At 36.2% G+C, this 144,179-nt stretch overlaps 5 protein-coding genes, 2 long non-coding RNA genes and 1 pseudogene across 22 annotated transcripts; 7 read left to right on the top strand and 1 right to left on the bottom strand.

Moving 5' to 3' along the window:
- Positions 1 to 3,522: 3,522 nt before the first annotated feature.
- Positions 3,523 to 15,011, top strand: LOC115970852 (annotated as a pseudogene). Its single transcript, XR_004087162.1, has 14 exons — positions 3,523 to 3,820; positions 4,231 to 4,308; positions 4,525 to 4,590; positions 4,668 to 4,839; positions 5,688 to 6,136; positions 7,078 to 7,198; positions 7,463 to 7,589; positions 7,630 to 7,643; positions 8,231 to 8,363; positions 8,705 to 9,925; positions 11,665 to 12,212; positions 12,889 to 13,161; positions 13,431 to 13,717; positions 14,538 to 15,011. The product of XR_004087162.1 is annotated as a telomerase reverse transcriptase-like (transcript).
- A 6,272-nt stretch (positions 15,012 to 21,283) lies between these two features.
- LOC115970241 (probable disease resistance protein At1g61300) lies at positions 21,284 to 21,589 on the bottom strand. The gene has a single exon (XM_031089903.1). It carries the CDS (start codon positions 21,587 to 21,589, stop codon positions 21,284 to 21,286), a length of 306 nt encoding a protein of 101 aa, XP_030945763.1.
- A 15,302-nt stretch (positions 21,590 to 36,891) lies between these two features.
- Positions 36,892 to 43,949, top strand: LOC115969833. 2 transcript variants are annotated; one of them, XR_004087085.1, is made up of 3 exons: positions 36,892 to 36,986; positions 42,761 to 42,844; positions 43,541 to 43,949. It is a non-coding gene; the product is annotated as an uncharacterized LOC115969833 (long non-coding RNA). The 2 variants fall into 2 exon arrangements; XR_004087084.1 differs by lacking the exon at positions 36,892 to 36,986 and adding an exon at positions 42,164 to 42,206.
- Positions 43,950 to 43,955: 6 nt separating this feature from the next.
- Positions 43,956 to 45,066, top strand: LOC115969834. Its single transcript, XR_004087086.1, has 3 exons — positions 43,956 to 44,370; positions 44,491 to 44,746; positions 44,864 to 45,066. It is a non-coding gene; the product is annotated as an uncharacterized LOC115969834 (long non-coding RNA).
- Positions 45,067 to 47,962: 2,896 nt separating this feature from the next.
- Positions 47,963 to 48,942, top strand: LOC115970240. The gene is made up of 2 exons (XM_031089902.1): positions 47,963 to 48,536; positions 48,695 to 48,942. Exons 1-2 carry the CDS (start codon positions 47,963 to 47,965, stop codon positions 48,940 to 48,942), a joined length of 822 nt encoding a protein of 273 aa, XP_030945762.1.
- A 1,444-nt stretch (positions 48,943 to 50,386) lies between these two features.
- LOC115970239 (putative disease resistance protein RGA3) lies at positions 50,387 to 57,408 on the top strand. Its single transcript, XM_031089901.1, has 3 exons — positions 50,387 to 50,888; positions 51,611 to 51,894; positions 56,236 to 57,408. Exons 1-3 carry the CDS (start codon positions 50,387 to 50,389, stop codon positions 57,406 to 57,408), a joined length of 1,959 nt encoding a protein of 652 aa, XP_030945761.1.
- A 27,628-nt stretch (positions 57,409 to 85,036) lies between these two features.
- On the top strand, positions 85,037 to 93,512 carry LOC115970934 (putative disease resistance protein RGA3). Of its 6 annotated transcripts, none has more exons than XM_031090567.1 (6): positions 85,037 to 88,083; positions 88,180 to 88,401; positions 88,644 to 88,743; positions 89,610 to 89,783; positions 90,588 to 90,780; positions 92,935 to 93,512. In XM_031090567.1, the coding sequence occupies exon 1, from the start codon at positions 85,056 to 85,058 to the stop codon at positions 86,397 to 86,399; it is 1,344 nt and encodes a 447-aa protein (XP_030946427.1). In that variant the 5' UTR covers positions 85,037 to 85,055; the 3' UTR covers positions 86,400 to 88,083; positions 88,180 to 88,401; positions 88,644 to 88,743; positions 89,610 to 89,783; positions 90,588 to 90,780; positions 92,935 to 93,512. The 6 variants fall into 6 exon arrangements, with proteins under 6 accessions (XP_030946427.1, XP_030946429.1, XP_030946428.1 ...); XM_031090569.1 differs by having other exon boundaries at positions 89,610 to 89,793; XM_031090568.1 differs by having other exon boundaries at positions 89,610 to 89,910.
- Positions 85,329 to 141,201, top strand: LOC115970932 (disease resistance protein RGA2-like). Of its 9 annotated transcripts, none has more exons than XM_031090558.1 (9): positions 85,329 to 85,358; positions 128,992 to 132,372; positions 132,633 to 132,668; positions 133,871 to 133,953; positions 135,584 to 136,001; positions 136,903 to 137,107; positions 138,165 to 138,269; positions 140,059 to 140,226; positions 140,719 to 141,201. In XM_031090558.1, the coding sequence occupies exon 2, from the start codon at positions 129,030 to 129,032 to the stop codon at positions 132,339 to 132,341; it is 3,312 nt and encodes a 1,103-aa protein (XP_030946418.1). In that variant the 5' UTR covers positions 85,329 to 85,358; positions 128,992 to 129,029; the 3' UTR covers positions 132,342 to 132,372; positions 132,633 to 132,668; positions 133,871 to 133,953; positions 135,584 to 136,001; positions 136,903 to 137,107; positions 138,165 to 138,269; positions 140,059 to 140,226; positions 140,719 to 141,201. The 9 variants fall into 9 exon arrangements, with proteins under 9 accessions (XP_030946418.1, XP_030946422.1, XP_030946420.1 ...); XM_031090562.1 differs by lacking the exon at positions 85,329 to 85,358 and adding an exon at positions 136,733 to 136,821 and having other exon boundaries at positions 128,917 to 132,372; XM_031090560.1 differs by lacking the exon at positions 85,329 to 85,358 and adding an exon at positions 132,830 to 132,917 and having other exon boundaries at positions 128,917 to 132,372.
- Positions 141,202 to 144,179: the final 2,978 nt, after the last annotated feature.

The following is a 144,179-nucleotide window of genomic DNA, read 5'->3' as shown; positions in this document are numbered from 1 at the left end:
CTCGGCAGGCCCATAATCCCCCCAGAATAAAGGGATAAATTCGTGAGGGAATCCAAAATACCTTGGGGCGATTACCCTAAATACCCTTCTGGATAAGGCCCAATGCCTGACAGAACCGTACTCTGCAGCTTTATCAAGTCATCCCCAACAATTCCGGGATTAGACTGATGGGACCAATGTCAGTATTTGTAAAGACTGACCCTACACGTGGACGAAGGACATCGAACGCACGCTAGTATAAAAGGAGAAGTAAGTGAATCTAGTAAAGGGGGGGGAGGAAAAAAGAAAGACTTCATGAATAAGATCGCCGGAATGATCCATGCACAGAACAGAGAAGGTCCTCCGTTGGACAGCCGGAAAGGACCACAAGGGTCCTCGGATCAAGTCCGAGGAGCCCATTCTCAGAAGTGGCAGCACGGCGGGGCTTTAAACGTTTAGGCCCAGTCCACTTTCCACAGGGACCTCTCTGAAATCCAGACCGGACCATCGCCCCGTGACCAAGCCCAAGCTTTTCAAGCCCACTCTCTACAAATTGTATTGTGAGGGATCTCTCCCGCGTGAACCCAAAAATGTCACTGGGCCGCGCAGGAATCGTGTCCTTACAGAACCAATTAGGAAAACAATTTGTTGTAATTTCATCCACCCAAAACATATTATCAAATAAATAATTATTAGCAAAGTCTAAGACTTAAATTTCTATATATGCATTGTTATAATAATAATAATAATAATAATAATAATAATAATAATAAATTGCCAAAGCAAAAATTTGTCACCCATCCAATTATTTTCGTTTGGTTAACCTTTGCTTTTCTCTAAATAAATGGAATTATAGTGTACTTCTAATATAATTATTAAAAGTACTTTGTCCACCACAAACGATTAAAGAATAAACAAAAATTAGTAAAGTCTTATAGTTAACATCTAAATTGAGCACTATAAAAAAAAAAAAATCATGCTATGTAATAAAATAAATATCAATTTACAATAAATACCAAATTATCCAATTCATGTTATATAATAGAATAATATTATATTTTAATATGCTATATTTAATTCTTTACAACACAATAGGATGACATTTAACAATCAAAAAGAACAAAATTAAAAAAAACAAAAAAAAAAACTAAATTGTATTAACCCAAATCAGAGTTTTAAAGAGTATAAAAAATTATCAACCTAAAGCAGATATGTAAGAAAAATAAAAAAATCCACCAAAAAATTGAGAGAGAGAGAGAGAGAGAGAGAGAGAGAAACAACCTTTTTGTTGTGAGAGAAAATTATGCATAGAATGGAAGAGATAGCGACAAATTTATAGTTAGAGGGTGTGAATAAGAAAAGACAAAATAAAAGAAGATGAAGTGAAAGAGGAAGAATGATATTAATTTAAAGGGCAGTGGAGAGATGAAAAGGTAAGTAAAGGAGAAAGATTGGAGAAATAGTGGGGAGATAAAAATGTAAAGGAGGGAGAAAGGTTGAAGAAGTATAAATATTTTAAAAAATAAATGTTAAAAACAATTATAAGAAAAATGGGAAAAAAAAAAATAATAATGTGGACGCTGATATGGTTCAACTGAAACGTAGTAATAATAAATGTTATACTTCAGCTTTTAGAAATATATAGATTACTGGTCATTTAAGAAAATTTCAAATTGACCACCGTATACTCTTAGTGTGATGGTCATTCTACAAGTATAAAGTTTGTATAACGTGGAGGATAAAGGGTGGAGTTTAAGTCTTTAAAGAGAGTTTTGCACATATATACACTTAAATTAGACTATAGTGTAATTTTTATCTTTAAAAAAATAAAATAAAATAAAATAAAACATACATATACACTTAGATCATACTAAAGTATAATTTCTATCTTATATAAAATAAAATAAAAATTCCAACTGAGAATTGTTACATTTACAATATTTTCACAACAAATCATAGGTGATAAAATTGTTATTGGCTCTAATTTGAACCTGTGGCGAGCAAAGTTTAGCCAAGTGAACTTTTTACCTCACATAATTAATTTATAAAGATGGGATGCTAATCAACCTTTGTTACCCTTGTTTAAGTGTGTTAAGCTTGAAATAAAATGATAAGTGCTAAGAATGAGAATGAGACAAGGAAATTGATTAACAATAGTCTCAGATTGCTTGTATTATGTTCCTTGAGCTTGGTCCGAGGTACATATTTTACACTTGTTCTTAGATTACAATGATGTTCCTTTCTTTTTCTCTTTCTTTCAATTTTTTTTTTCCTTCATAGAGGCTTCTTTGCCTTAGATAGTCACCTAGATTGTATCTAGGCCTTCCATTTGGAGGGCTAGGGTTCATTTCTCTTGATACTTGTCCCATTAGAGCCTTACTAGAATGTTTTACACTAGACTATGAGTTGTAATAACACTGTTCAGATGTCATTTCCATATTAATACGGTTAATTAAGTGGGTTCAAAGTATTAAATGCAAAGGTAATGAATGTTTTATCTACATTTCTCCTTTTCTTACTTGAGGAAAAATCTTCATTCTCTTCCTTGGTTTATGCCTGATGGTCTTTGGATCTGGGTTCGGCCCTCCCGTGGACATGTCGGCATCTTCAGGGTTCTCGGATATTATAATCTTCTCGTGCTTGTGGTGAGTTATTATATTCACCTTGAGGGTTCATTGTCAGTACTTTCTGAGGTCTACTCTTTTGACATTGGCTTCCTGTCACTTGTCCCTATTCTCGAATTCTTGTCCTCCCACAAAACCCATTGTTGAAATTATTTTTTTGTCCATCAGTAACAACTAATAACAACTTACGACTTAAAATTTGTTGTGAAAGTATTGTTTTGGACATAACCTTTTATATGTGTATATTTATAATTATTTTATAATTTTATTAGGCATCTATGTATCTTGCGATACACAATTTGATACAATGTATAATACCAAAAAAAATAAAAAATAGATTCTAAATTAGACAACTATCCCCCCAATCCATACAATTTTCCCAACAACTAAATATGTTTAACTATATAAAATAAAATAAAAAAAATCACCACCTGGCCACTTTTTTTTCCTTCATAAAAAGAAAACTACTCATTCTTTCCCCAATCCGTACAATTATGGAGGTTTAACTATAAAAAGAAAATTTTAAAAACTCCACAACCACACAACCAAAAAAAAACCACTTGCTTCACTGTCTCTCCCACTTTCCTCACTCCTCTCCTCTAATGAGGGTAGTTTTTATAACTTACAACATTTTCTTACCCAAAAAAAAAAAGAAAAAAGTTTTAGGTTTATTTGATATACAATTTCAAAATCACATTTTCACATTTTAAATAATATTATACAATTTTTCACATATTTTTTTACCCACATGTATTTCAAAAAACTTTACTCAAACTAATCTTTCAACCACCCCCTTAAACCTTTGCAGCGCCAAATCAAATTAAAATAAAATAAAAAGGAAAAATAAAATTACATTACACTTTTTAAAAAGAAAGGAAAAAAAAAACTTCTCTTTTGTCACTTCTCACTTTCCCGAGAAAATGCCGAAGAAAAGGCAGGTTCCGGAGGTACTATGGCGACTATTCCGCCACCGCGCGCGGACGCTCGCTTCCACAATCGTATCGCTCGTTCCTCCTCTTCCGCCGTCCTCGTGCTCGTGCTCGAGCACAGGTTCACAATGCCTCAGTTGTAGTGGCTCCGAAGCGATGTCGTTTTTGGTGAGAAAAGAGGATCCTCAAGAGTACGTGAAGCTGTTGAACAAGTGCTTCGTTGTGGTCTCTGAAAACGCTCCTCCTCTCTCTCGTTTCCAATCTCACTCTCGCTGGCCCCAGTCTCAGGTACATTTTTACGCATATACATACACTTATATATATATATATATATATACACACACACACACGTGTGTGTGTTTGAAGTTAAAAAACGAGAGCTTTTGGTTTAAAAACTGAGCGTATTTGGTCCCTGAGTAGTTGAAATATCAAAAGCTCTCATTTTTGATAGTAAACAAACTATATAGTTATGGATTATGGTAATACTTAGTATAACTTAATGGTAGTGAGTGAGGTTAAAATATTTTAAGTTTCTCTTTATATATTATATGGATTGATGGTGGTGGTACTGAATGTTTTGTAGGTAGTGTTTCCATTTCTGGGTCGGTTGTGTCGTACTCTCATTGATTAAATAAAGTCTTGAGAAGGGAATCGCATTGCACATCTAATATGTAAACTACTGCTCATTATGTTTTCAGATTGTGCAAAGGACCATTGAAATCATGATGCATGAGCAATTCAACTCTATCAATGTAATTTGCAAGGCTTATGATAAGGCAAGCATTCGTTTGTTTATTTATTGTTCAAACTTCATATACAATGTTCAATGTTGCTATCAACACTGTCAATATCGTCCATTTCATTCTGGAAATGGGTTGGCAGTGTTTTGTTTTTTCTGGGTATCCTCATTTATTTATTTTTCTAGGAGTAGTTTGTTAACATTTCATATTTGCCTTATTTCTTGTTTGAAAATATTCGTCAATATGTAACAGATTAATCGTGCAAGTCCCATTGTAGAACTTCTATCTTCTTCAGCTTGGTGTCTTCTTTCACAAAGGGTATGGTTTGCTAACTTCTTCTCTGTTATTTCTTGAACTACATCACCAAAATTAAGGTTAAAATTGCCTTTATGCAGGTGGGGGATGATGTCATGGTTTATCTTTTAAAGTATACATCAATATTTTTGCCAGTTTCTTCTAAGAAGCACCAACAAGTAACAGGTCCTCCTATAAGTGATTTATGCCTCAAGCAGTCAAAAAAGCGAACATTGGAGTCTCAGCATCAACATACTTCACTTGATAAATGTGGTAATGAGTCTAATGACTAATGAAGACTTTGTAAACACTTGTAGTTGTTCTGTCAACATTGTCAGCTGAATCAAAATCTCCTTTTACGGTACCTAGGAAAAATAATGTTACATAAATATTTATTTTATTTTTTGTATGTATGTCTATATATAAATGTGTACAAATGCAGGCACAGGCACACATATCAGCATTAGCTCATATATATATGTGTGTGTGTGTGTATGTATGTGTGTATGTATGTATGCACACATGCAGACACAGGCACGCAAATCAGCATTAGGGCCATAAATTTGCAAAATTCATTGTTAATATTTTAGCCTTATGCGTAAAATTAAGTTCAATGAAATTTTCTATTCAGAATGAATGATTGGTGAATAAAAATTATTTTAGATTTAAATAATATATTAATGCAACCATTTTGACATTAAAACTTTAATGCTATTAGATCACTATACACAGCCACATCAATTTTACAATTTGAATATATTATAAATAGAATCTGATGGTACATATTGCCTTTCTTTTTAATATTTAACAACCTCTGTTTTTTGGGATAAAACGTAATTGCCGTAGTCTCTTTCTGACCTTAGGCCGGTTCTTTCTTGGTCTTTTCTTACCTGACTTGTTCTGACTTTAGGCCAGTTCTTTCTTGGTCTTTTCTTACCTGACTTGTTCCCATCTACTTGTGGATGTTCTTTTTTAATAGATCCTTCCATTTTCTTATTGTCCTTAATTCCTTTTGCTTTGTGGCTATTGTGTTTGCATTAGATTGTTCAGTCATATATAACATATCATTTCTTAAAGATTAAGAGGAGTCCAGATGATGATTAAGTCCAAACTTTTCTCAGGATCCAAAAAGAAGAGGGCTTTAGTTGACAATGTTAACCCAGTGCTAGAGATACAGAAATGCAGTAATTCTTCTAGTGTTGATGATCCATCAACTTCATTAGATCATGTTGGCTCCAATGTTAGGAGTTCTTCAAGTCCAAGATCATTTAGTCGGCTTCATGGAAACAAGCGTTCTCAAGCGAGTTCATCAGAAGTAGCTATACCAATTTCTGGAACTGTTACCAATAATACTGAAGGGGATTTAAATGAGAAACTTCAAGAAAGCTCAAATCACACAGCTGCAAAGTTTGGAAAGCGTTCAAGGCCATTTAGTTGGCAGCGTCGCAGAAATAGAAGGCGTTTAAATTTTGAAGAAACCAGCTCTTTTGCAACAATTCATATGGATAAAGATGGCGTATCTGGGAGGCTCCAGCATGATGCAAATTCTAGCTTAAATAGTTCTGAAAAGGTGATTGATTTCCCATGAAGGATCCTTCAGTCAAGTTCAACGTTGGTTTGATATATTGGAGGGTTTCAATTTTTCCCAAAATAATGGGATGAAGGGTGAGTTTGTGGGTTCAAGACTCACTAAATGCGTGTGTAACTCACCAATAGAATAAAAAAAAAAAAAGATTTTTAGTACATGAAACCTAATTACTATTTGTTGCCTAACCTAGAAGGCTTTAAGATATATGCTGTGTGTGCCACCCTTAGTATGGATACAGTTTTATATAATTTATCCCCACATAAATTGATAAGTAATTCGTACCTTTATTTCAACACATTATGGAATTCTTTTAAACATCAAACTTTTGTTATTATTGTAATTAAAGATTATAGGAGTGTGAGTGACATAACATCTGGATTAATAGTGATGTGGTTTGCCTTCTTATTATCAGAATAAAGGGGTTAGATGCAGAAATAGTAATCTCCAAGTGAACAGAAGACATACAGCCAAACAATCTCAGCAGGTAGTTGTGGCTTTGTACTCATGGTGCCTGGTTGAGCATGAGAACAAGATGCAGTATGTCACAGCTTACTCTTCTGGTAGATGAGAATCTTAAAGAAAGTAAAAGAAGTTGGAAGTAAAACACCAATTAGGAGATATCAGTACCCTAATTAATATTAACACATACATGGCTAGAACAGTGTTTGTTGGCATGGAGATTCTAAGATAGATAAGATTGTCAATTACAAAAGAACCCTGAATCTCAAAAGGGTTAGAAAGATTAATGTTTGGTTGATATATACCCATATCAAGAAGATTGAATGACTTAATGCCACCTCCTAGTGAACATTTGGATTCTTCCAATGCAATGAAAATGTAAAGACATTTCTCCCTGCTATTACAGTTTATTATTATTATTTTAACTTTTAACCTTTTCCTTTTGGATATGATCTATTCTGCAGATGCCTTGTTTTTCAGTATCACAAGCTCCCAAGCCCCTGGTAGTTGCCAAAGGGGCTCATATTAACAGGAAATTCATGTTTTATAACAGGGAATGTTCTTCATCAGTTTTTCCAGCAAAGCGTATCCTTCAGTTTAATTTTAAACGTACATGTACTTAATTTGTCTCTTCGTTATAAAATTGCTTGTATTTCCATTTTTTTCACCCGACTTTATAGACTGAATGATCAGTGACAAACGGATAATATGTTATCTTTTTATGTTGTGCAATTATGCTTTCTTATTTTTGGAAAAGAAACACAGTTTGAGCTTAAATTTGTGATGTTAAGAGCTTCTGTCATGCCTTTTCTTTGGTGTAAAAGAACACAGTACCTTAATAACCTTCAGATATACTAAATTCTCTGAAGCCCAATTTTTCTGGTGCAAATTTTCTTATTGGCGATATCTTTGGCTTAAATGCAACTCAGGAAATGCTGTGCAAATCAGCATGCCTGTAAGTGCAAATTCGTATACTGTGATTGCAGAACCTTTTAAATTGTATGATACCCTTACAGGGCTTTTCTGATTTGTCATGGCAAAATTATTGTTTTATTTTTATTTTTATGTGGCATGCATGTTGATTTCAGTTTGATTTCTAGAATCCAAATTTTTTCTTACTGTGGAATATTAATCCCATAGTTCTTATAATCTTTTACATAAGGAATCATGAAAAGCTCCTTTGCTGGATATAACAGGAAATTTATGCATGATGTTGTTCCAAACTTCAAGTTATGAAATAATGAAAACGAGTTCCTCAATCAGTATCAGGATTGCAATTAAAAGCTCTTGAATGGATTAAGGTTAAAAGGGACACTAATGGCACAGTGAAGTCTCTTTGTGCTAAAATCTTACAACCAATGTCAACTAATTCGCTCTTTAGACTAGGGCCTGGAATCTGTGATGATTACCATTACAATGAGTTTCTTTGGATGGAAGCCATACTGTGTCTTAGAGCACAGATACATGAAAACTTTTTCTGAAGTATAAATGTGGGACATGTTTATGAGAATATTAGGGCAATAAATAATTGCAGTTATAGCCAATATATCAGGTTTTTAATTTAATTTAATTTAATTTGGATGGCACTGCTTTAACTGCTTGTTTTTGGTTTTGAAGGTACCGCTCACTCGTTAAGTTGCTTAAGAAGCTCATACGCAAGGCACAGCATTGCCAACGTCTGAGATTATTGGATAAGCATTGCGCTGTTCCAACATTGGATGCTACTGAAAAATCTGGCACTAACTTTGAGGTAAATTGTGTGAAGGCATATTTAGCATTCACAATTTCACATTCTGAGGTTACATCTTGCTCAGTTTCATATGCGTTTTGAATGCATTGGTGCATAGTATGCACACCTTGATAGTTGTGCAAATTGAAATTATGTATGTGATTTTTTTTGAGTGGTGGGTGGTTTTTATTTTTATTTTTATTTTTTTGTGGGGGGGTGGTGGGGGGGGGGGAATTTGTTATATGGGAGAGCTCATTATAGAATTGCACTGTGCAATGTACATCCCTTAAGCTATCTCACTAATTTAAGCACTTCTTGCTTCCTCTAAGAAAAATATAATTCTTGCGAAATTGTTATTTTAGGGGAATGAATCAGAGAAAAATGTTCCTGAGAACTCTCATGGATCTAATACTTCGTATTATGTGGATATTGAACCTCAGTTTGAAGCAAATAAGTCTTATTGCTTGAGAAGTCAGGTAGAGTCATTTATATGGGCAGTTATTAGGAGTGTAGTTCCCACAGAATTACTAGGTTCCTGTCATAACTGGAGAATGTTTAGGAGGAATATTGCCAAGTTTATTAAACTTCGAAGATTTGAGAAGTTCTCATTAAAGCAATGCATGCATAAATTAAAAGCATCAAGTTTCCTGTTTCTATCAACTGAACAATTTTCCTGTTGCTTGAGTAATCAAGTGCTAAAATGTACAACGGGGGAGAGTATAGACATGCATAAGGGATCCAGAATATTGGACAACGCCACACATGTTTTGAGACATAAACTTCTGGAGAGCTGGATCTTTTGGCTCTTTTCATCACTAGTGGTGCCACTGGTGCAAGCAAACTTCTATGTCACTGAAATTGAGCATGGGAATCAAGATCTATATTATTATAGGAAATCAGTTTGGGAGAAGTTGATAAATAAGTCCGTCACTTGCTTGAAAGATCAGGGCTATAATGACTTGGATGCTGCGACTGTTAGACATATTATAAAAAAAAGATTATTTGGTTTCTCGAAGCTAAGATTTCGTCCAAAAGAAGATGGAATGAGGATGCTGTCAAATCTAAAAGCATCATCAAGAATGCCATTACAAAAGTCCTCTTTGGAAGATAAATCTTGTGGAATGCATGGAAAAGGAAAATTTTGTTCCAAGAAAGTTGAATTTAATTATTTCAAGTCTGTAAATCTTGTTCTTCGTGATACACATGCTGTTTTAAAAGGTATACAGTTGGAAGAACCTGAGAAGCTGGGAGCATCAGTTTTTGATTACAATGATGTCTACAGAAAGTTATGTCCGTTTCTAATTGGTCTGAAAAATAGGTTGGTAACCGTGCCTGGTGCATTTGTTGTTGTTTCTGATGTGCTGAAAGCATTTGATTCTATTGATCAGGATAAGCTTCTTAGTGTATTGAAAGATGTCATACAGAAAGATGAATATCTTCTTAAACAGTCCCATCAAGTAGTCTGCACAGATAAATCTTTGTGGGTTCATAAGAACCTTGTATTGATGGATCAAAATATGAGCACTGTGAAAGTCACATCCTCTATTCCTTTTTGTTCACTGCATACTGTCTTCGTTAACCAGGTAGCTATTTCAAGTAACTCTTCAAGGAAAGTTGTTGATATTTATTCTTATAGATCTTTCCTATTTCCATTGAATATTTTAATGATTACTGCTTTTCTTTTTAATGAGATTAGTAACTTAGTATCAGCTTTCACTACCTGTCTAACTACTACCTTCATGCATAATGCTTGTGTATGTCATATGTTACCTGCAAGATACAAATAGTCTATAGAATCCTGTAAGCACCATAAGCAATTTTTTGAGTTGGATCTTATTTTTTATATCCTTCTTGTGTGACTGGTTTTGCAAATCAGCGGAAATGTTTACCTTTTTTTCTTGATCAATCTGGCTTTTAGTTTGGGGTACTAGAAGTTTTGATGTTCAAATAAAGCTCTACTAAAAGAAAATAGATTTGGTACTTACAGAGATATCTTTATGTGATTCCCAGCTGAGTGTGCTACCCATTGGGTAATTTTGGTAAGATTGGCGGGTGCTCATTTGGTTTTAGTACCAAATGACAAGGGTATTCTAGTCATTTTTGTTATGGCCTGGGAACTGGTTAGTTGGTAGGGACTCTGTTTAGTTGTCTACTCAGATAAGTGTATTTAAGTAGCCAATGAGCTCTAGCTCAAATGACATCTCTTTCTTTGTGACTGTAAGGAGTGGAGGGTGTGGTTGTGGGTTCAAGATCCATGGGGTACATATGTTACTTAGCAATAATTGAAAAGAGAAAAAGAAAAAAAGAGACTAAAGTATACTTTTGTCCCTTAAAGTTTGGGTTGTTTTCATTTTTGCCTTAAATGTTTATAATTCAGTTTTCATATTGGCCCTGCCATCCATTTCTTTAGTAATATGATTGTTAAGTGTCATTTATTTTTAACTGTTGCATCAAAATACTAGCTCTTAAATGTTGTAGAATTCAGGAATTTTATTTTTTAGGCAGAAAAACATATTATGGATGGTCTCATTACCAATGGAAGTGGACAACAGGGTCAATATAAAAGCAAAATTAAAAATGAAGGGCCAGAAAATTTTGAAACATAAAGGGCCAAAATGAAAACAATCCCTAAATTTAAGGGCTAAAAGTGTACTTTAGTCTTTAAAAAATGTATTTGGGTCATTGAGATTTAGTCTTAGATTTTCCTTGGTCCCCTACTGTGCTCATTTACCAAGCATATGCAGCCTATGTCAAGATATCCATTGATGTACATTGCATGGGATGGAGAATAAAGTAATTTTAGCCCCATGTGGAGTATCTGTGTGGTGCAATAAGATATTTGGATGATCAATGCGTCAATGCTGTGATGAATAGGTTTGACCCTTTCCTCTTCCTTGTTACTCCCATTATCAAGCTTTCATCCTAACTGATGTAGGATCACTAATTTGTATTCTTGATGATTTCTTGAATGGTTGACAGCTGTTTGGTATTAAAACAATGAAAAGTGCATGAAATAAAGAAAGATAAAATATTAGGCAATTTTGCTGGTTTTTTTTTTTATTCCTTAGTACACTGCCTGTGTGCTTTGGTTTCCTGTATTGTTTTCTTTTTTCAATGAATTTATATTTCTTATAAAAAATATAAAAAAAAAAAGAATAAAATATTAGGCAATCACACCTAGGTTTTCCCAAGCAATCACACTTAGGTAGGAGACTTTTGAAGTAAAAAAATGAAATGCCTCTTTTCTGAATTTTTCATACTTGTAAATAAATAATCTCTTTTGAGGAAGCTAAGTTTTTTTTAATATTTTTTATTCTTACAGGAGTGGAGCAGGCATGTGAGAAAAGAAGAGTTATTTTTCAATTTAAAGGAACATGTTAAGTACAATGTACTGCAATTAGATAAGAAGTTTTTCGTTCTAGGTGTAGGTATTCCTCAAGGAAGTATTGTGTCATCTCTGCTTTGCTCATTTTACTATGGACATCTGGAAAGAAATTTGATCATTCCGTATCTTGAGAAGGCTGGTGAAGCTGCTGCTAAAGATATATCTAGAAGACATATTTCTAATGATGTTTCTGCAGAGGAAAGTAGCGGGGATAGATATATACTTCTTAGATTCGTTGATGACTTCCTTCTCATTTCAACCTCAAAGAAGCTGGCTGCTAGCTTCTTTTCCAGGTTGCGAAGAGGATTTCATGCGTACAACTGCTACATGAATGATGACAAATTTTCTATCAATTTTGATATTGGAGACTTATCAGGGATTCCATCAAGCAGGGTTTATGTGGGTGAAGATGGTATTTCATTTATTCGATGGAGTGGATTGCTTATCAATTGTTTCACTTTAGAAGTTCAGGCAGACTACTCAAAGTTAATTTTCGTATATAATTTTACTTCTTGTCATTCTACTTGCTAGATGTATCTTATAATGTTCTGTTTTGGATTTTGGCCTCAGATGTCAAGATTAGGACCCAATCATTTGAACCTTTGAAATCATTCCATATCATTGTCATGCTACTCATTAAGCGTATATTTGATACTCTCGAAATTGTTACATAGCATTCTTAATTGGTTTTATATCTCTTTCTTCCAAACAATTATGCTTGAGAGTTTCCTTTTGCTTGATTTCTTTTTTATTTATCATTATTGGACCTAATTCTTATCAAATTTCCAGCCACAAATTATCAATATCACATCCTTAACAACTTCTTCAATATGTTGCGTGAGTTAAATGTTTAAATTGCAAGCAGTAGTCAAGTAGTGTCCAGTCCTCGTTGAAGTACTTTTGTGATTTTTGTTTAATAGGATTCATTTAAGATAAGTTTGTGGTTGGGATCTTAGAATGAAGCTAGGTCTAATAGTTTGCCTCACAGTTTTGGGCTCATTTAAAAAAAAAAAAAAAAAAATGATATTTCATTGTCTTGTTATTGAAGCTCTACATGTTGCAGTTAGATTTGCTTTTTGGTTTATCTAATGTAAACTTTGAATCTCAGTTTTATGAAAGTTCAATTTCTTCCCCAACTAACTTGTTCCCTATACTAAACAGGTATCTGAATAACCATTTAAGTTCGACTCTTACTGTCAGCTGGCAAGGTAAACCAGGTCACCATTTGAAGACAAAGCTATGTGGCTTTATGAGACCTAAATGCCATCCTATATTCTTCTGTTCAAATATTAATTCTGCAGATGTTGTCAGATTAAATATATATCAGGCTTTTCTGGTATGTGCAATGAAATTTCATTGCTATGTTTGTGACTTATCGTACATATGCAAACTTCGCAAGGGATTCTATCTAAAAATGATTCAAAAATCTGTGAGGTATGGATCTAATCCTTGTTTATCTTACAGTGTATGTGGTTGTTAAACTTGATTTATTGAGATACAGTTTTCCTGTGCTGATTTAATTGATATTTTAGCATTTGTGAAGCCCCATGTGCAATGGTCACGTAAAGTAATTGAATGGCTGTCTATGCTTTGATACATAATCTTTTAATTTAACAACTATAGAATTTAATTTTCAACATTTAATGATACTTCTTTTCTACTATTTTTTTTCAGTTCATTGGCTTTGTTGATTGTCTTGTTAGGTATATGTACAAGCTCATAAAGAAACGGATACGTTCTGCATACTGCTATTCTGATATCCAGCCTATACTTCAGTTGGAGGAAGAAGAAGTTGGATGGCTTGGATTATATGCGTATATCCAGGTACTGAAGAGAAAAGAATCACGGCATAAACAGTTGCTATCTTCATTAAGGTGTGAGTTGGCACATAAAATACATACAAGTGAGCCACTGCCTTCTCAACTAAAGTATGCAGTTGATGCCTCACATTCGTCCTTAATTTGGAAAATTAAGTATTAAATTCTTGAAGGTATGTGACTAGTATAATGATGGAACTTTTTTCTTTTCATTTTCCACGTTAGCTGTCAACAACTTTGGGGACTGTATTCAAGCTTATTTGGTTATTCTTTTTCCTAATGCTTAGTAAAAAGTAGAAAGTCGTGCTAGAGACTTAACAAAAAAAAAGAAAAAAGAATGTTATGTTTATTTGCATGGAATAAAGCTAGGATGCATTGACAGTCCAATGTAGTAGTCATAACCGCATTTGTTGCAACAGACAGAGAAATATAAGGGAGATATTTATATTTTTATTTTGGAAAATTCTGCTTATAAATCTGTTCAACGATAATTTGCATTCTACACCCAACAATTTGTTATTGAATATTTTTTAAGTTATATACTTATTTATGATATATTGTCGACTAAGTACCATATGTTAAATAGTCAATAACGCACTGATCTAAAATTTATAAATTCTTCTAATCCCTTAATCCCATCTTCAATCTGAATAGAATCAATAGATGCATGTATATGTTGGTAAAGTCTGAAACATGTTTTCATTTTTGTAGACTTAAGACTCATTGTTTTCTGTTATACCTTCTTTTCACATAAAGATGGACTCCACATGACAATCCTCCACTTAGAAGTTAGAACTCATTTTTGTGAGAGGGGGAGGTATACAAATGGAACTTCAATTCTTTCTTACCCAAAAAAGAAACAAGAAAAAAGAGATCCAATGTATATTTTCCTATTATAGGAAATGTAGGAATGTCTTCGCATCTTTTTTTTTTTTTTCCAAAAGTAAACTCTTTGCATCTTCATTGAGAACCTATTATTATTTTGGATTGCAGGTCTCACCTAACTAGAACATGGCAAGTGAATCTAAGACACATCTGGTGAGGAGCAAATTTTTGTACAGACAGATTGGCCAAACAGGGAGCTTCTCAAAGGGATAGAGAGATCTTTTATGATACATGCCCTACATATTTGCTAACCTGTCTTTTTTTGGACTTGATGGGATTCGACACAGCCCGAGTATGTCGCTAATGATGATGCTGTTTTGTAATTTACCTGTGTTTTGTGGTCTGTAATATACTAGTCTGTATATGGTAGTAGTATGGTTGTAAGGCTGTCATCCCTTTCTGCTGTTTGTGATGGTTTGCTCTGTATATAAGTGATGGTTTTATTTATATTTCCCTTTTGTGCAAAAAGAAAAAAAGAAAAAAAAAAGGACCAATTTAGGGGGTGGAAGAAGAATAAATGGAGCATGGTATCTCCACATGTTATCTATATACATTATTTATTTTTACCTTGCTTTAGGAAAAATTATAAATTATTAGACATGGTTGCGTAGTGGGACTTTTTTTTTTTCTTTTTGGTAAACGTCTTTTGGGGATTCATTCCTCGGTATAAGAATGTTATTGGACTACTAATTTATCAATCTCTTATACACATTCTAATGGACAGAAACTACGTTGGGATTACACAAATCGCAAGATTTGATTTCTCTTAATTATATATATATATATATATATATGTATATATTCTAAAGCAAATGATTCAAGGGCTTTGATCGGTAAGAGAGGAAAGAGAGAAAAGATTATTTGCATTGTTTAGCGGTGTGGAAGATGAGGGAATTTAAAAAAAAAAAAAAAAAAGTGCAAATTTGATAAAAATGTAGTGTAAAACTCTCCAATTAAATATTGATACATCAGATTTTTCACATTAAAACACAGTGCCCGACCCTCACAATAACAACCCATTAAAAATAAAGTATAATTCAATATTTACTAAAAAAAAAAACCATTGCCCTACTGAGAGTCTGAGACTGAAATGATTTGATTAATTTTTAATTATTATTTATTTTATAACAAAGCCCAAACGAGAAGTCGGTGAAAAAAAAAGACCATCTGTTCATGAACCATCTTTGGAAGTACAACATTACTGATCAAAATCCGATTAGATAAATTGGACAATCTTGAAATTCTTTGTTTCAAAATTTAGGTGCCTATTCCAATATACAAGGTGAATAAAGAAAGAACAAGACACATTGGATAGAGGTGAAAAAAAAAATGTATATATAAAATGAAACAAACAACCAGAAACACAAAAAAAACAAAATCATCCATTGATTGATCCTCATATCCTTATCTTTATAGCATCAGCAGCCTTTGCATTGGTCAACACTCAAAAAGCTTCTTAGCCACATCAAGATGATCAAACACTTGCAGGGCAGGCTCCACAATTACACAATCGTCATCATCAAGAGGAGTTTCATTGAGATCAAACGCTGGGGCAGACTTCACAATTACACAATCCTCATCAAGAGTGGTACTGTCCACATTGAGATCAAGAGGGACATTGAGATCAGGGATACCAAGTAGTGGAGCCATGCAAGAACTCATCGATTCTTCTTCTTGTTTTCTTAATTCTTTCAACTTCTCATTATTTTGAGTCTTCACATTGGCTATCTCCTTCTTAAACGACTCTATACGTTTAGTGAACTGGTTGATAATGTCAAACAAAAAGTAATCTCTTTTCCTTTTCAAATTCTTTGGCTTCTTGTGGGGCAAGCAATAAGAAACTGGGGTTTCACTTTCACTTTCACTTTCAGTTCTTGAAGTCTTGTCAATGCATGCTGGCACTGAAGGTAAAGTGGACCTTGGTTTGGTGCAACCCCAGGTGACTTTGAATGTGTAGCGGCTAAACTTCTTAGATTGCAAGATTACCGAAGGAAGTTGAAGCAAGATTTCACAGACCTCAAGTTCTTTGTTGGTAAACAAAGAGGAAGTAGTAGGATTGCCATTGTTGCTGCTGCCTTTGTCTTCCGTTGTTTTCTCTGCTCTATGTAACAATGTAAAGAGGAAACCAAAGAAAATGGCCAAATTTTTTTTTTTTGGTGGGTTTAATTCAGAAATATATTTTATATAGACCCAATTCATTGATATTATCCTTCAACAATTAGGAGAAGTAGGGAAATTTATATTTTGAATCTTATTGCTAGTCGGTTTATTATTACTATTCCGCATTCTATTTGGAAAAACACTAGAAAATTAAGACCCTATTATTCTTCTCTTTTTGAAATTTGAATGCTTTCTTTTTCAAATCATCATACGTACAGTGCCGGAATGCGATAATTTTAAGTAGAATTTATTTAATTAAAATTAATTTATTCCATAAAAAGTATTTATTCAACCTTATTTTATTTTGTAACTTGGAAAAGAAAATATTCTTCTTCTGTTTAAATGCAAACTCACTAATTAGAATTTTGTATTTAGGTTTTATTAAACATCTCTTTTACTATTAATAATAGATAATCCACTCAATGAGCTTTAACTTTTTTTATTGAACAATTTAACGATTTCAATTGGGTTGAATTTATATTAGTCTAATATTTTGGTGGTCCTTCTAGGGTGGGAGAGAGAAACTCACTTATATATTTTCATTTAAAAATTAATTATTATTACTTTCAAGACTTGTTATAAAATTTTGGTTTTTTTTTTTTTTTTTTCAATGGGAGACATTGGGACCCTTTTGAAAATGTTTGGGGGATAAAATAATTATATTACATTTTTTTATGCATTGTGTTGGTTTGCGACTGATCTATGTCTATATATTATTAAAAGCTGAATCGTAGCATTTAATGTTGCTATGCTCACGTTAAGCCATGTCAGCAACCATGTTATTATCACTTTTTTTCCAAATTTTCATACAATTTTTAAACATTTAAAGTGAATTAAAAACTCTATTATAGTACAATCAAAATATCATATTTAATTTATCTTATTATTAACTATTCTTATTTATTATTAAATTTTCAATTCCATTTTAACTTTTCATATCCCCACTACTCTCTACCTTAATCTTTTTCAACCTTTCTCATTCCATTTTAACTTTTCATATCACCACTACTCTCAATATTACTATTATTCTATCTTTTTATCTTCCTTTATTTTTAACTCTTCTTATTCTTATCCTCATACTATAAAATTGTCATTCCCTCTCTTATTCCATGCATAATTTCTATTTTTTCACACACAAAACCCTCTCTCTCTCTCTCTCTCTCTATATATATATATATATAATTTTTTTTCTTCAGTTTTTGGTATATATATTTTTTATTTTAGTGTTACAAGTTGACCATCAAAACATACTGATGCAATATTAAAAGCTCCACCAAATGCATCGCAGAAATCAGTCTTAGACGACTAGAAGTCAATCAGTTTGCTAAAATTGGAATTGACTTGTAATCTAGCTTGATACAATTTAGTTTTGTGTTTTATGTTGTTATTTTTTTTATTCTCATTGGTTTTTAAATGTTATATTATTGCATTATAAAGATAGTATATAAAAATATAATATTATTTTATTACATAGCATAACCAAAATAATATGGTGTTTATTGCTATTATTTTATTTTAGTGTTACATTTCATTTTTGCTATTTTTCTTCTCATCTTATTTTATTCAATATTTAACTTTAGCAACATCCTCCATATCATAATTATTTATATTCTGTCTTTTAAAAAAAAAAATTAAACATATAATATTTTTTTTAAATTCAATAAATAAAAATTGTTCTTATAAAGTCTTCCCATGAAATGTTACAATGCATCAATGGAAAAATGAAATACAAAAAAAAATTCAATTTAGAAACACTTAATTAAAAAAAATAGAATAAAAAAATTTCTTATAAAGTAGTCCCATAAAACGTTACAATGCATCAATAGAAGAAGAGAATACAAAACACATGCTATAGAAACACTAAATTTATAATAATAATAATAATAATAATAATAATAATAATAATAATAATAATGAATCATCAATCATTGCAAATGATGCTACAGTTAAAGACATGGAGGTAATCTTTTAATTTTTTCCTATTCCTGAATTATCTTTATGGTAAAAATTAAATTGAGTGAGGCATCCATGCTAACCCATACAAAGTTTGATGTTCATCTCTCTTCCACAATAGGATTATGTTCTAGGCCCCATACCAGCTCCCACTCCAAAATTTTCAAATTCACAAATAATAATAAAAATTTCCAACCAAAATCAAAATTCTAAAATCTACAGGGCATTCAATAATCAAATAGAAAATAACAAACTAAATTTGAGTTTCCAGCCAGTTATACAACTTCTTAATTGGATGCTTACATAATAATTTAGCCAAAATAAAGAAAAATGAACTTGCCTTTAAAAGTCTTGACAGTCAAATATGTAGCTATTATGATAAAAGGGCCTGGATTTTCAGTAAAGAAGCTCTCCCCAACTTGATTTGCAACTGATCCCCAAAGTGTAAGCTTTATTTCATTTCCTCTGTTCAAATTTTCCAAAGTTATAGTGTAAGTTCATATAATATAAGTGCACGTATTGGCTTATCAAAAAAATAAAAAAAATAAAAAACACATGTATTGAAAATAAATTTTTTTTTTTTTTTTAAAAAAGACATACTCTATAGTCATGACATTTATGCTTCTCTTCGAGACATTTGATCCTTTGATGCAAGGTTGCTCAATCGGTCCAACACCAATCACATTTGCAACGATATCTAGGCATTACAAAGATGTGTATGTAATTATTTTCATATATAACAATAATATAATGCATAATTATTAAAAAAATTTAATATAACACATAATATATATAGAGATACCTGATAGCTGGACATGTTTATTAACGCGTTCATGTATTTTGTTGTAGTCAACAAATTCGAATTTATGATGCGATATATCAACATCAGTCTCCTTTATTTCCTTAATGCTAGTTTTCAATGTGAACATGATCTTGAAGTCATTGCCTACTGGTCTATACAATGCATTGCCATCAACCACTTGAAAATAAGAGTTCATACAATTTTCCTTCTTGTAGGAGAGGCTTGAACTTTTTGGCAATATTATTTCGAATGATTGCATGTATTGCATTATTCTGCAAGTAAAGTGCATCAGTTTTATATAGATAGAGTTCATGGTTTATATAATGATCGAACAATATTAAAAGCTATAGAAGAAAAACAAACCTGTTCATCGATTAAAATCATATCTAAACTAATAATATCATTATTTTTTGAGTCGATTACATTCCACATCCTTGATATTTTGATCTTGACTTTCCAATTTTCTTTGTGTTTGTCGATACAAAGCTAATTAAGGAGAGAATATTGCATAATCTTGGATCCCTACCTGTATAGATTAATAAATTTGAAAGTTTATAAAAAAATTCAAACTTTCATTTAGATACTTTATAGAATAAAACAAAACAAAGCAGTATAACAAAAACACCAAAAAGTAATTAGCTGTTGAAGATAGAAAATAGTAATTAGCTTGTATTCAATTATCTTATAGACATGAAATTTAACAAAATAGTAAGCATATACGAAGTGGCTAAATCAATTTGGAGGAGATAATCTGAAAAATAAATAATATATAAAATTATGTTACCTCTATTAGTTGGTGTCTTGAGTCAAAGATTGGTAAAAACTTCTTTATACACAATATTTTTTGTTTTAGACTTGTTTTCAGTCTCATCGTTAATGATGAGGAATTTTAATCGATTTCTACTTGTAACTCTAGACATTGCAACGTACAATTACCCATGACTAAAAACAAGTTTTGGCAAATACACTCCAACATGTTGTAATGATTGTCCCTGGCTTTTATTTATAGTCATTGCAAAGCACATTGAAATTGGAAATTGTCGTCTCTTTAAAACGAATGGCCATTTTGAATAGACAAGATCCTATATTAAGGATGTGATTTTAATGATGTCGACATATTAACAATCCCTCCTAAAACCATCCACTAGTATGTTCATTCTTAATGACCGATTACCCTGCAGCAACAAGGTTGAAAGGTTAGGATACCTTGGTGATACATTAGGAGGGATTGTTAATATGTCCTTGTACATCAAAGAAGCTTTTACAAGATCCTTTCTCCATTTTCCTTCATCTGAAAAAATGTCCAATCCTAAGCAACCTTCTACCATAAATTGAGGACTTGCAACGTCAAGGACCATGTCTCTTACCAAATCATCCATCTTCACAAACATTCCCACATAAGAATCATTTCCACCTTCCAATAAGCAAGCATTTTCAAGTATCCTCAATATTGAATAGCCCCTATCAAACTCTGCTTGCCTACTCTATATTCTTTCGATAATTCCCTCATCAATCAAATGTTCTATCAACCCTTGTTTGTCAATCTTAAAGTCTTTAGGGAATAGTGCACAATGCAAGAGACACTGTTTTAGTTTCTCATCTTTCAATCGTACATAACTAAATTTAAGCGTCTCAAGTACCTGTTTCTCTGAATTGTTGGTCCTTACTACTGATTCCCTCAACTCTCTCAATGCATCTCTCCACTCAAAATCTTCGATTAAAGGTTTGAAACTTGCAACTATTGTAACAATTGCAAGAGGCAATTGGGCACATCTTTCAAGAAGCTCTTCTGCCATTAGTTTTAAATTTGGAATATTAAAAACATCACGCTCTATTTTATCCAAAAACAACTTTCGTACCTCCTCCTTTGAAAGAGGCTCCATTTTGATATCCTTACAACTCATTCCTCGACAAACGTCAAGAAGATGAGTTGTCAATACTAATTTGCATCCATAGGCTCTGGAATTCCTACTTCCTCAAGAGCAAATATTTCCCACATATCATCTAAGATTAGCACATATCTATCATTATCTTCCAATTTTGCCATTAACTTGGCAGCCCTTGCTCCTACATCCTCAACTTTTGTGAGATTTAAATCTAACTTGTGTGCAATATCATGTTGTAGTTGGATAACATTTAAAGACTTTGATACAATGACCCAAATGACACTGTCAAATTTGTTTTTCTCTTTCAATAGACGATTATTGATGTGCTTCATGACAGTCGATTTACCTATACCTCCCATTCCATAAAGGCCAATCTTTCTAACATCATCGTCCAACACGCATGCCCAAATTTCTTACTTTACTCTTTTAGCTGTGCTTTCCCCCATCAATGTTGGTGTTGACATTTTTTCTCCACCCATACCAAGGATTTAGATTATTTAGATTAATCCTTGGTAATTATTTATTTATTTATTTATAATTGTGTTATTATTTGAAATATTTTTTAATGTATTACTACTTAAGCTACATTATATATGTATAAACAATGTATTGTAGGATTCATGATGATAGAAGGTATTGTCTTGGAATTAGATCTGGAAAGGATACAACTATACTTGGCCTTGTAATTAGTCCAGAGCTGATCAACCGTCTTTCGGAGTTAGTAAAATTTAATTAACTTGAAATTAGATAGAAATGATTTTATAAATTTGAAGTTAGCGTCATGCTAGGTGAAAACTTTAGAGGATTGTAATTAAGTTGTTGCAAGTCTTTTTAAAAAAATATTAATAACAAAAAAAGATCTATTCCTTTAAAGATAGAGATTAGTATTATAAATCGGATAAGGAAATTTTATTGTATTATGTTTTTTGGAAACATAATTTCTACTAAACTCGGTTGGCTAATTTGTACATTTCCAAGTCAATTGAGCACATTTTGCATGTTACATGTACTTCTTCATTTCCATATGGGTAAGGGTATTCACAATCCCAATGACTCACTCCATTTTTCTTGCATGCTTGGTTTTTTGGGATGCGAAATGTGTTTGTTCCAAAAACTGTATGTCAAAGGATTTGTCAATAGTTTTGCAGCAATTGTTTTCCATTTGGTTGGTTTAGAATTAATAATAGCAGTTGTATTCCTTCATCATTTGATTCGCATAACAACACAATTGCTAGTCCATACTTTGCATTTTAGTGGTACACTCTTGCTTTCAGCTAAGGCTTATAAATAAATCATTAAATTCACTTAATTAAATCATATAATCAACAATTAATTACCATCGTACAAAATTTAAACTTGAAACCAATCAAACTCTAATCTAGAAAATCATATTTATTATCAAAACTAAAAGGAAGACGTTCTTCAGTAATAATAGAAATATATAAGAAATAAAGATGAAAATTTTTGAAATCCTTTTTTTGACATTTCATTTAACAATATTTATAAATAATAAAATATTAAAAAAATCCTTAAATGCTTATATTCTTCACACACCACGACTTTTAAAAACTAATGAAAGGTTCTAAGAATTTAAATCTCATTTAATGCCTCTATTATGAAAATCACCAGCTAGTAAAATATGATAATGGTAAGAAACGTTATAAATGAGATCATGAAAAAACTAATTAGCCACTATTATTATGGAATAAATGTCTTTTTTTATGCATCTAAGAAAATAAAATGTATAGAGTTTACTTATTAAGGTATATGTAAAGATTCACGTTAAAAAAACATTTAAAGGTTTTTTTGAAAAAAAAAGTATATGTTGAAACACAACCATCGCTACTCTATAAATCACACTCAACACTATATTTAATTATATAAACTACAGAGTTAGACCATTATAGATATACATTACCAAGTTATTATCAGGAGTGGATGTCATAGGTTGAAATTCTCTAAAAAAAAAAGATATACACCACCATATTCAACTTATAAATTACAATCCAAATCAATCATAAAATTACACAATCAGAGCCTGAACATGTAACATGAATTACCTTCTGAATTATTGCTTGGAATTTTCACAATTATTGAAAGAAAATCGCCAAATTTAATTTTTAGAAAACGTCAAAACAAGGTGAATTTTTTTTTTTTTTTAACTTCTATAGAAAAAAATATTACCCACATTATTTCAACCCTTATGGGAAAGAAGGTTTACATGTAGCATGGAAAATGTGTTTAATTGACTTAGAGATGTAAAAATTAGTCAATCAGCTATGATAGAATTAAGTTTTCAAATTTTAAATAAAACAATTCTACAATAATAAAAAATTATCTTGTGATAAATATGATTATGAAATGCACTACTTTTTTTTTTTGGCAAAGAAATGCATTACTTTTCATTAAATTAGTTCAAATTACAAAATAATAATAATAATAATGAGACCACCTTAAAAAATAATTTGCGCAGGTCCACAACTAGTAATATCTAAAAGGTAAAGCATAACATTTATTGTTACTATGCTCATTTAGAGCCGCATCAACTAGCATTTCAGTCCACTTCAATCTGATTTGGTCCATTTTGGTCCACATTGGTCTATTTAGTCTAATTTAGTCATTTTTGGACCAAAGATTCATTTTTTCAGTTTCGGGCACAAAAATTCATTTTTTTCTCCTTAATTTTTGGGTAAAAAAGTATGAAATTTAATTCTACTTGGGCCAACCTCTTTAGTTTTGGACTAAAAATAAAAGCAAAATTGACATTAAAAATTAGAGATATAGGCCCTAAAAAAACAATAAAAATGATATATATATATATATTTAAAAGATTATCATAAAATTCGAGTTTCAATAGTATAGATATTATACTTATATTTGGAAAGAAAAAAAAATCTAAAATTCTAAACTTATATGATAATTTAAACTTAATGTAACAAGTTACATGTGTTCCATAGAATGAAGGAGTACATTTAAAAAAAAAAAATTTCTTGGATATGTTCAAATTAATCATTATTATGTATTGTTATTGAATACAAAATATATTATATTTTCAATTTCATAAAACTTATAAAATAGTGGATGAGAAAGAGGAGTACGTAGCACCTGTTGTCATGGTGGAGCAGAAAGAGTGGGCAAGACTGAGCTTTGATTTGGAACTGAAGGTTGTGCAAACGTACATGCCAAGAAGCTTTGGGTTTGATTAAGAGTGAGTTTTGCATTAATTTTAAGCTTTTAACTTTTATGTATAACTTTTTAAAACCTCATTTTTTTTCCCGCTTTTTCTCACTTTTTCAAATTTTTTCAAGGTACAAGTATTTTAGCACACTTTTATCAAAAAGATTTTAGCAATAAGCTAGATAAGTTGTTCTCAAACGAACACTAAGTCAAGTGAGCTTAGTAGGGAACAAATGCAAAATTGTGTATGAGCGGGCTTAAAGTTTTCATGGAGGTCATTTAAGAACCAATAGAGGTAGAACTTATTTTGATAAGTATATATTATTTTGGCCTCACATCTTTTTTTTGGGGAGATAATTACAATATGCTACTAATCTCATAATTCGAACACTTTTCCCCTTAAACCCTCAAGCACTGTTTGTATAAAGAGGTACCAATTTAGCTATATAGTCCTTGACCTTGGACATTGCTTAAGATAGGCGAGTTGAACAGAGAGTTTATAGCACAAAGAACAATTAGAGTCTGAAAATTTGAAGGCAAGGGGATCCAAGGCTTCTTTATTAGTGTTATAACTTTTAAATTTGATTAGCCAATGTCCTGTGCACAATGGGTATATATGCTATATATATATATATATATATATATATATTTTTAAAGAAATTTTTTTTACCAATTTATAATATTCATTAAGTCATTATGTATTATAATATTTGAGGAATACACTTCAATTATTAATGTCACTAGTTGCATACCTGCGCGTTGCGCGTGATAATTTTTTAGATAAAATACTATTTTAGTTCCTAGACTTTATAAAGGGTTAAAAAAAAAAAAAATAGTTTTATCATATTTTTCATAATCTTGTCTATAACATTTTTTACCATTATCATATATTTATTGGTTGATGATTTGTATAAATTAGACATTAAATGAGAGGTAGAATTATTCAATAAATTTTTTTAAGTCATGGTGTATGAAGATTATGATATATATATATATATATATATATATATATATAATTTCCCTAGTTAGAGTTTGATTAGTTTTAAGTTTAAATTTTGTATTATTATATTTAATTGTTGATTTTATTGCACTATAAAGTTTTTAATGTCCTCTGTATAGCCATTTCTATTTTATTTCTTACTACTCTTTACCACCTTTTTATTTTCCAAATAATAGTTATTAATTGACGTTTGATTTCATTTCTTTTTTTCTTCTTTCATTTATTCTTTATTACTTTGTATGTTCCCTTGCTAGTTGTAAATTTTATAAGAAATAGATATCATGGATGGCTTAAATAGTTATAGATGTAGTTAGGTTAGTGGTATGTCAAAGGTTTTTTTTTTTTCTTCTTCTGAATTTTCAAGGCAATATGAAAGACATTTCTCTAGTTTAGTCTCAATCAATTAAGATATCCATAATATATTAACAGAAGTAATAATGAGCCTTAAAATTTTTTAACGTATGAAGTGGTTAGGTTAGTGGTATGTCAAAGGTTTTATAAAAAAAATTTAAAAATAATTCCAAGGAAATGTAAAAGTCATTTTTTTGAAAAAAGAAATTGTGAATTTTTACATTCAAATCCGCAATTGGGTTGCTTACCTCAATTTCGTATATGAACCATTCAATTTGCCATCAAAATGCTCTGCTCATCAAAATCCCCCAAATTTGGTCAAACCGTCAAAGTCCTACTGTTAATGATTTCCATTTTTTATTACTCTCAAAACTATGATACGTTTACTAAATTAAAGTTATAAAACCCTAATTAGATGTCCCAATTACTTTTATATAAAAAAAAAGATGTCCCAATTACATATTTTCTTGCTCATCTGGTTAAAACATTATTGGATTGAAAATTCCTAATTTAACTTAATAAATATAATACCTAAATGCCCACTTTTAATTTGTCAGATCACTTTAACTTACCTGGCCATAATTTGACCTAATTAGAAGTTCTAGACTTTAACTAGGATTCCTTAAAAATTCAATTTCATGGATTAATGTCCACACAAATATCTCCAAATTGGGCATTAGCCCTAACTCTATTTTTTTAAATAATAAATCCTTCAAAGATGATACTCTCATCAGTTTCTTATCCTTCTTCCTACACCATACATCTATCCTAAACTCTTATCTTAAATTACAACGTGGTTGTTATGAGCATATTTTTCGAATTTGTGCATTGTAACCTTTGATATAAAAACCTCTAGTGTAACTTCATTAATTATCAGATAAATAATTAGTTTTTGAGCAGTTGGAGGTCAGGATTTCCTCAAATTAATCTCATGATTCTCATCTCATCTTATTTTGATCATTATAATCTATCCAAATTCTAAAGCTAGCCACCATTGGCAAGGGCACGGTCCTATATGTACCGAAGTGGTATCAACGCCTGAGGGACCAAATTGGAGCTGTTTAGCAAAATGTCAATTCTCTCATGACTAATCAGCAACAAATGATTGATATATTAGTCAATTCTCATCAACTTGAAACCCCCCATTGTAACTGAAGGAGCTCGAGTTAGATCCTCATAGTGGCGATTCTATTGGAGACAGAAAGCTAGACTTCGAGGCATTGTTGATAGTGGCAGTTCTTAATTTTTTTTTTATTCAAAAAATAAATTGTACAAAATCTAATAAAACGAGAACTTAAATATATCCACATCGCAAAAAAAAAAAATGCAATTATATGAAATTTTAAAATTGTTGTAGCAATCGCGACAAGAATATTTTAATTTATTATTAATTAGTTTTTGTCTTTACTCTTTACAATTCTTTTATTAAGAAGAATTTTTGTTTTATCCATAACATTACTTAATTAAGAATTTTTGTTGTTGGACCTTTTCTTTTTGTTTAAAAATGCCAAGATAAAAGTTGGTATTGAATAGATTTGTTGTTTGGCTTCCCTTAGGGTGTTCAAGATTTTATTTTAGAGTGTCAAAACAAAAAACATAAAAAATATCATATATGAATTTTAGAGTGCCGAAGTCTGTCACTGTCTATGATGAGTATAATAATCGGCAGCCCGTCAACTAGCATGGTTCCTAAGTTCCAAAAAATTTAGAAGCTCCATATATGTTATCAGGATGACATAATGAGCCCCAAGCTTGTGGAGGACCCTTTGCACTTGGAGATATAACGTTGGGAACTGTAGATTAGAAGCTTATCCTTACTTATCCTTAGGGCAGTCCAAATTACATGTGTGCCTGGTTTATATATATATATATATATATATATATATATATATATTTTTTTTTTTTTTTTTTAATTTTTTAGTTTCTTTCCGGGTTCTTGTAAACAAACATTAAAAATCCGAAAATCTAAAAAAGAAAAAGGTAAATGAAATAAAACCAAAAAAGATAATTTTCTGTAATGGCCTGCAACTAATTGCTATTAAAGCTTTTAAACAAAACCTGTGAGATGGCCTGCAAGCTGCAACTAATTGCTATTAAATTTGCGACCAATTATTATTGTACAAGTATATTTATTCATGAAACCAACCAAAAAATAAATAAGTTCAATTTGATTCCACTTAATTTAACTGTCAAACTTTTTTTCCTTAAGATCCATTGCCGTCTATATTATATTATTATCAAAAAACAATTATTAATATCCTTATCTAGTCGATATAATAACAATTAGGGTAAATTGCAATTACCCTAACAATTATTGCCAACGTGTACACTACTAAAAAAAAAAAAAAACAACAAAACAAAACAACATTTTTGTCCCTATATTTTAGGGTCACAATTAATTTAGTCCCTACATTTTAGTATCAATCATTTTAGTCTCTATTAATTTTAACTTGTAGTCAATTTAGTCCCTACCGTTATTTCATTAACAGAAATACTAGTGGCAAATAACTTACATAGCTGGCAGCATACATGGCTAGTAAAACAATAAAATATGTTTAAATATTATTTTTTTTTAAAAAGCCAGATCAACAAATTAAAAAAAAAAGTCACATCTAAATAATAAAAATAAAAAGTTTGAAGGGTAAACTAATTAAAAAAAATTCTTCAAATTTTCTCTCTCTCTCTCTCTCTGAGACCCACCATAACAAACAATAGTATCACAATGGCGCCACCACTAGCTGTGGCCACTGCTCCTCATCTCTCTCTACTTTTCTTTTTTTATTTCTTTAGATTTTTTTGGGCAAATTACAACTTACACACCTGTAGTTTGGTCCGAATTTAAGTTACCTATCTATGATTTAAAATTTGACACTTTACCCACATGAGTTCTATTCCGCTAAGCTTCCGTAACCCACCTCTACTTTTTGTTATAAAACACATTTTAATACAAGAACATGACACAAAACATATCAAAAAGGTTAGAGTTTGAACAAAAATTTTCACACTGCATCAAGTTGTCCATAAATTATACGCAAATTTGCAATAGAAAATGTTATAAAAAATGAAAGTTAAGGATTTAATTTTACTTTTTATTTTTTAAAAAAGGAACCTTACTTGGCAATATACCCTTCAGTGCAACGTTAGCCTTTTGATCTATTTTATATTATATTTTCAAATTTAAATATGTTTTTTTAAAGGCAAATGCAGAGGTGGATTACAAAAGATTAAGGAAATAAAACTCAAAATGATAAGTGTCGAATTTCAAACCACAGATAGGTAATTTGAATTTGGGCCAAATGACATGTGGGTAAGTTGTAATTTGCTCTAATTTTTTCCTCTTGTATTTCTCATCTATGGCTGAAACCCATTTTGTATTTCATATTCCTTTTAAATCTAATTTGTTTCATTTTGGTTCATATAATGGTTGGGTTTTGTTTTAGGTTGTGAGAAATCTATGTTGTTGGAGACGTTGAGCTCTTAGGTTCGCCTCTTGTTCTTTAAGCATATGGATGGTTTGGGTTTTTTGTTTGAATGACTATTTCAATGGGTTTTCTTATTTCTTTCTTGTGGGTTTACAAATGAAATTTCTAGTGAAGAGAACTTCAATGTATGAGTTAAATTTCTAGGTTTGCAAAGAAGGTATTCCAAGTATTCTTGGTTGCGATTTCCAAGCATTATTTTTTATCTTTAAAAAATTGAGAATTTTTAAAAAAAAAAAAATTTTAGATGCTGATGTTATATTTTAATTATTATTTTAGTAGTCATGTCAACATTAACTTTGCCAACTTTCCAAGTAGTTTGTCAAGTAGACATTTTCTGTTAGTGAATTAATGGTAGATGTAAATTTTTATTTTTTATTATAACAATGGTAAAGACTAAATTGAATATAGATTGAAAATAACAAGAATAAATTAATTGTTACCAAAATGTAACGGCCAAATTGAATGTGACACTAAAATGTAGGAACAAAATTGAATGTGATACCAAAATATAAGAATCAAATTGAATGTGACACCAAAATGTAGGGACAAAATGAAGTTTTCACAAAAAAAATAAAATAAAATGTGCAGTACAGCTGGAACCATTGTGACCTACATTGCAAATATTTATTTAATCTGAAAATTAAAATATCCTCATATAGTTTCTCAAAAAAAAATCCTCATATAAGGCTCATCGAGCAGTTGAGTTTTATTAAATTTGCAATTTCTCATTTCAAATTTTATATTCGAATTTTAATGAATCAACAGTCAAATGTTCACATGCAATTGGTCATTTGTAAAAATAAATTAATCCTCTTTAATTCTTCATGCGGAACAACTATTAAACGACTCTCACAAACAGCCATTGAACTAATATAAAACTCAAATATAGTATTTCTTTGAGTCCATGCTTTGAATCAGTCAATATGAACAACAGCAACAATTTTTTTTTAGATGAATCAAAGATAAATTCAATACTAAAGAAAAAGGTATACAAGTTCTACTACTCAGCTAAATTTAGCATCTACAAAAACAACACCAAAACCATAGTAAGGGACAGCAATACCCTCTTCTACACTGCACAAATTATAAGGAACAAATAGCAGCTCTATTACATATCAGAGAAGAAGAAATACACATAAATTCATTTTTTTTAATAAGTAAATTAAAAATGATTTGGTAACTTATAAATAACAACTAGCAAATCTTCTTCAGTTCTTGAAGGAATCATGGTTATCAATGAACCATCAAACTAAAACACGTACATTAATAATCAAACAAAACTAGCAAATCCAAAACTCACATTAATAATCAAACACAATTCATTCATAAAAAAAAAAAAAAAAGAATTAAAAATATGTAAATTTAGTTATCAATGAATAAAACAAAAGGAAATTTAGTTTTGACTGGTGGAGCTAGCGGTGGAGACTAGGTGCGCCGACAGTGGAGAAAGGAGGGTTTGAGGTTGGCCAATGGTGGAGGCAGAGGAGATTTAAAGGGTGAGCTGGGTTACAAAGATGAGAGAGAGAGAGAGAGAGAGAGAGAGAGAGGTAGGTTTTTATTTATTTATAATTTTTTAATAGATGGTGTGGTGTGGTTAATTAGGGTTTGTTGGTTTAAGTTTAGTTAAGTAATCATGTGCCATGCACATGCCATTTTTTACACATGTCAGTTTATTAGAGTAGTTTGTAGTCTCAGGCTACAAGGTTTTATAGCTAAACTTTGTCATTTCTTTACTTAAACAACTCCTCATAGTTTTTTTATTTTTAATTTTTTAATTTTTATATACAAAAACTCATGCATATGTGTGCTTTGTTTTTTTTTTTTTTTTAGTTTCTTTTCGGCTCCTTGGAAACAAACATTAAAAATCATAAAATCCAAAAAAGATCGAAAAAAGAAAATGAAATATATAATTTTCTGTAAGGTTACCCCCAAGACAATTTTCTTGCCCCGGTATTGAGACTATTAAACATAGTGCGTGACCTTTTTTTGAGAAGAACTTAGTGCATGACTTGTTTCTTGAAAAAAGAAAAAAGAAAAACCTCTAGTGTATGGTTCCCTTTGTAATTAATCATGACATCTTCCTTTAGAATATTATCTTCTTCTTCTTTTATTACTTATTTTTTGAATGAAAAAAAAAGAGATTTTTCATGTAGACTCATCAACACTATACCACATGACGGTAACGAATAATATCACACGTTTCACATAGGTCTTATTGAAACTATCGTTTGAATTGCTCATATCTAAATGCTAGGACAATGACCCTATCATCAAGTCACATCCGGTACAGTGGATATTATCTTCTCGTAGCCTTTAACGGGATATTCCTATTCATCATACTTGCAAGACCTTTTAAACAAAACATGTGCAACGGCCCACCAACTAATTGCTGGTGTTAAATTTGCGACCAATTATTATCATACACGTATATTCGCAAAACCAACAATTATAAGGTCAATTCGATTCCACTTAATTTAATTGTCAAAGTTTTTGTCCTTAAGATCCATTGCCGTCTACATTATTTAAAAAAAAAAAACAATTATTAATGTCTTTATCTAATTGATATGATAACAATTATCGCCACCGTACCGCATACACTATAAATAAAAATAAATAAAATAAAATGTAAAGCTGGAACCATTGTGGCCTGCATTGCATATATTTATTTAATCTGAAAACTAAAAATCCTCATATAATAATAATTATTAATGTCTTTGTCTATGCTTGGAAGCATTATTAAGCAGTTGACCTTTATTAAATTTACTATTTCTTAACAATCATTTAAATTTATACATAGACGAGATTAGAGTAGAATTTCTAATTTATATATAAAAAAAAAATGAAATAAACAATCATATGTTCACATGTGGAACCACTATTAAACGACTCTCTCACAAACAACCATTTATAAAACTCAATTATAATTCTTTAATTCTTTATTTAATTTTTTAATGAATTCCTTCTCTCTCTCTCTTTCTCTCTCTCAAAAGAATCTCAACACCGAAATATGGGAAGGGTGAGATTATGGTTCAAACCCCATTGGGTGCGTACATAACTTACGAATAAAATAAAATAAAAAAATAAAAAAGCTTACTAACACATGAATGCTATTGACAAAACAGGAAAACATGAAATATGCACGACTACATGTTTTTACCTTCCTCTCTCTCTCTCCCCTCCCCCGTTTCTTTTAGTTGTCTTGAAGTAATTGAAGTAAGTTGATAATTTATCTATTAATTTATTTTATATTTGGGACAAATGCAGGCCCATGCAAGCTAAGAAAGTTCAGGCAGAAGGAAAACTAGCAAGTATTTTGTTACTGACAAACAAAAGCTAAAAAGGCCTTGGTATAATTGTAGTGAAAAGGTTAGTATTTTTAAATACATGCAGGATTTCATCTTCGAGGGCCAAAGGATAAATCTTTTTTTTTTTCATTCAAGAATATAGAAAATATAGTAAATTTATAACAAAATCAATACGTGAAAATTCATATTAGGATACATTTAATACTGAGTACAACATTTTTTTTTTATCATTGATTTGGGGTGTCAAAGATGATCTCGAAAAAATGAACACTGTTCTCGCTATTCAAGCTGTACTTCAGGATGCGGAGGAGCAACAGGTCGAGAATCACCAAGTCAAGCACTGGCTCATGAATCTCAGAGATGCAATTTATGATGCGGATGACTTGTTGAGCGAGTTCACCACTCATGTGTTGCAGCAAAAGGTGATGGATGGTGATAAAATTGTAAAGAAGGTACGCATTTTCTTTTCTAGTTCAAAGCCACTTGTTTTTGGTCTTGAGATGGCTCGCAAACTAAAGGCTATGAGGGAGAGGTTTAATGATATATCAAATGATAGGGACCAATTTCAGTTGAAGTTGGTAGGTTGTCCTTTAAAGACACGAGTTGTGACTAGGGGGAGGGATCAAACTCACTCTTTTGTACCTGATGAAGAAGTTATCGGGAGAGAAAAGGATAAGCAAGCCATCGTAGATCTGTTGTTGGACTTTGATGTGGAAGATAATGTTTCATTCATATCAATAGTGGGAATTGGTGGGCTAGGAAAAACCGCACTGGCCCAATATGTATTCAATGATGAGAAGGTCCAAGCTAATTTTGAGTTGAAGATATGGATGTGTGTGTCTGATGTCTTTGACATTAAAACAATTGTTGAAATGATAATTGGATCTACGACTGGTAGAAAACCCAAAAACCTAGACATGGATCCATTGCAAAATGAACTTCGTAGAACTCTCAGCCAAAAGAAGTACTTACTTGTATTGGATGATGTCCGGAATGAGGATAGTGAAAATTGGTGTAATTTGAAAAGACTTTTGATGGGTGGTGCAAAGGGAAGTAAGGTAGTGATAACTACACGAATCAACATAGTTGCGGAGATTACTAGTACTATCTCATCGTATTTTCTAAAAGGCTTGTCAAGGGATCAATCCTGGTCATTATTGAAGAAAATGGCATTTAAAAAAGGCCAGGAGACCGTGATCAATTCTAACCTCGAAGCAATTGGGATGGATATAATAGAAAAATGTCAAGGAGTACCTCTTGCTATAAGGACAATAGGGAAAGTCTTATTCTTCAAAAAAACTGAAGATGAGTGGTTATACATCAAGAATACTAAACTCACAGATGTAACTCAATTAAAAGATAGCATTATGCCGGTTTTAAAATTGAGTTACAATTATTTCCCATCACATTTAAAATGTTGTTTTGCATACTGTTCATTGTTTCCCAAAGATTATTTGATCGATAAGTTGACATTAATACAATTATGGATATCACAAGGTTTTATCCAATCATCAGAGGAGAGCCATGAAGTAGAGCATGTTGCAAATGAGTACTTCATGGAGCTACTTTGGAGATCTTTCTTCCAAGAAGCAAAAGAAGATGGAGGAATGAATAGGAGGTTTAAAATGCATGATTTAATTCATGATCTTGCACACTATGTATCAGAGACTGATTGTATACTAGTTGATTCCAATGCAAAAAATGTGAAAGAAAAAGGACACCATCTATCGTTTCCATTCTACAATATTTCATTCTTTGAGGAGAATTTAAGCACATTGGTTAAAGCAAACAAAATAAGAACATTTATATTGGCATATAATAAGTGGAAATATGATCAGGGACCAATTGAAGAATCAACTCTCAAAAAACTTATTTCTACTTTTAGATACTTGCATGCATTAGACTTACATGGTTTAAATATGAGGATGTTACCAAATACCATAGGTACTTTGATGCATCTAAAGTACCTTGACCTTTCCTCTAATGATATTGAGGTTCTCCCTAGTTCTATTACAAAATTAGTGAATTTGCAAACATTAAAGCTCTGTCAGTGTAAAAAGCTTAGGGAGTTAATGGTAGATATTCAAAAATTGGTCAACCTCAAGCACCTTGACATAGATGGTTGTGAGAATTTGACTCATATGCCATGTGGATTAGGGCAATTGACTTCTCTTCAAACATTAACCTTATTTGTTGTGAGTAAGGATCCTGTAGGTTCTTCCAAGCATTGTGGTGGGCTAGTGGAATTAAACAAGCTAAATGACTTGAGAGGAAAATTAGAGATTAAAAATTTGGCATGATTGAAAGATGTCACTCTAGAATTCAAGGTTGCAAATTTGAAGGAGAAGCAACGTCTCAGTGAGTTGATATTACAGTGGAATCCAGAGGGTGATGTTAGTGTAGATGCTAGTGATGATGAAAATTCCATGGATAGCCTTCAACCACACGAGCATTTAAAATCTTTGAAAGTGGAGGGGTACATGGGTGTGAGAGTTTCAAGTTGGCTTTCATTCTTAACAAATCTCTTTGAATTAAGTATACGCAATTGTAAGAGCATTAGCATTGAAGAATGCTAATGCCATATCTAAGGGAAATTTGACATTTACAGCCTTAAAATCATCTGCATCAAAAAATTGTAAAGGTAAGTATTGCAAATTTTTTTGCAATACTACTACAGTGCAATTCTATCTTTGGAATTGCACTGTAGCAGTATTGTAAAAAAAAAAAAAAAATTAATATTTTATCTCTCACTCTCTCATCTTTGTCTCTCATCTCTGTCTCTCATTTCACTTCACTTTCCCTCACTCCCACTCTGTATCTCCTTCTCTCACTCCCTGTTTCTCCCCCATCAAACTCCACTCCCACACCCACACCTTCCCCCCGCCGCCGCCCCAATTACATTCCCAATAGCCCGGCAGCTCGCCAAGCTCAACGTCGACATAATTGAGGCTGGCTTCCCCACTGTTTCCAACGACGATTTCGAGGCCGTGAATACCATTGCCAAGGAGGTTGGCAATGCTGTCGATGCCTATGGGTACCTTCCGGTCATCTGTGGCCTCTCTCTGTGATTTGTAATGGGGTCCGATGGTGTGGGTGTGGGGTTTTGATTTGTGGGAGTGGGTTTTGGGTTGTGATGGTGCAGTGGCGGCATGGGGTCGTGGTTGTGGCTGGGTATTGATCTTGTTTGGGGCCGTGGTTATGGAGAAAACGCTAGTGGAGGCGTGGAGATCAGCTTCTGATGGGTTTTGATGGGGGTTCTGAATGGATTTTTCTTTGATTTTTTGTGGGTTTCTTTGCATGGTGGTGGTGGGTGTGTTGTTGCCATGGTAGTGTCTCTGGTTGTGGTGGCAAAGGTGGGTTTTATTTGTTTGGATTTTTGTCGTGGGGTGGTGGCGTGGCCATGGGTTTCGGTTTGGGTATGTTGTTTGTAGTGGTGGTGGTAGCAGGTGGTTGCAGATTTGGGTTTTTGTTTTTATTTGGGTTTTGATATATATTATTTTATTATGTAAATATATTATTTTAATGAGTAGAATAGAAAAATAAAAGTTTAGGATGCTGGAGGTATTGTAAAATGGTATGATATAAATGAAAAGGTGGATTTTCGAGATGGTAAAATAGAGTAGGATAGCATTCTTCAACTAATGCTCTTAAGAAGTGCCAATATTTGCCACCATTGTATCAACTCTCATCTCTATGAGAACTAGATATTTGGGATATGGATGGTCTAAAGTACATGACTGACGGGGATATGAATGACAAGATATCTACTTCACTGGCATTACCATCAACATTTTTCCCATCCCTTGAGACACTCGGACTCGGTTGTTGCCGAAATCTAAAGGGATGGTGGAGGAGGGATAAGGGGAATGAGGCAACAACGACATCAACAATATCATCATCATCAACTAATCATTATCACCAACACATACCCTTACCTTCCTTTCCGCGTCTTTCTTTTTTTAGTTTTCGGGAATGCCCTAGGATGACTTGCATGCCGCTATTTCCAAATCTTGAAAGAGGGCTTTGGTTGAATAATAGTAGTTTGAAGGCATTGGAAGTGACAATAGAGATGAAGATGATGAATAATACGAGAGGAAGGGCTTCTTCATTTTCGTCCTCTTCCTCTTCCTCTTCCTCCTCCTCCTCCCCTCCTCTATCCAAATTAAAGTATTTGCGTTTGTTGAAGATACAGGAGTTGGAGTCTCCGCCAGAGGAGTGGTTTAAAAACCTAACTTCTCTTGAGAGATTACAGATTTGGTTGTGTCCCAATCTGACGTCACTTCTCGAAGGGATGAGTCACCTCACCTCTTTACAAACACTGGAAATTTGCTGTTGTCCTAAATTAAAGCAAAGATGCGAGAAGGAAAATGGAGAGGATTGGAATAAGATTTCTCACATCCCATATCTTATCATAAGTTGAACTACTGCATACGCTTCCCTAGTATGTTCTTCACTCTTCTATGATTTTTTTTCTTAAAAAAAAAAAAAAAAAAAAAAAAAAAACCTTCTTTTATAATTTCTGTAATTCCAGACGAGAGATTTTCAAAGCACAAGCAAAACCAAAATTGAAAAACTCCATAATTTCTTTTTCTTTGCCTAGATATGGCTTGGGCTGTAGGGAATTTAGCCAAAATCCCAACCTGTGAGAAACAAAACAAATAGAGAAAACACACGCCAAAGAAAACAATCACATGCACAAGACAATATTTACGTGGTTCAGCAATTTACCTACGTCCACAGAGTAGCAGGAATTTCACTATTATCAGGAAAAATACAATAGTGCATAAGAACACTCTCATGAAACCCAATTCCCAATTACACCCTAGCACTCTCTCACAGAAAAAAAATAAGAATAGAAGCTGGCTACCTCTCTTTTCTCTATTTTCTCTCATGCGGCTGCTCACTAGGTTGATTGGAATTTATCTTAAATCACACGGCTGCACTAAAAATACAATATATATATATATATATATATATTAAAGTCGGCAGAAGAGGTTCCTATTACAAATAGGATTTGGTCAACTAAGGTGAATTTATACTGACTTGGGCTTGTGGCAATTCAAGCCACACACGAGCCCACTTCAACAAATCTCCACCTTGGCTTAAAATTGATCAAGCTACACTAGCAAACTCCTCCATCACCTCCACCTTAGCCCTTAATGGCTCACAAGCTGCAAACATCAACCATAATCCTCCATAACACAATCCCTCATCCCTGCAACTTATCCTCCTGTCCTCAAGCTAGAAGACCAATTGAAACTACGCACAGCTTCAACTTCTCAATAGTGACACCTTAGTCAACATGTCTGCCGGGTTCTTAGATCCACAAATCTTCTCAAGTATTACCAGCTTATCTTCAACAAGATAACGGATAAAGTGGTATTTTGTCTGTATGTGCTTCTACTTTAAATGAAAAGCCGAATTTTTGGCAAGAAAGATTGCACTCTGACTGTCACTGTGTAGAATGCCCATCTCCTGCTTCTTACCCAATTCATCTAAGAAACCATGTAGCCAAATCATCTCCTTTCCAGCTTCAGTTGCTGCAACATACTCAGCTTCTGTTGTAGACAAAGTAACAATCATCTGTAGATTTGAAGCCCATGATATAGCTGTACCACCCAGAGTGAAAACAAACCCTGTAGTACTCTTTCTACTATCAATATCACCAGCAAAATCAGCATCTACATAACTTTGCAGTTTCAAACTTGCACCTGTGAAGCAAAGACATGTATCTGATGAACCCTTCAGATATCTCAAAATCCACTTGATTGCCTCCCAATGCTGCTTTCCAGGCCTACTCATGAATCTACTCACAACTCCCACTGCATGTGCAATGTCTGGCCTTGTACACACCATAGCATACATCAAGCTGCCAATAGCTGAGGCATAGGGCACCTTGCTCATATGGTCCCTTTCTTCTTTTGTCTTCGGTGACTGTTCTTTGCTTAGTTTGAAATGACTATCCAAGGGTGTGCTCACCGGTTTAGCTACATTCATGTTGAACCTGCTGAGAACTTTCTTCACATACTATGACTGTGAAAACTTCAATGTACCATTAGGCTTGTCTCTAATGATTCTCATACCAAGGATTTGCTTTGCAGCTCCCAAATCCTTCATTGCAAACTGTTTGGACAATTGTTTCTTTAAATTATTAATATCCTCAATGCTAGACCTTGTAATAAGCATATCATCCACATACAACAGTAACATGATGTAAAAATTGTCAAAAAACTTAACATAGCAATAGTGATCAGCTTCACATCTCTTGAACCCAATTCTATGCATAAAACTATCAAATTTCTTGTACCACTGTCTAGGAGCTTGTTTTAGGCCATACAAGCTCTTTCTCAGTTTGCTAACTAGATTTTCTTGTCCTTGAGCAATGAACCCTTCTGACTAAATCATGTAAAGGTCTTCCTTCAAGTCACCATGAAGGAATGCTGTCTTCACATCTAACTGCTTAAGATGTAAGTTTTCTGCAACCACCATTCCCAGTACCAATCTGATTGTTGACATCTTCACAACTAGAGAAAATATCTCTGTGTAGTCAATGTCTTCCTTCTGCTGGAACCCTTTAACAACTAATCTGGCCTTGTAACGTTTGCTACCATCATGCTCATTCTTTATTTTGTATACCCACTTGTTGTGCAAAGCCTTCTTTCCTACTGGCAATTCAGTCAGTTCCCATGTCTGATTCCCCAACAAGGAATCCATCTCATCCTTCATGGCTAACTCCCACTTACTTGAATTCTCATCTTGCAAGGCTTCATCATAACACTCTGGCTCACTACCATCAGTCAACAGGAGATAATTTAGAGTGGGTGAATAACGCTGTGGAGGTCTAATATTCCTGGAAGATTTGCGGATTTCAGCTACAGGTGTACTCAGATCTACCTGTAAATTTACATTCTCATTATCTTCTTCACCCCCTTTCTAGACAGTACCTTCAGTCAATTTATCTAAGTTGACAAACTCAGATTTCTTTTGATCTATCTCTGTAACATCTGACACTACAGTTGACTTGTCCTTGTACATAACCTGTTCATTAAATATCACATTTCTACTTCTAATGATTTTCCTGTTTTGTTCATCCCAAAACCTATAGTCAAATTTCTCATCACCATAGCCAATGAAAAAACATATTTTAGACTTTGCATCAAGTTTACTACGAGCATCAGAATCAATATGAACATAAGAAACACAACCAAAAACTTTTAAATGTGAAAACTTTACCTCTTTACCACTTCAAACCTCCTCAGGAAGTCTGAACTCCATTGGAACTGATGGTCCTCGGTTTATCAGGTAAGCTGCAGTGCTAACAGCATCAGCCTAGAAAGTTTTTGGTAGTCCAGCATGCAACCTCATACTCCTAGCACGCTTATTAAGAGTTTTGTTCATGCGCTCAGCCACACCATTCTGCTGTGGTGTCCCAGGAATGGTCTTCTTCATCTTAATTCCATGTACAGCACAATACTCACTGAACCCTCTATCTATATACTCTCCTCCATTATCTAACCTCAAACATTTTATTTTTAAACCTGTTTCTGTCTCAACCATGGCCTTCCACTTCTTAAAAGTTTCAAATACATCAGATTTATTTTTCAGAAAATAAACTCATACCTTTCTGCTGGAGTCATCAATGAAAGTGATGTAGTACCTTGAACCTCCAAGGGATGCAACCGAAGAAGGCCCCCACAAATCAGTGTGTACTAACTCCAATTTTTTAGCTTTCGGTGTCCTGCCAGTTTTCAAGAAGCTCACATTTTTCTGCTTTCCTAAAATGCAGCTTTCACACATGTCAAAATCAATGGACTTCAATTCTGGTAGTTTTCCTTTTGACAGCAGCATCTTCATCCCTTTCTCACTACTGTGACCAAGTCTGCAGTGCCATAGACTTGTATCAGTACTTGCATCAACAACTACAATTGTGTCTCTTGGACATGAGGTCATATACAAAGTACCAGTCTTCTTTCCACGAGCCAATACCCTAACTCCCTTTGTAACCTTCCAAGTACCACCAACAAATAGTATTGCATGTCCTTCATCATTTAGTTGTCCAACAGAAATCAGATTCCTCCTCAAGTCAGGATTATGTCGAACCTTCTCCAGTAACCAAACAGATCCATTGGGCAACAATATCCGGACGTTTCCCATACCTACAACATCCAAGGTTGAACCATCAGCCAAATACACCTTACCAAAATCACCTACAACATAATTCTGTATGATTTCTTGGTGTGGAGTGGTATGAAACGAAACTCCTAAATCCAAAACCCAATCATCAAGTGGACTGTCTATTGTAAGAAGTAATGCATCTTGTACCTTTTCTGTTACAGCATTAGCAGAATCATCTTCATTCTTCTTCTTAGGACTTTTGCATTGATTCCTAAAGTGACCTGTTTTCCCACAGTTCCAACATTGTACTTGTTGGCCTGATCTAGATTTGCTTCTGTTCTTATTAGAATTTCTGGATTTTGATCTGCCCCGGTTTGAATTTCTGTCATTACCTCTGCCTCTTGTCTCAAGGTTTAGGGCAGAACCAGATCTTGAGGTTTCGCCTGCATCTCTTCTACGAATCTCCTCAACTAGAATTAAATCTTGTATGTTATTGTACTTCAGTTTTTCTTTTCTTGTAAAATTACTTACTACCATCCTCATTGCCTCCCAACTGTTTGGCAAAGAAGCCAAAACGATTAGAGCACGAATCTCATCATCAAAATCAATTTCTACAGACGACAATTGATTTGTGATAGTATTAAATTCGTTCAGATGTTGTGCTACAGAAGCATTTTCTGCCATCTTCAAATTGAACAATTTCTTCATCAGATGCACCTTGTTGTTTACGGACGGCTTTTCATACATACCGGACAAAGCCTTCATCAGATCTGCTGTGATCTTCTCCTTTACAACATTGTGTGCAACAGACCTAGACAGAGTTAACCTAATAACTCCCAATACCTGTCTGTCAAGAAGAGCCCATTTCTCAGCCTTCATAGCCTCAGGTTTTTCCCCTAGAAGCGGTAGATGCAATTTCCTGCTTCCTCTGCCATTGCTCCCACTCAAACCTAACCGTAGGCTCTGATACCAGTTGTAGGGAATTTAACCAAAATCTCAACCTGTGAGAAACAAAACAAATAGATAAAACACACGCCAAAGAAAACAATCACACGCACAAGACAATATTTACGTGGTTCGGCAATTTGCCTACGTCCACGGAGTAGCAAGAATTTCACTATTATCAGGGAAAATACAATAGTGCACAAGAACACTCTCAAGAAACCCAATTCCCAATTACACCCTAGCACTCTCTCACAGAAAAAATAAAAATAGAAGCTGACTGCCTCTCTTTTCTCTATTTTCTCTCATGCGGCTGCTCACTAGGTTAATTGGAATTTATCTTAAATCACACGGCTGTACTAAAAATACAATATATATATATATATATATATATATTAAAGTCGGCAGAAGAGGTTCCTATTACAAACAGGATTCGGTCAACTAAGGTGAATTTATACTGACTTGGGCTTGTGGCAATTCAAGCCACACACAGGCCCACTTCAACATGGGCCTCATTATCTAGGTTTCTGATTGATGCTAAAATTGCAGATAGAAAATGACATGGATTTCAAAGGGGCAGAAATGAGGGAAGAAGAAAGCATAAGTAAAACTCTAATTTTTTTTATTTTTTTTCTTTGAAATTGGGATTTGATTTTAGTTATTTTTACGTAGAAATTTGAAAATTTATATAAATCTTTTTCTGGGTTTCTTTTAAAACACACATTTTTATATTTGATTGTACTATTTGAAGAAGAGATTGTGAGTTGTTCATTTTGGGGCATCTTATTGCACTAATAATTGGGTTTAAGGATTTCTAGATTGAGATTAGGCTTAAAGAACAGCTGGATATGGTTATAAACTTTGGAGAATAAATGGCAAAAGGATAGTAAAAAAGAAGAGGAAGAAAAAAAACAGAGAGAGAGAGATGAGACAAGATTAACTTAGAATCAGACGAAGGCCTTTTTGGAGTTTCAATTAGAAAATAATTACTTGAATCTTTATTGTCAGATGGGTTGAACCAGTTAAAATTCTTAGCTATCGATGTTTTTAGTTGTTTATCCATTTCTTGCTTAAATGGAGATGACATCTGCATAGTGTTTTATTTTATTTTATTGCTACTGATGTTTTAGAAAATTTATTTACTATTTCTTTATGCAGGGATATTTTGAAGTGCAAAGCAAATTTTTGAAAGGGTGCCAGCAGGAAACAAGGGATGATTGCTAAAAACTTCTCACATCCTAGGTATGTGCTTAATTTTTTATTCTATACTATTTTCTTATGATGAGAAACATCTCAGTTGATCTATATGCAAAACCAATTGGTGCTTATTCAAACTTTAGGGCTCTGTAATTGTGCAACAAATCAGCTAATGAAGCATAGGGAAATCACAGTTTTATAGCTTAAAATCACTTTATTCTTCCATGTAATACTTCTACACCAGCATGGCAATCATGGCTGAGTAGGGGGTCTTTTTGCTAATTTAAAAAAAAAAAAATTGTTACTAAAATTGACATCGTTTCCAAACAATGATGCAGTCTATGGGAGTTTTGAAATCATAAGCTCAAATCTTGGTTTCTAAACTTAAAACTGGGCTTGATCTCATGATTTTTTTAGTACATTTTTCACTTAAAATATTGGTTTCTAAATTTTAGGAGTATTTGGATTTTACTCCCTAAAGTTTGGAATTATTTGGGTTTTACACTCTAAAGTTTCAAAATTTGTGAGTGTAAAATTCAAACACTTCCAAACTTTAAGGGGTAAAATCCAAACATCCTAAACTTCAGGGTGTAAAATCTAAATTTTGAAATTTTAGGGTGTAAAATCTAAGCACCCCCAAATATTAGGGGTGTAATTTGTAATTTGCAATTTACCCTTTATTTTATTATATTTTTTTGCTACTGATGTTTTAGAAAATTTGTTTACTCTTTCTTTACGCAGAGATATTTTGAAGAGCAAAGCAAATTTTTGAAAGGGTGCCTGCAGGAAACAAGGGACAATTGGTAAAAACACCTCACATCTAAGGTATGTGCTTAACTGTTTATTCTATGCTTTCTTTTTATGATGAGAAACATCTCAATTGATCTCATATGCTGAACCAATTGAGGCATAGGAAAACATAGGTGTCAGAATTGGTGATTATGAACGTCTTACTGCCATGGCGTTTAAATTACATGGATTGTGCTTTGTTGTGTTTTCTTTAAAGTAAATGCATAAATACATTGTTGGTTTCCAATTGTTTCTGATGGTGTGGGAGTTTTGAAGTTATTTTCTGAATCTCTCTACTGCATTTGGTGTCATTTGATTGATTGATATGTTATTTAGAGTATGATTCTTTTTTAAATATCATTTTGTGTCTGTTAAAAAATATAAGAAAAAAAAAATGAATGAATAAATTTAAGAATGGGGAATAGAGCAATTGGATATGGGGGTTTTAATATATGAATGGTTAAAGCATCTTGGTTGGTTGCTAAGAAAATGTAAGAGAAGGATGTAACTTATGTTTTGAATCTCATGGTTTTGTTGATATGCTTAGTGTATCTTTGGTACCAATGTGAAAATGTTTGGTCGTGTTTGTTGGATGTGGCCTTCTGGGGGTTCACATGGCACCGGTGCTTTACAGCCCAGCCAAGTGATGCAAGTCTACAAATGCATTGCAAAGCCCCTCATGCCCACCTACAACACGTATAGACGTGGGGCTTTGCTCTGCTGCCATTGGAGAAAGTCTTTGATGTGCCTCTTCCTAACACCTTAAGGTTTTTGGAGCACTGGTTAGCATTTATGATCCTAATAATATTGGTTTTAATTTGGAGCACTGGTTAACATTTATTCTACATATGATTTATTTTCTTCACATATTAATTATTCTACATATGATTTATTCTACATAGGTTTATTAATTTAAAAGGGTTTGCTAGAATCGATAAGAATTGCCATTGATGATAAAGTGGGAGTTTAGACTTGGCAAACAAGCTCTTGCCGTGGAACTTGTTGATATTGAAGTAACATTGTGTTGGAAGTTCATTTCAAATAACTAAACTGGCTCGGTTTGGCCTTTGATTTCTCGTGTCCCAAAATATTCCAATTTTGGGATTAAATTGGTGCTTGCTTTTACGCTAACATGCTTCCACAGTTCCACTTCCTTGGGTATGTTCTTCTGCATATATATTTTTAGCAATCATAGAACTTTTAAAAAAAAAAAAAATTTATTTATCTTCTTCAATATTGTTGTTTTATGAAATTTATTTGCAATTTCATATGCAGAATTTTAGAAGCACACTAACTGAGGAGGACTGCCCAAGCAAGTTAATGATATCAAGACTGGTCCATCAAATTTTCGCGTGTAAAATCTTAATCCTTTGTACAAACTCAAATTCCATTGTTATTATTCCTCTTCTTCTTTCTTCTTGTTGAATGAGAAGCATTTGATTTGAGCTCATATGAAGACACAATTGAAGCCAAAAAAATGCCCGGTCCTCATAATTGGTTATTGTTTCACAATTTTGCACTCTACAATTTTCTACATTTAAGTGCTGATTACCTTAATTTTCTTATTTATAAAAAAGTTCATTTTAGATATGATTTCTCCGCATATTATGAATTGATAAAGATGATTTACTTGCTTGGTTTATTGAATTAAGCCTGGAGCCTCTTACACCAGGCAAAGTATTGCAGGGGATAGCCTAGATAGAGAAAGGATATCGATGGCGGATGGGAGATGGGAGAAGTGCATTAATTTGGCGAGATAGGTGGCTGCACACCTTACCACATTCCTAATTAGCTCACCAAAACCTCCTACTTTACAAGATCCCCCAGTGAACTCTCTAATTAACATGGAAAAAAGATGCTGGAACTCTTAACTTATCAGCAACTTATTCTCAAGAGAAGAGATAGATGCAAATTTGGGTATTCCTCTTAGCGAGAGATAAAATAATTTGGAGTTTCACACCACATGGTCGGTTCACGGTTAATTGTGCCTATAGTGATGCTAAATTTCCAACAACAGGGGAGACCTTCATCTGCAACAAAAGGAAACAGTTTTAAAAATCACATTAATAATTTGCATGGAGGGCATTTCCTAATGCAATTCCTACTTACGAAAATCTTGGTAGGCGCGGAGTTCTGGTGGAACCATGGTGTCTCTTACGCAAGCTTTTTGAAAATGGGATTTATTGAAAAAGCTGTACCTAGAAGGAAAAAAAAAAAAGGTTCAAAAAACTTTAATTTGAAAAAGTAACCAACCAAGCGCATAATCTTATTATAAACAGAGGAGATAGGTCAAATACAACATATATGTGCATTGGCCTACTCCTAAGGAGTAAGGACCCAATGAACATTTTAAACTTATAAGACGAAACATATAAATACTTGTCCAAAAGGACTAAAACACAACAATAATGGAGCATTTTATGAGACGAAAAAAGTATAGGGAAAAAACAATGCAATAAAGTTTAATTTGAAAAAGATTTCACTAGATCGACAACCCAAAACAATATGCTTTCTCATGATATCAATATTTTTGTAAATGAAACAACAATAAACTTTATCACAAAAACAAACTTAAACACCACAGAATTTTATTAGTAAAATGATCAAATTCAAATCAACAAGAAACCTGGTGATACTGCACAGAAAATAAAACTATATGGGTAAAGGCATAAACTGAAAAAATAAAAATTAAAAAAGATAACAGACCTCCTCATCACTTTCTCGAGTCAGCCCAGACCCAAGTTGTGGTCTGACGCTTCGTTTGATTTACCAGTTAATTAAAAGTCAAGCGCCTAAGCTCACTACATCTACAAGACCGCAAGCCCATGACAGATCAACCCAAACTCAAGGCCCATTAGGGTTAATTTGGAAATCACATGGGTCAGTACCAGGCCCAAAATATGGACCACATCAGTTTGAAAACCAAGCATAGAGCAAAGCCTTTTTTAATTGAGATTTATTCTTTTAGAGAATCATGGGACTTACAAAGATCGAAGTTACATGGCAAAGGACATGAAGGCACATCTTTTTCCTGATTTTCATTCAACCATTCTCCAAGTTCATCTCTTTGTTTAAGGGTGTCCATGGGTCGGGTCGGGTTGGTTTTGGACCCGACCCGCCGGTGTCGGGTGGAAGGCGGAGGGACCCGAAACCGACCGCCGGCGTCACTCGGTCGGGTCGGTTTTGGGTTCGGGTGGGTCGATCGGTGTTGAGTGTCGCCGGATCCTGCAAACGTCGCCGGAATCTCCTTAAATGTCGACAGAATCTGCAAAAACCCAGTAGATCTGCACCAAAAATCGCCGAAATCAGCCTGGATCTCCTCGAATCTCGCCGGATCTCACCAAATATGGTCCAAATCTCGCTTGGATCTCCTCAAATGTCGCCGGATCTCACCAAATCTCGCTTGAATTCGTCAGATCTCACCCAATCTCGCTTGAATGTTGCCGGATATTGCCAGATTTATATATAACGTCGATCGGGTCGGGTGGCTCGAGTTTTGGAGAAGAAAACCCGCCACTCGACCCGCCGGCGTCGGGTCTTGGGATCAGAAACCCGTCACCGACCATCGGAGTGGTCGGTTCGGACGGTTGCCGATTCAGGTTCGGGCGAGTTGCTCGGGTTGGTCGGGTTACGGGTTGGGTTGGACACCCCTATCTTTGTTTACATAATAATAATAATAATAATTAGTTTAGAATGAACAATACCTAATTCATTTTGATCAGTAATATAAACCAATGTTCTGAATTTTGTTCCGTTCCGGCCAGAATGGCCGGAAAATCTCGTACCGGTATGTAAACCGGAACGATAAGCCCTCTTGTTCCACCTCAGACAGAGTTTCGGGTTGTTCCGGTGAGTTTCGGCCGTTCCGATGAGTTTCGGCTAATACCGGACGAATTGGAAGATTCGGCCGGAATGGAGTTCTTGGTATTCTTCTCCTTAAACTTAAAACAACACAGGATTTCAGAGTATAAGGAAAAGATGAACCTTACATGCTTTACTTTGTTGATGTTTGTAGAAGGAAAAAAGTGATTAAATCTACTGTGGGGAAAAAAGGAAAAAAAAAAATAAAGGAGAAAGATGAGAACAAAGAGTCACTAAAGAAGACTCTGTGAGAGAAAAATAGAAAGAAGACGAAGGTGACAAAAATTCTTTTATTGAGAAGTGGACTCACGGGTTATTAATGAGTGGTAAAGGTGTTACTTCACTTTCTCTCCCCTATAGGAGTCTTCTTTCTCTCTCAATACAGTAAGAGTTTTTCTCTCTCTCAACTGGGTAAGAGTTTACTTCCTTCCTTAAAAGCCTCTTGAAGGGTTTTTCTTGGACTATACCATTTTTCTAGTGGTTGTAGCCCTTTTTTTTTCCAGTTGTGGCTGAATGGATCAGGAAGTAGTGAATAGTTTGGAAAAGTTGAAGCTCACAAAAGAAGAAGAAGAGGATATTGTTCTTGCGAATATTAACAGCTTTGAAATTTTTGAAGAATGCTCTTTGAGCTTATTTGGGCGTTTACTTTCATATTGTCATCAAAATCTAAGAGCTTTAAAGAACACTTTAAAGGCAGCATGGAAGATGGATTCTAATTTAAGAATTGTGGAAGTGGGGAATAATATTTTGCAGTTTAAATTTGGTTCAAGATGCCAGTTAGAGTGGGTTGAAAAAAGTGGCCCTTGGAATTTTGACAACATCCTTCTCCTTCTTTGTAGGTGGAGGAAAGGCTTAACATCAAAAAATATTAGTTTTTCTCATTCTCCTTTCTGGGTGCAGATTTGGGGTCTGCCATTTGAGAATATGATTGAAGATATTGGGAAGGATATTGACAGCAAGATTGGAAGGGTGTTAGAAGTTGACAAGAGGGCTATGCAAACAGATCAAGCTAAGTTTTTAAGAATTAGAGTTGAGGTACAGATTGATAAACCTCTCCGTAGAGGGGGGTATATTAAGAATGATGAAGGTGGAAGATTTTGGGTTGATTTTAGGTATGAAAGGCTGCCTACCTTCTGTTATAGATGCGGAATACTTGGGCATGATGAAAAGCATTGCCAAGCAAGTTCATTGGAGCATTTGTCAAGAAGGCAATATGGTGAATGGTTGAAAGCTGATGGTTGAAAGCTGGTGGAGTTCTAAAAGTTGGAGGTGAAAAGGAAAAGCTGAAGGAGCAGTCCGTGACTGAAAAAGGATGCTCGGCTTCTATGGCAGTGGACAGTGGAGTAGGTGAAAAGTGTGTGGCTGGCAGCCGGAGCTCGCCTGAGCTGGTAGTTGGCGGTGGAGCTGAGGAAGAGAATGGTATGGTGATCATGGTGGAGGCAGCTCCCTTGAACATGGCGAAAAGTCTTGTCACGTCCAATCATGGGGAATAAGGAGAGCAGGTCAGCTGGAAAGAGAGAGTGCCAGAAGCTGCAAACAATGAGCTGGAGATGGCTACACATGAAGAATTGAATGGAATTAGAACTACTTTGGTCAGGAATGAATGGCATGGGACTGAGGCTAGTCAGCAAGTAGTTAGCAAGGAGTATGGGCCGGTTTTAAGTGAGGCTAGAAAGTTAAGCCCATTAAGAATAAAAGAAATAGAGTGCTAAAGTGGGGAAAAAAGGGATGGGCCAGTTTTAAAAGAAACTGAAGGTTTTAAGCTCGTAAGGCCAAAAGAAAAAGAATGCTCTAGTGTGGAATGGACACAACCACTTAGCCCAATCCATTTGATCAAACAAGGAGTTAGAGGAAGGATTAAAAAAATAGCAAGGGAAAAAGGAAAGGCCCAAGAGATGGTGCAGTCTGAACAAGCCCAAGAGGTAAGTAGAAAAAGAAAAGTTTATGATGAAATGTTGTTTATTTCCGATAAAAAAGTCCAGAAATGTTTATGTGAAGGGGAACAAGAAGGGGTTGTTAATTTATTTGCTGAAATGGCGATGACTGTGGAGCACCACCGCCTAGACCAATGATTGCATTAGGATGGAACTGCCGGGGGCTTGGGAACCCCCAGTCAGTTCGTGTGTTGCGTGAGCTCATGCAACGTTGGAAGCCCAAAATTGTCTTTTTGTCGGAGACAAAGATGAAGAAGTATCGAATGGAAAATGAGAAATTTAAAACTGGTTTGCTGAATGGTTTAATTGTTCCTAGTGTAGGGAGAAGTGGGGGATTAGCTATGTTATGGAGTAGGGATATAAAGGTGGAAGTTCAAGGCTATTCAAGAAATTACACTGATGCAGTGGTGACAGACCCGGAATCAGGTTTCAAGTGGCGTATCACCGGTTACTACGAAAATCCTGAAACTCAGTGTAGAAAAGAATCGTGGGATCTTTTGAGAAGCCTTAGCCAAAAGTATCAACTTCACTGGTTATGTTTTGGTGATTTTAATGAAATAATATCGGTGGAAGAGAAATTGGGTGGGGTGCAAAGGTCTCAAAGGTAGATGGCGGATTTTAGAGATGCAATACACCATTGTGGGTTCAAGGATCTCAGGTTTATTGGTTCTGAGTTTACTTAGTGTAATATGTAGGAGGGTGAAAGCAGAATGTATTTAAGACTGGATCGAGCTTTGGCTACTCCTGATTGGGTTGATCATTATAAAGAGATTAAAGTGCATCATTTGGTGGAATCCACATCTGACCACTGTGCTTTGCTTATAACTGATGCCAATGTTGTTTAGAAGTATCCTAATAGACGTAGATTCCAATTCGAAGCTATGTGGACAAGAAGGGAGGAATGCAAAGATATTATCCAAGGAGTCTGGGATGGTAGCCAAGAATTAAATTCTCCTATGAGGATAGCTGCTAGATTGAGTTGTTGTACTGAAAACCGCTCTAGATGGAACAAAATGGTGTTTGGGCAAATTCCAAAGCAATTCAAGAGAAAAGGGAGACTCTTAGGAATCTGGTCTGTAGAGATAGAAATGGCAGCTTGGGCAGTGAAATCAATATATTAAGAAAGGAGATTAATGAGTTATTGGATAGTGAAGAAATTAAGTGGCATCAGAGATCAAAGGTGCAATGGTTAGGCCTTGGAGGTCGAAATACGAAATACTTCCACACTAGAGCTTCAGATAGAAGAAGGAAAAATACTATTAGCTGTATTATGGATGAAAATGGAAATTGGCATGATTCCATTGATGGTATTGTGGAGGTGGCAGTGTCATATTTTAAAAATATATATTCTTCTTCCTACCTGACTCGCATTTCGGAAGTTCTTGATACTATTCCAACAAAAGTCACGGAGGAAATGAATCAGCTCCTTATTCAAGAATTCACAAGGGAGGAAGTTGAGATAGCGCTAAATCAAATGCATCCAACAAAGGCCCCAAGTCCGGACAGTATGTCTACTATTTTCTTTCAAAAATATTAGGGTATTGTTGGTAATGATGTCATATGCATGGTCTTAAATGTACTTAACTCTAATATGTCTATGGTAGAGATTAATAAAACAAACATCACTTTGCTGCCAAAAATAAAACACCCCACAAAAATGACAGATTTTAGAGCTATAAGTCTTTGTAATGTTGTTTATAAACTCATATCAAAAGTGTTAGCGAATCATCTTAAAATTATCCTTCCTCAGATTATATCTAAAAATTAGAGTGCGTTTCTATCTGGAAGATTAATTATTAACAATGTGCATGTAGCTTTTGAACTTATGCACTATTTAGAACATAAAAAGGAAGGTAAGGAGGGTTTTGTGGCAATAAAGTTGGATATGAGTAAAGCATATGATAGGGTGGAGTGGGGTTTTATTAAACAAGTGATGGACAAAATGGGCTTCCATGAAAAATGAATAAAGTTGATCATGCATTGTATAACTTCTGTATCTTACTCTATCCTTGTTAATGGTGTTGCTTATGGTAGTATTATTCCTACGAGGGGTCCCTATCAAGGAGACCCAATTTCGCCTTATATTTTTCTTTTATGTGCAGATGGTATTTCCTATCTCATTAATGAGGCTACCAGAAATCACAGAATAAGTGCAGTATCAATATGTAGAGGCTGTCCTAAGATCACACATCTGTTTTTTGCAGATGAAGTCATTTATTTTGTAAAGCAAATAGTCAAGAATGCCAAAATCTTATTGATATCCTCCAGTTATATGAAGCTGCATCGGGTCAGAAAATCAATGCGGATAAATCTTCAGTCTTTTTTAGTAACAATACCCCGGATGATAGAAGAAATGAAGTGTTGAATATGTTGGGTCCTATGCAAGATACCTACCATAAAAAATACCTTGGCTTACCCTCAATCATTGGTAAGTCAAAAGTTGAAATTTTTGCTGAAATCAAAGAGAGGGTGGAGAGGAAATTATCAGGGTGGAAGGAGAAAATGCTATCAGTGAGTGGCCGAGAGATCCTTATTAAAGCTGTTGCTCAAGCAATTCCAACATACACAATGAGCTATTTCTAGATCCTAAAGAGTCTTTGTGATGAGATTGAAGCAATGATGAGAAAGTTTTTGTGGGGTCAAAGGGGTCAAGAATAAAAAATTTCTTGGGTTAGTTGGAAGAAAATGTGTAAGTCTAAGTTGAATGGAGGAATGGGGTTCAGAAATTTACAAGCTTTCAACCTTGCTATGTTAACTAAGCAAGGATGGAGGTTGATTTCGAATCCTAACTCTCTGGTGGCCCAAATCTATTGAGCAAGATATTATCCGCATGGTGATGTTTTTCAAGCAAAACTTGGATCTAGCCCTTCTTACACTTGGAGGAGCATCTTCAATGGGTTGGAAGTTGTGAAAAGAGGTACCCGGTGGCGAGTTGGCAATGGTGAGAGAATTCTTATTTGGGACGATAAATGGCTTCCTACTCCAACAACATACAAAGTAATCTCTCCCCCCCCCCCCCAAAGCCTTTTGATGATTATCCTAGGGTCTCGGCGCTAATTGATAAAGACACAAGGAGGTGGAAAGGTGATGCCGTGAGATCTTTGTTCTTGCCTTTTGAAGCAAGGACTATTCTGAATATTCCCCTTAGCCATAGCCTTCCAGAAGACCAAATTATATGGGTGGGTAATAGAAAGGGAGAATTCAATGTAAAAAGTGCTTATTATATTGCTATTGGGGTATACAATGGAGGAAGGTGAATGTTCTTCAGGTGATTCTAGGAATCCTCTATGGAGAAAACTATGGCACTTAAACATTCCTCCCAAGGTACGTATTTTTGCTTGGAAAATGTGTATGAATGCTCTTCCTACTTTTGTGAATTTGTAAAGAAAAGGTGTAAATATTTGTGATATTTGTCCGGCTTGTGGAATGGAGTCTGAATCAAATCTCCATGTTTTTGTTAAATGTGAAGTGGCTAAGAAAGTATGGAGATGTTGGCTGGATAGTCCTATTGATTTGTTGAATGTAAAATGGATATTATAGATATTGCTATGGAAATTTTTGAATCTGGTACATCCAGTGACTTGGAGATTTTCTTTGGGGTTGCATGGGCAATATGGTATAATAGAAATACAATTGTGCATGAGTTATCTAGTTAGGTTCCTGATCATATTTGGGGTTTTGCTAGAAATTATATTCTTGAGTTCAAAAGGGCCTTAATAGATTGCTCTCAAAGCTTGTCTTGGTGAGAAGGAAAATGGATAGCGCGTCCTCCAGGAGTGTTCAAAATCAATGTTGATGGTGCTACATCTGAAATTGATAGAAACTCAAGTATGGGAGTTGTTATAAGGGATGTAGCTGGTAATGTTCATGCGGCCTGCTGTAGATATCTTTAGGGTCAATACTTGGTGGAGGAAGTTGAAGCGCTGGCTATGGAGTGTGGTCTCATTCTTGCCAAAAAGCATAAGCTTTCTCAAATTATTTGGAATCTGATGCTTTAACAGCTGTTACTAATGTCACTACAGCTAAAACTAGTGGCTATCTTGGCCACGTTTATCAGGGGATTCTTAGTTTGCTTTCTTCTTTTAGTAGCTGGAAAATTAAGCATGTGAAAAGGGAATACAAAAGGGCAACCACGGGCTTGCACAGTATGCAAGGATGAAGGAGAAGTCTCACAGTTGGAAGGGAGTTTGTCCTCCTATGGTGATTCATGTTATTTAGGAAGATGGCTTTTAGTTTGTTCTGTGTTAAGCTTTTCTTTTGTGGTTTTATTGTACTCTCTTTTCTATTTGGCAATGAGAATTCAGTTGTTATGCTTTCAAAAAAAAAAAAAATGAAAAAGGAGTGGTATAGGTAAAAAATCAATGCGCCTTGGGAAAGATGATTTTCACGTGGGAAGTAAAGTGGGAAGCTTCTTTCATCTTAAATGTGGTTTTTTTTTTTTTTTTTTTTCCAAATGTTGTATTTGTACTTCGTAGATTTGCTTAACAATTTGAATATTTAGATTAACTAGTCGCTAATTAGTGCGATGTACAGAAAAATTATTATCTTTGAAAAAATCCAACAATGAGTAAATAGACATTTTGCTAGTTAGTATTTCCTTTTAAAAAAAATGAAAAAAAATATTTAACTTCTATGGTTTATAAATGTTGTTTAACATTTAACGTTATTGAGTTGCAAATGCATAGTTATCGAAACTTACAAAGTAATTTAAAATTCTTAAATTAATAAAACAAAACTCCCAATAATTATATATACACACACACACACACTCAAAACTAATATAAACTGCAAATATATAAACAAAAACCATGGTATGAGGAAGTAACAATATGACTTTCTAGTAGTAATAACAATATAGACAATTTTCTCCAAAAAAAAATAAAACTATATAGACACTTCAAAACTTGTAATAATATCAAAATTATAATACCTAATTCCATTATTTTTATGTTGAATCCAAACAAATAATTAATTGAAATTAATCCAAATAAATAATTAATCAACCAAAAATCATAGCTTTTAATAGGAAAACAAAAAATCACATGAACCTAAATAAAAAGCATTTAGGGTGAAAAATTAAAATCAACCTGCTGAGACACAAATACCCAAAACCCCAAGACTTAAAACTTCAAAATTTATAGAATTCCCAAATTTTACTTCAAAACCAAACCAACTTCAACAAATTTATGTATAACATACCAAATAAAAATTTATCATTCCCTAGGCTAGAAGACATAGGTTGTAGTTTTGATTTTTCTCCTAAAAAATAGAGTTTCTTTCTCTGCCATGTACAAAAAAAAAAAAAAAAAAAAAAAATAGTAGAAATTTCAACCCAAAACCCAAACCCACGAAAGCAATGTCAATATAAAAATGGAGAGTAACCCAAATGCTCAAAAGAAAATCAATTCTAAACATTACAAAAGAATAAGATAGAAAGAAAATCTCAAGCACATATGAAAGCAGATAAAAAATTCAACATAAAAGATAAAATTCATTAATAACAATATAAACAAACATCCACATATGTTGAATTGGAAATTTTATTAATAATAATAATATAAAAAAATTCGACATAAAATTCATTAATCAAAGAAGAAAGTTGAATTAAATTGCTTGCGTTTTATTTTTTGTTTTTATATTAGTCTCTGTTTTTTGCTTCGGTTTTATACATATATAGAATATCAAAGTTTGAGTTTGAGTTTAAGTTGGACTTATTAGAGAAATAGAGTTTCACTCCTTGTTAAATTTGGATTAAACAAAAATAATTTTGTTTTAAAAAAAAAATTATAATGATAAGTTTGAGTTTAAGTTTAAGTTGGACTTGTGAGAACTTCAGAGGTTTTGGTTTATATATATATATATATATATATATAGATAATCATAAAAATAACTTCTATTATTATTAACTTTTATTATTATTTTTAAGAATCTCGAAATACCATGAAATGGTACGCTGAAATAAGCTAGTACCGAAATATTCTGTTCCACTAGACCAACCGAATGGGGTCTGAAATAATATTCATAACATTGATATAAACAAACACTAATAAATTGATCATTATAAATATTATAAGAGATGGGTTCAAGTTACATATAACTTTACAAGAGTTACACATTTTTTAGACCATTGATTTGTATTAGATCTAAGAGTGAAAAAAAAAAAAAAAAAACACTCATAGTCATGTATTTATAGTTACCTAGAAATTAGTAACTAAGTCATTAACTCTTCTAATTAAAAATAGAAAAATAAAAAACAACATTAACTCTGCTCTCCATCGTCATCATCATCTTCTCTCCCTCTTTCACATGGTCTTGTGTTTTATGTACATTCACCCTCAACAATGTAAATTAAGGGCGAGTTCAAGAAACAAGTGAAATTTTTATTATTATTTTATGTCTAGAGCGTTTGATTGCTTCATTCATTTTTAGTAAATAAGTCATTAACTCTACACTATTCTGTGGAGAAAAGCCAAGAAAAGGAAGACCATGATAGAATCTGTCATAAAACATGTCATTCACAAGAAACGCTTTTTGCTGCTCTCACCAAAAATGATTAAATGAACAAAATCATTATGGTGCTGTTTGGATTCAGCGTTTTCAGCTGAATCCAAGCTGCGTTTTTCCTTTTTTTTTTTTTTTTTTTCTTTTTTCCTCACTTCACATGTTCCAGGGACAATAAGCACTGTAGCACACTGTAGCAGTACTGTAGCAGCACTGTTTATCACTGTTTACGTACTAAAAAATATTAAAAATGGGTCCCACAATACTATTCACACATTTAAAAATTATTTTGCTACAGTACTTTCAGTTTTCAGTTTTCAGTTTCAGCAATAATAAGTTCAATTCAAACAGACCCTTAATGATATAGCAAATGATAGAAACAACTTCCAGTTGGTAGGTCATCCTTTAGAGACACGGGTTGTGACTAGGGGTAGGGACCAAACCCACTCATTTGTAACCGAAGAAGAAGTTATCGGGAGAGAAGGGGATAAGAAGGCCATCATTGATCTGTTATTGGACTTTGATGTGGAAGAGAACGTTTCGTTCATATCCATAGTGGGAATCGGTGGCCTGGGGAAGACCACACTTGCCCAATATGTGTACAATGATGAGAAAGTCAAAACTTATTTTGAGTTGAAGATGTGGGTGTGTGTCTCCGACATCTTTGAATTAAAAATAATTTTTGAAAAGATCATTGCATCTGCAATTGATAAAAAACCTGAAAACTTTGAAATGGATCAATTGCAAAATAAACTTCGCCAAAATCTCAACCAAAAGAAGTACCTACTTATATTGGATGATGTTTGGAATGAAGATAAGGAAAGTTGGTGTGAATTGAAAAGACTTTTAATGGGTGGTGCAAAAGGAAGTAAGGTGGTAGTAACTACTAGGACCAAACTGGTTGCGAAAATTACTAGCACAATCTCACCATATTTTTTAGAAGGCCTATCAAAGAGTCAATCTTGGTTGTTATTGAAGCAAATGGCATTTAAAAAAGAGCAAGAGACTGTTGATCCTAACCTTGAAGCAATTGGAATGGAAATTGTAGAAAATTGCCAAGGAGTGCCTCTTGCTATAAAGACAATTGGGAGGGTCTTATACTTCAAAAACACAAAAGATGAATGGTCATATATAAAAAATAATGAACTTACAAATGTAACTCAATCAAAGAATGGTGTTTTACCGGTTCTAAAATTGAGTTATGATCATCTTCCATCACATTTGAGGTGTTGTTTTGCATATTGTTCACTATTTCCCAAAGATTATTTGATTGATAAGCTGACATTGATACAACTATGGATAGCACAAGGATTTATTCAATCACCAGAGGAAAACTTACAATTAGAGGATGTTGCCAATGAGTACTTCATGGATCTAATTTGGAGATCCTTTTTCCAAGAAGCAGAAGAAGATGAAGGCATGAATATGAAGTTTAAAGTGCATGATTTAATTCATGATCTTGCACAATTAGTATCAAGAATTGAATGTGCATTGGTTGATTCTAATGCAAAAAATTGTCAATGAAAAAGTTCGTCATCTATCTTTTCCATATTACAAGGTTTCATTCTTTGCGGAGAATTTAAGCACATTGATTAAAGCAAATAAGATACGAACATTCATTTTGGCATACCATAATTGGAACTATGATCAGGGAACAAAGGAAGAATCAACTCTCAAAACACTTATTTCTAATTTTAGATATTTGCGTGCATTAGACCTACATGGTTTAAAATTGAAGACATTTCCTAATATCATAGGTAATTTGATGTATTTGAAGTACCTTGATTTTTCTTTTAATGGTCTTGAGGTTCTCCCTGGTTTTATTACTAAATTGATGAATTTGCAAACATTAAAGCTCTCCATGTGTGAAAACCTTAGGGAGTTACCAATAGACATTAAAAAATTGGTCAGTCTCAAGCACCTTGACATAAGTGGTTGTGAGAATTTGACTCATATGCCAAGTGGATTAGGGCAATTGACTTCTCTTCAAACATTAAACTTATTTGTTGTAAGTAAGGACCCTGTAGGTTCTTCAAAGCATTGCGATGGACTAGTAGAATTGAACAAGCTAAACAACCCGAGAGGAAAAATGGAGATTATAAATTTGGCATGGGTGAAAGATACCACCTCAGAATTCAAGGCTGCAAATTTGAAAGAGAAAGAACATCTTAGTGAGTTGGAATTAAGATGGAACCTGGAGGGTGATGATGCTGTAGATGCCCATGATGATGAAAATTCCATGGATGGCCTCCAACCACATCAAAATCTAAAATCTTTGGTATTGAATGGTTACAGGGGTGTGAGATTTTCAAGTTGGCTTTCTTTACTCACAAATCTTGTTAAATTATTTATATCCAATTGTAAGAATTGCCAATATTTGCCACCATTATATCAACTCCCATATCTCCAAAAACTAATTATTGATGAAATGGATGGTTTGGAGTACATGACAGACCGAGATATCACTAATGAGATCTTTGCTTCACTAGCATCACCGTCAAAGTTTTTCCCATCCCTTGTGACGCTCAAACTTTATTATTGCCCTAATCTAAAAGGATGGTGGAGGACAGATATTGTGGATAATGGCAATGCGGCAATCAGAACATCAACATCATCAAGTAATCACCATCAGCAACACATACCCTTGCCATCCTTTCCGCGTCTTTCTTATTTTCATTTATGGGGTTGCCCAAAGATAACTTGCATGCCGCTATTTCCAAATCTTGAAGAAGGACTTGATTTGACAAGGACCAGCTCTAAGCCATTGCAAAAGACAATTGCGATGACGATGAATACAACGGGAGGGACTTCTTCATTTCTTTCATCTTCCTCTTCCTCCTCCTTCTCTCCTCCTCTCTCCAAATTAAAGCAATTGCGTTTGTGGATGATGCAAGACTTGGAGTCTCTGCCAGTGGAGTGGTCTAAAAATCTAACTTCTCTTGAGGAATTAGAGATCTTGGGGTGTCCCAATCTAATGTCACTTCCCGAAAGATGAGTCACCTCACCTCGTTACACTCTCTGGAAATCTTCAAATGTCCCCCACTTAGAGCAAAAATGCCATAAGGAAATTGAGGAGGATTGGACTAATATTTCTCACATCCCAAAACTTTCCTTACGTTGAAAAGGTTGCTTAATTTGAGAAAAGTTCAACTACGGAATACACTTCCTCAGGTACGTTCTTCAGTGTGTCATTTCTTGATTTTTTTTTTTTTTTTAACTTCTCTATTTTATTCAATTATGATATTAGGCAATTTATTTGCAATTCTAGATGCATAATTTCCCAAGCACAAGGCGAAACAGGGGAGGATGGTCCAAAATTGCTTACATCCTTGAGTTGGGAGCAGATGAAGTGCAAGTTCTCAGGTAATCTTCTCCCTTACTTTCAAGTTTTACAATTTTTAGCTTCAATATAGCTTTTACAAACCTAAAGGAATAACTTCCCTTCGTTTTGATTCTTAAGCTTTGAAATCTTTGCTTTGTCCTGCATAAAATAACTTTGAAAAAACTCAAATTCTAGCAAAACCAACGTTCCCACTAATTCCCAACTCAATCCTTATCTTGAGAATCCTTATCTTGTTATAATGTTATACCCATTTGCAGAATTAGTTAATCATATATGACTTTTGTCTCCAATTTTTCATGCAAGATACTACAAATATTATAAGTTCCATATTCTACATCATCTTATTCTATCTCTCTTTTTTGTCTCTAAATTCTAAAAGTTTTGTTTGGTAGAATGGTTGTGGAAGAGAAAGGCTGAGCAGTATTTGGCTAACTCTGGTGATGGGGTAAGAAATTGTGGAACATTGGGCCTGACGGGTTCGGACCCATGGGCCAATATTAAAGCATGGGCCGAGGACTTAGCATTGCTTAAAATATTGGGTATACACGCTTGAAATCCGAAGAAACCCTAGGAGGATCAGGATGTTCACATTAAAGAGGATTCTAGAAGATCTGCCTTAGTGAAAAATCCACCCCACAAGGAAATACTTGTCCATCATGCTTAGGATTGCTAGAATCTGAGTCCCATATGGATAAGACTTGGACACCAAGAAGGAAAAGCCGACTCTCCACTACTATAAAAAGCCCCAAATACTCTTGCGAATGGACGTACGCATAATTTACCCTCTCTAGCACTCTAGAGTTATGAGAAGAATTCTAACTTGACCTTCGGAGAGTACTTGGCCGGCACCACACCGGTGCTCTCTAAAGGTTTTCTTTCGATTGTTCTTGTTGTGCAGGTTTGTTTTGAGTCGCGAGTGCAGTGTGACCTATTGGTGATATTTTCGGTATCATCAGTTGGCGCTGTCTGTGGGAACGTAGCACATTATCACTTCCTAGACAAAAGAGTTACATGGTACTCACTTGCTCAATGGTAACCACTAACGATGTTCAAGAAGAAGAAGCCCCTACGACTGCTCTTGAGAGACAGGTCAAGACGCTCGCCACAGCCGTGGAGCGCCTCACCAAACAAAACCACGACTTAGAAGAACAGCTGAACCAAAAGAATGCGGCGGTCAATAACCAAGGAGCGGATCAAGAAGGGACCAACGCTGAAAGGAGAAATCATGAAGGACCACAGGAAAGCAACGCCCCGAGCAAAACAGTGTGACGGGATATTAGCATTCCTTCCCTGACGGATGCCGCTCCACCACACATCATCGTGGAGATGCAGGCGATGAAGGAACAAATGGAAGTAATGATGAACGCTCTCAAGGGGCGAGTGTCCAGTGATCTTGACAATTTTGTCAACCGGACTGACTCACCATTTACGACAACCGTCAACTCCTACCCCCTGCCGAGTAAGTTCCGCATGCCAAATATGGATAGTTATGACGGAGTCAAGGACCCTCTAGATCACCTAGAGACCTTCAAGACCCTGAGGCACCTTCAGGGAGTGGCAGACGCGATTATGTACAGGGCCTTTCCTACAACCCTAAAGGGCGCAACAAGGATTTGGTTCAGCCGGCTAGCACCCAACTCCATCAGCACCTTCAAGGAGCTAAGCGCTCAATTTACTACGCACTTCATTGGAGGACATCGGTATAAGAAATCCACGGCTTGTTTAATGAATATCAAGCAACGAGAGGAGGAGACGTTAAGGGCCTACATGTCACGCTTCAATAAAGAAGCGCTCTCAATCGACAAAGCCGACGACAAGATACTGGTAGCAGCATTCACGAATGGGCTGAAGGGAGGTAAGTTTTTGTTCTCACTATACAAAAACGACCCAAAGACCATGTCAGAGGTGTTTTACAGGGCCACCAAATATATGAACGTTGAAGACGCGCTATTAGCCCGAGAAGATAGACCCAGGAAAAGAGACAGACAAGAAGACCCCCGACAGGACCAGGGACGGAAGAAAGGAAGGTTAGGAGACCGAAGGGAGGAGAGACATCCAAAACCCATGGGCGGAAGGTTCACAAGTTTCACCCCGTTAACCGCTCCGATAGACCAAGTCCTAATGCAGATTAAGGACGAAGGGGCTCTGACGTTTCCGGGAAAGCTGAAGAGTGATCCCAGCAAGCGATCCAGAGACAAACACTGCCGCTTCCACCGTGACCATGGTCACGACACAACCGATTGCTACGACTTGAAGTAGCAAATTGAAGCCCTTATCCGACAAGGAAAGCTGTAGAAGTTCGTCAGCAAAGAGAGAACGGATCAACCCCCACAGGAACAACACCCCCGCCGAGAAAACGAGCGACCAAGACCACCACTAGGGGACATAAGGATGATCATCGGAGGAACAGCTGCTGCCGGGTCATCAAAAAAGGCTCGCAAAACATATCTCCGGATGGTACAGAATGTCCAGTTGACGGGCACCGTCCCAAAGATAGCAAGGATGGAAGGCCCCATCATAGGGTTCTCAGAAGAAGATGCACGGCGCTTACACCATCCACACGATGATGCCTTCGTAGTCAGCATGCGGGTAGGAGATTACAACATGCACCGGGTATTGGTCGACAACGGTAGCTCAGCCGATATCATGTACTATCCGGCGTTCCAGCAAATGAGGATTGACAAGGAGAAGTTAATACCAACAAACGCCCCGCTAGTTGGTTTCAGAGGGAGTCGGGTATTCCCTTTGGGCGCGGTCACGTTATCAGTAACGGTAGGAGATTACCCCCAACAAATCACTAGGGACGTGTCATTCTTGGTGGTCGATTGCTCGTCCGCCTACAATGCTATCCTTGGACGACCTACGCTCAACTCATGAAAGGCGGTAACATCAACTTACCACCTAATGATTAAGTTTCCAACGGAGTATGGGGTAGGGGAGCTACGCGGAAGTCAAGTAGCCGCACGGGAATGCTACGTAGCTATGATGGAGATGGAAGATCAGATCCAGGCCTTAAACATAGAAGAGCACCGAACGGTAGCAGAACCAACAGAGATGCTAGAGGACATAACTCTCGACAGTTCCAATCCGGACAGAACAACCAAGATTGGAACGCTTGTCAAGCCCGCAATCCGTCAAGAGCTCATAAATTTCTTGAGGAACAATCAGGATGTGTTCGCATGGAATCATGACGATATGCCAGGAATTGATCCCTCAGTCATGGTACATAAGTTGAATGTATTGCCCTCCTTTCCACCCGTCCGGCAGAAGAAGAGAGTGTTCGCCCCAGAACGAGACCAAGCAATAGCGGAAGAGGTCCGCAAACTTCAAGAGGCAAGCTTCATTAGGGAAGTCTACTATCCCGATTGGCTGGCGAATGTAGTAATGGTGAAAAAAGCGAGCGGCAAGTGGCGGATGTGCGTGGACTTCACCGATCTTAACAAAGCATGTCCCAAAGATAGCTATCCCCTTCCAAGGGTAGATGTCCTAGTAGATTCGACGGCTCAACACCAGTTACTAAGCTTCATGGATGCTTTCTCGGGCTATAACCAAATCCGCATGCACGAAGCCGATCAGGAGAAGACTTCGTTCGTGACCAGCCAAGGACTCTTTTGTTACAAAGTGATGCCATTCGGCCTAAAGAATGCGGGGGCAACATACCAAAGACTAATGAACAAGATGTTCGCGCAGCAAATTGGGAGGAATGTCCAGGTCTATGTCGATGACATGCTAGTGAAGAGCCGAAAGGAGGAAGACCACCTGGAAGATCTTAGGGAAACATTTGGTACTCTTCGATCCTATAAAATGAAGCTCAATCCGGAAAAGTGCGCATTTGCGTAACGGCAAGAAAATTTCTAGGATTCATGGTATCTCAGAGGGGGATTGAGGCCAACCCGGATAAGATCCGAGCCATAATAGAGATGGCCCCACCGCGAAATGTGAAGGAAGTACAAAGCCTTAACAGCAAGATAGCGGCGTTGAATAGATTCGTATCTAGAGCCACGGACAAGTGTTTGCCCTTCTTTCGCACGTTAAAAAAGTCTTTCAAGTGGACGGACGAGTGTCAGTGAGCATTCGATGAGTTGAAAGCATATCTATCTTCACCACCCCTACTGAGTCCCTCGCAACAAGGTGAAGAGCTCTTCCTCTACTTGGCTGTCTCCCCCGTCCCAGTCAGCACAGCCTTAATTAGAGAAGAGGAGAGGATACAGAAGCCCGTATACTACGCCAGCCGGGCACTCCGCGGTGCCGAGGAAAGATACCCACCTATGGAGAAACTAGCTTTTGCATTAGTCACGACGGCCAGCAAGCTCAAGCCCTACTTTCAAGCCCACACCGTGAATGTAATGACCGACAAACCCTTGCGAAGGGCATTAAGTAATCCTGAAGCAGGCCGGCTGACGCTGTGGGCGATAGAATTAAGCGAGTTTGACATTAAGTACCGTCCGCGTGTAGCCATTAAAGGACAGGTCGTAGCCGACTTCATAGCAGAATTTACTCATGATGAAGATAAGGGGGCAGACGGGTCCCCTCAGTGGAACATATATACCGACGGATCATCCAATCAGCGAGTCGGGGGTGCCGGCATCGTATTGTTGTCACCTGAAGGAGACAAGATTGAATGCATGGTCCGTCTCGACTTCCCCACCACCAACAACGAAGCAGAATATGAAGCAGTTTTGGTAGGACTCGACCTAGCCATAGCCGCTGGAGCCGAAAGCGTAGTCGTTTACTACGACTCTCAGGTCGTGACCAATCAAGTAAACGGAGATTACGAATGCAAGGGTGAAAGGTTGAAGAGATATCTTGACCAAGTGAGGGCGAGAATCGACAGGCTGGAAGCTAAGGTCATCCAAATCCCCAGGGAAGAAAATGAACTCGCCGATCGGCTAGCCAAAACCCCTTCAGCAGAACATATGATAACACCGGGTAATGTACTTTCTTTTGTTCAACTTTCTCCACTAATAGACCCCGGCAACATGCAGGAGATACGCTCCGAAAGTAACTGGACAACACGGATAATTTCATACTTGAAGGACGGGTTACTGCCAGATGAGAAGGAGGCAGCAAGAAAGCTGAAGGTCCAGGCGGCAAGGTTCGTCTTGATAAAAGACATCCTGTACAAGAGAGGTTTTTCCCGCCCCTATCTGAGATGCCTGGGTGCCGAAGAAGCAGACTATGTAATGAGGGAAGTACACGAAGGAATATGCGGGAACCATTGTGGATCAAGGTCATTGGTGCACAAGCTGGTACGAGCTGGATATTACTGGCCAACCATGCAAAAGGATGCCGTGTCTTACGTTAAAAGCTGCGACAAATGCCAGAGATTCAGCAATGTTGTTGGACAACCAGCTGAGGAGCTAACCCCTATGACGGCTCCATGGCCGTTCGCTCAGTGGGGACTAGACATCATGGGACCTTTCCCAACAGCGGTAAGGCAGCTGAAGTTCTTGGTAGTGGGTATTGACTACTTCACAAAATGGGTAGAAGCGGAAGCTTTAGCCACCATTACTGAAAAAAACGTTAGAAGTTTTGTCTGGCGGTGCATCATATGCAGGTTTGGTATTCCTAGAGTCCTTGTCTCAGATAACGGAAGACAGTTCGACAACGGCCACTTCCGGGATTTCTGCTCACAACTAGGAATAAAAAACCACTACTCATCACCGGCCCATCCTCAGGCTAATGGCCAGGTTGAAGTCACGAACCGATCCCTGCTAAAGATTATCAAGACACGGCTCGAGGGGGCAAAGAGCATATGGCCCGAAGAATTGCCGAGCATACTATGGGCATACAGAACAACGGCGAGGACCCCAACGGGAGAGACGCCATTCCGACTAACGTATAGGAATGAAGCGGTCATCCCAGCAGAAGTTGGGCTCACAAGCTACAGGGTTCACAACCATGACGAGAGCAGGAATGACGAATCTATGAGGCTACAGCTGGACCTGTTAGATGAGCTTAGGTCGACAGCGGAGCAAAGGATCGCTAGGTACCAGGGTCGCATGGCCAGACAGTACAACTCCCGGGTCCGACACAGAGACTTCCAAGTAGGGGACCTCGTACTCAGGAAGGTCATGGGTGCAACTAGAGACCCTACACAGGGAAAACTCGGCCCCAACTGGGAAGGACCTTATAGAGTTACGTCATGGAAAAGGAAGGGAACCTACCACCTAGAGACAACAGACGGAGAGAAGCTATCGCACCCATGGAATGCCGAGCATTTGAGGAAATACTACCAGTAATAGTAACACGGCGAACGGCAACCAGTTTTCCTTAAGTTTTTAATTACTAGTTTTTCTTTAGCTATTCTTTGATACAATCTTGTCGTGCCTTTTTAAGCCCAAGGGGACAGGCACTTTTCCTTTACGCATTTCTATTAAGAATAATAATCAGATACAATTTTGATTTTCTACATGGATTTGTTATTATAATTTTCCCACAAGGTGGACGGATCACCCAGAAGGATGACCATTTAAAGTCCACGAAATGGACGATCATCCTACAAGGATGCACCCTTGAAGTCCACAAGTTGGACGGATACAAAATAGAGTCCACAAGGTGGACGGATCACCCAGAAGGATGACAACTTAAAGTCCACGAAATGGACGATCATCCTACAAGGATGCCCACTTGAAGTCCACAAGTTGGACGGATACAAAATAGATTCCACAAGGTGGATGGATCATCCTACAAGGAGGTCCTCATGAAGTCCACGAAATGGACGATCATCCTACAGGATGCCCATTTGAAGTCCATAAGTCGGACGGATACAAAATAAAGTCCACAAGGTGGACGGATCATCCTATGAGGAGGCCCACATGAAGTCCCACATGGACAGACAAAAGTCCACAAAGTGGACGGATCTCTCTGCAAAGATGACGAATGCAGTCCAATAATGGACGAGCATGGAACACGACAATAAATAAGATCATCCTTTGCGGATGACGTAAAATCCGAAAGGGACGGGCGAAATAAGCCCCCCAAGGGTGACGAATGTAGTCCAAACAGACGGACCATCCCACAAGGATGACGAATGGAAGCCCAAAAATGGACAGATAGCGAGATGCTGATACGTGACGGACCATCCACATGGCCGAACAATGTATCATCCAAGTGGACGGATCACTCAAACATTTAGTCTGCAATGTGGACAGAGTATAACGGACTTTTAAACAAGTTCCAAACAACAATAGAAAGCATAAAAAAAGTAAGCATTAATAAGCAAACAAAAAGCCCAGAAGGCAAGTGTTTTAATACATTAAAAAGAGGACGGACTGTTCTTTAAAAAAAAAAATTACATAGAAATTAATTTACTTTTGGCTCAGCAACTTGGACATCCTTCGACGGGCATATTCTCCGTCGCCCTGAACAGCGTCTTCGCCAAAAAGTTCGTCCGTATTTTCTGAGGCAACGGGTATAGTAGATGTCTGATCTTGATCACTGACGGTTATCATGGACACGTCCAAATCAGGGTAGGCCTTTTTTAACTGACGGAGTGCATCGTCAAAACCTTGAAGGAACGATCCTCCCAGTTCCTTTAACAAAGCCTCAGAGTCGCGATACTCATTGACGGCATCCTCCTTGGCTTGACGAAGTTTTTCCTTCAAATCCTTTATCTCGCCGTCTTTACCCTTCAAGGCCTTCCCGGCTTCCTCCGTCCTCTGTTCAAGCTCTTTCCTCTTCTTCTCAGACAGGTCGAACTTCTTCTCCATTATAGACTTCCACTTATGCAGTTGACCAAGCTCCTCCTCCGTCTGCTCAGCTTTAGCCCGTACACGTTTCAGAGCCGCTTCACGGTTTAGGCAGCGGTCCATTAAGCCCTTCGTCATAACCAAGGACTGAAATAAACCAAGTTAAAAGGGTGTTAAATAGAAAGCTAAGAAGAATGGACGGACACAAATTGACGGATAAAAGGAGTTACCTGTGCAACGGCAAAAAGACCCGTCTCCCCCATTGCCTCCGTCGAATGATTCCCCAGATCTTCCTAATCCTCTGTGGAAATTATCGACAAAAGTTTCTCCAGAGCAAACTTCGAGTCGTAATCCCCTGGACGGTTCATCCACGTGTTACCCTCTAGAAAAAAGTAACGACTCTTCCAATCTCTATTTGAGTCGGGAGTCTCAAAGATGTCCTTCAATAAAGGGCTTCGACTAGCAAAACTATACATCCCCTTTGATTTATCAATCTCATCCGGATGGTAACAGTGAAGAAACTCACGGACCGTCAATCTCCTTTCTCCGTTCGTCATTGCTCCATAGAGGATTTCCATTGCTATGAAGACCCTCTAGGCATTTGGAGATATCTGAGTGACGGACAATCCCAAGTAATATAATAGTTCCCTATGAAGTGTACTTAGCGGAAACCAAAGTCCTGCCCTCAGCATCTGCTCGTACACTCCGACACCTTCTACACCTTCGTAGTAACACTTCTCTGACACATATGGTAGATGGATGGAAATGTTGTCTGGAATCTGGAAGTTCGTCCTAAAGGTACTGAAGTGTCTCTCCTTGATGACGGATGTGAATCGGTGCACCGTCCACTCCGGTAGCATGATGAACTTTCTAAGTCCACCAGCACCAACAACGGGTCCCAGTGCTTGATCCCCGTCGTCACTAGAAGAGCCTTCGACTTCAACCATCTCCATATCCTCATCTGTTGATGAGGAAGAAGAAGACGAACTCCTATCTTCGCCAGGACTTTCTTGGTCTTTATGACCGGACGGGCATACCTCATCATATTCCGTCCCGTCACGAACCATCGACTGGTTACTTGACGCGCTAGACATTTCCTACAAATTGACGATAAAACCTAAGACTGACAGGTCTAAAATTTTCGACGGGTGCGTAGGTTTGACAAAAATGTAGACACACAATGTAACATAAAAAAAAAAAAAAAAAAAAAAAATGATGATAATAATGAAGTACCTACCAGACGATGCGAAAAGTAGTTGACAGATGAAATATCCGACGGATATACGGTCTTAACGAAGTGCTCTGACAAGGCTGACGGCTTCGCTCTGACAATGATTTCTTGCTGAAAATATTGAAATAAGGGAAGAGAGGTACGCTTTATATATGAGAAATGCACGGAAGACGAAGTGACGCTTCGATCCGATACACCATCCAATCCAAGAATGACACGTAGCCGGCTTCATTAATGTGACAACCTGGTAACACTCGACCACGGGCCGTACCCTTTATGGAACCGTCTACCTCATGAATCTCCATATGTCTACATGTTCCATCTAGGAACGTCATAGTTTTTAACCGTCACCATTCGTACCCCTCGATCGTCATGCCCAGTTATATTTAACCGTCACCCTAATGGTCCGACCACTTAAGGACTTGACGGATCATAGGGTGAAGGGGGCAACTGATGGGGTAAGAAATCGCAGAACATTGGGCCTGACGGGTTCGGACCCATGGGCCAATATTAAAGCATGGGCCGAGGACTTAGCATTGCTTAAAATATTGGGTATACACACTTGAAATCCGAAGAAACCCTAGGAGGATCAGGATGTTCACATTAAAGAGGATTCTAGAAGATCTGCCTTAGTGAAAAATCCACCCCACAAGAAAATACTTGTCCATCACGCTTAGGATTGCTAGAAGCAGAGTCCCATATGGAAAAGACTTGGACACCAAGAAGGAAAAGCCGACTCTCCACTACTATAAAAAGCCCCAAATACTCTCGCGAATGGACGTACGCATAATTTACCCTCTCTAGCACTCTAGAGTTGTGAGAAGAATTCTAACTTGACCTTCGGAGAGTACTTGGCCGGCACCACACCGGTGCTCTCTAAAGGTTTTCTTTCGATTGTTCTTGTTGTGCAGGTTTGCTTTGAGTCGCGAGTGCGGTGTGACCTATTGGTGATATTTTCGGCATCATCATCTGGTATTCCATACACGAATGCGGTTGGCAGCATCAAAGAAAGCTGCCATTGACGATAAAGCAGAGTTCAGACATGGAAAACAAGCTCTCGCTGCTGGATTTACTTGGTTTGCTGACAATCACTTCTGACACCTTTAGTGTGTAATTTTGTATGGCTTCATTATATAGATGAGTTTACACTCACTTGATGCATATTTAATCACCTAACATTTATTGAAATGCTTCATAGGCAATTACTCAGTTAGGGTCCTTTGACTAATATATCATAAGCAAAGGGAATAACTGTCCAGATTTGCATATCATTATTTAGTTTTTAGAATTTCCACCCACACCCCCCCCCCTTTTTTTTAATTTAGATAGCTAAAGTTGCTAATTTATTCTCTATCTGCTAAGATTTGTATTTTCTATGTTTGTGATGTCTTAAAATGCAACAGCACTTGTTTTGCATTTCTTGCCATGTGTGTGAGTCGAGAAGTTGTATTAATTGGGCATTCATATTCATTGACCATTGTAGATGTAAATCATGCAATTCATTGCCATGTTACGTTAAATTTTTTTTTGGAAAAAAAAAAAGCACTTGCGATGATTGGCATATGATTTCTCATGTCCAAAATATTCCAATTTTGGGATTAAAATGGTGCTTGTTTTAACACTGCTTGGGCATATACTTCTGCATATCATTTTTTTTTAGTAATCATAGAACCTTAAAAAAAGAACTTCTTTTATCATCTTCAATGCTAATGATTTATGCAACTATTTGCGATTCCATATGAAGAATTTATAAGCACACTAAAATGAAATGAATAGAAGTCAAAGGTAAACAAGGGAGGATTGCCCAAGCGAATTGTGTTGGTTAGCTCTATGGGTGGAACAGGGGAGGATTGCCCAAGCAATTTAGGCTTAAAAGAAAATCCTAAACCTCATATCATGTGAAGTGAAGCTCAAACCATCCCTTGAACAGATTGGGTAATGGCAATATTTTGGTTTCTATGCCTGTAAAATGATTGTTCTGTAGCTAAACTTGGATTAACAGCTTAGCTTGAAATTTTTGAGTTTAGAAATGCACTAGATTTTGGATGGATTCCACATTACGCATTAATTTTTTTTTTTTTTTTTAAATCCCAGTGAATTGAAATAACTTATTGTTTGGAATTGGAGAAACCAAAATTCATGTGAAGGAAACATTTTAGAATGTTCTTTTTCTTACTTGACATCATGATGTCAGGTGTGATTATGTGGGGACTATTCTAAGACTGCTCAAATTCAGATTTCCCTAAGGATCATCCACTTCATAATTCCCAAAGATTTATACATCCCCTTTAAAATACACACTTTTTTTGTGTTAATTAAATTGCCGACCTTCTCTTCTTTCCTTTAGCTTAATTACTGGTAAGTTTCTCCTTTTTTATTTTTTATTTTTTTGCAGGTATGAGATACCAAAATAGACAAGTTTAAGAGTTGGTGTTTCTTCATCTACAAGGAAAAAAGTGAGTGTTAATTATCTCAATCCTTATATTGAAATATCTTTCCTCCTAAGAGTCACATTGAGAATCCTTATCTTGTTATTTCCTATTTGCACATTTAGTTAATCACATATGACTTGAGTCTTCAATTTTGCATACATGATACTACAGATATTACAAACTCCATAAACTACATCATTTTATTATTATTATTATTATTTTGGTTGAAATTATGTTCGATAGAATGATGTTATAATTGAGGACCACGGCTTGGTGCTAATACTCACTCAAAATCAGTCTTTTGTTCATATCAGAATATTATTAAGGTAATCAATTATTTATTTATTTTTTCTTACCACAGGTTGGGCATGTGTGTCACTTTGATGCATTTTTTTCAGTAGCTCTTTTGATAGCAATATTTGTAAAGCCCCTGGTTGTAAAGCTTGTATTTATTCATTTGAAGCTTTTCCCTTCTAGTAATCCTAAAACTTATGAATGTGTACTGGTTGGTCAACAAAGCCATTGGATTTACTACAAAGAATAACAGGATACCGGTTTTAAGATTCATAGGCTGAGTAGCTATTGTCTTGGGCATATTTGTGATTGTTCCATCAAGACAGATTACATTAAAAAGTCATAAATTTGAAGCTTTTGTATGCTCAAGTACAGGAATTCATTTCCGCTGATTAAAAAAGTTTTGAAATAGAATGCCTCATAATAACAAAGAAAATAACTAAATAAGGTTAAAAACTCTGCAGAACAATGCAAACAAGATAGCAAGGAAGAAGAAAAAAAAAAATAGACACAAGTGACAAGATTGCCTCAGAATCACAAGAAGGCCTGTTTGGAGTTCCAACAAGATAATAATTACGAGAATCTTATTGCCACTTGGTTGCAACCACTAAAAATTCTAAATTATCCATGTCTTGCTTACATAGATGATAAATGGCCATACCATCTGCAATAGTTTCTTTCTTTTTCTTTTTTCTTTTTTCTTTTTGCTGCTGATGTTAAAGAAAATTTATTTGCAATTATTTATTTGCAATTTGAATAAGCAGAAACAGGTTGACGCACAATGAAAACATTTAGAAGGAAGCCAGCAGGAAACAGGGAAGATTGCTAAAACTTGCTCACATCCTGGAGTTTGGAGGGAATGAAGCTACCCATCAGGTGTGTCATTAATCATTTATCCTATTCTTCTTAGAAACTCCAATGCTATTTTCTTCTGATGAGTAAGATTTCAGTTCATCTCATATGCAAAACCGAGGCATAGGAAAAACCTAGTGTTTATTTGTATTTGATATGGAAAAAGAGTGCAAATATGGCACCTATATGTTAGGTTTATGGTCCTTCACATTTGTTTGAACACATACCTACGCTTTGGTTCATCTGATACTCTTTTAGGTTAATTGAAAACCATTGATCCCTCTCTCTCTCTTGTGCATAGAGGTGACCATCAAATGTATGTTATGAAGTAATCATTATTGTTTGTTCGTAATATCAAGATCAGTTTTTCTTCTCATGCTCTTATGATCTCTAGTTTGTGATCAACTAGACTTAGTTTTTGGTTAATAATCATTACTCTCATATGTTATATCCTATTACTATAGGTAATTTCAGCTTAGACTTAGTTTTTGGTTAATAATCATTACTCTCATATAGTTATATCCTATTACTATAGGTAATTTCAGCTTCACAGAAAAATCTTACACTCGAATATGCTGGAGCTTCTGCTATGGATTTTGAACTCAAAAAAAAAAAAAAAAAAAAAAACAATGACTGATGAACATTCTGTTCTAATGAAGCTGCATAAACATTGGTGGATGCTACAAATGGATGGGAGTTCCTTGCTATGTATTCAAGTGCAAGATATGCACCTTATGTTGCAAACATGTAAGCATGAATAACATTTTTTTAATCAACTGATGATCATGCAATGCATTCATTTCTTTCTTCTTTGTTGGCTTGATGATTAAGACATGAGTGATGTGTAGAGATATCTCTTTCCCCGGTGGGAAGAAAGTACAACTTAAATTGAACTACAGAATGCATTCATTGCATGATATACATACAAACACATGAATAAGTTGGAAAGTCATGTTTCCACTTGAATTCATAGTTTGGTAGTGACTTTTCTTTTAGTGACTTTTTTTTTTTCTTTCTTTCTTTCTCATTTGCCATTTTCTTTGTTTGTAAATTCCTAAAAAGTAGTTATAAATGTTATATTTGTTACAAATTTTGTTGAGATAGATTGTGTGGAGGTCTGAGATGAGAGCAGTGGCGACTCCAGGAATTTTTCTCAGGGTGTTCCTTAAGAAGCATAATTTTTGCCAGTGGCGGCTCCATGAATTTTTCCCAAATGTATTATTGTTTAGTTGTTTCATTAATTTGTTTGTCTTTTATAAACTATAATTTGTTATATTGTTGTTTTACTAATTATAAAATTATTAATTGTTGTTTAACCTAACATAATTTAATTTGTTTGTCTTATATAAAGTATTGATTAATTAAATTATTAATTATTATTTATTAGTTGCTTTCTCCAATTAATTATTGGTTAATTAATATCCCAAACAAACAAAATTAATTAGTTCAACTAATTACTATGGTTGTTTGATACTTCCCTACTTGGAATATCACACTATTACTTAACCGGGAAAAAAAAAAATAGAGTCAATAAATTTTGCAGCACAAAAATATATAGGCCATATAGCTTAAGTCCTAGTTGAACTAATCAAATAGCACACAGCACACAACCATATTTATTAATTATTTGTTGCACACTTGCACTAGCACTAGCACACAACACACTTGCACTACCCCGGCCCCATGCCCCATCTACCCTTCAATTCAACAGACAAAGCCCAATGCCCCATGGCCCCCAATCACAAGACTAGAACCAATCAGATAAAGCCAATTTATTGTATCTCACCAAAAGACACCAACACCAATACTAAAAGACAATTAATAATCTCACCAACAATAACACCTTACACAGTTACTGAGTTACACCAACATCGGATATTCTCAAAAAAAAAACACCAACACCGGATAAAGGCATAAAGCCAAAAACAGGGTAAATATTACATTATTACTCATAAAGACCTTACACAGTTACTGAGTTACACCAACACCAACACTGGATATTCTCAAAATAAAATAAATAAATAAACACCAACATCGGCTAAAGGCATAAAGCCAAAAATAGGGGAAATATTACTCATAAAGAGAGACTGAGATGAAGAGAGAGAGACTGAGACAGAGAGAGAGAGAGAGACTGAGATGAAGAGAGAGAGACTGAGAGTGAGAGTCAGAGATGAAATACTTTAAGGTTGAGGGAGCAGGGAGGCCTGAGGCTGATGGGCAGTGTCGTCAGGCATAGTGGCGAGGCAAGGAAGACCAATCGGGTAGCACATCGAGATGGTAGAGGCTGTTGGGCGGTGCCGTCGGGCACAGGTTCCGTTCGTTTAAATGGGAGATCGAGTTTGAGGTCCGATCTAGCGGGCGATCTCCTCCATCCGTTCCATTGGTTGTTGTTGTCCGTGGTTGTTGCATGACTTGCATCTGTGAAGTGTTTGAGGCCCGATCTAATTTCAATATATTAGGTTAGGTTTGGTTTTTTTTTTTTTTTTTTTTTTAAGAATCTGTGGGTTACTGGGTTTGCTACCATCTGTTGGGCTTGTCGTCTGTTGTTTTTTTTGGAGAATCCATGGGCTTCACTTGCTTTGTTACAATTTTTTTTTCTTTTTTTCAGATTTTAGTTCAGGGATTTTTTTTTTCTTCCTTGAAAGTAGAACAAATAAAAAAAAAAATTTTAGGGTGTTCCTAATTTTAATTTGAGGGTGTTCCTAAATTTTTTTTTAAGGATAAACAAATAAAAAAATTTTAATTATTATATATAATTTTTTTTTTCAGTTTTGGGTGTTCCTGGGAACACCCTGGGACCAACGTGGCGTCGCCACTAGATGAGAGTGATTTCAATGTGCAATGGTCCTTCCAAGAGTCTTCCCTAATAGGTTTCATCATGGGTGGTGAATTTGAGAAACAAGAGGGTTGCATTGTCATTTCAATTTTGCTTGAAGACCTTTGATGATTTAATCTGTTTCAAAATTGCTGTGGAAGAAGAGGTTCATGATGTTGATGAGGCAAGCATGTGGTGTAGGAGAATTGGGTCAAAGATGGGATTCGAAGAAAGGACAGCCCTCAGCCATGTCGATGTTAACAAGGCTTGTGGTTTGAATGGGCCATGCAATGGTGACGCCACGTTGGTCCCAGGGTGTTCCCAGGAACACCCTGAAAAAAAAAAAAAAATTTATATATAATAATTAAAATTTTTTTTATTTGTTTACCCTTTAAAAAAAAAATTAGGAACACCCTCAATCAAAGTTAGGAACACCTAAATTTTTTTTTTATTTGTTCTACTTTCAAGCAAAAAAAAAAAAAAAAAAAGAATTGTAACACAGCAAGCGAAGCCCACAGATTTTTCAAAAAAAACAACGGACGACAAGCCCATAGCAAGCCCAATAGATGGTAGCAAACCCAATAACCCACAGATTCTCAAAAAAAAAAAAAAAAAAAAACAACCCTAACCTAATATACTGAAATCAGATCGGGCCTCAAATACTTCACAGACCCAAGTCATGCAACAACCACGGACAACAACAACCAACGGAACGGACGGAGGAGATCGCCCACCAGATCAGACCTCAAACTCGATCTCCCATTTAAACAAATGGAACCTGTGCCCGATGGCGCCGCCCAACAGCCTCCACCATCTTGACGTGCTACCCGATCGGTCTTCCTCGCCTTGCCACTGTGCCCGACAGCGCCGCCCATCAGCCTCAGGCCTCCCTGCTCCCTCAACCTCAAGGTATTTCATCTCTGATTCTCAGTCTCAGTCTCTCCCTCTTCATCTCAGTCTTTTAGTATCTCTCTCTCTCTCTCTCTCTCTCTCTCTCTCTCTCTCTCTCTCTCTCAGTCTTTCTCTCTTCATCTCAGTCTCTCTTTATGAGTAATATTTTCCCTATTTTTGGCTTTATGCCTTTAGCCGGTGTTGGTGTTGGTGTAACTCAGTAATTGTGTAAGGTCTTTATAAGTAATATTTACCCTGTTTTTGGCTTTATGCCTTTATCCGGTGTGGGTGTTTTTTATTTTATTTTATTTTTTTTTGAGAATATCCGGTGTTGGTTAGGTGTAACTCAGCAACTGTGTAAGGGTTTGTTGTTGGTGAGATTATTAATTGTCTTTTAGTGTTTTAGTGTTGGTGTTGATGTCTTTTGGTGAGATACAACAAATTGACTTTATCTAATTGGTTCTAGTCTTGTGATTGGAGGCATGGAGCATTGGGCTTTTTCTGTTGAATTGGAGGGTAGATGGGGGCATGGGGCTGGGTAGTGCACATTGTGCTGTGTGTTAGTGCTAGTGCAATTGATGTGCATGAAATATATACAATAAAGTACTCACATATCTACATATTTAGCCTTACTTTTATGTTATTTTGTGACTGATTATATAATATCTTTGTGTTGTAGGTAACAAGGGCTTTACATGCAAAGTGGGCTAGGCCAATTGAATCAAGCCAACTTACATCCAGCCATGCATGAATTCAAGAAAAGACCAACCCAATTAAATTTAAGTCCAATTGGAGCAAGGAATCACAACTGTGCAATTAATAATTAATAAATATGATTGTGTGCTTGTGTGCTTGTTGATTAGTTCAACTAATAGACATAAAATATGTAATAAATCACTCTTTTTTAGGATTTAAGCTATATGGCCTATATATTTTTGTGCTGCAAAATTTATTGGCTTTTTTTTTTTTTTTTGGTTAAGTAATAGTGTGATATTCCAAGTAGGGAAGTATCAAATAACCATAGTAATTAGTTGAACTAATTAATTTTGTTTGTTTGGGATATTAATTAACCAATAATTAATTGGAGAAAGCAACTAATAAATAATAATTAATAATTTAATTAATCAATTAATTATATGAGACAAACAAATTAAATTATGTTAGGTTAAACAACAATTAGTAATTTTATAATTAATAAAACAACAATATAACAAATTATAGTTTATAAAAGACAAACAAATTAATGAAAAAACTAAACAATAATACATTTGGGAAAAATTCATGGAGCCACCACTGGGAAAAATTATGCTTCTTAAAGAACACGCTGGGAAAAATTTCTGGAGTCGCCACTGGGGCCATGACACTTAATTATGTTACTGCTTGGGCATTTGCTATTTCAGCTGAGGTTATTAAACTCTTGTTCAATGATTCTGCACTTCATTTTGTCACGTTGAAAACTGTTGACTATTTACATTATTTTCAATTTATTCTGGCTGTTTCTTTGCTTTATAGTAATTGTATTTAAGTAATATTGTGCAATAGTACATGTATATATTTGGAGTGGATGTTATATTCTATAGCCATGCGTTTTGGGTATGAATTGTAACATGAGTGTGAAAAATGGGAACCTCTATTTCATTTTCGGTTATAAGTTTGTGCTGAAAAATAAGTGAATAAAAGTGTCTCAAGTTTCCAAAAACTTTCACTTTTGAATATAAACAAAGAGTTGGTAGATGCTAATGGTGAAACATAGTTAAGTACCACTTATAACCCAAAGAAAAAATTCAGGGGGAAAAAGATTTTAAAGTTAAAATCCCAAGTTGATAGACGAAAATAAAAGCTGGAAAAGCAATAGCTTCACAAATTAAAAGCCAATCTTCAATCAACATACCAAAGGTTGTGATACCTTTATCTTTTGGATTTCCTCCTTGAAGTTACACTTTCCTTTACTGAACGGAATGACATTACCATATAACTCCCTAACCTGAAGTTGCTTAGAAGCTCTTAATCCAGTTCTTCTACATAAGTTCAATTCCTGAGATAAAACGAGACAGAGCAAGCTAGAGAATTTGTTGCCAAAATTTAAGAAAGAACTACAAGAAATATGCAAGTTTCATTTCTTCTGTATAAATATAAAACAAATTTCATGAATAGATTTTTTTCAAGTAAACAGTATTATTCATAAACTGAAAATATTATCTAAACTGAAAAGGATAGGTTTTCTTTTTCTTCTCAATAAAACTGATTGTAATAAAGAAAAATACTCTGTTTTGTTTTTTATTGTAAGGGATAAAACCCTTTTTCGTTACTACATTTTCACACGATTCTCACTTTGGTCCCTAGCTTTTTTTTCACCACTTTTAGTCTCTATCCTGAAAAACGCGTCTCGTTTTAGTCCCTGACGTTACATCAGAGACGAAAATTGCACAGTTGACAAACGGAAAAAATTAAAAATATTAAAATAATACCCACAAATGGCACGTCATTTTTTAAAAACAAAAAATTAATTTGTAAATTTTAACAAAATGAAAAAAAAAAAAAAAAAAAGCAAAAACTGAAATAAAAATAAGAACCTAGAAAAGTAAGAAAATTCAAAAACCCAAAAAATTTAAAACGTAGAAAGAGAACAAGAACAAACCCAGAAAACTACTTTTTAATCTCACTCTCTCTCTTCCTCTCACTTTCAGAGTTTCTCTCTTTCTCCCACGCTCTCTCCTCTCTTCCTCTCACCTTGAAAGCTTCTCCTCTCTTTCAATATTGGCTTTTGGGCCTCAGATCGGCGTGGCACAGATCGACGTGGAGGCTTTGGGTAGGTGGGATTCAGATTGCCGTGGTCCGGTGTCTACTCATAGGTAGTCGTGGGTCGCCGTGGGTGAGGTGGTCGTGGCTCATCTTGGGTCGCCATGGATGGGGTGGTCGTGGCTCGCCATGGGTGGTCTTGGTTCACTGTGGGTCGGTTGGATTTGATGGGTTGGCTGGGTTGGATTCGATGGTGGCTGGGTTGGGTTGGTTTAGCTGGTGGGTTTGTGGCTTGGTAGAATTGAAGGGTATGAATCTTGGTTCTTGCGTGGGTCTCTGAAAACCAAATGGGTTTGTTGAGAGCTTCGGGAACCATGATGGGTTGGCCAAGGAATCGACGGTGACGGAGCAGAGTGGCAGTGGTGGCGATGGTAGGAAGAAGAGAAAAGAAGTGAGCTCCGAGGATGTTGGTTGTTCGGTGGTTGTTGGTTCGTCTCTCGCATTCATTTTTCTTGCTTTTTTGTTTTGTTATATTGAGTCATGTTATCTTTGTTTGGTTGTTGAGAAAAGGGAGGAAAGTGAAAGCAATGATATGAGAAAAAAGGAAAGATTTTTGAGTCTTTTTGGGTAGGTTTAAGCTTAATTGAGTACTAGGTCTAAAGTAATGAATCAAGTCAGTGGTTTGGGTATGGAGGTTTGGTAGTGATAGTGGTATGAATTTTCTGGGTTTGTTCTTGTTCTCCTTCTCCTTATGGGTTTTGAATTTTCTGGGGTTTTGAATTTTCTTACTTTTCTGGGTTTTTATTTTTATTTCAATTTTCCCCCTTTTTTTTCATTTAGTTAAAATTTACACAAAACATCAAACACAAAAAGCAAATCCAGATTTTCGAAATATGGGTTTGAATTTAATTTTTTGGGTTTTAAATTTGCTGGGTTTGTCTTTTGTTGATCTTGTTCTTGCTGGGTTTTAAATTTGTTGGGTTTGAAATTTGTTGTTCTTGCTTGGTTTGGTTTTTATTTCTGTTTTTAATTTTTTTATTTAGTTAAAATTAATAAATTTTTTTTTTTTTTAATTTAGAGGCTGACGTGGAAAGCCACGTGGACACAGGGTTCATTATTTTAATATTTTTAATTTTTTCCATTTGCCAACTGTGCAATTTCCGCCTCTGATGTAACATCAGGGACTAAAACGAGACGCGTTTTTCAGAATAGGGACTAAAAGCACTGAAAAAAAAAGTTAGGGACCAAAGTGAGAATCGTGTGAAAATGTAGGGACGAAAAAGGGTTTTATCCCTTATTGTAGTTAAGTGGAACCTCACCAAGGTAGGGCCCTTTGCACCCACCCCTGGGGAGTAAACCATAGGTACACAACTCCACCACCAGAACCGTGTATCAAGTAATGCAGGGAAACCCCTAGTGAGGAAACCCAGGATGCTTGGGTCTACAGCTCATCCTAAGCTTCCAATCCAAACACTAAACTGCACCCTTACGAGTACAAGAAAAGCATACTCTGTAACAAAGATGAACAACCTGAATACTTATCATGCAAAAAGTACAATCTCTTTTTAGGTTCTTTTTTATGTGAATACTTATCATGCAAAAAGTACAATCTCTTTTTAGTTTCTTTTTTATTTTGTGTGTGTGGGGGGGGGGGGGGGGGGGGGTGAAGAGGGGGTTTACTGTGGTTCAAATACATATACATGCTATAAACCTGGATAAAGCTGCATTTCATCAAACAAATTGCTTCCCAAGAACAAAAATAACAAGTGTTTTTGTTTTTAAGTTATACTCTAACCCTCACCTTGACAACAGACGCATATCCAACAGGACATGGCTAAATTCAGAATTGAGTCAGATTTTTTAAGATGAATTTCTGTCATATATGTACCCAGAGGCATATGTGAATTTAAGGTTTCAACTGTACTAGTTTGTATTAGTTGTACAGTTGCTGGCTTTATAATTTTTAACTCTCTCTTCCACTCTTTATGTTGGGCCAACACTTGCTTATCCATATCCGAGTCCCATCATCCTGTGGTGATCACTCAGAAACAAAGGGAATTTGAGGAGATAGATAAGGCAGATAATGTACCCCCTCCTGCTCTGTTGTGGGATACCCAGCATTCTGCACCATAATCATTTCCTTTGATTTATTTAATATATGACAAAAATAACATTGTTACAGCACTTCCTGGGCAGTGGCCATCTTCATGAGTGTAGCAAATCCTAGATAAATGGGAGAGGATTGACAACATGAATCAAGGTAATAATCACTTGTTTTAGACTTTCTCGTTACTCCTCCATTAACTCCTCACAAACATGGAAAAGTTATCAGTCAGTAACACAGCCTATTCCTTTAATTTATAAGTATACATAATACAGCATTCTGATGCAGTAACCGTTATTTTATGCATTCTATCTTGTCAGTTTTGATCAGCTGCAATCTCTCCTGAGATACCATCCACGTCCAACTAGATCCTTTCAGTTATTTGATAAAGTTTTCCTCCTACTCTTCTTGTCACACAAGGCTAGTAGGAACCTCTCGTTACCATACACACTCAATTCAAAATCAGTATCATCAAACTATAAAGTTGTAATCCAGTTTATATTTCTGGAAACTTCAATAAGTTTGAAATTTATTCCAGTAAAATTTTTTTATGTCTATATCACACGGAAGCAATCAATTCAACCTCACACTAACATCCAAGTTCAAATTTCCATTAATTTTTTTTTATTTTAAATATGCCCTAATTTTATACCAAAAAATTTAATAAGTCTCATTGTTAGTAAGGGACTAAACTAATCTACTTTACTGTGTCTATACGTCACATATTTATCTCTTAAATAAGAACACGCCTCGATATATGCCTATCATTCCCAAAAATCAAAATGTTGCTAAACCACCAAAATGGAACCAAGCCCATCTATGTTATGACACCACAATCATCAAACCAATCAAACAAGTGCAAGATTTTAGCTAAAGCACACTTAACAAAAACTTGGGAAATCAAACACTTCATATGCATACAAGACATTCTTAACATAGCCCATCAATGACCCAACTTAAGCACAAAAAGAAAAAGAACGTTTCTAAGACAAAGACCCTATATACCATCACTGAAAATTATTCAATACACCACAAGCAATGCACTCTCATCTCACACGAATGGTGGGTCTCACAATAAATTAAACATACATGGAAAAAAAAAAAAATCAATTTTTTAGTATATAGATGTAACAAATCAAATGTTTAGACATGCCATCTTTACAAAATCAAATTTTTAGACACACCACCCTCACAAATCATGTATTATTGTTGCAAAAACTTCTGCATATTACTATGTGATCAAAGAGCGACCCAGAAATAAATTCAACTTTGATTATGAAATTTCTCAAATTCCTACTAAAATACTTAGAATAATTAAGTCAAATTGGCATCATGCATGTCTTTTTTTTTTTTTCTTTTTTTTTGGATAGGAAAGCACACACATAATATTAATCAAATAACAATAGAGTTTACATCATGCATGTCTTGAGATAATGGGCTATGTTACATTTAAATAACAAAAAGGGGTTCAAGCCAATAAAAAATTGGGACACGTATAAGTAGAAGCTTGGATATTTGTATATCTGTACAATCTATCAGTATATTTTAGGATAAATTATAATTTTTTTTTTTGGAGAAAAATAAATTATAAAGTTAGTCTCTATTCTTTACATCATATTTTAATTTGGTTCCTAACTTTTCAATTGTGTCAATTTGGTCCTTAATTTTTTCAGTATCATATCAAATTAGTCTGATCATTATCTCATAAATGAAACAAACTGATATGACAAATATATTAATAATAAATTATTTTTCATACCATGTCAATTGCTATTTGGATTGACATATCACCTTAACCTTAAAAAAAAAAATTGTGACTAACCTCACGTTCAAAATTAAATGATAATTAAAAATTTATTTAACATTTAAATATGTCACATCAGTATTTAAATGAAAAAAAATCCAAATAACCAAAATTTTCATATTCTTTATACTTTCTTCTAATTTTTCCTACACTTTCCCGATAATCAAACATATCTATGTTAAAAAAATTCTAAAAGAAAAACTATAGTATTTTCTTTTCTTTTTTTGATAATACGTAGAACTTTTAATGAACCAGGGAACTTAGGAGGAGCCCATGTTAGAACCAAGGCAAACCTCCTATAAGAAAAGAAGGCAAAAGCTTGGGGCCTAAACTTAAATTAAAAATAAATAAAATAAACAAATAAAAAAACCCTATTCTTCAAAGATCACCCAACCAACACATTAGCTTCCCTACAAACCCAATTGAAAATACATACACTGAAAGCCTTTGTTAGATTACAAACTATATAGCTCTAGCTTGAACTCCTCAATGGACAACTCTGACCCAGCCCCAGAATAGCCTCTATGCAAGTTTTAGAATCACTTTCAACAATTACTCTCGCTAAGTTCTGGGCTAGATCTCTCAAATCGACCCAAACCCAAATCACTCTCCCTTTCTCTCTCACTCTAAAATTGACCCAAACCCAGATCTGTTCCCACCACCTTTCAAGAAGCTTTTAGATCTCCCATGGCGGACTTGTTGGAGACCGACACATATGGAATGCTCGATTTTGGCTTGGACTATGATTGAGTTGTAACTTTTTTGTTTTGGATTTTTTTTTTTAAGAATCTTAAGCTTCCTTGAAACTTGCTAGGTTTAGGGGTTTCAACCACCATATGTGGTACTCAAAATGGGTTGTAGTTGGCTTGAGGAGATTGGGTTGGCTATATGGATTTGATTGGTTTTCAACCACCTAAATTGGTGTTTTCATTTCAAATCAATCTAAGATCTTTGGTTTTTTTTTTTTTTTTTTTTTTTTTTTAGGGTTTGATTATGAATGTGAATGTTTGAATATGTTTTCATTTCAATATGTGAAGGTTATATTAAATCAACTCAATTGAAATTTGAAAGGGTTGATTTTTGTAGGACTTGATTTCGGGGTGTGTTTGCATTGGATGCCAAGAAATATTGAAAGGAAAAAAAATCCAGATTAAGATTTTTTTTTTTTTCTTAATAAATTGCTGAATGAAGATTAATATTTTATTTAATTATGATGCTGATGTGGCAATCTAGATGGAAGTCTCTGTGACTAAAAAATCATTTTTTTATTTTAGTTATTAACTACCTCAGCATTTTTCATTTATCATTTAACAGTAAGTACCATTTTGACACAATATCAAAAGATTAAAGATCAAATTGACACAATTAAAAGGTTATAAACTAAACTGAAATATGGTGTAAAAGATAACAGCTAATTTTGTTCAAATCAAACAAAAAAAATTGTAATTTACCCTATACTTTATAAATGTTCATAGCAGAGTGGAGGTGTTTTATGTATCCATCCCTTTGCTTCTGTGCATTTTTCTAGGAGAGCCATTAATTTTGCCCTTTCCACTGTTTGTAAATTCCTCAGTAGCATTTATGATTTTGTTTTTTAATGGATCAAATTCTAGGTCAACAGCACCATGCTGGCGACTCTCCTAGGAACTTGAGTTCACTGAACTCGAGTACTATTTAGAACTTGATTTTGTGAAACTCGAGTACTAAAAAATCATATTTTCAAACTAGTGCTAGTTTGCCACAAATTTTGCAAAAACGTGATATTTGGCTATTTTCATCTAAATTTTTGATATAGAAATAGTGATTCTTCGTTTAGCAAAAAAAAAAAAAAAAGAGAGAGCTCTCCATCTTCCATTGAAAAAGAGAGAGAAGAGAGTTATAGAGAGAGAGATTAAGAGAAAAGAGGCTTTGCCTCTACTCAACTAAGATGAGAAAGGGAAATACCATACTGGAGCCTTCTTGGTCTCTCTCAGAAGCAGATCTGCTACCGACATGCCGTGCCATGCTATTGCATTTTTGGTCTCAGTCTTCATTCCCTTTGCCTCACGCCTCAGTACTAGTGTCTCTCTCTGGGTTAGGGTTTTTTTGGGGGGGGGGGGGGCGCAATTTGATAGAATGATTTGATGTCAGATTGGTTTTGTTTCAAATTTTTTAAGGGCTGGGCTAATATTTTTGGTAAATTTTCTGATTGTACTCAATTTTTTGTAGCCTTTCTATTTTGACTTTGTTGTTGGCCTAATTTTTTGGGTTTACTGATTTGTATTTTTTGGGATTTTAGATTTGTAAATTTTTAATGGGCTTTTTCTTTTTGTTTAAAAGATTTGCTTGGGGGGGGGGGGGGGGGCAAGTGTTAAATTTGTAATCTATGTATGCATTTGGAAACTTCCTGTGTCTGGTGTTTTTTGCGTTTTTAGCTTTTCTTTTCTTTTTTTGGGACCAACGCCTCCCATGAACAGTGCACCAAGGCATATAAATAGTAATCACAGAATGAACAATAACTTTTTTATTACTTTTAGTTTTTAACAAAATAAGAGGTATTCAAAAAGTACTCCTTGATTTTTTTTCCAAAATGAAGGGGGGGAGGACAGAAAGGGTGTGTTGTAATGTTATTATATTAACGAGGCTTCTGCGCTTCATTTTGTACTGTTGCTTACTTTCCAGTTTTCACCAAGTACACCGTTTTCATTTTATTCTTGCCTTTTTTTTTTTTTTTTGGTAATACAAATCATTTTCCTTTCCAGTCAATTATTGACAAGTACTGGCCGGCCTTCTTGACCTTTTCTTTTGTCTTCCCACGAAACCATTATGGAGGAGTGGAGCCGTTGTTCACATTTGTCCGTTAATTTCTAAGCGGACTTTGTCTTTACATAACTAGCCAAGTCTTCCTTCACAACCACTTTAATTTTCCTCCTCCCATATTTCAAACTACTCTATCAGCTAAGCTTGCTACGTTTTCTATCATCCAACAAGAAAAAATGGCCGACGCAATCCTGTATGGCGTTGCACAGAAGATCATTGAAACGTTGGGCTCCTCCACTCTCAAACAGATTGGATCCATCTGGGGTGTCAAAGATGATCTCGAAAAAATGAAGAACACTGTTTCCACCATTCAAGCTGTACTTGTGGATGCAGAGGAGCAACGGTTCAAGAACCACCAAGTCAAGGACTGGCTCATGAAGCTCAGAGATGCAGTTTTTGATGCTGATGACTTGTTGAGCGAGGTCTCCACTCATGTGTTGCGGCAAAATGTGATGGGTGGTGATAAAATGGCAAAGAAGGTACGTATTTTCTTTTCAAGTTCAAACCAACTCGTTTTTAGTCTTAACATGGCTTGCAAAATAAAAGCTATGAGGGAGAGGCTTAATGATATATCAAATGATAGGGACCAATTTCAGTTGAAGTTGGTAGGTTGTCCTTTAGAGACACGAGTTGTGACTAGGGGGAGGGATCAAACTCACTCTTTTGTACCTGATGAAGAAGTTATCGGGAGAGAAAAGGATAAGCAAGCCATCATAGATCTGTTGTTGGACTTTGACGGGGAAGATAATGTTTCATTCATATCAATAGTGGGAATTGGTGGGCTAGGAAAAACCACACTGGCCCAATATGTATTCAATGATAAGAAGGTCCAAACTAATTTTGAATTGAAGATATGGGTGTGTGTCTCTGATGTCTTTGATATTAAAACAATTGTCGAAATGATAATTGGATCTACAACTAGTAAAAAACCCGAAAACCTAGACATGGATCCATTGCAAAATGAACTTCGTAGAACTATCAACCAAAAGAAGTACTTACTTGTATTGGATGATGTCTGGAATGAGGATAATGAAAATTGGTATAATTTGAAAAGACTTTTGATGGGTGGTGCAAAGGGAAGTAAGGTGGTGATAACTACGCGAACCAACATGGTTGCGGAGATTACTAGTACCATCTCACCGTATTTTCTAAAAGGCTTGTCAAGGGATCAATCTTGGTCATTATTGAAGAAAATGGCATTTAAAAAAGGCCAGGAGACCATCAATTCTAACCTCGAAGCAATTGGGATGGACATAGTAGAAAAATGTCAAGGAGTACCTCTTGCTATAAGGACAATAGGAAAAGTCTTATTCTTCAAAAAAACTGAAGTTGAGTGGTCATACATCAAGAATACTAAACTCACGGATGTAACTCAATTAAAAGATGGTATTATGCCGGTTTTAAAATTGAGTTACAATTATCTCCCATCACATTTAAAATGTTGTTTTGCATATTGTTCATTGTTTCCCAAAGATTATTTGATCGATAAGTTGACATTGATACAATTATGGATATCATAAGGTTTTATCCAATCATCTGAGGAGAGCCGTGAACTAGAGCATGTTGCCAATGAGTACTTCATGGAGCTACTTTGGAGATCCTTCTTCCAAGAAGCAGAAGAAGATGGAGGCATGAATAGGAAGTTTAAAATGCATGACTTAATCCATGATCTTGCACAATATGTATCAAATACTGATTGTATACTGGTTGATACTAGTGCAAAAAATGTGAAAGAAAAAGGACGCCATCTATCGTTTCCATTTTACAATGTTTCATTCTTTGAGGAGAATTTAAGCACCTTGGTAAAAGCAAATAAGATTAGAACATTTATATTGGCAAACAATAATTGGAAGTATGATCATGGAACAATTGAAGAATTAACTCTCAAAACTCTTATTTCTAGTTTTAGATACTTGCGTGCCTTGGACTTACATGGTTTAAAATTTAATATATTGCCAAATGCCATTGGTAAGTTGATGCATCTGAAGTACCTTGATCTCTCCTATAATGAAATTGAAGTTCTCCCTAGTTCTATTACTAGATTAGTGAATTTGCAAACATTAAAGCTCTCTTGTTGTACTAATCTTAAGGAGTTACCAACAAATTTTCAAAAATTGGTTAGCCTCAAGTACGTTTACATAAATAATTGTGAGAATTAGACTCTTATGCCATATGGATTTGGGCAATTGACTTCTCTTCAAACATTAGATCTCTCTTGTTGTACAATGCTTCGGGAATTACCAACAAATATTCGAAAATTGGTCAGCCTCAAACACCTCGACATAAATGGTTGTAAGAATTTGTCTCATATGCCCCGTGAATTTGGGCAATTGACTTCTCTTCAAACATTAAATCTCTCTCAATGTGAAAAGCTAAGTGAGTTACCAGCTGACATGCAAAAATTGGTCAGCCTCAGGGACCTTAACATAAATGGTTGTGAGAATTTGACTCATATGCCAAATGAATTAGGACAATTGACTTCTCTTCAAACATTAAATATAGGCAATTGTAAGAAGTGCCAATATTTGCCACCGCTATATCAACTCCCATCTCTCCGACAACTACATATTCGGGAAATGTATGGGCTGGAGTACATGACAGACGGTGATATCAATGATGAGATATCTGCTTCACTTGCATCACCATCAACATTTTTCCCATCTCTTGAGAGATTCTATCTCGAGAATTGCCCAAATCTAAAAGGATGGTGGGGGAGGGATATTGTGGATAAGGGCAAGGAGGCAACAGCGACATCAACAATACCCTTGCCTTCCTTTCCGTGTCTTTCATTTTTTAGTTTCTGGGATTGCCCTAAGATGACGAATTGGATGCCGCTATTTCCAAATCTTGAAGGGCTCTATATGATTAATACCAGCTGGAAGCCATTGGAACAGACGATTGAGATGAAGACGATGAATACGGCTTCTACATTTCCGTCCTCTTCCTCCTCCCCTCTCTCCAAATTAAAGGATTTGTATATGAGGGAGGTGCAGGACTTGGAGTCTCTGCCAGAGGAGTGGTTGAAAAGCCTAACTTCTCTTAAGAGATTAGAGATTTGGGAGTGTCCCAATCTGACGTCGGTTCCCGAAGGGATGAGTCAACTCACCTCTTTACAGACCCTGAATATTTGTGGTTGTCCCCCATTAGAGCAAAGATGCGAGAAGGAAAATGGAGAGGATTGGGCCAATATTTCTCACTTCCCTGGTATGTTCTTCACTCTTTTTGGATTGGGCTAGTTTCTTTTTCTTCGCCTAGAAATAGCCTGGGTTTCTAAATGTGTGATTGATGCTGAAATTGCAGAAAGAACAAGAGGATTTCAAATGGGAGAATCACAGAGATTTAAGCCAAGCTTGAGCAACTCTCTTGCACACGAAAGGACGGAGACGCACACCTTGCTGCTTTAGGGAAGCGCTCAGAGGGGAGAAGACAGCAAGAGGGAAATCACTGTGATCGTGGCATGTACTGTAGAAGAAGATGGAGACGTCATTATGGATTTAGAGCAAATGGATGAGCTAGAAGAAGGTATCAGGTTTAATTAATTAATAAGTCTTGTTTGGAATGTGGCAACTACATAACATGGATTTTGTTTCATGTTTTCATGTAGTCTTGACCTCTTAAAGGATAGTTACAATATCATAAAATCATAATGCCTCCTTGGACAGTGCTTGACCTCTTAGCTTTTTGTCATTGAGTGATCTTGGAATTGTTTTACTTCTTGTGTTCCATTTGAAGTTAATATTAGATTTGTATGTGGATGTTTGCAGCTATTGTTGACGTCTGACAAGTTGGTATGTAAGATTCTTCTAGACAACGGGCCGTTTCATACATGGATGATGATGAAGGAAAAAAAACAAAAACACATTGGTGTGGTTTTTCTTCTCTAATATAGGTTCACGATTTTTTTGGTTTTTTTTTCTCCTTTCTTTGGCTAAGCATATGTTCATGATTCGAGTACTTCTGTGTTTCCCAAAATTATTCTGGTTTACAGTATATCTGATGAAGAAGTGAAGTTTATTATTATCGTAATAAAGCTTTACTTATTAATTCGTAGAAGGGTGGAGAATTAGCTCACATACAAACCTTCTTCTTTCCTGTGTTATTCTTTCTTATTTTTCACTCTGAGTTCAATGGCATAATTTTGCACTAGTTGGCATGGTAGTATCTTGATTAGCTATAGTATCATTAGGATTACACTATGGCATTTGACACCTTCAGTGTGCTGCCTAGAACCACTGTTTAGTGCTCTAAACTTAACTTATTTCTTCTTGCTTAGGTGTTGCTCTATAAAACCACAGACCTTTTCCTACGATTTTGGGGTATCATTAACTGGATTACACTGTTTGAAGAAGAGATTGCTTGGTCATTAATGGCATCAGGAATCGTACTGCACTAATGATTGGGTTTAAGGATTTAAAGGTTGAGATTAGGCTTAAGGAATAACCAAATGTGTTTAGAAACTCTGTAGAACAAATGCAAAAATTATAATAACTAAGAAAAGGAAGAGAGAGAGAGAGAGAGAGAGAGAGAGAGAGAAGATTGCCTCAGAATTACAAGATGGCCTTTTTGGTGTCTCAACTACAAAATAATTACAATAATCTTATTGTCAGTTGGGTGCAATTAGCATAAATTCTTAATTATCCATAACTTAAATGTTGATAACATCTGCATAGTCTATATTTTTCTGCTGATGTTTTGGACAATTTATTTACAATTTCATATTCACTATGCAGAAATAGTTTGAAGCACAAAGCAAACTTTGAAAGGGTGCCAGCAGGAAACAGGGGACAATTGGTAAAAATTGCTCACCTAGAGTTTGGAGGGAATGAACCTGTCCATCAGAGTTGGTGCTTATTCAAAAGTTTAGGGCTCTGTAATTGTGCAACAAGCCAGCTATTGAAGCATGGGTAAATTAAGGTTTTATAGCTTACAATCATGGCTTGCTTCAAAGAGTTTGAATTATAAAAGTAATGAACAATGGAATATATACAAGACAAAATCAAGGTTATAGTGTCTTTTAGGCTCCATCCAAAGGTGGCTCCTTTTCTTTCATCCTCAAAGTTCTAAAATTTTAGATTTCTTCTTGGTTTTGTGTTGCGTTAAAGATATATAGGCCTTTCCCAATGAATTTGGATCTCATAATAGTGATTATAGTTTTAGAAGAAAATTATGTGAGTTGTTCTTAAATGGCATTTGGCATTGTACTACCGTAATAATCAAAAGTGTTGGGGATTTTAAATTTGAGATTAGGCTTGAGGAGTAGCTGATTCTGGCTAAAGTTCTGCTGAGCAAAGATATATATATATATATATATATATACATATACTTATATGTGTGTGTGTGTGTGTGTGTGTTTGAGAGAGAGAGAGAGGAAGAAGAAGAAAAAGAAGAAGAATCACAATAAGTGAGGCTATTTGAAATCTCATTTGTGGTTGTTGTAGTTCATTTAGATTCCCGAATAATGGTCCTTCACTTGTGCTGTGGCCTGTTATGTCTCTCCGGACATTATGTTGTAATGATTTGTTAAATATGTTCCAATGCTTCGGTGTCTCTTTAGACTCATGTCTCTGAATTTGTTCATTATTATATGTTCTTATTTCGCGGCCAGTTTTCCATCTCATGCTCTAATGTTGTCCAGTTTGAGATCAACTTGAGCTTTGGTCTTCTGTTAAAAATCTTTACTCTAATACAGGTATCTCTTATTATTGTAGGTAATTTTAGCTGTACATAAGAAATTACTGTGAAATCTGCTGGAGCTGCTGCCATGGATTGTGTACAAGAAGTTGAAGAAGAAATATAACATCACCAGCATGAAGCTGCTTAAACTTGGGCTGATTCTATAAATGGCTGGGAGCTACTCCCTATGCATTCAAGTGCAAGATATGCACATTATATTACAAACATGTAAGCATGAATTACAATTTTTTCTACCCAATTGATGATCTTGCAATGCATTCAATTCTTTCTTCTTGGTTGGCTTTATAATTAACACATTAGAGATCTTTCCATCTTATTCTCCAGTGGGGAGAAAGTACTACAATTTAGCTACAGAATGCTCTTGCGTGATATTGATACAGATACATGCATAAAGTAAAATTTTCATGTTTCTATTTGAATTCGTATTTAGGTAGTGACTTTGTCTCAATTAATAAGTAGGACTTATTCATTAAAAAAAAAAAAAAAATCGTCTGATCTCACCTAAGTAAATTACTCTTAGAATAACATTGTTAATGGTAAGATGAAGGAACTAAACCGACACACAAAAATAATGTCTAAGGGGTCAAGTGTTCAAATTGAAATTGCAGGGACTAATTTGACTCACATTATAATCTCCAAGGAGTCAATTATTCAAATTGAAAATGCAAGGACTAAATTAATGCTCATATAAGAATCAAGAATGAGATATATAAAAATCCCTTTATTCTTCCATGTAATACTTTTACAACAAGCACTGGAACCAGGCTGAGGATGTGGTCTCTTTGCTATTTTTTAAAATAGAAATTATTATTCCCAAAATTGTCATACCTTCCAAATAGTGTGGCATTATATGGTAGTTATGAAATCATAAGTTCAATTATTGATTTCTAAACTTAAAACCGGGCTTAATCTCTTTTTTTTTTTAAATAACTTTTTAACTTTTGTCTTAAAAGAAAAAACAAATATATATATATATATATATATATTTGTTGGCGTCTAAAGCTGGGAATTTGAATCCTTTATTAATACAAAATAAAGTCATCTGGCAGAATGACTTCTCAATTTGCCCAAAAATAGGTTGAAAAGGAGTAGTCAAAAAATTGTGACTTCTCCTTCAACAAGTCATTTCTTCTTTAATGGTGATGATCATACGTTTTTCCTTCTCTCTCACTTTTCTGTACTATCTCCCACAACATAGAACACCACCCATTTTCAAAGATCACAACGTTGATTGGGTTTGACTCAATGGCCATGGCTTGAACACATGTCCCTTTCTTTTTGCTGCCATATACCCCTGTATGCAGCAAAACCTTTCCCTTTTTTGAAAGAACGCATTGTTGTGTTATGTAGTGATTGAAAAAGACCATGCTTTCAGCATTTGATTTTGTGTTGGGCATAGGTCTGCTGCAAGGTTAATGGGGGTGACAATCACATGCTTTACATTATTTTGGCTTGATTCATTGGGCTTTAATATTGTCAAATATGTTTCAGGTGTTTGCTAATTTGCTTTCTAGTTTAAAATTTTTATGCTTTTTTCTTTCTTGAAAATTCCTTTTTTTTTATCATGCTACATTATAGTATGTGTATTAGTTGGTTAGATTGTTGGGTTGTGCTTTTCATTGTCTGGGTTATGGCATCTTACTGCCATGATTTTTACATTACATGTGGATTGTGCTTTGTTGTGTTTGCTTTAAGTAAATTTCTAAATACAGTGTTGCTTTCCTATTGTTTCTGATGGTATGGGAGTTTTAAACCTATTTTCTGAATATCTCTAGTGCATTTGGTTTCATTTGATTGATTGATTTGTTAATAAGAGTACGATTATTTTTTAAAATATCAATTTTTGGTTTGTTGAAACATATAAGAAACAGAAAAAGAGAATGAATGAATTAATGAATGGGGAAAAGATCAATTGGATATGGGGATTTCCATTTTAGTTTATGGATACTTAAAGCATTTTGGTTGGTTTCTAAGAAAATGTAAGAAAAAGATATAATTTAAGTTTTGAGGTTCTTGGTTTTGTTTATGGGCTTAGTGTATCTTTGTTTCTTATGAGAAAATGTTTGATTGTGTTTGTTGCGATTGTGACAGTTATTGGCTTGAATTTGGGAGATAGTTTTACGAGTATTTTGGATAAATGAGTAAAATTTTGGGTATTTGTTAATCTTTTGGTATATTTTTATATATGTATATCAGAGTGGAGCTGTGCGTGTATTTTTCTATGAGTGCATTTTTTCTTTGTAATTTGCTCTTGCTCTTTTTGTAAATTCAAAAACAGCATTTGTGAATATTATACTTTTTACAATTTGTATAGAGAGAGATTGTGTGAAGGTTTGAGAAGAGTTTGATTTCTATGTGCAGTGGTTCCACCGGGAAACCTTCTAATACAAGTTTCATCGTGGGAGGTGAATATAAGAAACAAGACAGTCTGCAACATCATTTCAATTTTTCTTGAATTATTGGGCTTTGATGATTTAATTGGTTTCAAAAGTGATGGGGAAAAAGAATGTCATGATATTGATGAGCCAAGCTTGTGGTATGGGAGGAGAATTGGGTTCAAAGATGATTGGATTTGCAGAGAAGACAGCCCTCATGAGTCATGACTGTAATCATGTTTGGAAGCAAGTGTGTGTTGAGTTATACACTAGAAACCAGTTGCGTTGATGTTAACAAGGCCTGTGGTTTGGATGGGCTTTTGCACTACATTTTGTTGCTGATGTGGACTTTGCCATTTCAACTGAGCTTACTAAGCTCTTGCTTGATGCTTCTGCACTTCAATATGTCTTGTTGTATACTGTTGACTATGTACAGTACACCTTGTTCGTTTTATTCTTGCTGTTTCTTTGCTCTGTAGTAATTGTATTTAAATAAATATAGTGTAATAGAACATATATATATTTGGTGTGGATGTTGATTTCTATAATCATGCATTTTGGATATGGATAGTAACATTAGTGTGATGATAACTTAATTTTTTTTAATGAATTACTTTATTTTTAACAACTGCATGTTAGCCCGGCCGTGGATTTACCAGGCAAAAGCCGCAAAAGCTCGTACTTCTTTCAAACAGTGCTGAACTTTTGGTAAGGACATGATCCTATATGTACCAAAGTGGTATCAACGCCTGAGGATTGACCAAAGAGTGGAGCAGTTTAGCAAAATTTCAATTCTCTCATGATTAGTCAGCAACAAATGCTTCAGAGAATCAGAGAGATTTATTTATGCCAGGCTTAAATAAACACCAAGTACGTATCTCACTGCATACCATTTGCTGTGACGAAAAGGCAGAGGATCTGAATCATGGTGGCCTTCGTATAAAAGCTTACTAGCTAGTAAAGGTAAAATTCCCCATTGGCTTATTTTGTGTTTATGTCTTCCCCACTGGCTTCGCCAAAATTAAATTTTTAAAAAAAATTTCCCTTTTAAAAGAAAGATTAACCCATGCAACCCATGAGTTGACTCAAGCTGAGTCATTTCAGCATGTGGGCTACTGGTTGATCTGTTTTCATGCGTGGGTCCAAAAATTTATACCTATACCCATATTTTTCTCTTTGATTTGGGCCGGTTAACGAGTTTCAGTCCAATATTGTTAACAACATATTATCCCAAGACTGGCCAGTAATGATTCAAGGTAGAGAAGACTAAAAATCCCTTGGTTCCTCAAATATGTCAAGAATGCTTTAATTAGAAATTTGGAATTTTGGATCCTATATATATATATATTGTGTTTATCAATTAGTTTTCGTCGTTTCCTAATCATCTCCAATGAATGCAATGTTTGAGTTTGTTAGACGGAGATTTCCTCTCATTTAAATCCTCAAAATTTTTCCAATTTCTAGTCAAATGTAAGACACAACATTTATTTGATTTTGTATATTGTTTACATGAGTATTTTTTTCTAAGACTATTGAATTTATTAAATTTCATGTGTCTTACACACACACACATATATAAATTAAAATGTAGTATTTATCGTTGCTATTCTCCTATTGTGCCACCTAATTTGCCACATCATTAACCACATAATCATTCTTTTTATTATTTATTTCTAGTTTTTTTTACAATATTAAATATATAAATAAAATTACTTTACATATTCATCTATTTTAATTTATATGTTTATAACAAAATAATGAATCAAAAACCAAAAAAAAAAAAATTTACAAAACCCTTTTTGCAGCATATCTTTAGCATCCTTTCTAATTTTTTTTTTTTCAATTTTTACTTTGTTTAACTTTTCATCTTTTTCAACCATTGTCTTCTTAGTTCATTCTTTCATCTCCTCCTATCATTATCTTTTTAAATTTTCTCCTTTATATCTTTTTAAATTCTACCGTTTCACTTTGCTCAACCTCTCTCATCTACTTCCACCCTTCCTCTTCCATTTTAATTTTCATATAAATTTCTTATTACTTTATTTCCACATCTCACACATATTCCTTCCAAGTTGTCCATGACAAAAAAGATGATACTCTCTCTCTCTCTCTCTCTCTCTCTCTCTCTCTCTCTCTCTCTCTCTCTCTCTCTCTCTCTCTCTCTCTCTCTCTCTCATTGTTTATTTTTTGGTGGATTATTTAATTGTTTCAACCACTTTTTTTCTACTAATGGTTCTTTTTATTATTGTTGATTTAATTGTCACATCACATTTATTTCTCTTTTTGGTAAATTTGTATAGACTTTTATGAATCTTTAGGTATTTTCGTATTCCAATTCCCGATCACAAGTTCTTTTTCTTTATCTCATTTTGGTTTGATTAGTTTGGGTTAATAATTAGTTGTTTTGCAAGTTAAAATTTGATTTTTCTTTTCTTTTTTTAGTAATTCATTTAGATGTTAAACTATGAGAATTTACTAAATTTTGTTTATTTTTTAATCATTTTAAGTGGACAAATTTGTAATTTTTTAGATAAAGTACTTTTAATAGTTGAATTAGAAGTACTCAATAATGTTACTTATTCATACAAAAGTAAAGGTTAGTCCAACAAATATAATCAGATGAGTAACGTATTATAGCTTTTTCAATTGTATTATTACTATTATTATTATTTGTAAGGACTCAATTTGTAATGACCCCAAGTTGGTGTGTTGGGTTCGAACGTTAAAAACCCAAACAATAAATTTGTAGAGAGTGAGCTGAAAGGCTAGGTCTTGGTCACCGGATGGTGGTTAGTCATGGTTTTCATAGTAATCACACAAGGGTGAAGCTAACGTATCTTATAAGACTTGTTTCCAACACGATCTGAATGGCCCGGTCCTTAGACCTCGTCCGAGGAGTTTCGTGTTCTTATTATTCTCCATTTTTAGGGCTCCTTGGTCCAGGAGACGATATGTCCCCCTTTTTTTGGTGCATGGAACCTTGGATTATATAACCCTTTTTAGTTAAACCTGACCTTCCATCTGTTGGTCAGGCAGGTAACTACTCGAGTACCTGTCTCATTAGCCGCCTCCTCCCACTTTCTGTTAGTCGCAATAACCGAAGCCACACTGTTCAGGGGTCTTTTCCCATCAATATGGTTAGGACATTTGTTGGCGCATTCAATGCGGAGATGGCGTCTTTTCCTTGAGCCACTCCCACACTATACCCTCATGCGAGTCCCACTCTGCTCGCCTTTTCTTTTGAGAGCGTTTCGGAGGCTACCTTTGATGACGCGTCGTTCTTCCCTTTTGGCCCGTAGGATGCCGAGACAGGGTCATCCTCGGCTGCACCTCTAGGCCATTGGGACCTGCACCACTTGTCCTCGGCAACTACCCTCCTCGGTGCTGGCCTTGGGCCCTAATGAAAAGTGGGTCAGGACCTCAAATTCTCTGCCCCACAATAGCCCCTCAAAATCCTGCTGTCCGGATCCTCGAACGAAGAGGAGAGTTTTGATGACATCAAGCCTCTGTCATAATTTATCAATCCTTGTCAATTATCAATTCCAGAGACTCTTCGTTTGCCCGAGACACGTTCTTGGAGCCTTGGGAGGCGAAACGTGTCTTTATTAAATACGGGTGGCTCTGTGCTTCCCATGTTCAATGGCGCGATGGTAATCAAACAGTAGAGATTTCCTCACCTTTATGGGCGGGAAAACTCACGCAGTTACTTTTGAGGAGAGGTATAAATAATTTTTAGAACTGATTTGCCCCTTCACTTTCGCATTTAAGAGCTCTAGTGCACATATCCTGGGTTCAGTCAAACTTTCAACCAAATTCAAGTCTATCTCCAGCATAAAAAGCTTGTCCGAGGAACCTTTTCTCCTTTCTGTAAGTCTTCTGCTCTCACTAACTCGTGCTTTTTCTCTTCTGGGTTCATTTTTCTATTGTTCCTCTCTTTCTCCCATGGTCCTCTGAGTCTGTTTAGTAGTTCCTAGAGATGGTTAAATTGAAGAAGTTGGTTGAGACCGAAGAGGCGATGGAAAAGTTCATCGCCGACTATAGGATACCCCCCAATGTAAGTTTAAGATACTGTAAGGCGGGGGAGTGGCATCTTAAGAGAAGGACAGACGAAGTGGTAATTCCCCTTCTCGCCTTCATAGAGGGGGGTATGAGAATCCCCATGGGGCCGGTAATGAGGAGTTACCTTAGACACTTCCGATTAGCTCCCACCCAGTGTGCTGCTAATGTGTTTAGGATTCTGGGCTATGTGGATACCTTAAATGAAAAAATGGGGCTAAGACTACCCCATCATGGAATCCAAATATTCTGTCCCACTTTTTCTGCTCCACTCTATACTCCACCAATAAAAACTTGTCACGTGTTAACATAATTAATTAAATACTATAATTATTGACTTATTAATATTACCATTATTAATTAATGATAGTATTTAATTAATTATGTTAACACGTGGTAAGCTTTTATTGGTGGAGTATCGAGTGGAGCAGGAAAAGTGGGACAGAAGATTTGGACTCCCCATCATGACGTAAATTGGTGCTACAACCTCCAACATTTGAGGGGTAAATCCTACTATATGAAGACAAGGGACGACAGGGTTCGGCTAATCCAGTGCCTCCCCGAGTCCAACAAAGGATTGAATAAGGACTTTCTTATTGTATCTGGGGAGTGGCACGATGGCCTTCCTTGCCCAATGGTGGAGAGAGAACCAGGTGGGGTGTAGAAAGTAGGAGGGGGCCAATCTTTTACATCATCTTAATTTTGTGTAGTTCGGTTACTAACTACGAACATGCCTCTTTGTTTTTTACAGATTCGCACGCCTTTCATCGACACTTTCATCTGGTCAACCGAGTGGATTTGGAAACTGTTCTCCAGGCGGCAGTTTTTGTAAATGACAAGGATGGTCAAGTCAGAGCCACTCACAAAATCTTAGAGTACGATCCCATCCAGAAGTCATTCGCCGACCCAAAGCACGTGATTAGAGCTAACAATCCTCGGCTTCAGAAAATCATTGTAGTCCAGTTTGGGTTTTTGATCACTGAAAGATCTCCTATCCCAGAGGGCATCCCATTGGTAGGCTCCTCCTCGTCTCACCAAGCAGCGGAGGATAAAGGTGATTTGGGTCTGTCCGAGGAGGGATTCGAGGTATTTGACCAAGCTGACCCATCCGAGGACCCCTCTGGTGATCTGGGTGACTCAAGCTTGTCCGAAGCGGAACTATTGTCAGTGGGAACATCTTCTCGGGCAAAGATGGGTCTTAAGAGAAAGCCCCCGACCAGCTTATTCGACCTCATCGAGGGTCAGCCGGGGAAGGGTACACAAGGGAAGTCACAATCCAGTGTTCCAACTCCCCCACCTCAGCCCCAGCCTGTCCAGAATAGGTCTTCTCCTTCTAGGCCGCATCCACAATCTCCTCGCCCCAAACTTCCTGCTCCTCCCCAATCAGCACTGCCTCCTCGGCTTGAGCCCACTGGCCCAAAGAGAAAGAGGAGTCCCAAAGGTAAAGAGCCAATGGATGGGGAGAAATCCCAATCCCCTCGAGAGGAGGACGAAGCCCCGCCAGCTCAAAAACAGTTAAAGATCTGGCATCAAAGCCAGGGGAAAAGGATCGATGCCCAGTCTGCGCCGAGCGCGTGGCTTCCTGCCCCAATGCTCCATGGGAAGCCATTGATGGAAAACGCATCAATCAGAAACCTTGGGCACGGCGAAGGCGCTTACGTGGTCGACGCGCTAGAGAGGGCCCTACTGCTTCCTACTGATATGGGGGAGTTGAAAAATATGAGGATGCAGAAGGTTTTCCTTAATGCGAAAAAGTACCTGGGTATGGTAAGGCTTTTGAAACCTAAAACTCTGTCGATTCTTGCTCCCAGGTTTTCATTCATAATGTGTTTGTCTCAATTGGCAGGCTATCCAGGCCACCTATAGGATGGAGGAAGAAGTTAAGGGGCAGAGCCAGACCGCAGAGCTTGAGCGCAATAAACGTATAGACGCTGCGCAAACCCTCAAAAAGTCCGAGGCTGACCTCGCGAAGGCCAAGGAGGACTTAAAGGAGGCAACCAGAGCCAGGGATAATGCCCAGGCAAGTTTGACCGGGGCCCAAAAACAGGCCGAGGAACAGACGAGACGCCTACTTGCGGCCGAGGAGCAACTGGAGATCGCCAAGGAGCAGATCAATGATTTAAAGAAGAAACTGATCGAGGCAGACAATGCTAAGGGCGTGGCGGAATTTGTGAGGGATGAAGCTGTGAGGGCCAAGACGAAGGCTGAGTTTGCCAGGACTGAGGCCGAAACTGCTAAGGACAAGGCCGAGGAGGAGGGTTACGAGGCAAGGGTGGCTAAAACCCAGGCCCACCTTAAAGCTCAAATCCCTAGCGTATGCAGGCTATACTGCTCCCAGGTTTGGAACGAGGCCCTTAAACGAGCTAGGGTGAAGGCTTCGTCCGATTTATGGAAGGCGGAGAGCATATTTTATCCTCCAACCATTCGTGAGACCGCCTCCGCCAGCTTCGAGGCTGAGAGCGTTCCAAAGGAGGCCGAGGCTGCCCAGTCAGAAGTTGCTCAGCTCATTGTCATTTCTGGCAAGTCGACTGAGGGAGGAGAGCCTCATGAGGTGACAGAAACACCTGGGGGTCTAAATCCTGAGATGCCTCAGAAGGCTGCCAAGTCTACAGTCAGTGCTCAGGTCTCCGGTGCCGAGGAGCCGGCTTTCTTCGTTCAGCCTCTTCAGGCCATTCCCCTTGCTGATGTCTCCAAGGGTACCGAGGCTAATCTTGCTCAGCCTTCCTAGGAAGGGGATGTCTCCCGGGGCTCCGAGGCTAACCCTGCTCAGCCTTTCCAGGAAGTGGCCAAAACGAAACCGAAGAAGTAGAAGTCCTGGCCAACTTTTGTATTTGTTTATAGTTTTTCTATTAATTAGTTTCCCTTTTATTTTGAGGACTTTATAGTTTGCTTGTAATTAAACTCTTTGACCACATGTATAAAATTCTTTTCTTCCTTTTTCCTTTAAATTACATGTTCGCTGCCCTTGCCAATATTTACTACTATTGCGAATCTCATGGTTTTTGAACTAGTTACCCTAACATGCATGAATAGTTGTGCATATGACACATGTAGGGTCACATCCCAGAATTCTAACTTACCCGCACCCATAGGGCGTTGAATTTGTATCTAAACATATTTTTGGGGAACCAAAGGCATCATCCGAGGTGCCGAGTGTGTTGTTGAGCCGGGCCTGGTACTTAGATTTTCTTGGAGTAGTTGGTTTCCCCACAGGTTTGAGTCCGAGGACCATGCAAGACCTTGGTTCTGTCAAAAACTTAGATTTTCTTTAAGTTGTTGGTTTCCCCATAGGTTTGAGTCCAAGGACCATACAATACCTTGATTCTGTCCAAAACTTTCGAGGATTAGCCCTTCGACCAAGGTGTGATGCGTTAACTTGATGTTGGAAGCCCTTAGGACTGCCCGTGCCACTGACACTGCGACATGTAGCCCCTAGTGGAACTTTATATTAAGACAACAATAGCGTGCTACTGGAAATGATGGAGGAGCTTTCGCAGATCCTTGTTTGACAAGGGCTTGATTCTACCACCGCCTATGCCAACGCACAAGCCTTCCCACAGACAGCGCCGTAAGGACTCAATTTGTAACGACCCCAAGTTGGTGTATTGGGTTCGGACGTTAAAAGCCCAAACAATAAATTTGTAGAGAGTGGGCTGAAAGGCTAGGCCTTGGTCACTGGACGGTGGTTAGTCATAATTTTCATAATAATCACACAAGGGTGAAGCTAACGTATCTTATAAGACTTGTTTCCAACTCAATCTGAATGGCTCGGTCCTTGGACCTCGTCCGAGGAGTTTCGTGTTCTTATTATTCTCATTTTTTAGGGCTTCATGGTCCAGGAGACGATGTGTCCCCCCTTTTTTGGCGCATGGAACCTTGCATTATATAGCCCTTTTCAATTGATCCTGACCTTCCATCTGTTGGTCAGACAGGTAACTACTCGAGTACCTGTCTCATTAGCTGCCTCCCCCCACTTTCTGTTATTCGCAATAACCGAAACCACGCTATTCAGGGGCTTTTTCCATCAATATGGTTAGGACGTTTGTTGGCGCATTCAATGCGGAGCTGACGTCTTTTTCCTTGAGCCATTCCCACACTGTACCCTCGTGTGAGTCTCACTCTACTCGCCTTTTCTTTTGGAAGCGTTTTGGAGGCTGCCTTTGATGACGCGTCGTTCTTCCCTTTTGGCCCGTAGGATGCCGAGGACAGGGTCATCCTCGGCTACACCTCTAGGCCATTGGGACCTGCACCACTTGTCCTCGGCAACTACCCTCCTCGGTGCAGGCCTTGGGCCCTAATGGAAAGTGGGTCGGGACCTCAAATTCTCTGGCCCCACATTATTATTTTATAACCATGCATACATAGAAACATAATTATGAGATTTTGTGAATAATTGTTTATTTGATAATCTTTTTGGGTGGGCAAATTTGCAATTTCTGCAAAGAAAATAACCTCAATAGATTATCAACAACAAATTGTTTCCCTAATCGGTCCAATTAATCATTGTTAAGTTTTTTTTTTTAATTTTTTAGATATATTTTTTGGTATTTTAGATTGTAAGGTAGAAAAAATTAGGGTTGAGAATTTTTAAAAAAAAAAAAAACTAATTTTCAAATTTTATATACTTTTTAATGTTACAAAAAAATGTTATAAATAAATTTTATTCGAAACTGAATATTTTCGCTAACTTGCCTTTTGAATTCCTGAGAAAAGTTGTATTGTTTTCATTTTGGTACAACATAAATTATATATATATATATATACGTATGTATGTATGTATGTGTGTGTGTATATATATATTACATTTTTTATTGTTCCTATAATAAATGAAAATATAATTATTTTTTTGAGTTAATACGATAGAATGAAAATATAATTATAAAGTACATTACTCTTTGTTAAAATATAGTCCAAAATCCAAATTGCAAAAAATAAATTTAACGAGACTACCCTAAAAAAATTATTACGTGCAACGCGCAAGTTTGCGACTAATATATATAATAATGGAAGTTACACAATAAATTTTACAAAGCTCCGCACAACGTCATTAGCATCTTTTTTTTTTTTTAGTGCAATTTTTACTTGTTAAACTTTTCATCTTCCTTAGCCATTTGTCTTCTAAATTCAATCTTTTATCTCCTCCAATCATTATCTTCTTAAAATTTTCACTTGATTCCCTTTATAGATTTCAAAATTTTCTCCTTTATATTTTATTAAATTCTGCCATTTCACTTTCTTCAGCCTTTCATCTACTTTCACTCTTCCTCTTCCATCTTAATTTTGATATAAATTTCTTATTACTTCATTTTTACCTCCTGTTTGAAGTTGTCTATAACAAAAAAAATATCAATACTCTCTCTCTTCAATACTGTTTTTTTATTAGATTTTTTAATTGTTTCAACCACTTTTTTCTCTATAAATGGTTCTTCGTCTTATTGTTGATTTAATTGTCATATCACATTTGTTTCTCTTGTTGGCAAATTTGTATTGACTTTATGCATATTTAGGTATTTTGGTATTTTAATTCTTGATCAAAAATTCTTTTTCTTTATCTCATTAGTTTGATTTGATTTTGATTAATAATTAATTGTTTTGTAAGTTAGAATTTGGTTTTTGTTTTTTAAGTGATTCATTTTGATGTTAAACTATGAGACTTTATTAAATTTTGTTTATCTTTTAATCCTTTTGGGTGGAAAAATGTGTAGTTTTTGTATATAAAGTACTCTTATTAGTTGTTTTAGAAGTACGCTCTAGTAGGGGTGTCCACGGGTCGGGTTTGTGCCCAACTCGGAACCGACCTGACTCAGTCGGGTGGATTAAAATATGACCCGAAACCGACCCAAACGACTGGCCGGATTTTTCGGTTCGGGTCTTGTCAGTTTCGGGTTGTATCGGGTCAGTTTCGGGTTTCATAGCCGAGGACGAAATCTGGCCGATCCGGCGAGATCTGGTCGAAATCTGGCCAGATACGACGAGATCTGGCAGAAATCTGGCCGTATTCGTCGAGATCTGGCCTAGATTTCGTCGGATAACGTCGAGATCTCGCCGTATTTGATCTGGTATGCTGAATATTTCGCCGGAAACGTTAAAGGTATTGGAGATTTGGTCTAGGTTGCTTAATATTTCGCCGGAAACGTTTAAAGGTATCGGAGATTGGTTTGGGTTGCGTAATATTTCGCCGGAAACGTTAAAGGTATCGGTTCGGGTCGAGTTTCACGGGTTTTGAAATGCAAAATCGTCAACCGACCCACTGGGGGTCGGGTTTGACAGTTCAGAACCCGCGTCCGACCACTGGAGTCGTCGGATCGGGTGGTGGCGGGTCGGAATCGGGCGGGTTAGCCTGGTTGAGCGGGTCACCGGGTCTCCTTGACACCCCTACACTTTAGAGTGCCACTTAGTTAGAAAAAATCAAAGGTTAGTCAAACATAAATAATTGAATGAGTGACATATTTTGCAATTGTATTTTCATTTTCATTATTATTATTTTATAATGATGCATATAGAAACTTATTTATGAGATTTTGCTAATAATTGTTTATTTGATAATGTTTTTGGGTGGACAAATTCAAAGTTGTTACAGAGAAAATAATCTCAATTAATTATCAACAACAAATTGTTTTCCTAATTAGTTCAATCAATCATTATTAGGCGACAATTGATTTGAAATTTTGTTTATTTTCAAGATATCTTCATATGGGTATGTTTTGATTTGGTAAATATTTACGGATGTATTGAGATAAGTAATATATTCAAGAGAGAGAGAGAGAGAGAGAGAGAGAGCAAACTTTGTATTTTTTTTTGGATACAAAATAGAATTCTACTTTAGCATAACCTAAGTGTATATGTGTGTGAAACTCTCTCTTGGAGACTTGAACTTCGGCCCTTGTCCCTTACACCTCACAAGCACTTATACTTGTGAAGTGATTATCGCACCAAGGGTGTGCGGTGGTATACTTTATATTCTTCAAAAGAGATGAATTGGTTTGGGATTAAATATAACATTAAAATAGAAGGCTACAAATTGAAGTTTCTTGAATGGTGGGGCAACTCTATTTTTCTCTTTTCTTTCTACTGATCATGATTAGGGCTGTCCAGAGACCCGGCCAACCCGACTCACCCGCCGCCGCTGACCGAACCCGACCCTCCGCCGACCGATCCGACTTCTCCGGAGGTCGGCGACGGGTTTGTTTCTCCAAAACCCGAGTTTGGCGGGTCGGAGGTCGGTTTTCCCTCTCCAGAATCCGATCAAACCGACCTGATCGACCCACAAGATTTCCGATGCTATTTGGTAGATCCGGTGAGATCTAAACCATTTTCGTCAAGATCTCAGCGAGATTTCGCCGGATCTAGCCAAGATCTTGTCGAAAATGGCCTAGATTAGGCCGAATCTGGAGAAACCTCGAAGATTTTGGTCGGATTTTCGCCATTTTCATGTGTTTATTTTCACCATTTTCACACCGATTTTCGCCATTTTCTGGATTTTCGACCTCGACCGACCCGCCCGCCGCCCGTTGATGGTCTAATCTGCCCGATTCGATTACTCCGACGGGTGCATTTCTTTGTCACCCGATTCTGGCGGGTCGGTTTCGAGTTGGGCACAAACCCGACCTGGACCGACCTGTGAACAACCCTAATCATGATGATCGAAAAAACTTAATCCGCGCTATATTCTATCACTTTTGAATTTGATTATTACTTAAAAAAAGAAAGCATTATGACATTATTTATTTTAGGGGAAAAAAAAAATCCTTGCTCTTGGTTGGTTTGACAGAGAGTTATGTTATAAAAGAACATTTTTTAATTAATAATTTAATATATTTAAAATGAAATTCTCTTACGAGAAAAATGTTTTGTCACAAATGAAAAATTTTAATATATAAGTTTAAGAATATCTTAAAAATAAATTATATATATTTCATTACAAAATAGTCCTATAAAATTTAAAGAAAACCGTAGGACTTTTTTTTTTTGACGTCAGAAAGCCGTAGGACTTAAATGGGAAAAGATGCTTCCCAACTAAAATACATTGGTTCTTTGTCAACATTGAAACCATTATGGAGCATTGGCCTTCATTCACGCAAGGCCACGTTGAGTATTGGAATGTCATTTAATTCTACCTTACTATTTTAAAAAGTTACTTTATCAATTATACAATATCATTTTATAATACTAAATCATTTTAATTTTTATTTTACAATACAACATATTAAAATAATATTTTTACACAATAAAATAATATATCCTAAAATCACCATCATCTACAATACGACATATTAACTACAGTGCATTTAATAAAAAGTAGGAGAGGGAGAATTGAATAATAATAGGAGAGTTGAAGAATTGCACTGTAACAGTATTGCAAATTTTTTGTAATACTTGGCTTTTACAATTTCTGATGTAGTGAAGATTTTGGGCTTAAATCCTAAAAAATGCTTACATCTGACATTTGGGGGTGTGAATGCTCTAAGCTTCATTAAATCTGCAATTTTGTCACCGAATGTAATTTTGTCACCCCATCTCCCACAATAACAGTAGTTTGAGAGTGTAAAACTATTTTTGTGCGAAAAAAATAATTTTTATTAGAGGTTCAAATTAGAACGGTTAACAATTTATCATATATAATTTATTATAAAAATTATATAATACTTATCTTGCTAATAAAATTTTTGGCAAATATTATTCCACAAAACTGTTTCTCTTTTTATATATATACTAGCATTGGCTGCATGTGCAAGGCACGTGTTGCCTTCAGTCGTGAGGAAATTAATATAAATTTTGTATGTGAAATCATTAATTTTGGCTCACCCAATTTGATTATATTAAAAAAGAAGTCTAAGAATACAACAAAATATCACAATATTTTCACAATATCTTTATTTTTAGGATCCGAATAGATATTTTTTTTTATTTTTTTTAGAGAAATGCTACATTTATAACATTTTTAGATCAAATTGTAAATGACAAGTTATTATTGGTTTTAAACTGATAACATTGTTGTTGTTATTCTCAAAACATTTATTTTCAGTTGTGATTGGTTACAGTCTCATATTTTATTATTTTATTTCGACTTGTAAGAAATTGACACTTCAATATTTATAAAAATATTGTGAAATTTGTTGTGTCGGTATCGCAATATATATGCTAGCTTACATAAATATTTAAAAAAAAAAAAAAAAAACACAAACTGATTACTGAGAAAAAAAAAAAAACTTTAGGCATGGTAGAAATTAATGTTAAAATGTTGTGGATTTAACATTTTTTTATTTGATTTATAAGAAATTGAGATTTCAACAATTGTGAAAATATTGTGATAATAATAAGTATTGTAACACTTTCTCAAAATATTTATTTTCAGTTATGGTTAATCTTAGTCTCATATTTTATTATTTTATTTCGACTTGTAAGAAATTGGCACGTCAATAATTGTGAAAATATTGTGAAATTTGTTATGTCAGTATAACAATATATATGCTACTTACATCAATATTTCAGAGAAAAAAAAAACACAAACCGATTACTGAAAAAAAAAAAAAAAAAAAACTTTAATGCTATCCATCAATAATAGTTTACTTATGATTTGTTGTGAAATTAATGTTAAAATGTTGTGGATTTAGCATTTTTTTTTATTTGATATATAAAAAACTGAGATTTCAACAATTGTGAAAATATTGTGATAACAATAAGTGTTGTAACATTTTTTTTAAAACATTTATTTTCAGTTATGGTTGGCTACAACCTCATATTTTATTATTTTATTTTGACTTGTAAGAAATTGACACATTAATAATTGTGAAAATATTGTGAAATTTGTTATGTCAGTATAACAATATAAATGTCAGCTTATATCAATATTTAAAAAAAAAAAAAAAAAAAAAACTTTCTACAGTGCCGGTTGAGTAAACAAAAGGGTTGAAAAAAAAAAGGACTCACGAAATCAAAGCACTGTTGCAGCTACAATACTGCATGGTGCCAACACTCTGGATGCACAGTACTGAAGCATTGTAGCGGCACGGTTGCTTTTATTATAAAACATTTATTATCAGTTGTGGTTGGCTACATACTCATATTTTATTATTTTATTTCGACTTGTAAGAAATTGACACATCAATAATTGTGAAATTTATTGTATCAGTATAATAATATAAATGTCAGCTTACATCAATATTTAAAGGAAAAAAAAAAAAAACTCAAACCAATTACTGAAGAAAAAAAAAATAGGCACGGTAGCTACAGTGCCAGTTGAATAAACAAGAGGGTTGAATAAACGAAGAAAAAAAAAAGATTCACAAAACCCAAGTACTATTGCAGCTACAGTGCATTCACCGTGCAAAAACACTGGATGTACAGTGATATATATAAAAGGGAAAAAAAGTACAAACAGAAGACTATTAAAAAAAAAAAAGTATCTACTGTAGCTACAATGTCGCTTGGTACTGTACCTACTGTTCAAAACTTATTTTAAAAAAAAAAAAAAAAGACAAAGTGGCTAATCAAAATGAAACTGTAGATGAACATTGAAAAACGCTGTATAAACAGTGCAAAAATACTGTAGAAAAAAGAGCACAAATTGATGACTGGGAAAAAATAAAAATAAAAAATAAAAAAAGCAATGAACATTACATATTGAACAAACCAAAAGTACTGTAGTTTTTACATATTCACCCAACAAGTGTCACAACATTTTCATAAAACATTTATTTTTAATTATAGTTAGTCATAGTTTCATATTTTATTATTTTTTTTGACTTATAAGAAATTAACACCTTAATAATTGTGAAAATATTATGAAATTTATTGTGTCAGTATAACAATATATATGCAGGCTCTTATTAATTTTTTTTTTTTTAAAAGTACAAACGTAAGACTGAAGGAAGAAGAAGGAAAAAAAAAACTTTGTAGCTACTGTAGCTACAGTGCCACTTGAACAAATCAAAAGTACGGTAACTTTTACACATTCACCTACAGTATTATACAGTGAAATACGTTGGATGTACAGTACCAAAATACTATAGCAAATATTGGTGCTTTTTATATGTAAGATAAGATATATATATATATATATATATAGTTGAGGGTGTAACAAAAAAAAAAAAAAAAAAAAAGTTTTGTGAAGAGGACCACATATACCCAACAACACTAATAAATGAGCCACGTTCTACATTAATGTATTGATGATCTGTTAGAGCACTAGCATTGAAAAATGCTAAAGGCATATTTAAGGCATTTTTGACATTTTAGAGGATAAAACCACTTGCATCAAACAATGCTAAACCACAATTTGGAAAAAATTTTGCAATAGTGCTACAATACAATTCTAAACTTAGAATTGTATTGTAGCACAATGTTAAAAAAATATATATATACATATATTTTATTCCGTCCGTTTTTTCCTCACAACCCACAAGTCTTTTCTCTCTCTTCCTTCTCTTCCCTTTTCTCCATCTCTGCTCTTTCCTCTCCACGGACCCAAACGCAACCTCTACTCTCTCTTCCTTCTCTGTTGGGTCCGGTGTTTGGGTTGTGGGTCCGGTGTTTGGCTCGTGGGTGACGGCGTGTGTGTGGTGGGTGTTGTTGATCATCGAGCTGGGTTTGGCGGGTGGATCGATGGGTGGATCAGTTTGAAACGGTAGATTTGTTGATGGGTGGGTGGATCATTGGTAGCTCCGGTGATAATATTTTTTGAATGGGTTTGCTCCGGTGGGTTTCAAATCGACGAAGCAACCAATGATCACCGGTGGGTTTGTTCATCTCTCATCTTCGATCGGCGAGCTGGGTTTGGTGGGTGGATCCGTTGGGTTGATCGGTGGGTGGATCGGTTTGAAACGGTAGATTTTTTGATCGGTGGGTGGATCATTGGTAGCTCCGGTGATGATATTTTTTGAATGGGTTTTGCTCCGGTGGGTTTCAAATCGGCGGTGTGATTTCTGATCGGTGGCTTGGGTGGTGGGTGTGGTGGCCGTTATTGGCTCTGGTTTGATGGTTTGTGTGTGTGGTTCTGTGAGATGAACCGATGCTAGAGGCTGAGGAAAAAAAAAAAAAAAAAACAGTTGGAAAGCCTAGGAAAGTGGAACTGAAAAAAAATATTGGTTAAAAAGAAATAAAAAAAAAAATTAAAGAATAATATTTTAACAAGAATAGAGTTTTAGGATGTGGGAGGTATTGTAAAATGGGATGATATAAGTAATAAAGTGGTTTTTTGAGATGGTATTGTACGGCACCGAGATCCCAAGGCCCATGTAGGCCCTTGGGCCTAGGCCCAATGGGAACAGCCCTATTGCCCTCAAGCCCTTCTTGGATTTGCCTTAGCGCAAAAACCAATTTTGGGCCTTGAATTCTGATGTGTGCTCGGTATATGCTTTCCCGAACAAGCTTATTAACCGTGTCCGGGTAGATCATGATATGCTCGGTAATGCAGTTTACCGAATATTATCAACTAAGCTGGAACCAAGTTCCAAGGCCATAATTGTTGCGCCCCACTCTCACCTAAAAATCCACTTAAATCAGATAATACTGGACCTTCAATAGCACTAACAGAGGCTGAAAACATAATCTCACCACTAACCTTAGCTATAAATAGCAGAAGTTTGGAAGGAAGAAGAGGTTCAGAAAAACGGAGAGAAAACAGTCAAGTGAGAAGGAATGAACTGAATATTGCTTTGAGTCTCTCTGCCGAGAACGACCCGGAGTAGGAAATCCTCAAGCCCACTACAAATAAATTGTGAGCCCAAAGTGATTTAAGGCCCAACAGCCTCATATTTGGTTCTTACAACTGGCGCCCACCGTGGGGCTCTCCTACAAAGCTGTGGTTCGATTGAGACTCAAACAGGGAAATGTCTGAGAAGCGTTCAGGAGGGCGTGCTCCGAGCAGTTCCATAGGATCTTCTCGGGGATCAATGTGGAGGGAGAGAAGGCAGAAACAGTGGGAGGATAGGGAGCACCTAAGAGGAGAGGAAAGGTCCGGATTGGGAGAAGGGTCGGCCCAAACACGCCGAATGGTTTCAGGCGTCTCGACGCATCGACAGTATGATGACGAGACGGAGAGCTGGAGCGGTTGCACAGATTGGTAATGGATTTGGAGCTGGAAGTAAGGGGTCGGTGCCATGAGAGGAATCACAACCCCCAGCAAAGAAGAAATCGGGGTGAGGAGGGCTCTAGCCGATCTGGTACGTAACGATTCCGAGACTGATCATGCTCTCAAGAGTCTCACCGGCACTCCCGGGAACCACGTCATCATCGGGACCGTTCACGGTCGCATGGATACGATTACCGAGGATCAGAATCGCCAAAGGAACGGCGGCACCACAATGCCGCCATGGACGCCATGAGCCAAGCCTTGTAGATGGCAGCTCGGTCTCCATTCTCTGATGAGATTGAACGGGCCCCAATGCCGAGCAGATTCACGCGACCGCCATTCAATTCCTATGAGGGGAGGACAGACTCCGTGGAGCATGTTAGTCATTACATCCACATGATGTCTTTGCATGCACACAATGATGCATTGATGTGTAAAGTATTCCCCTCTAGTCTCGGCTCAACGGCCCTGAGATGGTTCAATGGGTTACGGAAAGGCTCCATACATAGCTTTGCCGAGCTTATTCAAGAGTTCGGCAGTCGATTCGTGACATGTAGCCGAGTGCAACAGCCTGTTGACGCGCTACTTTCCATGAGGATGAGGGTCGGGGAAACCCTTCGAAGTTATGCCAGCCGATACTGGGAACTCTACAACGAGATTGATGGGGGGAACGAGAAAATTGCGGCGAGCACCTTCAAGATGGGACTCCCCGAAGACTCTGAATTACGGGAGTCGTTGACGAAAAGACCCCCCGAGGATATGAGGCAACTGATGAGACGCATAGAGGAGTACAAACGCCTGGAGGACGACCGGCTGCAGAGCAGGAGGAAAGCTCCATTAATTGGGAGATCTCGGCAAGGCGTTTTGCCAACAAAACCAAAAAAAGACTTCAGAATGCAGGAACCAGAGGTGCAAATCGAAGGGGTTAATGTGGCGTTTAAAGAGCCCGTGCACAAAATCTTGGAGCGGATCAAGAACGAGTCATTCTTCAGGTGGCCAAACAAAATGGGGGGCGACCCGTCTCGGAGGAACCAAAACCTATACTGCACCTATCACAGAGATAAAGGACACACCACCGAGCAGTGTCGGGTATTAAAAGATCATCTTGGGTAGCTAGTAAAGGCAGGGTACCTGAAAGAGTTTGTAGTAGACTCCACTGACCGAGAAGCCGGACAGGACGTCCAACAGAAAAGGAACCCCCTCCCACCTCCATTGGGGGTAATCGAAGTCATCCATGCTGCCCCAAGAGGAACAACAGCAGCAAAAAGAGTATTGATAGTGGCTTGCACGGGAGGAGAATCTGCCGAGAAGAAGAAGAAAGTTGGACGGCTGACCATCTCGTTCGGAGAAGACGATTTGGAAGGAACGGTCCAACCTCACGACGATGCTTTGGTGGTGGTAGCCCGGATAGGCGGGTTCCTGGTGAAGAGGGTGACGATTGATCAGGGGAGCAGGGTTGACGTCATGTACCCGGACCTCTTCGAAGGGCTCGGATTAAAGAACTAGGATTTGGCGAAGTATAACATGCCGCTGGTCTCATTTGATGGGAGAGTCGTAATTCCCGAGGGACAAATCTCTCTCCCGGTGGACACGGAAGGCAAGGGAGTTATAGTTATCTTCATAGTAGTCCGATCATTCTCACCGTACACCGCAATCCTGGGGAGGCCGTGGATTCACGCCATGAAGGCTGTTCCATCCACCCTTCATGTGAAAGTAAAATTTTCCACTGAGTATGGAGTTGCCGAGGTAAGGGGGAACCAACAAGTGGCGAGGCAGTGCCTTGTCGCCGCGGTCAGATGGAAAAATGAACAGCTCGGACAAGCTGAGTAGGCCGAGAAAGAAGCTTCATAGCAATTACGGAGACCCCGAGGGGAAACAGGGGGGGACGTGGCTGAGGAGGTATTGAAGGTTAGAATTCTCCCAGATACTGACAGGTATTTCCAGATAGGCTCAAGCATGAATGACCGAGAAAGGGTAGAGATGTTGTTGTTCCTTTTGCAGAACGTAGATGTTTTCACATGGAACCCATATGAAGTGTCCGGCGTAGATCCCGAGTTCATTGTCCACAAACTCAACGTGGACCCATCATTTCCCCCGAAGAAGCAGAAACTGAGAAGAGTATCAAAAGAACACGTCGATGCGGTAAACCTGGAGGTCCAGCGGCTGAAGGAGGCCGGAGTCATAAAAGAAATATTCTTCCCGAAATGGCTAGCAAACACTGTCGTAGTGAAGAAGAAGAACGGCAAATGGAGAGTTTGTGTGGACTTCACAGACTTGAACAGAGCGTGTCCCAAGGACCCATTCCCAATGCCCAAGATTGATCAACTAGTAGACGCCACGTATGGGCACCCGAGGATAAGCTTCCTGGATGCTTTTCAAGGTTACCACTAGATTGCCTTGGCCCCCGAGGACCAAGAAAAGATAGCATTTATATCCCCGAATGCAAACTATCACTACGAAGTCATGCCGTTTGGATTGAAGAACGCCGGAGCCACGTACCAGCGGATGATGACGAGAATGTTCCAAGAAAAAATTGAATGCACAGTCGAAGTTTATATTGACGACATGGTGGTAAAAAGCAGAAAAGAGTCACAGCATACGGAAGACCTCCGGGGAGTATTCGAGATACTACGGCGGCACAAATTGCGCCTGAATGCTGAGAAGTGCACTTTCGGAATGGGGGCTGGCAAGTTCCTGGACTATCTGATCTCTACTCGGGGAATAGAGGCTAACCCCGACCAAATAGAGGCCGTGAACCGCCTCAAACCACCAAGCAATCCTAAGGAGGTGCAAGTGCTCACTGGAATGTTAGCCGCCCTGAACCGATTCATTTCCAAGTTTGCCGATCGCTGCCAGCCGTTTTATCAACTTCTGAAGAAGTGGAAGGGGTTTCGTTGGGATGAGGGATGTGATAAGGCTTTTCGAGAGCTGAAGGAATACTTGGCAAAGGCGTCGAGGTTGACGGCCCCGGAGCCCGGGGAGGATTTGTTTATGTATCTCTCAGTCACCGAGCATGTCGTAAGTGCTATGTTACTAAGGGATCAAGGAGTACAAATGCCAGTGTATTACGTAAGCAAAACCTTGGTAGATGCCGAGACATGGTACCTGCCCTTAGAGAAGTTAGTTTTAGCCCTGGTGCACGCCACGAGGAAGTTGCCACATTAATTCCAGGCTCATACGGTGTTCGTCCTTGCCGAGTATCCATTATAGTCACTGTTAAAGAGATCAGACTTCACAGGCCGAATTGCCAAATGGGGGACTCGGTTGGGATCGTTTGACATAAGATACCGACCTAGAAGCTCGGTGAAGGGGCAGGTTCTCGCAGATTTCATTCCAGAATTCACACCCAAGAACGACGGCAAGGTAATCTGTAATGCAGAAATTCGACCGTGGAGGGTGTTTGTGGACGGCGGATCAAATGCTATGGGGGCCGGGGCTGGTATTGTCATAATCACCCCTAAGGGCATACGATTGGAGCACTCCTTCAGATTGGGATTCAAAGCCTCAAATAATGAAGCCGAGTATGAGGCCCTACTGGCCGGTTTGAGGGCCGTATTGCATCTGGGCGCAAAAGATGTAGAGATTTACTCGGACTCTCGGCTGGTCATTTATCAGATCACAGGAGACTTTGAGGCTTGGGACTCTCGAATGAAAGCTTATCTGAGTGCGGCCAAGCAGATCATCAGCCAATTCGGAACGGTAAAGGTATCCCAGGTAGCTCGTTCACAAAACAAGCACGCCGATTCACATGCCACGTTAGCCTCATCGGCTACCGAGGACACCCCACGGCTAGTAACAATAGAACTTATAAAGGAGCCAAGTATCAGTGTGAAGAGTATTTCTGACCAAGCCAGAGTAGAAGTTGCGCAGGTAGCAGTGGCTAATCCATGTTGGATAAACCCGATCATAGATTTCCTTGCCGAGGATATAGTTCCGGAGGATGAAGATGAGGCCAACAAGATTCGTCGAGTGGCTCACCGGTACTGGTTGTCTTCGGACCGCAAATTATACCGAAGGTCCTTCGCAGGCCCTTACCTTTTGTGCTTACATCCCGAGAAAGTTAGAGAGCTTCTGACCGAGCTACATGAGGGAGTGTGTGGTGGACATGTTGGAGGACGGTCTTTAGCACACAGAGCGATGACCTAGGGGTTTTGGTGGCCGCAGATGCAGAAGGATGCCACTGAATATGTTCAGAGCTGCGAACAGTGTCAAAAGCACGCCCCTTTGATCCATCAGCCTGCAGGACGTCTAAATCCTGTCAGCAGCCCGTGGCCGTTCGTGCAATGGGGGCTTGACATCCTCGGACCGTTCCCCCGAGTAACAGGGAACCACCGTTTTGTATTGGTGGCTGTAGATTACTTCACAAAGTGGGCAGAAGCTGAGGCCTTGGCCAATATCCGGGATACTGACGTGAAAAAGTTTGTATGGAAAAACATAGTCACGAGGTTTGGAGTGCCAAATTCGCTAGTAACAGACAATGGGCTACAGTTCGACAGCAAAGCTTTTCGGACCTTCTGCAGTGAACTCGGCATCAGGAACAAGTATTCAACCCCGACTTACCCATAAAGCAACGGACAAGCTGAGGCAGTGAGCAAGACTATTTTGAACGGGTTCAAGAGAAGGTTGGACGGGGCGAAAGGAAGATGGGCAGAAGAGCTACCCAGTGTATTGTGGGCTTACCGCACGACCCCCAGAAGATCCACAGGAGAGACCCTGTTTTCTTTGGCGTACGGAGCAGAGGCAGTGGTACCAACCGAGGTGAGCTTATGCAGCGCACAGGTCACCGGGTTTGACCCCGTCCAGAACGCCGACCTGATGATGGAGCGTTTGGATTGGCTAGAAGAATGCAGGGAGGCTGCGACCGTATGGCTCGCCGAATATCAGTAGAAACTAGCCCAAAGATACAACCGAAATGTAAAGGGGAGGGAATTCAGTGCCAGGGAACTTGTGCTAAGAAAGGTTGTGGGAAACATGCGAGACATAGCTGCAGGGAAGCTTGCTCAAACCTGGGAAGGACCATACAGAGTTACAGCCATCGCGGGTGCAGGGGCCTACTACTTGGAAGACCTCGACGAGAGGCCACTTCCCCGGCCGTGGAACGCCAACAACTTAAAGAAATTCTACGCATGATCAACCGTGTAAGCCAGAACTTGTATTTCAATAAAATCAAGATTATGATGAACTTATTTGTATATGCTGTTTTTGGTTCTGTGACTCCACACCAAGAGAATTGCAAATAATATTTCAAAGGACAGAAACCTGGCCTCGACTCGATTAAAATCGCCGAGCAAGTGGAAACCTTACGACTAAAATCTCTAAGGACAGAAACCTGGTCCTCGGCTCAATTAAAATCGCCGAGCAGGTGGAAACCTTTCAACTATACTCTAAGGATGGAAACCTAGCCTCGGCTCGATTAAAATCGCTGAGTAGGTGGAAACCTTACGACTAAAATCTCTAAGGACAGAAACCTGATCCTCGGCTCGATTAAAATCGCCAAGCAGGTGGAAACCTTACAACTATACTCTAAGGACGGAAACCTGGCCTCGGCTCGATTAAAATCGCCGAGCAGGTGGAAACCTTACGACTAAAATCTCTAAGGACAGAAACCTGGTCCTCGGCTCGATTAAAATCGCCGAGCAGGTGGAAACCTTACAACTATACTCTAAGGACGGAAACCCGGCCCTCGGCTCGACTAAAATTGCCGAGCAGGTGGAAACCTTACGACTAAAATCTCTAAGGACAGAAACCTGGCCCTCAGCTCGATTAAAATCGCCGAGCAGGTTGAAACCTTATAACTAATATTTCAAAGGACAGAAACCTGGCCCTCGTCTCGATTAAAATCGTCGAGCAGGTGGAAACCTTGCAACTAAAATTTCTAAGGACAGAGACCTGACACTTGGCTCGATTAAAATCGTCGAGTAGGTGGAAACCTTGCAACTAAAATTTCTAAGGATAGAGACCTGACACTCGGCTCGATTAAAATCACCGAGCAGGTCGAGACCTTATGACTAAAAACACAAAAGACAGAAGCCTGGCTCTCGGTTAAGCTAAATGGCCAAAACACTGGCATAATCCACGTGAAACATATAAATAGACAGAAATTCATTCAACGGATTAAAATGAAAGTCAAACGGAAAGCATTTTACCAATCAAATAAATAAGGGTAATTGTTCATGCACCACATCCCGGTGCCTTAGGCAAATAAACCATTAAATGAGAAATATGATAAAAACAAGTAAAAGCGTAAAAGGACTGTAAGAAAATCAGTTGGAGGGTCGGGCCGGGTCCGTCGCTTCTGGCTGGTCGGTCAGGGGGAAATGCGGGTCTTCACCGAGAAGCTCCTGCACAGTCGGGATGCTGGTGGCTTCCATATCCTTTGGCTCGGCATGAGCGTCAATTTGTTCAACCAGCTCCCTCATACTGGCCGTTTCCTCCTCGTCAATAGCAGCTGGGGTGTCTTGGACGGCAGCAACATGGCTCGGAAAGGGAATTTGGCCGGGGTCTCTCAGGTGCGAATCCTCGGGAACACCCAGTGCTTGGAGAGCAGCGAACCACCCGGCCTCAAAACCCAGGTTCCGAGCCCGAGCCACTACTGGCTCTGCAGAATTCTTGGCATCAGCGAAGCCTTCGTTATACCACTTGTGCTCCGCAGCCGCCAGGGCTGCCCTAAGGTCGGCTAACTCCTCGGCGTTGGCAGTATTGAGGCTGATGGCTTCAGCTAACTTGACCTTCGTCTCATTCTGCTTGGCCAAGAGCTCCGCGCACCTCTTTTCGACCAGTGCCTTGTTCTTCTCCGCGGTAGCAGCCTTCTTCTCGGTGGACTCAGCTACCTTGAGCTTTTCCTTCGCCGTTTTGGCCGCTGACCCCCGCGCTCCTTTCTCGCGCTCGACCTCCTCGGCGAGATCCCGTGTCCGGCTGGCTACTATGTGAGCCAGTTGGGCAGCCTAACAAGCACAAAAGTTAATAAAGAGGCAAAAGTGAATGTATGGAAAGAAAACGAATAAACTAAGTAATTACCGCAATGGCGTGCCACTCTAACCGGCGCCCCACAGACTCCTCAGATCCCTCCTCGAAGGCATGCACGTCTTCGGGAAGAAGAAGACCTCCGGCCAAAGTTTGGGCAATACGGCCGCCCTCGCCCTTCTCCCACATCCAAACACAGGCGGTTGAAGGCAGCAGCTTACCGTCCAATAGGAACTATGGTTTCCACGCTGGAGCCACTTGAAAGGAGGACGCAACCCCCATACCAGCCTGGGTTGGCGGCTCACGGATAACAATTCCCCCTGTTGGCTAGGGAGGAGTCTGGACGGCGGCATCCCCCGGGCCCGTGGAAGGTTGTTCGGTTACCTTCTGTTTCTTACGGGCCCGTCCAGCCTGAGAAGAGGATGAAGGCTGAGGCCCCTGGCCTCGGCCTTGAGAAGGTGGCGGCTGGTTGGGTTACCGTGCACCGGGCACGAAACGGTCAATTGTCATGACCTTCCTTGACACCATCCTTACGCTGGGATGGATAGCTTCAACTGACAGGGTAGCCGCTTCAACCACTGGTTGCTGAGTCTCAGCCGGTGGATTCTCGGGCTGCGGCTGCTCTTGAACAAGGCCCTCTTGTTGGACAGCTTCGTGGGCTAACTCCCTAAGGCACCGAGACACCTGTTTCGCAGACTCGTCTCGCAATGGGGCTAGCTCGTCCGAGCAGGTGAAGCGTCGTTTAGAATCTCTCGCCTCCCCGGTTGTAAGCGTCGGCGGCAGGAAATTCGCGTACCGGACATCTATGTAGGACAGCAGGGGATTGTCAACCAAAAGTGCCTGCTTAAAATTCTGCCACGTGGAGTAAACTGGCTCTATCCCGAGAATCAGGTGCGAAGCTCGGAGTTGTCCATCCCAATGCACGTATATCTCCGAGCGAAGGATGAAGTTCAAATCCTTGGCGTGGACGGTTCTAATGTCCGGAACAAACACTTTGTCGTCTGCAAAAGAACAGGTGTCACATCAGTATCTGATTATAAAGATTCATTCCATTAAAAGAAAAGGAAAAACGGAGGAAAATAGTTAGATCAAGGGATTGGTACAAACCCACTTCACGCCGTGAAAGGGGGCAAGGGACGTCCCCGGCAAACCAATTGCCGCGCACTCTAACGAACTCCCTGGCGGAGTTCCTGTTCGAATCAGGCAGGCATGATATCAGCCGTACCCGATTATCCCGTGCCTTTAGGTAATAGTTGGAAGCTTTGTTCCCACGGAGTCTATACATGTGGTTAATGTCATGGTAATTTAACTGTAAATTGAAGGTATGGTTCAACCTACTGACGCAGCTAACTACCCGGTAAAAGTTGGGGGGCAGTTGGTCGGGACACAGCCCGTAATACCTAAGTGTATCGGTCAAAAGGGGATCCACGGGGAACTTAACCCCGCCTTCTGGGATTGCCATCAGAGGAAAAAAGGCTGTACCAAATCCTCGGTGAAGAGCAATATCACTCTCGTGGCAGTAAGCCACATCCACGTCATCGGGAATACTAAATGTGCTCCTAAAGGAGGCCAAGGCATCCGGGGACTCTAGAAGGTAAGAGTAACCCATCTATAACACCTAATGTTATGAAAAGGAACTTGAAGAAATAAGCTGAAGGAAGAGAAAAATGAAGAAAAACTTACTTTGGGTTCTAAGTAAGAAGAGAACACTGGGCAGGAGAGTAAGCACACAAAGAGTTGGTCGGCAGATAGTAAGCACGAAATATCAGAGGTGGAGGAAAAGTGAGAGAATGTTCTATGGGGAACTATTTATAGGGTCAGAAAGAGGGGGGGCAAAGAAGCGTTTAATCAAGCAGTAAATGGACACGATTTACGAACGACCCTGCAGATGCCAAATGTAACCAGAATGCGCGCCGCTTTGGTTCACGAAGCGTCAGGCAATAATGACAACTGTACCTGGCGCTGCGAAACGGCGCGTCTTTTGAGATGAGCATTAATTAGGAACTATAACCACGACTCCTAGGCCATAAAAGTCTCTGAGGTCAAGAAGCTCGGCCAACTCCTTGATTCTTCCCGGCAACCAGGTATGAATCAAGGGGGGCTAATGTACGGCACCGAGATCCCAAGGCCCATGTAGGCCCTTGGGCCTAGGCCCAACGGGAACAGCCCCATTGCCCTCAAGCCCTTCTTGGATCTGCCTTAGCGCAAAAACCAATTTTGGGCCTTGAATTCTGATGTGTGCCCGGCATATGCTTTCCCGAACAAGCTTATTAACCGTGTCCGGGTAGATCATGATATGCTCGGTAATGCAGTTTACCGAGCATTATCAACTAAGCTGGAACTAAGTTCCAAGGCCATAATTGTTGCGCCCCACTCTCACCTAAAAATCCACTTAAATCAGATAATACTGGACCTTCAATAGCACTAACAGAGGCTGAAAACGTAATCTCACCACTAACCTTGGCTATAAATAGCAGAAGTTTGGAAGGAAGAAGGGGTTCAGAAAAACGGAGAGAAAACAGTCAAGTGAGAAGGAATGAACTAAATGTTGCTTTGAGTTTCTCTGCTGAGAACGACCCGGAGTAGGAAATCCTCAAGCCCACTACAAATAAATTGTGAGCCCAAAGTGATTTAAGGCCCAACAGCCTCATATTTGGTTCTTACAGGTATAATAGTATAGCATAGCATTTTTCAATGCTAGTGCTCTTACAGCGTTTGGATCGATACAAAATCACATCACATTCAATTGGAAAGAAAAACAGGGGCACTGACCACTGAGTAGAGGTATGTTATGTCATGGTCATTCATTTGTATTTCCTCAGACTGGTTACTTCCAACATTAAAGCCTGTGGCTCTCACTAACATTAAACCAGCAACCCTGCTCAATTCTTGATAAAGGAAAATGGATTTGTTTAGGTAGCATGGTATGGCACGCATATCTCCAATCCTCAAAGTATATATATTTTTGAAAAATTTTAATTTATTGGGTCTTAATTCAAAATTAATCCTAATTTAATTTAATTTAACTTTGCTTTACTATAAATTTTATTGGGCAAATCTCACTTCCTCTCCTACTACGTTGTTGTTGGTAAAACATTTTGCCAAATACTATTCCACAAACAGTTTCGTTTTATTAGTCGTATAGGTAGTTAAGAGGGTCGGTGTGACATGAAAAGAGAAATAAAAATGAAAGGTACATGCCAAGCCACGTTCGGAAAACAAGATTGACGTATTGATATCACATCGCAATTCAATTGGAAAGATAAATGTAGGGCGTAAGGCATGTCAGTCTTTCTTCTGTATTTACTCCAGACTGGTTCAACCCAACCCAAGTCTTCCTTTACAGCCACTTCGATCAATTTTTTCTTGTCGTATACTGTTGATTATTTACAGTACACCTTGTTTATTTTATTTTTGCTGTTTCTCTGTAGTAATTGTATTTAAATAATATAGTTGAGTAGAACATGCCTATATTTGGCGTGGATGCTGATTTCTATAATCATGCATTTTGGATATGGATGGTAACATGAGTGGGATGGTAACATTATTTTTTTTAAATGAATTCCTTCTTTATTTTTATTTTTAACAACCGCATGTTAGTTCGGCCATGGATTTACGAGGCAAAAGCCGCAAGACCTCATACTCCTTTCAAACAGTCCTGAACTTTTGGCAAGGACACGGTCCTATATGTACCAAAGTGGTATCAACACCTGAGGATGGACCAAACAGTGGTGCAGTTCAAGCAAAATGTCAATTCTCTCGTGACTAGTCGGCAACAAATGCTTCAGATAATCAGAGAGATCTATTTATGCCAAGCTTAAATAAACACCAAGTTAGAAAGCCAGAGGATTTGAATCATGGTGGCCTACGGATAAAAGCTTTTACTAGCTAGTAAAGGTTAATTCCCCATTGGCTTATGGTGTGTTTATGTCTTCCCCATTGGCTTCGCACGTTAGAAAGCCAAAATAAAAATTTTTAAAATAATTTCCCTTTAAAAAAATAAATAAATAAACCCATGCAACCCATGAGTCGACTTGCCCTGAGTCATTGCAGAATGTCAGGTATTGGTTGATCTGTTTTCATGCATGGGTTCAAAAATTTCTAATTAAAACTCAATTGTATATTTAAATGAAAAACCTTGAATTCAATAATTAAAAAAAAAAATATTTAAAGCATATTTAAGTGACAATCTCAATGTAATAGTTAAGAAATGCAATCATAAATTTGTTTGATCTCAAAAATATAATGAATATATATTTAACTAAAGTTTTTTGTTTTATATTAAATTATATATGATATAAAAGTTGAGCAATCATAGCTCTTCCATATGTCATACTTGTCAATAACATTTCAAGCTTGACATCTCCTTTTTGTATAAATCTTCCATCATCTCTTCTTCTATAAATTGGATATCCATTATCATCAATTGTCGTCTCATTGTAGTGAATGTGATGAATAAATTAGGATTACCTGTCCATCTACATACTGCCATGGCATCTTGATAGTTTTGTATCATAGATCTTGGTCCACCTGTAAAAGTTGCAGGGAGAACTATTCTTTTACCAAGTGATTTACAACTGGTGTCACCTCTAACAACAGCATCACGCACGTTCTTGTAAAAATCTGCTCTTAATTGTGGCTTTTTTTTGCGTATAAACCTTAGTCTTTCTTCTTCAATAGCTGTATTTGCATCAACTATGAATTTTTGGAAGAGTCGACCACCACAGAGAATTGTTTGTCCTCCATTTCTTCGGTGTTGAATCCTATATGCTTAATACTCCCTCATTGTAACAATTTCTTGCTTTATTTTTCTTCTTCCTTCATTATTGAAATAAGGAATGCCAGTGTAGAAACCATCTTCTCCAAAAGGAAACAGTATTGGATACTGCATAACCATAAATGACAGACGTAGATCACTAATTCTTTGTAGTCCATCACTTTGAGTTTCTACTATAATACCTCTTTCTCTGTTTGAGCCTGTGAGGTCACCTACAATTAGTGCAGACATCTGAAGAAGTTAGGGCGTTGTACTGCCTTGCATTGTTTCTCTCTTGCATTCGTCCTTCAATAATTCTTGGATCAATCTTCTCAAATTTGTTTACGCTTACTATATGATTTTTTTTTTTAATTATCATTATTATTATTATTTTATAGAAATACACTTACTTTATGATAACAATGAATTAGAGATAAAAATGAATTAGAGTCCTAATTAATTTAATATCCATTTAGAAATTATAAAAGAAATAAAATTATATATATATTTTTTTAAATTTAAAATTTTAATAAAATTTTTGTAATTTGGTGAAGTCACATGATGCAATCATAGTATCTAAACCCAACTTTTATAGTATAAAATATGATTAATTCGAGTGGGTATACATTGGTGTGGCCCGTGTGGGTGGATTAGGGAGTTTGTAGCTGTGTTAGTGGGGCCTAAACTTGTTTTCCACTTTTTTAGATTATAAAGTATTATATACTCAACAACTGCATTGTGCTTGTGAAATAGTAAGTCCTGTCATTTTATCAAGTATCAAGCTTTGAGCAGTGTGTATTGTCACTGTGCAGTGGCATCAGTGCTGTGGAGTGTGAGCAGATTGTGCAAGTGTAAGAGTAAACTTAGCGTGTTGTCCTTGTCCTCTGTATCAAGTAGATTAAAAAATAGGAGTTACTAACGTGTGGGTACAGTTAAAAAGGAAAGAGTAATTTATTATTTTGACAGTTTTTTTAATTTTTTATAAAAAAATTTTAAAATAAATAATTAAAAGCACATATTAATCAAACCCTTAAAAAATATAACTTAAAATAAATGTCTGCGTTTATAGAAAAATATCAAGAATCAAGACTCAGCGCGTTGTCCTTGTTCCATCAATTATGTAGATTAAAAAATATACTCCCTCCGTCTTATTTTGTTTGTTCTATTTGAAAAGTCAAATTTTTTAAAGGAACATCATTTATTGTTTTGTCTACCTTTTAAAAATGTATAAGTTTCTAAAACTACCCTTAAATAAATTTATCAAAAAATTGAATTATTAATAAAATAGGGGTATAATAGGAACATTAGTAAATTAATGACTTTTATTTTTAGAAATAGGATAATATTTTGGGACATTCTAAAATGAAATAGATGACAAATAAAGTGGAACGGAGGGAGTAACTTAAAATGAAAGACTGAGCTTATAGAAAAAGATCGAGAATCAAGACTCAGCGTGTTGTCCTTGTCCTATTAATCAAGTATATTGAAAAAAAATAAAAATTGATTAAAAAATATAACTTAAAATGAATGACTGAACTTATATAAAAAGATGAAGAGTCAAGACAAAGAATAGAAAGGAAAAGATATAGATGGAGAGGCAGAGAGATAGAAAGATGAGAGATTTTTTCTTTTAATTTAGAAATTTATAATCACTATTTTAGTATATTTCAAGATAATTATGTTGTATTATTAATAAATTTGTCTAGTATTAATTTTGATTTTAACATATTTTAAGAATGAGTAATGAATTTGTTTCTTAAAATTTAATCTTGTTAGCTGAAGTTTGGCTATTTTTGTTTTTTTCCTATTTAATCTTTTGCATTTTATGATAAAATTGGGCTTTTTTAATGCATTTTATTGACCAATAAAGACAATTTTTTTTAAATTAAATATATAGCTAAATATTACACACACACACACACACACACACATATATATATATATATATATATTTTCAAGTGGGGGCCATTTTTTTTATTTGGAGGCCTTAAGCAATTGCATCTATTGCTTAGTCGGCCTTAATGTGTTTAATACTTCAAGGAACAAGTTTAAGTCCAAGTGTTAAAACCATGTAAATCTGTGCAAGAAACACATGAAGAAGTGCTGGATTTTAAAACTCGACAGCTAACTTGACAGATAACATCTATCTAGGTTTATAAGGGATCTTCAACCCGATACTCGACAACTGTTCGATAGATAACCTATCTATCGAGATTTACGAAAATCAGTTTTCCATATCTAATTTCACACATATTCATGTATATTTGTTTAGACTTTATTTTTTCACAACCCTAAATATATAAGGATTATTTTAAGGGCCATCACAGTGAATGAAACTTGATGCAAAGGTTTTGTTCAAGCACATTATGACCAGAGACAATTTGCCCTAGTTCATATTTTTCTTGAAGAAGCTACTGCGTTTGTACGTCGTAGGGTTTTGTAACTAAGGAACTTCGTGATCTTCATCGTGTTGATGATCTGAAGAACTTTGCAGCCAACATTCTTCTCAAGTTGGTGGTTAGTCAAGTACTTGAATCCGTACATCAATTGGTTAGTCACGTACTGGGAGCCGTGCATTGAAAGAAGAGATTATCACTATAGAACAAGTCCAATTGTGTATTGAGGTAATGGTTCAACTGTAGGTTGGTATAAGGTATTGAGATTCCTTTACTTGTAACTGTTTGTTGTGATAATAGTGGATTCTCAGGAGTGGTGATCTTAAAATCATTCGGTGGGGTTTTGCTTTGGAGGTTTTTCCTATTCGTAGATAAATCACCGTGTCAACTTTATTTTCCGCTGCATATTAACTTAGTTGGTAATTTGTTTGTGCTACCACGCGTATTGCATGTTAATTGAATTAATTAATTAACTTGGCTAATTAATTGGATAATTTATCACAATGGGTCAATACATTCTTGGCCTATCAGAAATAAAAATAGTAAAATACACAAAAGAACAATATAATAAAAGAGAATTCTTGCATATATAAATATATATATATATATATATATATTTTTTTTTATATATATAGTAAAATGATTTTACGTATTTCTCATAGGACAATGTTTAGCTATAAAATTAGTTGTAGTCTTAGGCTATAACTTTACTAAATAAAATAAACATTATTATATATTTTGAAAGTCTAATCGTTAAATTGCATGTTCTTTTCGCTCTTAATACATATGTCAAATTTGTGTCAATCAAATATTATTTACTATATAATTTATAAGTTTATATTTTATACATAATTTTAAACTACAAAAACTTGCAATTTAGGCTATGTTTGTTTCATGCAAGTGATTTTCCGAAAAATACTTATTTTCCGGAAATACTATTTTTCGGAAAAGAAAATATTTTTAAGTGTTTGGTTGTATTTCAAAAAATGTTGTGAAAAATATTTTCTGGTATTTGGTTCTATTGTTGAAAATGCTATTTTCCTACAAATTTTTCACACGACAATTCAACCCACGGTAGCAAACTCCGGCAATCAAAAGCCACAACCACCAAAACACCACCACCACACCACCGCAACAACAACAAAAATCAAAATCACACAGAGAGAGATTGGTGGGTCGAAAGCGAGATTGCGCAGAGGCGAGATCGAAGGTGCGATCGGCGCGGTGTGATCGTCGGATTGGAGCTCACGAGATCGAGCAGCGCGGTGCGATCGGCGCGGTGCTGCGATCGACGAGACCAGTGCGATTGGTGCGTGCGATCGTCGGACTGAAGCTCGGGGTTCGCCGGCGATCGTCGGACTGGACTGGAGCTCGGGCTTCACCTCTTCTTCCTCTCGCTCTCTTTCTCTCTCTCTCTATCTCTCTCTCTCTCTCTCTTTCTCTCTCTCTCGGTCCGGAATTCATTTGAAGTGAAAATAGAAACGGAAATTCATTTCCGTGGTCAAAGCGTTATTTTTTCAGTCAACTGAAATTGATTTCCGAAAAATAGAATTTTCCGGACCAACCAAACACCCGCATTTCCGGAAAAGCATTTCCGAAAATAATTTTCACCCAAAACAAACACAGCCTTAAACAATTTAGTGATGACATAACTATTAATCTTTAATTTTTTTATAAATTTTACAAGCATAGATGATATAAGAAGAAGATGTAATTAAATGGTAAATTTGTCAAAATTCATCTTTAATAAAAAGATATTAAGTAAAGTTATAATCTAACGCCTACAACTTATTTTGTATCTAAATTTTGTCATTTCTAATATTCTAAATCTTAAAATCAGTTCATAGCACACTGCCACTACTCTTGGAAATCTTACATGATTTTTAGTCTCATGTCAAAAACATGAGACAGAGAATGAAGGTTGAGGAAAAAAAAAAAAAAAAACACACACGCACACACATTTATCATTGATGCATTAATCAATGAGAACTAGCAAAAGAGAAAAGAAGAAATACACTATAAGCAGGCCGGCTCAACAACCTTAGAAGGTTTAGGTGAAAATTTTAATTGAAATCTTTTTTATATTTAAAAAGTAATTAAATAATATTAATTAATTTTTTTATATTTAAAATCTCTTTTTTATATTTATTTATTTCGTGATTTAATAAAGTAGTATTATTAAAATATAAATGACTTGATATAATATACATTAAATTATTAATTGATATATTCTCAAAAAAAATTATTAATTGATATAATAACTAATAATAATTATAAAGTAAAAACTTGCATTAAAAATATATATATATTAATTTGAGTGGGTATACATTGGGTGTGGCCCATGTGAGTGGATTGAGTTTATGGCTGTGTTGGTGGGGCCTATAACTGTTTTCCACTTTTTTTAAATTGTAAAATATTATATACTCAACAACTGCACTGTACTTGTACAGTGGTAAGTCCTGTCATTTTATCAAGTATCAAGCTTTGTGCAGTGTGTATTGTCACTGTGCAGTGGCATCAGTGCTGTGGAGTGTAAGCAGATTGTGCATGTGTAAGAGCAAACTCAGCGTGTTGTCTTTATCCTTTCCATCAAGTAGATTAAAAAATATAACTTAAAAGGGATGACTGAGCTTATAAAAAAAGATCAAAAATCAAGACTCAACATGTTGTTCTTGTCCTGTCAATTAAGTAGATTAAAAAATATAATGTAGAATAAAAAATAGAAAAAGATCAAAAATCAAGACTCAGCGTGTTGTCCTTGTCCTATCAACCAAGTAAATTAAAAAATATAACTTAAAATGAATGACTGGACTTATATAAAAAAATGAAGAATCAAGACGAAGAAAAGAAAGGAAAGGGTAAAGATAGAGAGGCAGAGAGATAAAAAGATGAGAGATTTTTTCTTTTGATTTAGAAATTTATAATATCTATTTTAGTATATTCTAAGATAATTATGTTGTATTATTAATAAATTTGTCTAGTATTAATTTTTATTTTATCATATTTTAAGAATGAGGTAATGAATTTGTCTCTTAAAATTTAATTTTATTAACTAAAATATAGTTATTTTTGTTTTTTTCATATTCAATTTTTTACATTTTAGGATACAGTGAGACTTTTTTAATGCATTTTATTGACCAATAAAATGACTAAAATACTTTTTTTTTTGTAATTAAAATATATAGCTAAATATTACCCACACGCAAACACACACATATATATATATTTTCAAGTGGGGCCTTCTTTTATTTGGAGTTTTAAATAATTACATCAATTACATCTATTGTTCAGCCGGTCTAGTCCAATCTCAAATGCGGGTATTTAATAGAGTAATTTGAGAAAAGGTTTTTTTTATTTTTTATTTATTTTTTTGATAGAGAGAAAGGTTCCTTTTAGTTTTTTGAAAATGTTCCTTTTTTTCGTACCATTCTTGTTCAACTTTATCTTCTTTTCACAAAGACCCATTCACAGTCTCCACCACCTATACAACAAGTAAAAGGAAAATAAGAAACTATTGTGGAATCATTCATAATGGTCACAGTAGGTCACTCTATCTAAAAAAAACCTGGAATGCAACAACTGTATAAATAAGCTTCTTTGAGCTTAGTACCATATAGCAGAACCATACCACCTTGAAGAACATATAAACATTTCTGTAAGATTGAACATATGGCCTGTTGGCTTCCCAGTAAATTAATCCAACAGTAATTAAGCTACATTAAAATGAATGTCACAAATACCATCACAAGGTGGAATTAATGTTATGGCCTCTTCTTTTTGCTGTGGCTTCTCTCATGAGGAAGAGAAAAAGAGATTTTTTAATTTTATTTTAAATAAAACGAAGTACTGAAAAATCTCATGTTACCATCATACACATGTTAGCATTCATATCCAAAATGTATGATTATATAAAACAACGTATCCACTCCAAATTATACATGTTTTATTACAAAATATTACTGTAATACAACTTCTATATAAGCACTGCAAAGGGCAATCACTCTCATCTCAGATCTCCACATAGTCTCCCTACAAAACCTGTAACAAGTATAAAGTATAAATGCTAAAAAGGAATTTACAAACAGTGGAAAGGGCAAATAAAAGGCACTCATAGAAAAATACATAGAAGCAAACAGAGACATAAAGCTCCACTCTACTATGAACATTTATAAAATATACTTATGGATTGTACGTATATAACAGACGGTCACAGATATACAAATATCCAAAGCTTCTACTCATTTGTGATCCGATTTTTAGTGGCTAGCTTGAACCACTTTTTTTAAATTTATGTGCATATTTGACTTATAGTCACTGGACCCATTATAACCCAAAAGTACAGAGGATGGTGTCAAAATTTATTATACTCGGAGATGTTTGGTACGTATGTTTGAAAATATATATTTTATTATTTAAAATATGTGTAAAAATATATATAGATAAAAAAATATATAAAAAAAATGTATAATAATATTTAAAAATTAAAAATATATGTTTGAGTGGATTTACTAAACAACCCATACTTTTCACTCAATTATTGAGCCATACTGGGGCCTTCTTGCCTTTTTATTCTTGTCTTCACAGAAACCATTATTGAGGAGCACATGGGGCTGTTGTTAAGTAGTAATTATTGAGCAGTTGTTTCTCAAAAAAAAAAAAAAAAAAAAAATTATTGAGCAGTGGAGCCGTTGTTCACATTTATCTGGTGATTTCTAAGTGGACTCTTGAATTTACATAACTAGCCTTCTTCACAGCCAATTTAATCTTCCTCCTCTCATATCTCAAACTACTCTCCATCAGCTAAGCTTGCTACGTTTTCTTTCATCCAACAAGAACAAATGGCCGATGCAATCCTGTATGGCCTTGTACGGAAGATCATTGAAAGCTTGGGCTCTGCCACTCTCGATCAGATTGGATCGATCTGGGGTGTCAACGATGAGCTCGAAAAAATGAACAACACTGTTCTCACTATTCAAGCTGTGCTTCAGGATGCAGAGGAGCAGCAGGTCCAGAACAAACAAGTCGAGCACTGGCTCAACAGGCTCAGAGATGTAGTTTTTGATGCAGATGACTTGCTGAGCGAGTTCTCCACTCATGTGCTTCAGCGTAAGGTGATGGGTGGTGATAAAATGGCAAAGAAGGTACGTATTTTCTTTTCAAGATCAAACCAACTTGTTTTTAGTTTTAAGATGGCTCGCAAAATAAAGGCTACGAGGGAGAAGCTTAATGATATAGCAACTGATTGGAAAAAATTTCACTTGAAGTTGGTAGAGCGTCCTTTAAAGATACAGGATGTGACTAGGGACAGGGACCAAACTTACTCATATATAGGTGAAGAAGAAGTCATTGGGAGAGAAGAGGATAGGAAGGCCATCGTAGATCTATTGTTGGACTTTGATGTGAAAGACAATGTCTCATTCATATGCATAGTGGGGATTGGAGGGTTGGGGAAAACCACACTGGCTCAATATGTATACAATGATAAAAGTGTCAATGATTATTTTGATTTGAAGATGTGGGTGTGTGTATCTGATGACTTTGATGTTAAAAAAATTACTGAAAAGATAATTGAATCTGCAACTAGAACAAAACCTGAAAATCTTGGGATGGATCCATTGCAAGATAAACTCCAGGATCAACTCAACCAAAAGAAGTACTTGCTTGTATTGGATGATGTTTGGAATGAGAATGAAGAGCGCTGGTGTAATTTGAAAAGACTTTTGATGGGTGGTGCAAAGGGAAGTAAGGTGTTGATAACTACAAGGACTAAACTGGTTGCAGAGATTACCAGCACAATCAAGCCGCCGTATTTTCTAAGTGGCCTGCCAAAGGATAAATCTTGGAGTTTATTTAAACGAATGGCATTCGGAGAAGGACAAGATACCACTGATCCTGATCTTGAAACAATTGGAATGGACATTGTAGGAAAATGTCAAGGAGTGCCTCTTGCTATAAAGACAATAGGGAGAGTTTTATATTTTGAAACAACAGAAGCTGGATGGTTAGATATCAAGAATAATGAACTTACAAATGTAACTCAACCAAACAATGGTATTTTACCGGTTCTAAAATTGAGTTACGATCATCTTCCATCATATTTGAAGTGTTGTTTTGCATATTGTTCATTGTTTCCTAAAGATTATGTAATTGATAAGTTGACATTGATACAATTATGGATAGCACAAGGATTTATTCAATCACAAGAAAAGAACAAACAATTAGAGGATATTGCCAATCAGTACTTCATGGATTTACATTGGAGGTCCTTCTTTCAAGAAGCAAAAGAAGGCGGCGGCATGAATATGATGAAGTTTAAGATGCATGATTTAATCCATGATCTTGCACAATCAGTCTCAAAGAGTGAGTTTACTCTGGTTGATTCTAATGTAAACAATGTCAATGAAAAAGTTCGTCATCTCTCATTTTCAATTGACAATGTTTCATTTATTAGGGAGAATTTAAGCACATTGGTTAAAGCAAATAAGATGCGAACATTTATTTTGGCATGCGATCCTTGGGTTGTTAAAGGGGAAATAGTGGAAGATTCAATTCTCAAACCACTTATTTCTAGTTTTAAATACTTGCGTGTGTTAGACCTACATCAGTTAAGAATGAAGACATTGCCAAATACCATTGATAAGTTGATGCATCTGAAGTACCTTGATCTCTCCGATAATGAAATTGAAGTTCTCCCTAGTTCTATAACTAGATTAGTGAATTTGCAAACATTAAAGCTCTCTTACTGTACTAATCTTAAGGAGTTACCAGCTAACATTCAAAAATTGGTCAGCCTCAAGGACCTTAACATAAAAGGTTGCAAGAATTTGACTCATCTGCCACGTGGATTTGGGCAATTGACTTCTCTTCAAACATTAAATCTCTCTACGTGTGTGATGCTAAGAGAGTTACCAGCTGACATTCAAAAATTGGTCAGCCTCAAGCACCTTAAAATAAATGGTTGTAAGAATTTGACTCATATGCCATGTGGATTAGGGCAATTGACTTCTCTTCAAACGTTAAACCTTTTTGTTGTGAGTAAGGGTTCTTCCAAGCATTGCGGTGGGCTAGCGGAATTAAACAAGCTAAATGACTTGAGAGGAAAATTAGAGATTAAAATTTTGGCATGGGTGAAAGATGCTTCCTCAGAATTCAAAGCAGCAAATTTGAAGGAGAAGCAGCATCTCAGTGAGTTGAAATTAAGATGGAATTTGGAGGGTGATGATGCCGTAGATACCTGTGATGATGAAAATTCCATGGATGGCCTCCAACCACATCAAAGTTTAAAATCTTTGGAAATGGAGGGGTACATGGGTGTGAGAGTTTCAAGTTGGCTTTCATTCTTAACAAATCTCGTTGAATTAACTATACACAATTGTAAGAAGTGCCAATATTTGCCACCGTTGTATAAACTCTCAACTCTCCGAAAACTACATATTGAGTGTATGGATGGTCTGGAGTACATGACAGACGGGGATATGAATGATGAGATATCTGCTTCACTGGCATCACCATCAACATTTTTCCCATCCCTTGAGGATCTCTATATCTATAAGTGTCGAAATCTAAAGGGATGGTGGAGGAGTGTGGATAAGGGGAATGAGGCAACAACGACATCAACAATATCATCATCATCATCATCATCAACTAATCACTATCACCAACACATACCTTCCTTTCCGCGTCTTTCTCTCTTTCATTTCTGGTATTGCCCTAATGTGACTTGCATGCCGCTATTTCCAAATCTTGAAAAAGAGCTTTGGTTGGAAAATAGCAGTTTGAAGCCGTTGGAAGAGACAATAGAGATGAATAATAGGGGAGTAAGGGCTTCTTCATTTCCGTCCTCTTCCTCTTCCTCTTCCTCCTCCTTCTCCCCTCCTCTCTCCAAATTAAAGAAATTGCAGTTGAGTCTGGAGTTGGAGTCTCTGCCAGAGGAGTGGTTTAAAAACCTAACTTCTCTTGAGACATTAATCATTTGGGAGTGTCCCAATCTGACGTCACTTCCCGAAGGGATGAGTCACCTTACCTCTTTACAGAGGTTGGAAATCTGGAGATGTCCCCAATTAAAGCAAAGATGCGAGAAGGAAAATGGAGAGGATTGGGATAAGATTTCTCACATCCCAAATCTTTACATCTCAGATAGTATATTTTGAGAAAAGTTGAACTACTGCATACGCTTCCCTGGTATGTTCTTCACTCTTCTCTGATTTTTTTTTTTTTAAAATTTTAAAAACTTCTTTGATAATTTCTATAATTCCAGACGCAACATTTTAAAACCAAAATTAAAAAACTCTATAATTTCTTTTTATACACAAAAAAAAGAAAAAAAAAAAAAAGACAGAACATTACGTTTTCCTTTTCCCCAGTTTCTTTTTCTTCTCCTAGATATAGCCTGGGCCTCATTATATGGGTTTCTGAATGTGTGATTGATGCTGAAATTGCAGAAAGAACAACAAGATTTCAAATGGGAAGAAGAAAGCGTAAGTATTATATAAGCAAAACTCTACATTTTTTTAATTTGTTTTGATTTTAGTTGTTTTTACGTAAAAATATGAAATTTTATATAAATCTTTTCTGGGTTTCATTTAAAATATGCTTTTTTTTTTTCTTGCTGGGTTCCATTTTATGGACATGTTTGCAGTTATTCTTGACGTTTCAGAAGTTGGCACACAAAATTCTTCTAGACAAAAATGGCTGATTCAGACATGGATGATGATAATGACAAAAAAGTAGCACCGGTGTTTTTTTTTTTTTTTTTTTGGGTGTTGTTGCTAAGAATATGTTTTTGATCCGTGTACTTCTATTAATAACCTCCTCCTGCCCTGTGTGATCAGCTGTAGCATTATTAGGATTACAACTGTGGCTTTCTACTTCTTCAGTGTGCTAGAACCCCTGTTTCAACCTTCTCTTGGTAAACAAGGGTGTGCCTGTGAAGAAAAATATTGACCTATTGTGTCTACTGGCAAAACTAAAATTTTATAGTTTACAATAATAGCTTGGTTCACATGGGCATAAGAAAATATTTTGAATTATTGAACTAATGAATTAAGGAGGGGCATACTATCTATGGCAAGATTATTGTTGCTGTGTGTTTTAGGTAGTATTTCCTTTTTTAATGTCCCTGTAGTTCTAAACTTGCTTGTACCTTCTTGCTTTTGTGTTGCAATATAAATCCACAGACCATTTCCAATGATTTCAGTGTATCTAAACTTGATTGTACAGTTTGAAGAAGAGATTGCGAGTTGGTCACTACTGACACCAGTCATCTTACTGCACTAATAATTAGGTTTAAGGACATCTAGGTTGAGATTGGGCTTAAATAATCACTGGATATGGTTATAAACTCTGGAGAACAAATGCAAAAAGGATAATTTAAAAGAAGAGGAAGAAAAATAAATAAAACAGAGAGAGAGAGAGAGAGAGAGAGAGAGAGAGAGAGAGAGAGAGAGACGGAGATAAGATTGCCTCAGAATCAAAAGAAGGCCATTTTAGAGTTTCAGCTAGAAAATAATTACTAGAATCCCTATTGTCAGTAGGGTGCAACCACTTCAAATTCTTAAGTATCGATGTTTTTAGTTATTTACCCATAACTTGCATAAAACATCTGCATAGTGTTTTATTTTATTTATTTATTTTTTTCTTCTGATGTTTTGGAAAATTTAATTACTATTTCTATATGTAGAGATATTTTGAAGCGCAAAGCAAACATTTGAAAGGGTGTTAGCAAGAACAGGGGACGATTGGTAAAAACTTCTCACATCCTAGGTATGTGCTTAATTGTTTATTCTATACTGTTTTCTTATGATGAGAAACATCTCAGTTGATCTCATATGCAAAACCAATTGGTCCTCATTCAAACTTTAGGGTTCTGTAATTGTGCAACAAGTCAGCTAATGAAGCATAGGGAAATCAAGGTTTTAAAGCAAAAAAAAAAAAAAAAAACTTTTTTTTTTTGGTTGCATTTGAGGAACGGAATTTGGATCCTCTATGAATCAAAAAATAAAAAGTCATTACCGGAATGACCTCTCAATTTGCCCAAAAAAGGTTGAGAAGGAAAAGTAAAGAATTTTTACTTCTCCTTCAACAAATCATTTCTTCTTTAATGGTAATGTTCATACTTTTTTGGTTCTCTCTCACTTTTCCACTGTGTCTCCCATGACCTAGAAAACCTGACCACTCAATTGCAGTGGCTTCATGTAACTCATCAATTTATTTCATGCGGGATTTTTGAAAGAATGTTGCATTGTTGTGTTATGTAGTGAGTGAAAAAGACCATGCTTTCAGCATTTGATTTTGTGTTGGGTGTGGGTCTGCTGCGAGGTTAATGGGGGTGACAATCACCTGCATTACATTATTTTGACTTGATTCATTCTGCTTTAATGTTGTTAAATATGTTTTTTTTGTTTGCTTTCTAGTTTAAAATTGTCAAGCTTTTTTATCGAATTTTTTTCCTACTTTAAAATTCCATCTTTTAGGTTTTGGGTTGTGCTTTTCATTATTAGGTTATGAACATCTTACTGCCATGGCATTTACATTACATGGATTGTGCTTCGTTGTGTTTTCTTTAAGTGAATGCATAAATACATTGTTGGTTTCCTATTTTTTCTGATGGTGAGGGAGTTTTAAAGTTATTTTCTGAATTTCTCTACTGCATTTGATGTCATGTGATTGATTGGTATGTTATTTAGAGTATGATTCTTTTTTTAAATATCACTTTTTTATGTTAAAACATATAAGAAATTAGAAAAGAGAATGACTGAATTAATGAATGGAAAAAGAGCAATTGGATGTGGGGCTTTCCATTTTAATTTATGAATGGTTAAAGCATCTTGGTTGGTTGCTAAGAAAATGTAAGAGAAGGATGTAATTTATGTTTTGAATCTCATGATTTTGTTGATATGCTTAGTGTATCTTTGGTACCAATGATAAAATGTTTGGTTGTGTTTGTTGTAATGTGACCTTGTGGGGGATTCTGTGGAATCGGTGCTTTACAGCCCAGCCAACTGATGCAAGTCTACCAGTGCATTGCAAAGCCCCTCATGCCCGCCTGCAACACATATAGATGTGGGGCTTTGCTCTGCTGCCATTGGATAAAGACTTTGATGTGCCTCTTCCGAACACCTTAAGGTTTTCAGGGCACTAGTTAGCATTTACGATCCTAATAATATTGGTTTGAATTTGGGAGATAGTTTTATGAATATATAGCATACAATTGAATATTTGTTTATCTATCAGTATATTTTATTGATGTTTATCAGAATGGAGCTCTTTCTTTGTCTTTGTGTTTCTGTGTAATTTTCTATGAGTGCATTTTTTCATTCTAATATGCTCTTTGCTCTTTTTCTAAATTCAAGAGCAGCATTTGTGAATCTTATATTTTTTACAAATTTTGTAGAGAGAGACCTGTGAACTGTGAAGGTCTGAGAAGAATGTGATTTACAAGTGCAGTGGTTCCTAGCAGAAACCTTGTAAAACAGGTTTCATCATGGGCAGTGAATTTGAGAAACAAGACAGCGACATCATTTCAAATTTTCTTGAATTATTGGGCTTTGATGGTTTAATTGGTTTTGAAAGTTCTATGGAAGAAGAATGTCATGATATTGATGAGGCAAGCTTGTTGTATAGGAGGAGAATTGGGTCAAAGATGATGGGATTTAAAGAGAAGACAGCCCTCATGACTGCTACCATGTTTGAAAGCAAGGGTGTGTTGAATTATATTCTGGAAACCAGTTTTATTGATGTTAACCAAGCTTCTGGTTTGGACGGGTTTCTGCACTTCATTTTTGTTGCTGCTGTGGACTTTGCTATTTAAGGTGAGGTTATTAAACTCTTGCTTGAAGCTTTCTGCACTTCATTTTGTCTTGTTGCATACTGTATATTATGTACACACCTTGTTCATTTTAATCTTGTTATTTCTTTTCTCTATAGTGAATGTATTTAAATAATATTGTGTAATAGAACATGTATTGGTCTGGATTTGATTTCTATGCATGATAGGAGTGCAATAACTGGTAAAATAAAATTAACTTTTTAATAAATTCCTTCTTTTGTTTTAATAAAAAATAATCTCTTTCCCTCTTCCTCACAAGATAAGAGAAGCTGCAGCAGGAAAGAGAGAAGGGGGGGGGGGGTTGTAGAGGTCATACATAAGGTCCACCATGTGATGGTAACTTGGAGTTAGAGAGTTAGAGATAGATTTATTTTTTACATTCATTAGTTTAATAACTGATGGATTCATAGAAGAACACGTGGCATCTATGTATCATGGACAATAAGAATTGGTGATATGAACCCATGGCTGCCAAAATAGCAAAGTTTAAGGAATCAAAATAGCAATCCCATTTCAGTTCGGCTAAAAATTTACTGGGCAAAAACTTTAAATTCTTTCAAACGGTCCTAACTTTTTTCTAATATAAAAACCAGTTGTGTAACTCTTTAATAATTGTTAGATAGATAAATGATTAGTTTTTGAGTAGTTGGAGGTCAGGATTTTCTCAAATTAACCTTATCTTATCTTATTTTAATCTTTGTAATCTATCGAAAGCCGGCCAACACTGGCAAGGACGCACTCCTATATGTACCAAAGTGGTATCAGAGTGTGAGGATGGACAAAGGAGTGTAGTTTAACAAAATGTCAGTTCTCTCATGACTAAGTCAGCAATAAATGCTTGAGAGAATCACAGAGATTTAAACTTGAGGCATTCTCTTCCACAGGAAAGGATGGAGAAGCACACTTTGCTGCTTCTAGGAAGCACTCAGAGGGAAGAGGACAGCAAGAGGGAAATCACTGTGATCGTGGCATGTATTGTAGAAGAAGATGGAGAAGTCATTATGGATTTAGAGCAAACAAATGAGCAAGAAACGCCAGGTATCTCACTGCATGCCATTAGTGGTGACCAATGCACCCAAGGCGATGAAGGTATCTGGTTGAATTAATTAATAAGTCTTGTTTGGAATGTGCCACTTACATAACATGGATTTTTATTTATTTTTTATTTTTTTTGTAGTCTTGACCTCTTAAGGATAGTTAGCATATCATTAAATCATAATGCCTCCTTGGACAATTAGATGTTTTATATTTGTTGAAAAAATAAGTTAAAAATAATATAATTTTGGAGCTTTTTATTCACGAGTACAGGAATTCATTTTTCTGATTAAAAAATTTTATAATTGAATGCCTCGTAAAAGCAATGAAGATAACAGTAGCTTGCAATTGGGGAAAAACAAATGGTACTAAAGAAACGTGTTACCAGCTTTAATTATATCGTAAACAAGTCCCTTGTTTTCTATGAACTTCTTGTTTTTATGTCCATCAGTGTCATGAAATCTGGAGTTCCCCTAGTGGAAAAAATTATTGCCTTGAGAAAATAATTTTGCAAGTTAAAAATGAACACCAAAACTTTCTTTCTCCAATGTTCTCTAGAAGAAGTTATTCAGAGCCCAGGAAAAAAACATCCAACTTTGGTTCAAATTGAAGGTGGTGATATTTCCCTTTTCCTCTAGAATTTTGAAATTGGTTTCCGTTGATTAACTAGAGCATTGGAGAAAGCTTCAGCTTTTTCCTCCTCACAGGGGAATGTGCCATTGATTAGACTACTTACATTACTAAGTTTGTGAGTTTTATATTAAAGGAGTGGAAGGATAAGATCAATCCATTGGGAAGGAAAAGAAAGGAAAGAATTTGTAGTGTCCATTTTATTGTGTTGTTCTGTCCTCGGGTTTTTTTTTTTTTTACAAGTTGGTAATATTTTCCTGTCATATCAATCTTTTTCAACAACTATGAATACCACAAAAAGTTTTGGAGGTCAACCCAATTAGTGAGAGAAATCATGTGTTCTGAATATAAGATGAGGTAAATTGATGGTTGATGAGGAACAAACAATCAAGGTGTTTGTCATTGAGGGATCTTGGAATTTTTTTTACTTCTTGTGTTCCATTTTAAGTTAATATTAGATTTGTATGTGGTATGTCTGCAGCTATTTTTGACATCTGACAAGTTGGTTCGTAAGATTCTTCCAGACAAGGGATCCATTTCATACATAGATGACAATGAAGAGGAAAAAAAAAAAAAAATCGCACTGGTGTGGTTTTTCTTCTCCAAGTTGGGTTTTTTTTTTTTTTTTTTTTTTCGTCCTCTCTTTGGCTAAGCATATGTTCATAATTCGAGTACTTCTGTGTTTGCCAAAATTGTTATGGTTTACAGTATATTTGATGAAGACATGAAGTTTTTTATTATTGTAATAAAGCTTTACTTATTGATTTATAGAAGGGGGGAGAATTAGCTCACATACAAACCTGCTCCTTTCCTGTGTTATTCTTTCTTATTTTCCACTTGAGTTCAATGGCATATTTTCACCAGTTGGCACGGTACTATCTTGATAAGCTTTAGCATTATTAGGATTACACTATAGCATTTGACACCTTCAGTATGCTAGAACCACTGTTTAGTGTTCTAAACTTGCTTATTTCTTCTTGCTTAGGTGTTGCACTACAAATCCACAGACCTTTTCCTATGATTTTGGGGTAGATTGTACTGTTTGAAGAAGAGATTGCGAGTTGGTCATTAATGACATCAGGAATCTTACTGCAATAATGATTAGGTTTAAGCATTTAAAGGTTGAGATCAGGCTTAAGGAATAGCTAAATGTGCTTAGAAACATTGTAGAACAAATGCAAAAAGGATAACACGGAAGAAGAGGAAGAGAGAGAGAGAATATTGTCTTGGAATTACAAGAAGGCCTTTTTGGAGTTTCGACTACAAAATAATTGCAAGAATCTTATTGTCAGTGGGGTGCAACCACTAAAAACTCTTAATTATCCATATCTTGCTTACATAAATGTCGACAACATCTGCATAGTGTTTATTTTTCTGCTGATGTTTTGGATGATTTATTTACCATTTCATATTTGAAACACACACACACACATGGGGATTGGTAAAAATTGAAAGGGTGCCAGCAGGAAACAGAGGACAATTAGTAAAAATTGCCCACCTAGAGTTTGGAGGGAATGAACCTATCCATCAGAGTTGGTGCTTTTTCAAAAATAGGGCTCTGTAATTGTGCAACAAGTCAACTATTGAAGCATGGGGAAATCAAGGTTTTATAGTTTACAATCGTAGCTTGGTTCAAAGAGTTGAAATTATAAAAGTAATGAACAAAGGACTATATATATGACAAAATCAAGGTTATATTGTCTTTTAGGTTCCATCCAAAGTGACTCCTTTCCTGTCATCCTTAGAGTTCTAAAATTTAAGATTTCTTCTTGATTTTGTGTTGCATTAAAGATTTATAGGCCTTTCCCAATGAGTTTGGATCTCATAACAGTGATTATAGTTTTAGAAGAAAAGAATGTGAGTTGGTATTAAACGGCATCTGGCTTTGTTCTGCCATAATAATCAGAAGTGTTAAGGATTTTAAATTTGAGATTGGGCTTGAGGAGTAGCTGGTTCTGGCTAAAGTTCTGCTGAGCAAAGTGTGTGTGTGTGTGTGTGTGTGAGGAAGAAGAAGAAGAAGAATCACAGTAAGTGAGGCTATTTGAAATCTCATTTATTGTAGTTGTAGTGCGTCTAGATTCCTGAATAATGGTCCTTCACTTTTGTCTCTGCATTTGTTCAAATATGTTCTTATGCTGTGGCCTGTTATATCACTCTAGACATTATGTTGTAAGGATTTGGTAATTATGTTCCAATGCTTTGGGCTGTTATGTCTATTTAGACTCATGTCCCTAGATTTGTTCATTATTATATGTTCTTATTTCATCACCAGTATTTTTTCTCATGCTCTAATGTCCTCCATTTTGAGATCAACTTGAGCTTTGGTCTTCAATTAAAAATCTTTACTCTAATACAGGTATCTCTTATTATTGTAGGTAATTTTAGCTTTACATAAGAAATTACAGCGAAAATTGCTGGAGCTACTGGCATGGATTTTGTGTCCAAGAAATTGAAGCTGCTTATACATGGGCAGATTCTATAAATGGATGGGAGTTCCTTCCTATGCATTCGAGTGCAAGATATGCACATTATGTTACAAACATGTAAGCATGAATTACAATTTTCCCTACTCAATTGATGATCTTGCAATGCATTCAATTCTTTCTTCTTGGTTGGCTTTATAATTAACACAAATGAGTGGTGTGTATTAGAGATCATTCCATCTTGTTCTCCAATGGGGAGAAGGTACTTCAATTTAGCTACAGAATGCACTTGCATGATATAGATACAGATAAATGTATAAGAGTAAAATTTTTTTGTTTCCATTTGAATTCATAGTTAGGTATTGGCTTTGTCTCAATTAAATAAGTAGGACTTATTTCCATAAATCATTTTTTTTTTTAAATAAAAAAAAATCATCTGTTCTCACCTAACGAAATTAATCTAAAAATAACATGAGTGCGTTTTTTGTTTCTAATTTGCTCTTGCTCTTTTTTTTTAGTAAACAGTAATAGCATTTGTGAATATTATACTTGGTTCAATCTTTGTAGAGAGAGACTGTGAATGTCTGAGAAGAGTGTGATTTCTATGTGCAGTGATTTCGCGTAGAAACCTTCTGAAACAAGGTTTCATCATGGGCAGTGAATTTGACAAACAAGACAGTTTGCAAAAATCTTTTCAATTTTTCTTGAATTATCAAACTTCGATGATTTAATTGGTTTCAAAAGTGATGTGGAGAAAAGAATGGCATGATATTGGTGAGGCAAGCTTGTGGTATGGGAGGAGAATTGGGTTCAAAGATGATGGGGTTTGAAGGGAAGACAGCCCTCATGACTGCTACCATGTTTGGAAGCAAGGTTGTGTTAAATTATATACTGGAAACCAGTTGTTGCTGTTGTGGACTTTGCTATTTCAACTGAGGTTGTTAAGCTCTTGCTTGATGCTTCTCCACTTCATTTTGTATATTGTTGCATACTGTTGACTATGTACGGTACTCCTTGTTCATTTTATTCCTGCTGTTTCTTTGCTTTGTTATAGTAATTGTCTTTACGTAATATTGTGTAATAGGACATTTATTCGGGGTGGATGTTTATTTCTGTAATCATTCATTTTGGACATGCATGGTAACAGAAGTGCGATGGTTGGCTACATATAAATTATTATTTTAACAAATTCATTTTCTTTCTTTTTTTTATTAGGAAAAAAAAAAAAAAAAAAAAAAACTTTCCCTCTTCCTCATAAGATAAGAGAATAGTTGCACCATGTGTTGGTAACTTGGGGTTGGAGGGAGGTTTATTTTTGACATTCACTAGTTTAATAACTGTTGCATTGGTAAAAGAACGGATGACATTTTATGTGTCACGCACACTAAAAATTGGTGATATGAGCCCATGCCAGCAAAATAGTGAAATTTAAGGTCTCAAAATAGCAACCCCATTTCAGTTCGGCCATAAATTTACCAGTAAAAACTGAATACTTCTTTCAAAGTCCTAAATTGTTTCCAACAATTTCTGATCCTTCTTCCTACGCTATACATCCATGTAAACTCTATCTTAAACTGTAATGTGCTTGTTCTCAAAAAAAAAAAAAAAAAAACCTTTAATGTGCTTGTTATGAGAATAATTTTTCAAATTTGAACATTGTAGCCTCTAATATAAAAACCAGTAGTGTAACACTTCAAAATTTATCAGATAAATAATTAATTTCTGTGTAGCTGGAGGTTATGATTTCCTATATTAATCTTATCTTATTTTGGTCTTTGTAATTTATCCAAAGCTAGCGATCATTGATAATAAGGACACGGTCCCATATGTACCAAAGTGGCATCAGAGGTATGACCTTTCCCAATTCAAGCAAAACCAAAATTTCCACCAATTCCCAACTTTAAAACTTAGTAATTTCTCAAAGGTATGAATTTTCCAAGCAAAATAATAATAATAATAATAATAATAAACTGAACCTAACGGTTTTTTTTTTTTTTTGGTGATTCCCTTCTTTTTCTTTTATTTTCTTCTTTTAAAAAAATAAATTATTCTACATATGATTTCTTTTCTTCACATTTTAATTATTGAAAAGATGATTTACTTGGTTTATTAATTTAAAAGGGTTTGCTAGAATCAATAAGAGTTGCCATTGATGATAAAGTGGGAGTTTAGACTAGGCAAACGAGCTCTTGCTGTGGGACTTGCTAATATTGAAGTATCATTGTGTTGGAAGATCATTTCAAATTGGCTTGGACTAGCCTACGATTACTAATGTCCCAAAATATGAATTAAATTGGTGCTGGTTTTACAGTGATATGCTTCCATAGTTCCACTTCCTTGGGTATGCTCTTCTGCATATTTTTTTTCAGCAATCATAGAATTTTATTTATTTATTATTTTTTTAAACTTCTTTATCTTCTTCAATCCAGATTTTTTATGAAATTTATTTGCAATTTCATATGCAGAATTGTAGAAATTTAAAGACTGCCCAAAATTTTTAATAATATAGCTACTGGTCCATAAAATTTTCCCGGTGTAAATTTAATTATTAATCTAAATTCTTTGTAGATACTCAAATTCCATTATTGCTCCTCTTCTTTCTTCTCGTCGAATGAGAAGCGTTTGACTGGGCGTGGGATGTATGGGAAGAGCTAGGATTGGAGACATTCTAAAATTTTCTGGTATGTCCTGGAGAATTTGGAAAGGCAGAAATGTGAAAGATTCATGATCACGAGGATAAAAGATGGAATGCCAAGAATGTGATCCATACTTCTGTGTCTCTGTTGGAGGAGTTTTGAAAATGTAGAGCAGTAAAGGAAGCAAGTAAACCACAGAAGCGTTGAAAAATGGAAGCCACCACACGAGGAATCAAATTATTGACCGAGTTTTTCATCCGTAAATTCTACCATCTGCTAATATAGCTTGAGCAAAATTCTTCAAATTGGAAGTACAGAGAATAATCAATTATTCAATTTTATTTTTGTCGTTTATTATAATTAAAATAAAAATAAATAAAAAAACCGATGCCATAGGGCTGAAAAGGGAATTTAAGGATAGTTGGATTTGAAACTTCTTAAATATTTTCCAAACACGCTAGAACTATGATTCATATGAATCCATATCCATTGTATATTAGGTAGGTATATTGTCATTTGGATCAATATCCATTGTGCATTGTGTACATGATCACTCACTCACATAGGGGTGAGCCACTTCAGACCCACCCCAATGTAAGAGAGTGGTTACTTATCCAATACACTTTATACCTTCTTGTGTTATAAGCTGTCTTGTGCTGAAGGCTTGAAGTTATGTAGTTTATGATTTTATTTGTTTTTAAAATACTAATTCCAAAGGGACTTTAATGTTTAAATAACTACGAGTAAAAATTTTTACAAAATATTTTACAACAGTCAAAGGTGATAATTTCTAAATGATAGACGATAAAATGATATTAATGGCGAATGTAGATAAAAACAAATAAAAAACTACAAACTCAACTATTATAAAAATTGTTACATCAATAGCATTTTTCTAACTGTTTTACCTTGCGACTTATTAATGGAAAGTGCAACACGCACCAGCTAAAGGATTTTTTTAATTGATACTCGTATATAAAATGAAGGAAAATAGGTGATGAAAATATTATTGAAGTTCACGATTAGAATTCACAATCACCAGCTATCAAACCATCACACCTTCACTTAAGGGCTATTTCATTTGCCAATGCCTGTATGCACGTTAGAATAAGAAAAGTGACATTCATCATTCATGCATTGCACCAGCATTAGCATTCCAGTTTTATTTTTTACCCATGACTACCATTCAGCAAAGGGGTTACTGATTCATATCACTAACCAACTTGAAACTCAAAGAGAGAATTCAATCTAAAGCAACGTACGAGTCACATATCTAAGACATTAAAAAATCAACAATATAAAAACATTGTAGCCTTTTGCTTGTAGCAAAGCAAATGATTTCACTTTTTCATGTAAGATACACACATATGGACTATTAATTTTTTTTTATATTTTTTAAATGGTGTCCTTGTATTTGTTTTGTAGAAAATACTATTG

Source organism: Quercus lobata, chromosome 12 (assembly GCF_001633185.2).
Source record: "Quercus lobata isolate SW786 chromosome 12, ValleyOak3.0 Primary Assembly, whole genome shotgun sequence".
Taxonomy (NCBI): domain Eukaryota; kingdom Viridiplantae; phylum Streptophyta; class Magnoliopsida; order Fagales; family Fagaceae; genus Quercus; species Quercus lobata.
Note: the sequence above shows the minus strand (reverse complement) of the source record. Positions and strands in the feature narration are given on the sequence as shown.

Bases quoted from the DNA above. Each gene is read 5' to 3' on its own strand.
- LOC115970240 (XM_031089902.1), top strand. From the start codon at position 47,963: ATGGATCAGGAAGTAGTGAATAGTTTGGAAAAGTTGAAGCTCACAAAA. The intron at 48,537-48,694 runs GTGGAAGATTTT...GATGGTTGAAAG, and splicing joins GTATATTAAGAATGATGAAG to CTGGTGGAGTTCTAAAAGTT.
- LOC115970239 (XM_031089901.1), top strand. From the start codon at position 50,387: ATGGAACAAAATGGTGTTTGGGCAAATTCCAAAGCAATTCAAGAGAAA. The intron at 50,889-51,610 runs GTATGTCTACTA...TATTTTGTAAAG, and splicing joins AAAGGCCCCAAGTCCGGACA to CAAATAGTCAAGAATGCCAA. The intron at 51,895-56,235 runs GTGAGTGGCCGA...CAATTCAAACAG, and splicing joins GGAAGGAGAAAATGCTATCA to ACCCTTAATGATATAGCAAA.
- LOC115970934 (XM_031090570.1), top strand. From the start codon at position 85,056: ATGGCCGACGCAATCCTGTATGGCGTTGCACAGAAGATCATTGAAACG.
- LOC115970241 (XM_031089903.1), bottom strand. From the start codon at position 21,589: ATGGGAGGTATAGGTAAATCGACTGTCATGAAGCACATCAATAATCGT.
- LOC115970932 (XM_031090558.1), top strand. From the start codon at position 129,030: ATGGCCGATGCAATCCTGTATGGCCTTGTACGGAAGATCATTGAAAGC.